Below are 144179 nucleotides of genomic sequence, written 5' to 3'. Positions count from 1 at the left end.
AATTTAATTAACTTATTTATTTATTTATTTATAACTTAGAATTTCATGGCTGCAACACGTGCCAAAGTAGTTGGGAAAGGGCATGTTCACCACTGTGTTACATGGCCTTTCCTTATAACAACACTCAGTAAACATTTGGGAACTGAGGAGACACATTTTTTAAGCTTCTCAGGTGGAATTCTTTCCCATTCTTGCTTGATGTACAGCTTAAGTTGTTCAACAGTCCGGGCGTCTCCGTTGTGGTATTTTAGGCTTTATAATGCGCCACACATTTTACGCCAGTCTACCCGCACTCTTTTACTATGAAGCCACATTGATGTAACACGTGGCTTGGCATTGTCTTGCTGAAATAAGCAGGGGCGTCCATGGTAACGTTGCTTGGATGGCAACATATGTTGCTCCAAAACCTGTATGTACCTTTCAGCATTAATGGTGCCTTCACAGATGTGTAAGTTACCCATGTTTTGGGCACTAATACACCCCCATACCATCACAGATGCTGGCTTTTCAACTTTGCGCCTATAACAATCCGGATGGTTCTTTTCCTCTTTGGTCCGGAGGACACAACGTCCACAGTTTCCAAAAACAAATTTAAATGTGGACTCGTCAGACCACAGAACACTTTTCCACTTTGTATCAGTCCATCTTAGATGAGCTCAGGCCCAGCAAAGCCGACAGCGTTTCTGGGTGTTGTTGATAAATGGTTTTCGCCTTGCATAGGAGAGTTTTAACTTGCACTTACAGATGTAGCGACCAACTGTAGTTACTGACAGTGGGTTTCTGAAGTGTTCCTGAGCCCATGTGGTGATATCCTTTACACACTGATGTCGCTTGTTGATGCAGTACAGCCTGAGGGATCAAAGGTCACGGGCTTAGCTGCTTACGTGCAGTGATTTCTCCAGATTCTCTGAACCCTTTGATGATATTACGGACCGTAGATGGTGAAATCCCTAAATTCCTTGCAATAGCTGGTTGAGAAAGGTTATTCTTAAACTGTTCAACGATTTGCTCACGCATTTGTTGACAAAGTGGTGACCCGCCCCATCCTTGTTTGTGAATGACTGAGCATTTCATGGAATCTACTTTTATACCCAATCATGGCACCCACCTGTTCCCAATTTGCCTGTTCACCTGTGGGATGTTCCAAATAAGTGTTTGATGAGCATTCCTCAACTTTATCAGTATTTATTGCCACCTTTCCCAACTTCTTTGTCACGTGTTGCTGGCATCAAATTCTAAAGTTAATGATTATTTGCAAAAAAAAAAATGTTTATCAGTTTGAACATCAAATATGTTGTCTTTGTAGCATTTTTCAACTGATTATGGGTTGAAAATGATTTGCAAATCATTGTATTTCGCTTATATTTACGTCTAACACAATTTCCCAACTCATATGGAAACGGGGTTTGTAAATATGGTTTCATCAACACTAAAAGTCCCAGCAGGACTTTTTAGTTGAGTGCTTCTGGAAACCACCAAATGTCAGAGCAGGAGGTGCAAATTGGATACAGGCAGAAGGAGGGAAGACATACAACAAAACAAAATGATTGTTAAGGATAGCACAAACTGCCTGGTCTTGACTCCATGTTATTTCATGGGTGTAGTTAAAAGCAGAGCATGTGTGCAGTTTCTATTTTGGTTTCACTTGCACCCACAGAAATACTGAGAGATGCCTACTTTTATGTGCCTGAACGTTTTCTTGGAGGTGCTCATGTCTGTGCATTCACCTCTGATGTTCTGTCGGGAAAACATTTGAGTGTGCAAGTTTTTACCCTTCAGGGTCAGATGCTGCCAGGGTTTAAAATGAAAGAAATCAAGAGAACTTTTTCATTTGTTCCCAAGAAACTCATGACCGACAATAATCGCTGCTCTCGCTTCACTGGGTGGCCTCTCGCTGATAGAACATTAAATCAGACAGCCCTGCAGTGCTGGCCAGGCCTACATTGCACCACTCCTGTCCCTCTCAGGGCCGGACTTACGATTGGGCAAACACAGCCAGTCGCCTGGGGCCTCCAAAGGGCTCATAAAATTGCTATTAAAGTTTTATTCTGTTTAAAACAACTATTTGCCGTATTTTCCGGGCTATAGAGCGCACCGGTATTTAAGCCACACCCACTAAATTGTAGGATAAATAAATATGTTCACAGCCACAGATATATACCACTAAATATCTTATAAATGTTTATTTACGTACCATAATTGTTTCCAAACGGTGTCTGTAACACGGCAGTAAAACGGCTGATCAAACAAAACAGAAGTCATCGTCATGGACCCACTAGCTGCAAAAGCTATCTCTCTAATTAGCTAAACAGACTCAATATATAAGCCGCATATATATACGAGTATATAATATTGTGTAAATGTTTATTTGCATACCTTAATTGTTTCCAAACGGTGTCTGAAACATGGCAGTTAAATGGCTGATCGAACAAAACAGAAGTCATTGTCATGGACCCACTAGCTACGCAAGCTAGCTTTCCAATCAGCTAAACAGACTCAATAACTCCAGAGTGACGTTTTGAGGAATTTACTGAAGAATATGTGAAACTGAAAGAATACAAAAAGAATGCCATTGTAAGTTAATAATACTAACACAGACACTCGTGAAAGTGTTAGCGTATTCGCTAATGCTAACGAGGCTAGCTTGATTTCACTACACTAGCACGTACAAATATGCATGAAAACACTCGTACAGACATCAACCATGGGACGCTTTAGTAAGTAAAAATTGTTTTAGTTATATTGTAAAACTTACAAACGTTGCTCGGAGTGATGAATGACAAATCCTTTTGAGCAGAAACGCTATAGACGGTTATACCTCCGGTTCAAAGCACGAAACAGAAAGTACATTTTCAGCACCTGCAGTGAGCGAAGTCGTACAAAAGACGGCGCTATAGCACAAACAATAACACACCTTTTCAGTGTCTCCGTCGGTAAAAACAATTTGTAAAATCTAAAACATTATGGCCGTTAGCGGAAAAAAAAATCCATGTATTAGCTGTACTGTTTTTTAAGCTGCGGAGTCCAAAGTGTGGGGAAAAAAGTAGCGGCCAATAGTCCAGAAAATACGGTATTTATTTTCATCTTAATTTTTGTGCCGAAAAAAACTCCAAATGCTTCTTCAATCCCGATTGTTTCCAGAGCTCGAGAATCATTTTTTGACGTCAACACTTGTGTCTCCTTGTTCACACTGCGGGTCAATTCCCATTTTTTTCCCCATATATGACCTGTGTCTGATTTTTTCATGTCAACGTGAACGGTGCAATTCCAAATTTTTCAAATCCGATCCAAGCTTCCATCCTATGTGGATATAAATCAGAAATGTATCCGATGCGACTACAGTCTGAGCCATGGTGTCGCGCTCATACGACCAATACGTCATCAAAAAGTGATCTGCGCCATAATTCTTCGCTAAAATAGACGGTTGCGAAATAAATAGTTGACAAATGAGCAGCTAACGGGTGAAAATGAAATGTTTTAGGAACTCAAGCCAATGTTCCACCACTCCTGTCTCCGACTACTCGCCCACACGCTCATCGGAGCAGGTGTCCAAATACCCCACAAACTGCAAGAGCCAAAATGCTCGCCCTCTTTCTTCCTAATCTTCTACTCGCAGTAATTCCATTCACAAAATGTTGACTTTGAAGGCACAAAATCCTTGAAATTGCCACAAATGTGCCAGTATTGAGACCTACTCGAAATTAAGCCATGTTTACTTCCGAAAACACCTGTGACGTCATGAGGTCATGCCTGCACGCGGGTCAGACTGCGTTCACATTAAACATCACAAAATTTGACGTCCTACCCTGCAGTGTGAACTTAAGCCTTGCTCTAACGCGCTCATCATTTTAAGCTCAGTCACACACATTTTTCATACAATTCAAACCGTTCCAACTTCAAACTGTTCAGCGTGTTCGAGAATCGCGGGCCTTCCCTTGACAAATTCCAAAAATTCCCAGAGTTTCCAGAATTCCAGGTTTTCCGGAACATTTTTCCCATTCAAAATGAATTGCCGAATGCAGCTGAGATAGGCTCCAGCTCCCCCCGCGACCCCAAAAGGGAAAAGCGGTAGAAAATGGATGGATGGAAAATTAATTGGCCATTTTTCAAACTTCCACAATTTCTACCTTTTTCCACCGATTCAAACCATTGAACCTTCAACATATTCCACTCATCCTGGACATTCAAACTATCATTTTTCCAAGTTAAAAAAAATTCCAGGAACTCCCAGAATTCCCGTCTTTCAGAACCCTTTTTTCACCCTCTTTTTCTGTCGACTACTCCTTCCACAGTTTTCAACCCACTTCAAACGAATATGGTTTAAGGGCTAAGTGTCAAAGTCAAGGCCCGCGGGCCAGATTCGGCCCACGAATGAATGATCTATGGCCCCCGGGAGGATATATGATTAGTATTAGAACCGGCCCGCAGGCCACAGCCACCTGCTGTTGTTTTGCACGCACCAATACTGCATCAATGTTGGCGCTAGGAATTTTCTAAATGGGGTCCCACGGACCCCATCAAGTCCTAAAAATGGGGTCCCATGATACATTTTTGGGCTCCCACTTTTTGTAAGCGTTTTGAAAACAAATGATAAATGTATGCATTATCCTGTTATATCTCACATTGTATATTGTGTTTTGGAAAATAAACGTTACTTAAATTATTTTAAAAAATAAAATAAAATAAAATAAAACATTTTTATGCATATGTAAATGTATTCAGTTATAAACATTCATTCACTTTCTACTTTTCTTCATGGATCTAAACTTTACCGCTGCCTTTATTTTTTTCTATATTTTTATTGTTATATTTTCAGAATGTGTTTTTGGCCAAAGTAAGACAAATAAGACAATCTGAAGTTGTCTTTATTTTTTTTGTTTTAATGCCATGATTTTAATAGTCCAGCCCTCGTGTGAACACATTTTCCTCAATGCGGCCCCTGAGCTAAAATGAGTTTGACACCCCTGCTTTAAGGGATCAAATGAAACAATTCAGCATATAAGGAGCATTTATTTTTCCATTTTACTGGTACTTTAACTTATTTTCAGCCATCAACACACACATCGATCACATGCATTATAAGGAAACAGCGAAATGTGTCTCTGCTAATGCTGATAATAACGGTGACTCAATTAGCTTGAGTCAAGGCAGTGCAGGTGGGTGTGATATAGAGCAGTGTTTCTTAACCGTAGGGCCGGGCCCATTGTTGGGCCGCCAGTGTGTCCTTGAGGGTTGCCGAAAAAACATGTTTCTTAGCTGTTGTGATACACTTTTCCACCACCTGAGGCAGTACTGTAATGACGATCTCACATAAACAGAAGAAGTATGGAGTTAGAGTCATCAAGAAGTTCAAGCGCAAAAATTATGATTAAGTGGTGACGCTGTATTTTTATTTGATTTCATTGGCAGTTTATTTAAAAAACGTATTCATGATTAATTTTCTTTGGGCACAACATAATTGTATGTAAATGTATACTTTAACTTATTTTCAGCCATCAACACACACATTGATCGCATGCATTATAAGGAAACAGCGCCATGTGTCTCTGCTAATGCCGATAATAACGGTGACCCAATTAGCTTGAGTCAAGGCAGTGCAGGTGAGAGTGCTATAGAGCAGTGTTTTTTTAACTATTGTTGGGCCGCCAGTGCATCCTTAAGGGTTGCCAAAAAATATGTTCCTTGTAATACACTTTTCCACCACCTGAGGCAGTACTGTAATGACAATCTCACATAAACAGAAGAAGTATGGAGTTAGCGTCATCAAGAAGTTTAGGCGCCAAAAATATGATTAAGTGGTGACGCTGTATTTTTATTTGCACTTCAATTTTATTGGTAGTTTATTTAAGAAACATATTCATTATTATTTTTTTTTTGGGTGGCAAAACAGTTTGTATGTAAATGTATTTTTCGCCCGTTATTTATGGGCCCATTCTTACGCAGTATTTTGGGTTATAACTTATTTTTCTGCCTGCTGTTTATGTATCAAATAAAGAATAATCTTTGTCCTTTGACCAAATTGTAAAAATATAATTATTGAATACGAGTAGGATTACTAATTTAGTGTTAGTATTTTCCTCTGTAGTGGAAAAGTTGGGCCCCGAGGTCAAAAAAGTGGAGAATTCTGTAGTATAATGAACATCACGGGACCCACCCAAAAACACCAGTGGAAACAACAATGCTATTAAAAACACACGTTTTCCATTGTTGTGTCTGGAATGCAAAAACAATCCATCATTACTCAAGATGAGCAAACCAAACCACTATTTTCCCTCTCTTTCTCAAACAAGGGTTGTAAATCCACGGAGAGGCAACAAGGAGGCCAAGCTGCAAGGACGAGATAATGAGATTTCCAGTGGGTCCGTGTTGGATGTGGAGCAAAATGTCCACATCCTAAAAAACACATGCAAATAACTCGCAAGCCATCAGTTTCCGCTGCTGTTCACACTGATGACCCATGACTGCTGCGCCAGGTCCACTACTAACCACATTGTGAAGTATGCGGACGACACAACAGTAGTGGGCCTCATCCGTGACAACAACAACGACATGGACTACAGGGAGGAGGTGAAACATCTGGTTGACTGGTGCAGAACCAACAACCTAGTCCTGGACGTCGACAAGACCAAGGAGATCATCGTCGACTTCAGGAGGCACCAGTCCAGCCACACACCACTCTTCATCAACGGCACAGCAGTGGAGATGGTAAGCAGCACCAAGTTCCTGGGGGTGCAGATAACCGATAATATGACCTGGTCCCTACACACCGGAGCTCTTGTAAAAAGAGCTCAGCAGCGCATGCACTTTTTGCGTCGGATGAAAAGAGCACAGCTCCCTCCCCCCATTCTCACCACATTCTACAGAGGCACTATAGAGAGCCTGCTGACCAACTGCATCTCTGTCTGGACTGGAACCTGCAGTGCCTCAGACTGGAAGTCTCTCCAGAGAGAAAGTGGTGATGACGGCAGAAAAGATCATCAGGACTCCTCTTCCTCCTATCCGGGAAATCGCAAAAAGCCGCTGCCTGACCAGGGCTCAGAAAATCTGCAGAGACTCCTCCCACCCCCACCAAGGACTGTTTTCACTGCTGGACTCTAGAAAGAGGTTCGGCAGCCTCCGTAGCAGAACCTCCAGGTTCTGTAACAGCTTCTTCCCTCAGGCCATAAGACTCTTGAACGCATCAATAATAATCCCCTCAATTCCCTCCCAAAAACAGATTAACTGGCTGGAATATAAAGACAATATAACATACATCCATAAATGTGGATGCATATGCAAAAGTGCAATATATTTATCTGTACAGTAATCTATTTATTTATATCTGCACATTATTGCTCTTTTAACCTGCACTACAACGAGCTAATACAACGGAATTTTGACAAAATAGAGGAAAACACAAATAAGCCACGTGAGCTCTGGAAAATTCTCAACAACCAGCTTCCTGGTTGCAGCCAGAAACTTAAAACAAGACTCACCAACATCAGCATCAAGGAGGGTGACTCCCTCATTACAGACAAAATGGAGGTAGCTAGCAGACTTAACATCTTTTTCACCAGCATAGCCGCAACTCTTGTCAACAAGCTGTCCCACCACTCTGGTCGCTTTGGGGTAGAACACATTCAATTATTTATTTATTTCGTACTTGGATGTGTACATTTCAACAACATTTCAACAATCTCACATACCTTACTGCATTCAATACACATTAAAGGCCTACTGAAAGCCACTACTACCGACCACGCAGTCTGATAGTTTATATATCAATGATGAAATCTTAACATTGCAACACATGCCAATACGGCCGGGTTAACTTATAAAGTGACATTTTAAAATTCCCAGGAAATATCCGGCTGAAACATCGCGGTATGATGACGTATGCGCGTGACGAAGTCCGAATAACGGAAGTTATGGTACCCCGTAGAATCCTATACAAAAAGCTCTGTTTTCATTTCATAATTCCACAGTATTCTGGACATCTTTTGCAATTTTTTTTAATGAACAACGAAGGCTGCAAAGAAAACAGTTGTAGGTGGGATCAGTGTATTAGCAGGGGACTACAGCAACACAACCAGGAGGACTTTGTTGGAGCGCTAGCCGCGCTAGCCGCGCTAGCCGCGCTAGCCGCGCTAGCCGCGCTAGCCGCGCTAGCCGCGCTAGCCGCGCTAGCCGCGCTAGCCGCCGACTTCACCTTGACTTCCTACGTCTCCGGGCCGCCAAACGCATCGGGTGAAGTCCTTCGTCCTTCTGCCGATCGCTGGAACGCAGGTGAGCACGGGTGTTGATGAGCAAATGAGGGCTGGCTGGCGTAGGTGGAGAGCTAATGTTTTTAGCATAGCTCTGTGCAGTCCGATTGCTAAGTTAGCTTCAATGGCGTCGTTAGCACAGCATTGTTAACCTTTGCCAGCCTGGAAAGCATTAACCGTGTATTTACATGTCCACGGTTTAATAGTATTGTTGATTTTCTATCTATACTTCCAATCAGGGGTTTATTTCTTTTGTTTCTATATGCAGTTAAAGCAAGATGCTATCACGTTAGCTCGTAGCTAAAGCATTTCGCCGATGTATTGTCGTGGAGATAAAAGGCACTGAATGTCCATTTCGCGTTCTCGACTCTCATTTTCAAGAGGATATAGTATCCGAGGTGGTTTAAAATACAAATCTGTGATCTACAATAGAAAAAGGAGTGTGTGGAATCCAATGAGCCAGCTTGTACCTAAGTTACGGTCAGAGCGAAAAAAGATACGTCCATCGCTGCCTCTCAAGTCATTCACTGTAACGTTCCTCATCAACGAATCTTTCATCCTCGCTCAAATTAATGGGGTAATCTTCACTTTCTCGGTCCGAATCTCTCTCGCTCCATTGTAAACAACGGGGAATTGTGAGGAATCCTAGCTCCTGTGACGTCACGCTACTTCCGGTACAGGCAAGGCTTTTTTTTATCAGCGAGCAAAAGTTGCGAACTTTATCGTTGATTTTCTCTACTAAATCCTTTCAGCAAAAATATGGCAATATCGCGAAATGATCAAGTATGACACATATAATGGATCTGCTATTCCCGTTTAAATTTTTAAAAATCATTTCAGTAGGCCTTTAAAGCCTTCTACAGAAAGCTAGGAGTATCCAACGATGATTTCGAATTAGAAATGGTCACAGCTGATGAGGTGTTTAAAAAATTGAGCGCGCTCCACCCTAACAAGGCCACCGGCCTTGATAATATTGCCTCCAGATTCCTCAGGGACTCTGCCTCCATCATTGCCCCGATCATCACGCACATAATAAACCTATCAATTACACAAGGCCAAGTACCAAAAGATTTTAAGATAGCAAGAGTAACTCCCCTCTTTAAAAAAGGAAGCAAATTGGAACCTGGCAACTACCGACCTGTTTCTATTCTCAGTTCCATTTCGAAAGTAATGGAGAAAATAGTTTATGAACAGGTCGATAGTTACCTTGCCACTAATAAACTCATGTTCAAATTCCAATCCGGCTTCAGAACTAACCACTCCACTGACACATGCCTTCTCTATCTGACCGACCACATCAAACAGGAGGTGGACGCGGGCAAATACTGCGGCATGGTCATGCTGGACCTTCAGAAGGCCTTTGACACCGTTAACCACGCTATACTGTTGGATAAGCTCAGAGCAATCGGATTTAACAAAACCTCATGGAGCTGGATGCAATCTTACTTGGAGGGGAGGGAGCAGGTGGTAGAGGTGAACGGCACCGTGTCCCCCCCCCCCCCCTCTCGGTGAGCTGTGGAGTCCCCCAAGGCAGTATATTGGGACCTTTACTGTTCCTAATATACATAAACGACATGTCATCGGCATGCGACTGTGAATTGTTTTTGTTTGCGGATGACTCTGCCTTGCTGGTATCCGGCAAGGACAAGTCACAGGTGGAGAAAATCCTCAGTGCTGAGCTCTGTAGAACTTGCACCTGGCTCGCTGACAACAAGCTATCCATCCACTTGGGTAAAACAGAATCCATCCTGTTTGGGTCCCACATCAAACTTAAGAAAGTCAATGACTTCACCATAAAAGTAGGTGACATTGTTATCACCAGGAAAGATGAGGTCACCTACCTAGGTTCCATTCTAGAGGCTAACCTTTCCTGTAATAAAATGGCAACCAAGGTAATCAAAAAGGTTAACCAACGAACGAGATTTCTCTACAGAATTTCCTCTCTGGTCAACGAAAGCACCTTGAGGATTCTGGCGGGAACTCTCGTTCAACCCTTTTTCGATTACGCATGCACCTCCTGGTACCCCAGCACCTCCAAAACCCTCAAATCTAAACTCCAAACATCTCAGAACAAGCTAGTCAGGTTACTTCTAGACCTCCACCCCAGATCCCACCTCACTCCTACCCACTTCTCTAAAGTGGGCTGGCTCAAGGTGGAGGACAGAGTTAAACAACTTGCACTGAGCCTAGTCTATAAAATCCGCTACACCTCCCTGATACCGAAGTACATGTCAAACTACTTCCTTAACGTAAATGACCGCCATAACCACAACACCAGGGGGAGCTCCACTAACCACGTTAAACCCAGATTCCGAACTAACAAATTCTCTTTCTATGCCACATCAATGTGGAATGCGCTCCCAACAGGTATAAAAGAAAGAGCATCTCTATCCTCCTTCAAAACCGCAATAAAAGTTCACCTCCAGGCAGCTACAACCCTAAACTAACACCCTCCCCGGATTGCTAATAATCAAATGTAAACAATCAAATGCAGATACTTTTTCTTATGCCCTCTGATCTCTCTCTCTCTCTCTCTCTCTCTCTCTCTCTCTCTCTCTCTCTCTCTCTCTCTCTCTCTCTCTCTCTCTCTCTCTCTCTCTCTCTCTCTCTCTCTCTCTCTCTCTCTCTCTCTCTCTCTCTCTGTCCACTACTTGATGTCCATATCCCCCCCCCCCCTCCACACCCCTGATTGTAAATAATGTAAATAATTCAATGTGATTATCTTGTGTGATGACTGTATTATGATGATAGTATATATGATAGTATATATCTGTATCATGAATCAATTTAAGTGGACCCCGACTTAAACAAGTTGAAAAACTTATTCGGGTGTTACCATTTAGTGGTCAATTGTACGGAATATGTACTTCACTGTGCAACCTACTAATAAAAGTCTCAATCAATCAATCGTTCTTATCTGTACTGTAAAGTTCAAATTTGAATGACAATAAAAGGAAGTCTATGTCTAAGTCTAAAATGTCAACATCCTAAGAAACACATGCAAATAACTCGCAAGCCATCACTTTCCAGGCAAAAATGTCCTACTCCAGGGGTGTCAAACTCATTTTAGACCCGGGCCCACATGGAGAAAAATCTACTCCCAAGTGGGCCGGACTGGTAAAATCACGGCACGATAACTTAAAAATAAAGACAACTTCAGATTGTTTTCTTTGTTTAAAAATAGAACAAGCACATTCTGAAAATGTACAAATCATAATGTTGTTGGGTTTGTTTGTTTTTTACAATTAACTGTTGCGGTTAATAGAATATATCAGTGTGTGAATGTGTGTGTGTGTGTGAATGGGTGAATGTGGAAAATAGTGTCAAAGCACTTTGAGTTCCTTAAAAAAGGTAAGAAAGCGCTATACAAGTACGACCCATTTACCATTTACCATATACTTTATTTGTCGTTATTTATATTTTCTGAATAAATTATGTGATCATGTTCAGTCGACTAATTGGTGTTAATTTTCAATCTATCAAGATAACATAAATAATATCAAAATCAAATTACAGGATGTTATTTATGTAGTTTGTTCATTTTCCTCGACTGGTGCACTAACATCATGTGGTTTATATTTTTTTACATATGTAGCATCCTCTACAAAGATACAAATAATTGCTATTGCGACATCTAGTGGGCACATTTACGACAGCAGTTTATTTCATTCAAAAATTCCAGGTAAATTTTTATACTTAGCAAACTCATCCCGGGGACCGGATAAAACCTGTTTGCGGGCCTGATCCGGCCCTCGGGCCGTACGTTTGACACCCCTGCTGTGGAGCAAAATGTCCACATCCTAAGAAACACATGCAAAGAACTCACAAGCCATCAATTAACAAACAAAAATGTCCTACTCCAGGGGTGTCAAACTCATTTTAGATCGGGGGCCACATGGAGAAAAATCTACTCCCAAGTGGGCCGGACTGCTAAAATCACGGCACAATAACTTAAAAATAAAGACAACTTCAGATTGTTTTCTTTGTTTAAAAATAGAACAAGCACATTCTGAAAATGTACAAATCATAATATTGTTGGGTTTGTTTTTTTGTTTTTTTTACAATTAACTGTTGCGGTTAATAGTATATATACTTTATTTGTCGTTATTTATATTTTCTGAATAAATGATCAGTCAACTCATTGGTGTTAATTTTCAATCTATAAAGATAACAAAAATAATATCAAAATCAAATTACAGGATGTTATTTATGTAGTTTGCTCATTTTCCTCAACTGGTGCACTAACATCATGTGGTTTATTTTTTTTACATATGTAGCATCATCTACAAAGATACAAAAAATTGCTATTGCGACATCTAGTGGACACATTTAGAACAGCAGTTTCTTTCATTCAAAAATTCCAGGTAAATTTTTATACTTAGCAAACTCATCCCGGGGACCGGATAAAACCTGTTTGCGGGCCTGATCCGGCCCTCGGGCCGTAAGTTTAACACCCCTGCTGTGGAGCAAAATGTCCACATCCTAAGAAACACATGCAAAGAACTTGCAAGCCATCACTTAACAAACAAAAATGTCCTACTCCAGGGGTGTCAAACTCATTTTAGATCGGGGGCCACATGGAGAAAAATCTACTCCCAAGTGGGCCGGACTGGTAAAATCACGGAACGATAACTTAAAAATAAAGACAACTTCAGGTTGTTTTCTTTGTTTAAAAATAGAACAAGCACAATCTGAAAATGTACAAATCATAATGTTGTTGGGTTTGTTTGTTCTTTACAATTAACTGTTGCAGTTAATAGTATATATACTTTATTTGTCATTATTTATATTTTCTACATAAATTATGTGATAATGTTCATCAGTCAACTCGTTGGTGTTAATTTTCAATCTATGAAGATAACAAAAATAATATCAAATTCATTCAAATCATAGGATGTTATTTAGTTTGCTCATTTTCCTCAACTGGTGCACTAACATCATGTGGTTTATTTGTTTTTACATATGTAGCATCATTTACAAAGATACAAAGAATTGCTATTGCGACATCTAGTGGACACATTTAGAACAGCAGTTTATTTCATTCAAAAATTCAAGGTTAATTTTTATACTTAAACTCATCCTGGGGGGCGGATAAAACCTGTTTGCGGGCCTGATCCGGCCCTCGGGCCGTACGTTTGACACCCCTGCTGGAGCAAAATGTCCACATCCTAAGAAACACGCAAATAACTTGCACGCAAACAAAAATGTCCAACTCACTTTGACACTGCAGGGCCCGGGCGGTGATCTGGCGGCTGCATGCATCGCACCAGTCCTGGGTCACAGCCTTGGCTTCGAACCGGTGTCCCTCTCCCGGCTTGTGCTCCGACCCCTGCGGGAAGATGGCCCACGCCTCTCGGCGGGGAGGCTCCGTGCGAGCCAGCCTCACCACCCCGGTCCTGCCCTGCGTGAGCCGCTGCAGGGGAGGACGGCGGCCGTCCCGCTTGGCCGCCGCCGCGGTGGAGACGCTGCTTAAGTCCCTCCTGCTCCGGAGGAATTCCCGTTGGCGTAGCGTGCTCGTCACGTCGACGCCAGGACCGTGGAGGGAGGTCTCGCCGTGACCGTGATTGCGGTCAGTGGGACAGTCTGTGATGACGAATCCCGGGTGGCCGTCTCTCCTGGCGGGCGAGCGCCGGACACGCTCCGGGCTACGTGGCGTCGCTCCCCGGCATCCCGCCGCGCTTCTCCCCGCCGCGTCTTCACGACAAGTCCCGGTGTGTTCCTGCGGGGCGACGGACTCGCACTCCGCGCCTCTCCTCGACATGATTCTCTCCCACGAAGACTTCCGCGGCAGGGCGATTTTCTTCCTGCCGCCGGCCGGCTTGAAGACCCGGAGGAGCGGCTCCGGGTCCAGCCTGTGCTGGCCCACCACGCTCGCCGAAGCCATGGGTGTTTTGTTTTTTTTGTCCCCGCGAGGTGTGTGCGTGTGTGGCGCGGCTTTGAAGTGTGGCGCTCCGTGCCCTGAATGTCAACTCCGCTCACGCCTGACAGCCGCTTGTCGCCGTGACGTCACAAGCGCCTCACTTAAGGAGGGGAAAAAACTAGAAGCGCGCACCCACGAAGGCGACGGGAACGCGCTCTGCTCTTCAAAGACAAAGGACTTTTTACTTTGTGCGGTGGTCTTGTAAAATCAACTTATATATATCAATATGATATTAATACATATGCGTATATTAATAAGTATACAAATACAAATGTGATATATAAATAATTTGTATAAATAAACGCGCAGTGGTCCCCGGACCGTTACGTGACGCATTTGTTACCGGGCCGCAGAGAAACATGAAATAATTTTATAAAAGGACTGCATTTTCTCCGACTTAACTTTGGTCTGTCCCACTAGCCCAGGGGTGTCAAACTTGTTTTCATTGAGGGCCACACCAGTCATGGCTGCCATTAGAGGGCCGCTTGTAACAGTAAATAATTAATGAATTTGCTCTATGAATTACATTTTTTTTTTTACATTTCTTACGTAAAGAGTAAAAAAAAAATCTGCGGATTTTACCACGGTTTTTTTACAGAAAAAAGTTGCCAGACTTTTACTGTAAAAAAACAAACATTGGTCGTTTTTTTTCAATTTACAGTAATATGCTGTAAAAAAAAAACTCCCTGAATTTTACAGTAAAATCTATTGGTCATTTTTATAGTGTACAATTTGATGGATTACTTGCTTTAAAATCATAAGTTAAGCAGATATTTAATTATTTATTTGGATTTTGACCAACAAAGTTAGATAATATATTTGTTGCATTGGACACTATTTGACACTATGACACCGACAGCCATCAGACTGTATAATGCATATGTTCCTTTTTGACTGTATAATAGACTGTATTTATATTATTCACATGTGAATATTGCTGTATAATAGACTGTATTTATATTATTCACATGTGAGTATTGTTTTATAATAGACTGTATTTAAATTAGTCACATGTGAATATTGCTGTATAATAGCCTGTATTTATATTATTCACATGTGAATAATGCTGTATAATAGACTGTATTTATATTATTTACATGTGAATATTGCTGTATAATAACTATTTATATTATTCACATGTGGATATTGCTGTATAATAGACTGTCTTTATATTATTCACATGTGAATAATGCTGTATAATAGACTATTTATATTATTCACATGTAAAAAAAAATACCTAAGTGTTTATTGTTTATTGTGAGCGAACTGTGGTGCTGAATTTTCCCCGGGGATCAATAAAGTACTTTCTATTCTATTCTATTTTTTTTTCCTGTCAAACTAGAAAAAAACAACTAATACCTTTCTTTAGTAAGAAAATAAGAAAGTAATGAAAGAAAATATAAGGTGTTTTATTGACACATTATTTCCAGGCTTTTGCAGGCCACATAAAATGACGTGGAGGGCCAGATCTGGCCCGCGGGCCTTGAGTTTGACACCTGTGCCCTAGACACATCTATAAGCTTGTTTATAGATGTACAATAAAACTCCTCATAGGAAGTTGCCATTTGTTATAACTTTTTGACATGATACAATGCACATTAATGAACATATCTCATTGCAAAGAAACCCAAATTCAGCGTTATAGTGAGTTATATTTTTCATGCACTTAATTTTGCTGTATTTATCTGGCACAAGTGGAAAGCCGGTCCCTGAAAATAATGCCTTCCTTAAACCGGTCTGTGGTGCAAAAAAGGTTGGGGACCCCTGTTGTAAAAGACGAGGAGCATTAAAAAAACACAACCACAAAACTAAAATTAGCATGCTAACTTTTTTTGCAACCGTTTACCCCAGAGTCATGTAACTTGGTACGTGACACTTGTAAACTGTTAGCATGCAAACATTGATTGATTGAAACTTTTACTAATAGATTGCACAGTGCAGTACATATTCCGTACAATTGACCACTAAATGGTAACACCCGAATAAGTTTTTCAACTTGTTTAAGTTGGGGTCCAAGTAAATCAATTCATGGTACAAATATATACTAGCATCATAATACAGTCATCACACAAGTTAATCCTCAGAGTATATACAATGAATTATTTACATTATTTACAATCCGGGGAGTGGGATGTGGAGGGGGGGGGGGGGGGGGGGTTTCGGACGGGGGGGTTTGGTTTGGTTGATATCAGCACTTCAGTCATCAACAATTGCATCATCAAATAAATGGACATTGAAACAGTGTAGGTCTGACTTGGTAGGATATGTACAGCGAGCAGAGAACATAGTGAGTTCAGAAAGCATAAGAACAAGTATATACAGTACATTTGATTATTTACAATCCGGGGAGGTGGGATGTGGTGGGGGGAGGGTGTTAGTCAAGGGTTGAAGTTGCCTGGAGGTGTTGTTTTAGTGCGGTTTTGAAGGAGGATAGAGATGCCCTTTCTTTTACACCTGTTGGGAGTGCATTCCATATTGATGTGGCATAGAAGGAGAATGAGTTAAGACCTTTGTTAGATCGGAATCTGGGTTTAACGTGGTTAGTGGAGCTCCCCCTGGTGTTGTGGTTATGGCGGTTAGCATTTACGTTAAGGAAGTAGTTTGACATGTACTTCGGTATCAGGGAGGTGTAGCAGATTTTATAGACTAGGCTCAGTGCAAGTTGTTTAACTCTGTCCTCCACCCTGAGCCAGCCCACTTTGGAGAAGTGGGTAGGGATGAGGTGTGATCTGGGGTGGAGGTCTAGAAGTAACCTGACTAGCTTGTTCTGGGATGTTTGATGTCTAGATTTGAGGGTACCAGGAGGTGCATGCGTAATCGAAAAAGGGTTGAACGAAAGTTCCCGCTACAATCTTCATGGTGCTTTTGTTGACTAGAGAGGAGATTCTGTAGAGAAATCTCGTTCGTTGGTTGACCTTTTTGATTACCATGGTTGCCATTTTATCACAGGAAAGATTAGCCTCTAGAATAGAACCTAGGTAGGTGACCTCATCTTTCCTGGTGATAACAATATCACCCACTTTTATAGTGAAGTCACTGACTTTCTTAAGGTTGATGTGGGACCCAAATAGAATGGATTCCGTTTTCCCCAAGTGTATGGATAGGTTGTTGTCAGCGAGCCAGGTGCAAATACTACGGAGTTCAGCACTGAGGATTTTTTCCACCTGTGACTTGTCCTTGCCGGATACCAGCAGGGCCGAGTCATCCGCAAACAGGAACAATTCACAGTCGCATGCTGATGACATGTCATTTACGTATATTAGGAACAGTAAAGGCCCTAAAGGCCCTAATATACTGCCTTGGGGGACTCCACAGCTCACCGAGAGGAGGGGGGGGGGGGGACACACGGTACTGTTCACCTCTACCACCTGCTCTCTCCCCTCCAAGTAAGATTGCATCCAGCTTGATGAGGTTTTATCAAATCCGATTGCTCTGAGCTTATCCAACAGTATAGCGTGGTTAACGATGTCAAAGGCCTTCTGAAGGTCCAGCATGACCATGCCGCAGTATTTGCCCGCGTCCACCTCATGTTTGATGTGGTCGGTCAGATAGAGAAGGCATGTGTCAGTCATCAATCAATCAATCAATCAATGTTTATTTATATAGCCCTAAATCACAAGTGTCTCAAAGGGCTGTACAAGCCACAACGACATCCTCGGTACAGAGCCCACATACGGGCAAGGAAAAACTCACCCCAGTGGGACGTCGGTGAATGACTATGAGAAACCTTGGAGAGGACCGCATATGTGGGTAACCCCCCCCCCCCCCCCCCCCCTCTAGGGGAGACCGAAAGCAACGGATGTCGAGTGGGTCTGACATAACATTGTGAAAGTCCAGTCCACAGTGGATCCAACACATCAGCGGGAGTCCAGTCCACAGCGGGGCCAACAGGAAACCATCCCGAGCGGAGACGGGTCAGCAGCGCAGAGATGTCCCCAACCGATGCACAGGCTAGTGGTCCACCCGGGGTCCCGGCTCTGGACAGCCAGCACTTCATCCATGGCCACCGGACCTATGCAACTCCCCCTCGCAAGGGACAGGGGAGAAGAGGAGAGAAGAAAAGAAACGGCAGATCAACTGGTCTAAAAAAGGGGGGGTCTATTTAAAGGCTAGATTATACAAATGAGTTTTAAGATGGGACTTAAATGCTTCTACTGAGGTAGCATCTCTAACTGTTACCGGGAGGGCATTCCAGAGTACTGGAGCCCGAATAGAAAACGCTCTATAGCCCGCAGACTTTTTTTTGGCTCTGGGAATCACTAATAAGCCGGAGTTCTTTGAACGCAGATTTCTTGTCGGGACATATGGTACAATACAATCGGCGAGATAGGCTGGAGCTAAACCGTGTAATATTTTATACGTAAGTAGTAAAACCTTAAAGTCGCATCTTAAGTGCACAGGAAGCCAGTGCAAGTGAGCCAGTATAGGCGTAATATGATCAAACTTTCTTGTTCTTGTCAGAAGCCTTGCAGCCGCATTTTGTACCAACTGTAATCTTTTAATGCTAGACATAGGGAGGCCCGAAAATAAAACGTTACAGTAATCGAGACGAGACGTAACGAACGCATGAATAATGATCTCAGCGTCGCTAGTGGACAAGATGGAACGAATTTTAGCGATATTACGGAGATGAAAGAAGGCCGTTTTAGTAACACTCTTACTGTGTGACTCAAACGAGAGAGTTGGGTCGAAGATAATACCCAGATTCTTTACCGAGTCTCCTTGTTTAATTGTTTGGTTGTCAAATGTTAAGGTGGTATTATTAAATAGATGTTGGTGTCTAGCAGGACCGATAATCAGCATTTCCGTTTTCTTAGCGTTGAGTTGCAAAAAGTTAGCGGACATCCATTGTTTAATTTCATTAAGACACGCCTCCAGCTGACTACAGTCCGGCGTGTTGGTCAGCTTTAGGGGCATGTAGAGTTGAGTGTCATCAGCATAACAGTGAAAGCTAACACCGTACTTGCGTATGATGTCACCCAGCGGCAGCATGTAAATACTAAAGAGTGCAGGGCCAAGAACCGAACCCTGGGGAACTCCGCACGTTACCTTGACATAGTCCGAGGTCACATTGTTATGGGAGACGCACTGCATCCTGTCAGTAAGATAAGAGTTAAACCAAGACAAGGCTAAGTCTGACATACCAATACGTGTTTTGATACGCTCTAATAAAATATTATGATCGACGGTATCGAAAGCGGCGCTAAGATCAAGAAGCAGCAACATAGATGACGCATCAGAATCCATCGTTAGCAATAGATCATTAGTCATTTTTGCGAGGGCTGTCTCCGTAGAGTGATTTGCCCTGAAACCGGATTGAAAAGGTTCACAGAGATTGTTAGTCACTAAGTGTTCATTTAGCTGCTATGCAACAATTTTTTCGAGAATTTTAGAAATAAACGGAAGGTGGGAGACCGGTCGGTAGTTTACCATGAGGTCAGGATCGAGGTTAGGTCTTTTGAGCAGAGGATGAATAACCGCTTTTTTGAATGCTAAGGGAACAGTGCCGGAGGAAAGTGATAAGTTTATAATATTTAACACTGATGGACCTAATAATACAAACAGTTCCTTGATAAGTTTCCCAGGAAGTGGGTCAAGTAAACATGTTGTTTGTTTTATCCCACTTACACGCTGTAATAATTCCTCTAATGTTATTTCATCAAAAATAGAGAGATTATTTTGGAGGGCAGTGTCCGTCGTATATACAGTCGTATTTGTGTTAATAGAACCCAGTTGTAGCTGGGATGCGTTGTCTTTAATCTCCTTTCTAATGAGTTAAATTTTCTTATTAAAGAAATTCATAAAATCATCTGCCGAGTGGGTGGAGCTACTGGGAGGAGTCCCTTGTTGGGTTAGCGATGCTACTGTACTAAACAGAAATTTAGGATCGTTTTTGTTGAGGCGGATGAGATTTGAGTAGTATTTAGCTTTAGTTAAGGTAAGCATGCGTTTATAAGTTATTAAACTATCACTCCATGCTTGATGGAAAACCTCAAGTTTAGTCGCGCGCCATTTGCGTTCCAGTTTTCTACATGATAATTTATGAGCTCTAATTTCTTCTGTAAACCATGGGGTGCGCCTTTTAGGGGCCCTTTTTTGCTTTAGCGGTGCTATACTATCAATAATTTTGCGCAAGGCATCGTCAAAGTTGTTAGTGAGGTTATCAATAGAGCCGACATAATTTGGGAATGGTGCCATTACCGAAGGCAGTAGGTCAGCAAGAGTCATCGTTGTGGCAGCAATAATGTTGCGGCCGCTATAGCAGTTATTATTATTATTAGCTTGTTGACAAAGAGTCAAAACTTCAAATTTTATAAGGTAATGATCGGACATTACTTTAGTATATGGAAGTATCATAACTTTGGAGGTGGTGACACCCCTGACAAGCACTAGATCTATTGTATTACCGTTGCGATGCGTGGGTTCATGTATTATTTGTGTAAGACCACAGCTATCAATTATGGTTTGGAGCGCCACGCACTGAGGGTCCGATGGGGTATTCATATGGATATTAAAGTCCCCCATTATGATTATATTGTCGGCGTGCGTCACTAGATCAGCAACGAACTCTGAGAATTCACTGATAAAGTCCGAATAGGGCCCAGGGGGGCGGTAAATAACAGCTAGGTCGAGAGGTAGCGGTGTGACAGACCTCATAGTAAGCACCTCAAACGATTTATATTTATTATTTAGGTTAGGGGTAAGGTTGAAATTTTCATTGTATATTAGTGCGACACCCCCTCCCCTTTTAAGAGGGCGGGCAACATGCGCATTCGTATAGTTAGGAGGAGATGCTTCATTGAGCGCAAAAAATTCGTCCGGTTTGAGCCAGGTTTCGCTAAGACCAATGACGTTAAGATTGTTGTCTCTAATGACCTCATTAACCAATAACGCCTTGGGAGACAATGATCTTATGTTTAAAAAGCCCATATTATAGGTATTGGGCTGTTTTGACGAGTTTTTGTTAAGATTATCCGTAGTGGCAATATTAACAATGTTGCGTTTATTATGCGTAGTGCACTTTAAATAGTTTCGACCATATCTAGGAATTGATATGACGGGAATTTTCCGATTGTTTGCTTGGTGCTGCAATAGACTGGACATATCATAATTTGCCACCTCAGCAGAATGCATGTCCACCTCTGACACAGACACAACAGAAAAAACATTATGTGAATTGTGTATTATTCTAAGAGAATTGCTATGCGTACATGGATTATCCAGCCTGGCGCTGGCTAGTTCTAGCTTAACTGACTCCTCACCCGGACTAACAGACATTGTAATTGCCTGTGACCAGGCTTGCTCTAGTGTAGTCAGTCAAGTGAGACTTAAATAGTAGTCTATGTTTCTAGACAGGATGATGGCGCCTTCCTGGTTAGGGTGAAGGCCGTCTCTCATCAGCAAGCCTGGTTTGCCCCAGAAAGAGGGCCAGTTATCAATAAACGTTAGTCCCTGCTCCCTACAGTAGCTAACCAACCACTTGTTAAGCGAGACTAATCTGCTATATCTCTCATCATTGCCTCTCGCAGGCAGGGGGCCAGAGACAATTACTCGATGCCTGGACATCTTTCTGGCGAGATCACAAGTCCTGGCTATGTTTCTCTTTGTAATCTCTGACTGTCTCATTCTAGTGTCATTGGAGCCAACGTGTACAACTATATTCGCATAATTAGTGGTGCGATTAGCCTGTCGTACGTGTTTACTAGGCCTGTTGCGAGTTAGCTCCCTAAGATTAGCTTCAATGTCAGGTGCTCTGGCCCCGGGGATACACTTTATTGTGGCTGGTTTGCTAAGCTTTATGTTTCGGGTGATGGAGTCCCCTATGACTAAGGTGTGGTGCCCGGTAGACTGGGGTGTAGGACTAGCTAAAGAGCTAAATCTATTATGCGTCTCAACCGGTACACCGTAGCTTGTAGGCCGCTTAGGACTGCTACAAGCTGGGCTAGTTAGCTCGCTACAGCTAACGCTAGCAGATGTGTCCGCAACATCTAAAGTTACGACATTACTCTGCTCTAACTGGCGGACACGGCCCTTTAGCAGAGCCAACCTCTCCGTGAGTATGGTGCAAGACGCGCAGGAAGCCATTACTCACAGTGTTTTCTGTCACCAAGTGAAGTTCCTGCTGTCCTCAGGGAAGTGGTCGCGGTCTGTGGGAGTAGCTTCTTACCGGCGCTGCCTTTCTCCGCGCTAGCTTAGCAGCTAGCTAGCTGAGGAAAGGGTGGTGGGACAGAGATCGGGTGATTTGCAAGTTAAATAGTACCACTAAATATGTTTGAGAAGTGATAAAGAAAGCTGTAGAACAATTAAAAGCACACAGATAGAGCGATACTTAGCTTTTTCGCAACAGCGAACAGACGGCGAGCAGTCACGCACGGTGAACCGGAACCGGAAGTATTGCAGCAGGAATCTCAGTGGAGTGGTTAGTTCTGAAGCCATGATTGGAATTTGTACATGAGTTTATTAGTGGCAAGGTAACTATCGACCTGTTCTTAAACTATTTTTTCCACTACTTTCGAAATGGAACTGAGAATTGAAACAGGTCGGTAGTTGCCAGGTTCTAATTTGCTTCCTTTTTTAAAGAGGGGAGTTACTCTTGCTATCTTTTGGTACTTGGCCTTGTGTAATTGAGAGGTTTATTATGTGCATGATGATTGGGGAAATGGTGGTGGCAGAGTCCCTGAGGAATCTGGAGGTGATATTGTCAAGGCCGGTGGCCTTGTTTGGGTGGAGCGCGCTCAATTTTTTAAACACCTCGTCAGCTGAGACCATTTCTAATTTGAAAACGTTGTCGAATATTCCTAGCTTTCTGTAGTAGGCTTTACTGTGTTCTACACCAAAACGACCAGAGTGGTGGGACAGCTTGTTAACTAGAGTTGTGGCTATGCTGGTGAAAAAGGTGTTAAGTCTGCTTGCTACCTCCATTTTGTCTGTAATGAGGGAGTCGCCCTGTATGTAAGCATGCTAACATTAAAGTGCTAACTTTCTTTGCTACATTTACTCCTTTTTCTCTAATTTCCCAGCTATACACCTTACAGTCATATAACTTGGTATGTGACACAAGCTTACCATGAATTGATTAACGTGGACCCCGACTTAAACAAGTTGAAAAACTTATTCGGGTGTTACCATTTAGTGGTCAATTGTACAGAATATGTACTGTACTGTGCAATCTACTAATAAAAGTCTCAATCAATCAATCAAAACTATTATCATGCTCACATTAGCTTGCTAGCATGATAACTTTTTGCGCTAGTTTTGCAACTGTTTACCCCAGAGTCATGTAACTTGGTACGTGACACTTTTAAACTGTTAGCATGCAAATGTAAGCATGCAAACATTAAAGTGCTAACTTTCGTTGCTAAAATTAATAATTTTTCTCCATTTCCCCAGCCAACCTTAGAGTCATATAACTTGGTATGTGACACAAGCTAACTATTATCATGCTAACATTAGCTTGCTAGCATGCTAACATTAGCATGCTAACTTTTTCAGCTAGTTTTTCAACCGTTTCACCCGGAGTCATAAAACTTGGTATGTGACACTTGTTACCTGTTAGCATGCAAACGATAGCATGCTAGCAAGCTAACTTAAGCATGCCAATTTTTTCTTCTAATTTTACACTTTTCTTTCTATTTCCGCAGCCATATATCTTTGAGTCGTATAACTTGGTATATGAAACATGCTGACTGTTATCATGCTATCGTTAGCACACATGCTAACGATGTAGGGGGGCGGGGGGGTGTATATATTTTCAAGTATTTCTTTATATATATATATCTATATATATCCATCCATCCATCCATTTTCTACCGCTTATTCCCTTCGGGGTATAAATAATCCGTTCATGAATGAGTATATCCGTTCGGCCACCGTGTTCATTGGAGAAGTCTGATCTACAAAATTTGCAGGCAGCACACCCCTTCCCCTTCGAGCTATCCTGGATGAACTGAAATTATTTTTTCCAATCATTTTGGAACTTGCAAGCGTACTTCTTCTTACTCGTCGTCGCCATGTCTCTTCTTCGTTCTTCTGCTTCGTCTCTGTTATGTTTTTGGACATTACTACTTGCCGTAGTTTTGAAGCAATGCATGATGGGAATCCGGATGTTGTGTGTCAGTGTATTAACGTGTCGGCTGGAATAAACACACGCTGAGAAGTAACTCTGTGCCTACCTACTTTATGGGTTATAGATAAACATATGGATAACGGAGACATATATAATAGTCTCCTTTCAGGTGAGAGAGGACGCTAAAGGCAGTGCCTTTAAAGGCCTACTGAAATTAATTTTTTAAATTTAAACGGGGATAGCACATCCATTCTATGTGTCATACTTGATCATTTCGCAATAGTGCCATATTTTTGTTGAAAGGATTTAGTAGAGAACATCGACGATAAAGTTCGCAACTTTTGGTCGCTGATAAAAAAAGTCTTGCCTGTACCGGAAGTAGCGTGACGTCAAAGGTTGAAAGGCTCCTCACATTTCCCCATTGTTTTCAATGCAGCGAGAGCGATTCGGACCGAGAAAGCGATGATTACCCCATTAATTTGAGCCAGGATGAAAGATTCGTGGATGAGGAACGTGAGAGTGAAGGACTAGAGTACAGTGCAGGACGCATCTTTTTTCGCTCTGACCGTAACTTAGGTACAAGCTGGCTCATTGGATTCCACACTCTCTCCTTTTTCTATTGTGGATCACGGATTTGTATTTTAAACCACCTCGGATACTATATCCTCTTGAAAATGAGAGTCGAGAATGCGAAATGGACATTCACAGTGACTTTTACCTCCACAACAATACATCGGCGAAGCACTTTAGCTACGGAGCTAACGTGATAGCATCGGGCTTAACTGCATATAGAAACAAAAGAAATAAGCCCCTGACTGGAAGGATAGATAGAAAATCAACAATACTATTAAACCATGGACCTCTAACTACACAGTTAATGCTTTCCAGCCTGGCGAAGCTTAACAATGCTGTTGCTAACGACACCATTGAAGCTAACTTAGCAACAGGACCTCAATGAGCTATGCTAAAAACATTAGCTATTCACCTACGCCAGCCAGCCCTCATCTGCTCATCAACACCCGTGCTCACCTGCGTTCCAGCGATCGACGGTGCGACGAAGGACTTCACCCGATCACCGATGCGGTCGGCGGCTAGCGTCGGATAGCGCATCTGCTATCCACCTCAAAGTCCTCCTGGTTGTGTTGCTGCAGCCATCCGCTAATACACCGATCCCACCTACAGCTTTCTTCTTTGCAGTCTTCATTGTTCATTAAACAAATTGCAAAAGATTCACCAACACAGATGTCCAGAATACTGTGGAATTTTGAGATGAAAACAGAGCTTTTTGTTTTGGATTCAATGGCGTCCGAATACTTCCGTTTCAACGTCTGACGTCACGAGCATACGTCATCATACATAGACGTTTTCAACAGGAAGTTTAGCAGGAAATTTAAAATTGCACTTTATAAGTTAACCCGGCCGTATTGGCATGTGTTGCAATGTTAAGATTTCATCATTGATGTATAAACTATCAGACTGCGTGGTCGGCAGTAGTGGCTTTCAGTAGGCCTTTAAGGCACGCCCCCAATATTGTTGTCCGGGTGGAATTCGGGAGAAATTTGGGAGAATGGTTGCCCGGGGAGATTTTCGGGAGGGGCACTGAAATTCGGCAGTCTCCCGGGAAAATCGGGAGGGTTGGCAAGTATGGCTACATGTTATCATTTTTGTGTAAACATGCTATTGTTTTAGGCTAACTGTGTGGCTCTCTTATGTTACACATAAAATTCCCGGCACCATCTAATAAGTACGGCGGCTTCCGGCGACCCCTGGCCAGAGGTCCAGGGCACAGATAGCAGGCCCATCAACATTTCTGTGGGAATTTTCTAGTTAGTGTTTATTCTTGGCATATATCCGGAAAGTATTCATAACTTTAGTTTTTCCAAATTGTGTTATTCCAAAATAGTTTTTTTATTTTCAACACACAATTTCCCATATGTGTGACAACATGAAACATGCTTTTATTTTAAAATGTTTTTTTGGTAAATTGTAAACAACAACAAATGTGCGGCCATAAGTACAGTAGCACCACAACTTAAAACAGTGTTTGTATTTCAGCTAATTGTTATGCTTTAAATTGCAAACACAAATTTGAGTAACTTGCATCCCCGCAATCAGGGGTGCATTAATATTCAAAATTGGATCATAATTTTCAGTGGTAAATATTATAAACGTATCACTTTCTTCTGGCACTGTTCCCCTAGCATTAAAAAAAGCGGTTATTTATCCTCTGCTCAAAAGACCTAACCTCGATCCTGACCTCATGGTAAATTACCGGCCGGTGTCCCACCTTTCCTGTATCTTGAAAATCATTGAGTAAACTGTTGCACAGCAGCTAAATGAAGACTTAGCGTCTAACAATCTCTGTGAATCCTTTCAATCTGGTTTTAGGGATAATCACTCTACGGAGACAGCCCTCGCAAAAATGACTAATGATTTATTGCTAACGATGGATTCTGATGCGTCATCCATGTTGCTGCTTCTTGATCTTAGCGCTGCTTTCGATACCGTCGATCATAATATGATCTGCGGTCCCCTCCAAGGTTTCTCATTGTATCCCACTGGGTTGAGTTTTTCTTGCCCTGATGTGGGATCTGAACCGAGAATGTCATTGTGGCTTGTGCAGCCCTTTGAGACGCTTGTGATTTAGGGCTATATAAATAAACTTTGATTGATTTATTTGATTGACGTCACATAAACTGGAAGTGAAGCGCCCCAACACCCGCTTTTTTCAATTTATCACCAAAAAAACAGAAGAAGATAAAAATATTTTTACCATTCCATGGAAAATAATGGTTCTTAGGAAGCCACATCAATATTGAATGGGGTTTTTTCTGCCAAGAAAGTGTTTTGTGTGTTATAGGGTTGAACGGGATACAATGGTATGGTACCGCGATACTAATGAATTATATTCTGTACTATACCGACTCTAAAAAGTACCGGTCCCACCCTCTCTGCCCCCCGCCGTTGTCACGTCGTGTCATTGCTAGTTTACGAGCAGAGGAGCATGTTCGGCAGCGCGCACACACGGAGTACTTACAAGCAGACACAGAGTGTGGACAGAAAAGGGAGAACAGAAGCATTTTGGCTTAAAAACTAAAGATAAAGGTGAAGTTATAACACTGAAACACCCTCAGGAAGAGGTGCTTTAAGACATTGCTAGCTAGCTAGCAGCTAACATCCATTCTCAGTGTTTTAGCTACTTCTAAATCACTAATCCTGGCCTCCATGGCGACAAATAAAGTATGTTCTTACAAGTATCATCCCTGCAGGACGAGAAATAGCTAAACATGCTTCACTACACACCTTAGCTCACCGGCGTCACAATGTAAACAAACGCCATTGGTGGATATACACCTAAAATCCACTGTAATGATACAAAGTACGCAAGCCTAGCTAGTCGGTTCTACTATGATTGCATCGATATTTTTAGGCATCACAAAATCTTCTTTCTTTAAAAAAAAATTAATATTATGTTTTTCGAAACTCAGAAAATATGTCCCTGGACACATGAGGACTTTGAATACATAGGTGGATTAATGACCGGGCCTACCGGGCCCAGGCCCAGGGGGCCAGAGGCCCCAAGGGGCCAGGCCAACTTGGCCCCGCGGCCGCGACCCAAGCAAAACTACTTTTGCAAAAATAATAATCTTAAGCCCCAAGGGGCCAGGCCAACTTGGCCCCGCGGCCATGATCCATAGAGGGTAAGAGGCCCCAAGGGGCCAGGTCAACTTGGCTCCGCGGCCGCGACCCACAGAGGGCCAGAGGCCCCAAGGGGCCAGGCCAACATGGCCCCGCGGCCATGATCCATAGACGGTCAGAGGCCCCAAGGGGCCAGGCCAACTTGGCCCCGCGGCCACGATCCATAGAGGGTCAGAGGCCCCAGGGGGCCAGGTCAACTTGGCCCCGCGGCCACGATCCATAGACGGTCAGAGGCCCCAAGGGGCCAGGCCAACTTGGCCCCGCGGCCACGACCCACAGAAGGCCAGAGGCCCCAAAGGGCCAGGCCAACTTGGCCCCGCGGCCGCGAGCCACAGAAGGCCAGAGGCCCCAAGGGGCCAGGTCAACTTGGCCCCGCGGCCACGATCCATAGAGGGTAAGAGGCCCCAAGGGGCCAGGTCAACTTGGCCCCGCGGCCGCGACCCACAGAGGGCCTGAGGTCCTAAGGGGTCAGGCCAACTTGGCCCCGCGGCCATGATCCATAGAGGGCCAGAGGCCCCGAGGGGTCAGGCCAACTTGGCCCCGATCCATAGAGGGTCAGAGGCCCCAAGGGGCCAGGCCAACTTGGCCCCGCGGCCACGACCCACAGAGGCCCCAAGGGGCCAGGCAAAATTGGCCCCGCGGCCATGATCCACAGAGGGCCAGAGGCTCTCAATCATTATTATCAAAGCTAATTCTCAAATTGGATGGATCACACAACCTCACTCACATATTCTTTATCAATTATTAAAGGTTGTTTCTGAATTTTGATCACAGAACTTAATGCAAATATTCTTGATTGATTGACAAAGCTCATTCTCAAATTTTGATTACACAACCTTACTCTGACAAATTATCATTATCAAAAAGCTCTATCTCGAATTTGGATCACAGAATCTCACTCAAGTATTCTTAGCTGTGCCCCTCCCCCATCAAGTCTTTCATAAACCGGTCTGTTCTTTTTAGAATCTCCTCATTTGGTATTTTGAACTCGTGAGAGACTGCTCAAAATTTGGTTTCCTTTCCCTCAGTTCAGACTCAGAGATAATTTGAAATCATTCAACAAGAAGTTTAACGCGCGCACACACACACACACACACACTTGAGTTGAGCATTACTTGGAAATTCTTATATTTTCCATTTTGCTGTTATTATCAGCATCTTCCCATTTTGTCCTTTTCTTTCGAGAAAGTTTACAGTCTGACATTTGTCACTGCTGTCAGTTAATAACTTTTTGGTCTTTGACCCATTTTGTCATTTTCTCGATTCGATCGTCACTGACCACTCTCTCCTGTCTGGCAGACATCGTTGCTGCCATCATAGCTAGCAAGCTGCCTGCAGCGGGTCATCCCTATGTTCCCCGTCCCTATGTTACCCGGGTCCTATGTTCCCCTCTACCGGGGAACTAAGGACCCTTTTTAAAAAAAAGGGTTCTATGTTCCCCGCTGCGGGGAACGTACAACACTTTTTCCAGAAAAGGGTTCTATGTTCCCCGCTGCTTCCAATGCGCGACTAAGTAAGACGCACGCAGACACGCATGACAGAGACGCGTTTAAGTTGTCGAAGGAAGGAAGTTCGCGTTTGAGTTGCTCTATCTGCTGCCGCACGCCCTGTGACAGGTTAGGTTTAGGGATGGTTTTGGTCAGGGCACAATTTCGCCAAAAAAGTGCTCCACAACGCCCTGTGACAGGTTAGGTTTAGGGATAGTTTTGGTCAGGGCACAATTTCGCCAAAAAAAAGTGCTCCACAACGCCCTGTGACAGGTTAGGTTTAGGGATGGTTTTGGTCAGGGCACAATTTCGCAATTTCGCCAGATACAATGCAGGGAACATAGGACCCTTTTTTAGAAAAAGGGTCCTAAGTTCCCCGGTCGCATACAAAGACCCAGGAACAACCGGGGAACATAGGACCCGGGGAACATAGGACCCGGGGAACATAGGCACGCTCCCGCCTGCAGATAGCAACATTTTGGTGTCCTTTGGGAAAATATTTAGAAAGAAGACAAAAGTACACACAGTTGTACAACTATTATCTTTATGATCTTTTTTTTGTTAGTTTCTCTGTTACTGTGTGTGGCCAATTAAGCGACTTTTGGCCATACCTGGCTGGTGACATTTAGCGACTTTCTGGTTGATGTTAAGATTAATAATAGCAACAGTTCTCTTCATCTTAATGCAATTTATTGTGTCTGTCTCTCCACATTTTGCCATTAGGTACTTTGAGCTCTTGTTGGTCAGTCACTCTAAGGTACATTGTTGCTGCCATCATAGCTAGCAAGCTGCCTGCAGATAGCGACATTTTGGTGTCCTTTGAGAAATATTAAGAAAGAAGACAAAAGTACAAGACATTGTACGATTACTATCTTTTTAAAATTATTTGTTTCACTGTGTGATTGACCGACTTTGCCGCTAGATTTCGCGTCTTTTGGCCATACCTGGCTAGCGACTAAAAACATCATTTAGCGACTTTTTGGTTGTGAAGATAAGTGGTAAAAGCAGATCTTCCTGTTGGTCTTCCCACATTTTGCCATTTGGTACTTTGCACTCTTCTTGGTCACTCCAAGGCATTTGTCCCTGCCTTCAGCTAGTCACTTGGCTCTTTTGGAATATATTTCACTGTAATTGGCTCTCTCTCTCTCTTTCTCCTCAGTACAAATCAGCCTGTTCCCTTGCCATTCATCACTGACCACTCTGCTCTCCTGTCTGTCAGACATTATTGCTGCTTGCAGATAGCTTGGGGTCCTTAGAGAAAATATCAGAAGAGAAAAGTACACAATTATCTTAATTATCTTTTTTATTCAGTCAGTCCTTCAGTGAGTCCCAGTGTGTTGGCGATTAAGCAACGTTGGCATTCAATTAGCGACTTTTGGCCATACATGGCTGGCGACTCAAAAAACTAGAAAAAAAGTACAAAAAGTTGTACAATTAATATCTTTATTATCCTTAATTCCCCTGAATCCTAGAGTGTGTTGCAATTAAGCAACTTTGCTGCTAGGTTTAGCGACTCTTGTTTTGGGCATACCTGGCTAGCGACTACAAACATTATTCAGCAACTTTTTGGCTGTTAAGATTAACGTTAATAAATTAAATCCTAATACAATTTATTGTGTTGGTCTCGCCATCTTGCTATTAGGTACTTTGAATTCTTGTTGGTCTCTGCTAAGGTATCTGGCTGTTGTCTTTGCCTTCAGTTAGTCACTTGGCTCTGGAATATATTTAACTGTACTTGGCTCTCTCTTTCTCCTCAGTACAAATCAGTCTGTTCCCTTGCCATTTAGACATTTTCTTGATTGGATCATCACTGACCACTCTGCTCTCCTGCTGTCTATCAGACATTGTTGCTCCCATCATAGCTAGCAAGCTGCTTTGGTGTCCTTTGTGAAAATATTTAGATAGAAGACTAAAGTGCACAAAGGTGTACAATTATTATCTTTTCAAAATATTTGTTTCACTGTCAGTGTGATTGACCGACTTTGCCGCTAGATTTCGCGTCTTTTGGCCATACCTGGCTAGCGACTGAAAACATCATTTAGCAACTTTTTGGTTGTGAAGATAAGAGGTAAAAGCAGATCTGCCTGTTGGTCTTTCCACATTTTGCCATTTGGTACTTTGCACTCTTGTTGGTCACTCCAAGGCATTTGTCCCTGCCTTCAGCTAGTCACTTGGCTCTTTTGGAATATATTTCACTGTAATTGGCTCTCTCTCTCTTTCTCCTCAGTACAAATCAGTCTGTTCCCTTGCCATTTAGACATTTTCTTGATTCGATCATCACTGACCACTCTGCTCTCCTGCTGTCTATCAGACGAATCAGTTGATTCTCTGCTCTCAATTGTCTATGCTAGTAAGCTGTTATTCTCTGCTTTGGAGTGTTGATGCTGGGTTGCTAGTTTTCTAAATCACCTCACACACTTGAAGGAAGCAGCACCGATCATAAACACACAAACAAACTCACACACACACACACACACACACACACACACACACACACACACACACACATAGTTGGTTTATCTGTTGTGATAGGCAAAGAGCCAATGTGCAAAGAAAGAAGGGAAATATGGATCATAAACGTTTAAGTGGAGGAGCTAGAAAAAAAATTCAGCAAGAAAAGAAAAAAAAGGAATCAGTTTTACTTGAGAGTGTTCCAAATATCTCCAGCTTCTTCAGTACAAAGACATCTGCTGAAAGCAATTCTATAAATGCTACTGCAAATTCAGCTAAGGTTAGCAATGCACCTGAGCTAGCATGTAGCTCCCAAGATCCTGAGACCACTACAAGTGTAGACACTGAACCAAATGCTTCTGATGCTTATGATTCAACCAATTCAGCAGTAGCCAGTTGCTCGGATGAATGTGAGGTCACTGCACCTCTGGACAGCATAGAAAATGAGCTGAATCTTTCTTCAACACCATCTACAGTGACAACTCTACCTAGTGATCCCGCTAAATGGGCTGAGACCCTCACTGAGTCAATGAAGGAAGTTCTTATTCAAAGAGGTGCAAAATCATTTCACAACCGTCACAGCCATTATCCAGCTTCTGTGAGGAACAGTGGGCTAGGAGGCAAAACCCGATGCCTAAACAATGAACATTTTACTTCACACTTGCCCAATGGACAACGAGTACAAAGAGAGTGGCTGATGTACTCTCCCTCTACTGGTAATGTTTACTGCTTTGCATGCAAACTGTTTTCCCCAAAAACGCATTCTTTTGTGACAGGCTATTGTGATTGGAAACACTCAGAAAGATTTGGTGAACATGAGCGAAGTGCTGAGCACATAACCTGCATGCAAGCAGTCTTGAACCGCGCCAAAGGTGCCACAGTTGATGCAGACCTGTTCAAACAGTTTCAGGCAGAGAGCAGCTATTGGAGGCAGGTGTTACAAAGAGTTGTTGCAGTCATTAAATTCCTTGCAGAAAGGGGCCTTGCATTTAGGGGTAAAAATGAATCGTTAGGGTCTCCTCTCAATGGGAACTACCTTGGTATTCTGGAGGTCCTGGCTGAATTTGATCCCTTTCTAAAGGATCACATCAGAAAGTTTGGGCAGATGGGTCGAGGTAATACCTCATATCTGTCCTCCACCATTTGTGAGGAATTCATTGAATTGATGGGTGCAAAAACCAAACAGGCTATAGCAGATGAACTGCAAGCAAGCAAATACTACTCTATCATTGTGGATTCAACCCCAGATTTATCTCATGTGGACCAATTGACATTCATATTCCGTTTTGTTAGCAAAGAGGGCAGTGTTGTTGAACGCTTTGTGGGTTTTGAGCCCATTACTAGCCATACAGGTGAAAGTTTGGCTAACTGTGTCATATCTGTGTTGGAAAATCTAGGGTTAGAGCTGTCAAATTGCAGGGGGCAGGCTTATGATAATGCCAGCAACATGTCAGGGAGGTATAATGGGTTGCAGGCTCACTTAAAGAAAAGCAACCCATTAATACACTATATTCCATGTGCAGCTCACTCTTTGAATTTGGTGGGAGTCAACAGCATTGACAGATGTGGAAATGAAGTCTCTAAGTATTTTGACTTGATTCAGTCTATTTACAACTTCACAACTGCATCCACACACCGATGGGACAGGGTATTTGGCAATTCCAACATAGATCTCACACTTAAAGCTTTATCCAACACGCGTTGGAGTTGCCGTGCAGAATCTACCAAAGCACTGTGGCAGAACTACAGTAAAATAAAAGCAGCACTACAGGTTATTTCCACTGATGACACAGAGAAACGAGACACACGAACTGAAGCTGACAGTCTAGTGCGGAAGCTGGATTCACTTGAGATGGCCTTCATGGCAGGCTTTTGGGACACTGTTCTGTCCAGATTTCAGGCCACAAGTCTGCAACTTCAAAAAGCAGACATGGACCTTGGTACAGCAGTTAGATTGCTGGAATCTCTGCGCACCTTTGTTCTCTCCCAAAGAGATCTATTTGATCATTTTGAGCAGAAAGCCTTAAACATGTTGGGTGGCACCCCATCTTACAGGGCTGAACGGACGAGGAAACGTAAAAAGTTTGCTGATGAATCAGCATCCCCAGATGTTGTGCTTGAGGGAAGGCAACTGTTTCAAATAGAGACATTTATTGCCTCTATTGATCAACTGAGTTCAAGCCTTAATCACCGTCTGGAGGCCTACAAACATCTGAACAATTTGTTCAGTGTCCTTTTCTCTTTGGATACAGAGTCCAATGCTTCAGTCCTTCACAAGGCCAAGATTCTCACTGAATCATACCCATCTGACCTCAATGAAAGTCTTGGACAGGAGCTTATACAGTTCAAATCTTTTATACAGCTCAACAACACTGATGAGGAGAGGACCCCTTCAGGACTGCTCAAAACAATAATACATTTTGGACTACAGCCTACGTTTCCTAATACATACATTGCGCTACAGATTTTTCTCACTCTACCGGTCAGTAACTGTGAGGGAGAACGCTCATTCTCTCTTTTGTCAAGAGTAAAAAATGAGCTGCGCACAAGAATGACTCAGAAAAGATTAAATGCGTTATCTCTAATGGCAATTGAGAGTGAGCTGACAAGAGAGTTGGACTTCAATGATGTGGTGGATGATTTTGCAAAATTGAAAGCACGAAAGAAACCCCTTGCTTAAAGGTGCACTGTGTAAGATTTTTAGGTTATTTCCAGAATTCACCCATTCACTAATGTTAGGCTACCTGTTTTCATGAATACTTACCACCACCATAAAATTCTAAGTATCCATTATGACTTGGAGAATTGCACTTTTGCCATTTCTGGGAAGTGTCACCTGGATTGTGAAGATAGGATTGACTTTAGGCAGAAGCTTGGTGCTTTCTCTGGCAAACTGAACCTCAAGCTTCATTCTCTGCAGCTTTGCATTCTTGTGCAGACTTTCATCCACAAGGAACTTTTCAACTTCCCCACTATCGTGAAGGGGCCATCAAAAGATTTCAGTGTGTCCAGCATGTCTAGTCTCTTACTCTCCTTTCTTTGAGCCATCTCTTGTTTCTCATCTGCCCTACTCTCGAATTTTGCCTTCATGAATTTACTCCAGTTGAGTTCAACCTCCCTTTTTGCTTGTGCTGCTGCCTTGAAACCTCTGAAGCTCCTGGCTCTTCTGTAAAATTATTGACCTATTGACTGCGTTCAGTGTGCCCAACTTCTTCAGTTTGTAGTCCACCTTGCCACATTGTCTCTCCATCCCAATGTTGTGCACAGGGGTGCCATCAATGTTACTAGCCTGTTCACTGACAGGGTCCATTGGGAAGGTCTCCTCATCCATCCTCTGCCTGGCCAGGACAGTCTTCAGATGGGGCAGCATGAGATCTGTCAGCTGCTTCACTTCATCCAAGTATTCGGCAGCCACGTCTGACACTGAGTTCAGGACATGTCCAGTGCCTGTCCAGCCACTATAGCATTCTTGGAAATGGGCTATCTTGACCTGCATGCAGCCCTTGTACCATGAACTGGCCTACACCTTTCTTTGTGGTGCTCTCCGATGCATGTTATCATTTTACCTTTCTCCTTCTCCTCAAGCTTAACCACAAATAGATACAGACTTTGAGCCTCAATTTGCTGCACAGCTGCCGTTATGCCAATGTGTTTTCCTAAGATATTATTTTATTTTTAATGATAGAAGGGAGGAAAAGGGGGCAAAAATCATGTCCGATTTAGTTTTTTGGGTGGGTTGGGGGGTTTATTTCATGATAGCTACCAACTTCCAATACATAATATCTCTCAAATGACCCAATGCACCATCACTGAAGTGGGCGTAATCATTTTCAAAAATGTTTATTTTTAGGCCATTTATCCCCTCCCCCTGTGTCTGTGTGAAACCTGTGCTTGTCAGTGTCTGTGTGGTATACCTAATAGTGTGTGTGCAGTATGTGCACTCTTCTGTACAGTACAGTGTGCATGTCTGTTCACAGTATACAGTATTTCTTGCATAGTGCGTGCGTGTGTGTGCGCCCACACGCGCGGGGGGTTGAGGGGCCAAGACCATGTCAGGCCCAGGGGGCCAAAATTTCTTAATCCGCCCCTGTTTGAATATGACCAATGTATGAACCTGTAACTACTTGGTATCGGATCCATACCTAAATGTGTGGTATCATCTAAAACTAATGTAAAGTATCCAACAACAGAAGAATAAGTGATTATTAAATTTATTGTGATTAACAATAGTGTAGATAAAATGTTGAATTGGAAAAAAAACCAGATATTAACAGTAAGAACAAGTAGATTAATAATCCATTTTCTACCATTTGTCCTTAATAATGTTGACAAAATAATAGAATGATAAATGACACAATGTGTTACTGCATACGTCATACTTGCCAACCCTCCCGGATTTTCCGGGAGACTCCCGAAATTCAGCGCCTCTCCCGAAAACCTCCCGGGACAAATTTTCTCCCGAAATTCAGGCGGAGCTGGAGGCCACGCCCCCTCCAGCTCCATGCGGACCTGAGTGAGGACAGCCTGTTTTTACGTCCGCTTTCCCACGATATAAACAGCGTGCCTGCCCAATCATGTTATAACTGTAGAATGATCGAGTGCGAGTTCTTGGTTTCTTATATGGGTTTATTGTTAGGCAGTTTCATTAACGTCCTCCCAGCACGGTAACAACACACAACAACAGCAGTCACATTTTCGTCTACCGTAAAGCAGTTCGTCTGCCGTAAACAGCAATGTTGTGACACTCTTAAACAGGACAATACTGCCATCTACTGTACATGCATATGTGACAATAACATATACGGCTTTTAGAGAGTGCAGTGCACAACTGCGCACACAACAAGGAGACGAAGCAGAAGAACGAGGAAGATACAGCCGTGGCGGCGCCGACGACGAGTAAGATGAAGAAATACGCTTGTAAATTCCAAGCCGCAGCTGCGATTGGACCTGGATAGCCTCCGGGAAGAAGTAGTGGAGTACCAAGTGCTTGGCAGTGAAGATCTTCCTCAGGAAGCAAAGATTGACCGGTTTTGGGCCATGCTAGGGAGAGATGGAAGATTCCAGACTCTAGTGCATTTGATGAAAGCACTTTTGTGTGTGCCACACAGTAATGCATCATCAGAGAGGGTGTGCAGCATAGATAGATAGATAGTACTTTATTGATTCCTTCAGGAGAGTTCCCTCAGGAAAATTTAAATTCCAGCAGCCGTGTACAGAATTTAGATCAAATTTAAAAAGTAAAAAGTAAATAATGGGTGTATAAATGGAAACAAAATAGAAAAATATTACAATAGAATAAAAATAAAATGCAACAATGAGAATACAAATATACCAGTAAAATAAGAATATAACAAGAGAAACAAGACAGTAGTGACCATGTTATGAAAAATGGTTAGAAAAATAGTGACAGAGAATAGAACAAGGATGGACAATTCAACCCTTAACTCAACAATGAGTAGATGAGTGTTATGTGTGTGTATATGTGTAAATAAATGAACACTGAAATTCAAGTATTTATTTTATTTATATATATTTATATATATAAAATAAAATAAATATATATATATATATAGCTAGAATTCACTGAAAGTCAAGTATTTCTTATATATATATATATATAGCATAGACTGCAGCGCATCGTACGTGCTGCTGAGAAGGTGATTGGCTGCAAGCTCCCATCCCTCCAGGACCTGTTCTCCTCCAGGACCAGGAGGCGTGTGGGTCTGATCACAGCTGACTCTTCTCACCCTGGACACAAACTATTCTACCCTCTCCCCTCAGGCAGGAGACTACGGTCCATCCAGACCCACACCTCCCGCCACCTGAACAGTTTTTCCCCTCGGCCATCAAGCAAATGAACAATAACTCCTAACAGTAGCTCCTTGAATTCCTTATAAGTCTATAACATGATCTGATAGCTCAGTTACAGCTCTTGTTATTACCAAATATGTGTTTTATGTTGCACGATTGCACCAAGAAAAATTCCTAGTTTGTGAACCCGTTCTCAAACAATGGCAATAAAACTATTCTGATTCTGATATACTTGACTTGGTGAATTCTAGCTGTAAATATACTCCTCCCCTCTTAACCACGCCCCGCCCCCGACCACTTCCCCCACCCCCACCTCCCACCTCCCACCTCCCGAAATCGGAGGTCTCAAGGTTGGCAAGTATGGCATACGTCAGCAGACTAATTAGGAGCCTTTGTTTGTTTACTTACTACTAAAAGACAAGTTGTCTCGTATGTTTACTATTTTATTTAAGGACAAACTTGCAATAATAAACATATGTTTAATGCTACTCTCTGAGCTGCCACCTTATCGTGGTAGAGGAGTTTGCGTGTCCCAATGATCCTAGGAGCTATGTTGTCCGGGGGATTCTATGCCCCCTGGTAGGGTCGCCCAAGACAAACTGGTCCTAGGTGAGAGATCAGACAAAGAGCAGCTCGAAGACCTCTATGAAGAACACCAACAAAGGACCCAGATTTCCCTCGCCCGGACGCGGGTCACCGGGGCCCCCCTCTGGAGCCAGGCCCGCAGGTGGGGCACGATGGCGAGCGCCTGGTGGCCGGGCCTGTCCCCATGGGGCCCGGCCGGGCACAGTCCGAAGAGGCAACGTGGGTCCCCCCTCCAATGGGCTCACCAACCATAGCAGGGGCCATAGAGGCCGGGTGCAGTGTGAGCTGGGCGGCAGCCGAAGGCAGGGCACTTGGCAGTCCGATCCTCGGCTACATAAGCTAGCTCTCGGGACGTGGAACGTCACCTCGCTGGGGGGGAAGGAGCCTGAGCTAATGCGTGAGGTGGCGAAGTTCCGGCTAGATATAGTCTGACTCACTTCGACGCACAGCAAGGGCTCTGGAACCAGTTCTCTTGAGAGGGGCTGGATTCCCTTCCACTCTGGCATTGCCAGCAGTGAGAGACGACAGGCTGGGGTGGCAATTCTTGTTGCCCCCCGGCTCAAAGCCTGCACGTTGGAGTTCAACCCAGTGGACGAGAAGGTAGCTTCCCTCCGCCTTCGGGTGGGGGGACGGTCCTGACTGTTGTTTGCGCTTACGCGCCAAACGGCAGCTCAGAGTACCCACCCTTTTTGGATTCACTCGAGGTTAGTACTGGAGAGTGCTCCCCCGGGTGATTCCCTCGTTCTACTGGGGGACTACAAACGCTCGTATTGGCAACGAGTGAAACCTGGAGAGGCGTGATTGGGAAGAATGGCCGCCCAGGTCTGAACCAGAGTGGTGTTTTGTTATTGGACTTTTGTGCTCGTCAAAGATTGTCCATAACAAACATAATGTTCAAACATAAGTGTGTCCATATGTGCACTTGGCACCAGGACACCCTAGGCCGCAGTTCCATGATATACTTTGTAGTTGTGTCATCGGATTTGCGGTCTCATGTTTTGGACACTCGGGTGAAGAGAGGGGCAGAGCTTTCTACCGATCACCATCTAGTGGTGAGTTGGCTGCGATGGTGGGGGAGGATGCCAGACAGACCTGGCAGGCCCAAACGTATTGTGAGGGTTTGCTGGGAACGCCTGGCAGAGTCTCCTGTCAGAGAGAGTTTCAATTCCCAACTCCGGAAGAACTCTGAACATGTCACGAGGAAGGCGCTGGACATTGAGTCCGAGTGGACGATGTTCCGTACCTCTATTGTCGAGGCGGCCGATTGGAGCTGTGGCCGCAAGATGGTTGGTGCCTGTCGTGGAGGTAATCCTAGAACCCGCTGGTCCACCAGCGGTGAGGGATGCCGTCAAGCTGAAGAAAGAGTCCTATCAGGCTCTTTTGGCTCATAGGACTCCGGACTCTGTGGTGGGCTCTCCTATTTCTGGGGCTGAGGTTGCAGAGGTAGTTAAAAAGCTCCTCGGTGGCAAGGCCCCAGGGGTGGATGAGATCCGCCCGGAGTTCCTTAAGGCTCTGGATGCTGTCGGGCTGTCTTGGTTGACAAGACTCTGCAAAATCGCGTGGACATCGGAGGCGGTACCTCTGGATTGGCAGACCGGGGTGGTGGTTCCTCTCTTTAAGAAGGGGAACCGGAGGGTGTGTTCCAACTATCGTGGGATCACACTCCTCAGCCTTCCCGGTAAGGTCTATTCAGGTGTACTGGAGAGGAGGCTACGCCGGATAGTCGAACCTCGGATTCAGGAGGAACAGTGTGGTTTTCATCCTGGTCGTGGAACTGTGGACCAGCTCTATACTCTCGGCAGGGTCCTTGAGGGTGCATGGGAGTTTGCCCAACCAGTCTACATGTGCTTTGTGGACTTGGAGAAGGCATTCGACCGTGTACCCTGCAAAGTCCTTTGGTGAGTGCTCAGAGAGTATGGGGTAACGGACTGTCTGATTGTGGTGGTCCGCTCCCTGTATAATCAGTGTCAGAGCTTGGTCCGCATTGCCGGCAGTAAGTCCGACCCGTTTCCAGTGAGGGTTGGACTCCGCCAAGGCTGCCCTTTGTCACCGATTCTGTTCATAACTTTTATGGACAGAATTTCTAGGCGCAGTCAGGGCGTTGAGGGTATCTGGTTTGGTGGCTGCAGGATTAGGTCTCTGCTATTTGAAGATGATGTGGTCCTGATGGCTTCATCTGGCCAAGATCTTCAGCTCTCACTGGATCGGTTCGCAGCAGAGTGTGAAGCGACTGGGATGGGAATCAGCACCTCCTAGTCCGAGTCTATGGTTCTCGCCCGGAAAAGGGTGGAGTGCCATCTCCGGGTTGGGGAGGAGATCTTGCCCCAAGTGGAGGAGTTCAAGTACCTCTGAGTCTTGTTCACGAGTGAGGGAAGAGTGGATCCTGAGATTGACAGTGGGATCGATGCGGCGTCTTCAGTAATGCGGACGCTGTATCAATCCGTTGTGGTGAAGAAGGAGCTGAGCCGGGAGGAAAAGCTCTCAATATACCGGCCGATCTACGTTCCCATCCTCACCTATGGTCATGAGCTTTGGGTCATGACCGAAAGGACAAGATCACGGGTACAAGCGGCCGAAATTAGCTTCCTCCGCCGGGTGGCGGGGCTCTCCCTTAGAGATAGGGTGAGAAGCTCTGTCATCCGGGGGGAGCTCAAAGTAAAGCCGCTGCTCTTCCACATGGAGAGGAGCCAGATGAGGTAGTTCAGGCATCTGGTCAGGATGCCACCCGAACGCCTCCCTAGGGAGGTGTTTCGGTCTCGTCCGACCGGTAGGAGGCCACGGGGAAGACCCAGGACACAATGGAAAGACTATGTCTCCCGGCTGGCCTGGGAACGCCTCGGGATCCCCCGGGAGGAGCTGGACGAAGTGGCTGGGGAGAGGGAAGTCTGGGCTTCCCTGCTTAGGCTGCTGCCCCCGCGACCCGACCCGACCTCGCCCTCGGATAAGCGGAAGAAGATGGATGGATGTTTAATGTACCCTAAGATTTTTTGTCAAAATAAAGCCAATAATGCCATTTTTTGTGGTCCCCTTTATTTAGAAAAGGACCGAAAAGTATCGAAATACATTCTGGTACCGGTACCAAAATATTGGCATCGGGACAACACTAGTGTGTTAATATAAGTTATTCAATTTTCAAATAAAACTCTGTTAAAAAATGTCGATGTGTATAAGTACTTTTTGAAAAAATATTGTGATATTGATAACCGTGATAATTTTGTTCACAACAACCATGATATGAAATTTTCATATCACTACATCCCTAATACTAACTTTTTAACTAACTCAGGTGTTCTTAACTTGGGTTCAAAAAATTAAAAATAATTAAAATTAGTGGACTTTTTTGCATAAAATGACATTTCTTTCTTTCCATTTACTTTAAAGTGTACTTTTGTACCGTATTTTCCGGACTATAAGGCACATTTAAAATCCTTTTATTCCTCAAAACCCGGTGCGCCTAATGTACCGAATAATTCTGGTTTTGCTTACCGACCTCGAAGCGATTTTATTTGGTACATGGTGTAATGATAAGTCTGACCAGTAGATGGCAGTCATACATTAGAGATACGTGTTGACTGCAATATGACTCAAGTAAACACCAAAATTGTATATGTTCCATTGAAAATATAGAACATTACACACGGCACTCAAAGATCTATCAAAATGTTGTAGTATGACTTTGGTAAGCTATGAAGCCGCACCGCTTGATGTATTGTACTGTGCTTCAACATAGGAGTATTATTATGGTGTGTGTATAAAGTAAGACATTATCTGGCGTTTTGTTTCACAATATTATGCAAAAGCAACTTTTCTTACCTTCTGGCACCTGCTGATCTGTATTTGGGATCTTCATTTTCTCTATCTCCTTGTTATGGGACATTCATCCTCCGCTTTTGCCATTTCTAATACAATGTAGTGTTAAAGGCCTACTGAAATGAATTTTTATTTATTTAAACGGGAATAGCAGATCCATTCTATGTGTCATACTTGATCATTTTGCGATATTGCCATATTTTTGCTGAAAGGATTTAGTAGAGAAAATCGACGATAAAGTTCGCAACTTTTGCTCGCTGATAAAAAAAAGCCTTGCCTGTACCGGAAGTAGCGTGACAGGAGGTATTATTCCTCACAATTTTCCTTTGTTTACAATGGAGTGAGAGAGATTCGGAGCGACAAAGCGACGATTACCCCATTAATTTGAGCGAGGATGAAAGATTCGTGGGTGAGGAACGTTAGAGTGAAGAACTAGAGGCAGTGCAGGACGTATCTTTTTTCGCTCTGACCGTAACTTAGGTACAAGCTGGCTCATTGGATTCCACACTCTCTCCTTTTTCTTTTGTGGATCACGGATTTGTATTTTAAACCACCTCGGATACTATATCCTCTTGAAAATGAGAGTCGAGCATGCAAAATGGACATTCACAGTGACTTTTATCTCCACGACAATACATCGGTGACACATTTAGCTACTGAGCTAACGTGATAGCATCGTTCTCAAATGCAGATAGAAACAAAATACATAAATCCCTGACTGGAAGGATAGACAGAAGATCAACAATACTATTAAACCATGTACATGTAACTACACGGTTAATAATTCTCAGCCTGGTAAAGCTTAACAATGCTGTTGCTAACAACGCTAAGGCTAACTTAGCAACTTAGCAACCAGACCTCACAGAGCTATGATAAAAACATTAGCGCTCCACCTACGCCAGCCAGCCCTCACCTGCTCCTCAACAGCCGTGCTCACCTGCGTTCCAGCGATCGACGGCGCGACAAAGGACTTCATCCATGGGTTTGGCGGCTAGCATCGGCTAGGCGTCTGCTATCAGGGTAAGTAGTCCTTGTTGTGTTGCTACAGCCAGCCGCTAATACACCGATCCCACCTACAACGTTCTTCTTTGCAGCCTCCATTGTTCATTAAACAAATTGCAAAAGATTCACCAACACAGATGTCCAGAATACTGTGGAATTATGAAATGAAAACAGAGCTTTTTCTACGGGCTCCGAATACTTCCCTTACCCTCGTGACATCACACGCATACGTCAGCATAATAAAACGTTTTTAACCGGAAGTGTGGCGGGAAATTTAAAATTGCACTTTATAAGTTAACCCGGCCTTATTGGCATGTGTTTCAATGTTAAGATTTCATCATTGATATATAAACTATCAGACTGCGTGGTCGGTAGTAGTGGGTTTCAGTAGGCCTTTAAGTTCTTACTTATATCTGTCAGTAAACTCGCCATGAAAGCGCTAAAACATACCGGTGTAGTGAGTTTACATTATTCACCCAAGGAACTTTAGTTTAACTAGAGAGTTCCGGTCGGACGATTTTTCACGGGACATATTTCCGGTGGTGTTGTTTCCGGATGAGAAGATGCTGCTCCGTTATTGACTGAAGTAAAGTCTGAATGTCATTAAAACAGTTAGCTCCATCTTTTGACACTTCTTCCACTCCCGTCCTTGCACACTACACCACTACAACAAAGATGACGGTGAGCCACGTAAATAAGACCGCCCACAAAACAGCGCATCCTGAAGCGACTGTCAGAAAGTGACTTGAAGATGATGTGTCACACATCTACGCAAAATTTTGACCAAAGAACCACCATCACATGTTATGTAGACCACAAGGAAGTATTTTACATTTAGAAAAAAAATTATAATATGACCCCTTTAATGCGCCCTATAATCCGGTGCGCCTTTTGTATAAAAATAGACCTGACTAGACCCGCTTTTCGGCAGTGCGCCTTATAATCCGTTGCGCCCTATGGTCCGGAAAATACGACAATAAAAATGAGTGGACTTTTTTGCATGAAACATCTCTTTCTTTCATTTACTTTAAAGTTGACTATTGTAATACTTTGTGTATGTGACAATAACACCTCAAAACATTGGATATTATTTGTGTTAATGTGAATGCTTTCATTGGATTCCAATGTTTGTTTTAGAAGTCTTAACACACTCCAAATAAACTGACGTGAGTGGGCGGCCAGTACAAAACTTGTCACAGTTTCCCTTTGAGCAGCACAAAACCACAAGAAACCTTGATGTCATTTCACAACATCAGAGGTGTTGGTCCTGGAAACTTGAGAGAACATTTCAGATTTACTTTCACTTTTGTCATGAAGATAAATGTGAGAAAAAAAATTATAAACACGACTACACTGCGAAAGCAACAACATACTAGAAATGTACTTTTAAATAAATGTGATGGTCTCGGAGTGATTTAATCACAGTTTGTACTAAAAGTAGACACAATAAAGACATGGAATTGACATACTTTATATAAACAGAGCAAGGTTCAGGTAGACTTTAGCCTCTTCTACACAGTCAGTGAGACACTGTGGGCCTGATTTACTCAAGGTTTGCAAGTACTAAAACACGTGCAAAATTGATAGCGCACACAAAGCTGATCTACTCAACTTGTGAGCCGAGGATTGCGTCTGTTAAGTGAGCAGGATAAGGCGTGCAAACCATGTTGCGTCTCGGTCTTAATCAATATGCAAAATATATGCTGATCATCAAAATGCCCACAATAATGAGAGAAGAAGATGCAAATGTTATAAATTATTTAGCACACACAATGTGATTTATCAACACTTATCGCCATTTTGGGAGCACTATTTTACGTTTCATTTAGCACGTTTAAAAAGGAGGTGAAAACTGACAGTTCCACACACGGCTGTGAGGGAGGAGTGCTTGCTTTATTTGTTTTATTCACTCAAGATGTGTATTACTAAACATATATCCTATATAATGAAAATAATCTTGAAGTATGCATTTTTCGTGCCTCGAGTACAGCAGTGCACCGTCCTTCCCATGCACCTTAAGCGGTAAAAAAAAAAAAAAATATATATATATAGATGCACTGCAGGCATACTTGCCAACCCTCCCATTTTTAGCGGGAGAATCCCGGTATTCAGCGCCTCTCCCGACAACCTCCCGGCAGAGATTTTCTCCCGACAAACTCCCGGTATTCAGCCGGGGCTGGAGGCCACGCCCCATCCAGCTCAATGCGGACCTGAGACTGAGTGGGGACAGCCTGTTCTCACGTCCGCTTTCCCACAATATAAACAGCTTGTCTAAGGAATTCAAACGAATGGAAACAAGAATTTCAGTTCATCCAGGACAGTTCGAAGGGGGAGGTGTATGTTGCCTGTAAATATGTAGAACAGACTTCTCCATTGAACACGGTGGCCGAAATGATATACTCATCATGAACGGAGAAGTTAAACAGGACAATACTGCCATCTAATGGATAGCCACCGGAACACTGAAATTCAAGTATTTCTTTTATGTAAATAAAATAAATAAATATATATAAATATATATTTATATATATATATATATATATATATATAGCTAGAATTCACTGAAAGTCAAGTATTTCATACACATATATATATATATATATATATATATATATATATATATATATATATATATGAAATATATATGAAATACTCAAGTTGGTTAATTCTAGCTGTAAATAACCACGCCCCCAACCCCCCCACCCCCTACCCCCACCTCCCGATATTGGAGGTCTCAAGGTTGGCAAGTATGACTGCAGGACTGCTTTTAAAATGCCCATAAAAGTGGTAGATGTCTCCTGCTTGTTTGAAAACGTAACAAAATGCCACAGGTAGGACCATGATAACATGAATGTGCAGTAAATGAGTGTCTCCCTGGTGATGCCCCATATAGTACACGCAAAATGATATATCAACAATTAACGCCGTTTTGGGAGCACATTTTACATTTCATTTAGCACGTTTAAAATGGACGTGCAAACTGACAGTTCCACACACGGCTCTGAGAGAGGTGCTCGCGCTGCACACACACACACACACACAAGCACACACACACACACACACACACACACACACACACACACACACACACACACACACACACACACACACACACACACACACACACACACACACACACACACACACACACACACACACACACACACACACACACACACACACACACACACACACACACACACACACACACACACACACACACACACACACACACACACACGTAGGACAGAGGATTCTCTGTGTGTCAACATTTTGTATGGTCAGAAACAAAAAATACTAGACACATTGTCTATTCAGCAACATCCTTTTATAATTTCATAGCTGCTGGATGACTTAAGGGGCTAAATAAAACAAATGTAATTGATGCGTTTTGGTGTATTTTAATATTTTTTAATGACGTTTGTTTTTCTCATTTAAGATGTATATTACTAAACATATACCCTATATAATAAAACAATTGTTGTGTCTTGAGTACAGCAGTGCAGCCTCCTTCCCATGCAGTTTCAGCGGTAAATATAAAAAAAGAGGTGTCAATATATATGCACTGCACGACTGCTTCTAAAATGCCTATAAAAAGGGTCTCCTGCTTGTTTAAAAACATAACAAAATGCCACAGGGAGGAGCATGAAAACATTAATGTGCAGTAAATGAGTGTCTCCATGGTGATGCCCCATATGGTACACACAAAACGATATATCAACAATTAACACCGATTTGGGAGAACTATTTTACGTTTCATTTAGCACGTTTAAAAAGGACGTGCAAACTCTCTCACACACACAGCTGTGAGAGAGGAGTGCTCACGCACAGGACAGAGAATCCTCCATTGTACGTGTGTGTCAACATTTTGGACGGTGAGAAACAAAACGTTTTAAACACATTGTCTATTCAGCAACATCCTTTTATAATTTCATAGCTGCTGGATGACTTAAGGGGCTGAGTAAAACCAATTTAATTGATGCGTTTTGGTGTATTTTAATGTTTTTTAATGACGTTTGTTTTTTTCACTTAAGATATATATTAGTAAACATATATCCTATATAATAAAAACGATCTTGAAGTATGCATTTTTTTGTGTCTTCAGCAAAGCAGTTAAAAAAAAAAAAAAGTGGTGTCAATATAGATACACTGCACAACTGCTTCTAAAATGCCCATATAAAGTGGTAGATGTCTCCTGCTTGTTTGAAAACATAACAAAATGCCACAAGTAGGAGCATGAAAACATGAATGTGCAGTAAATGAGTGTCTCCATGGTGATGCCCCGCATAGTACACGCCAGAGGTGAGACCAAGTCATTGTTTTACAAGTCACAAGTAAGTCTCAAGTCTTTGCCCTCAAGTCTCGAGTCAAGTCCCGAGTCAAGACAGGCAAGTCCCAAGTCAAGTCCAAAGTCATGACTGGAAAGTCTCAAGTCAAGTCCCAAGTCCTGCATTTTGAGTTTCGAGTCCTTTCAAGTCCTTTTAACCACAGACTAATATATTTACACAGATTGTGTATGCTTTTAAAACGCTGTATTTATTTATTAAAACAAGTGCATTTGAAATTGCGACATACATAAAAAATACATATAAAACAATCACTGTAAACATGATCATTTAAGGCAGGGGTGTTAAACTCAAATACAGAGTGGGCCAAAATTTAAAACTGAACAAAGCCGTGGGCCAAGGTTGAACAAATGAACCTTTTTGATAGGGACCCAAACAAGTTTTGCATTAAATATTGAACAAGCAAGGCTTGTATAACTTTATAGTGACATGCAAAATTGAGTTTCAAATAATAATAATAATAATAATAAAAAAATATCAATGGCATATCAAATACAATTTAAATAAAAATTGAATGCCTCTTTTCTATTTGCAGCCTTCTGAGGTAAATATCAACATTAACTTTTTCCACAGGCTAATACATTTGAAAATAAAACAACCATTCAGGACTTTAAACTGCTCAGTTTGCAACACACTGATCTAATCTGATGGCCCAAGCCAGATACCTGGCATCTTTTCTTGGATGCTAGTTCATTAATGTCGGGGCTCAGGCTTTGAGCTGAGGCATCCCTCATTATCGGACGAAGGTGTTCATCAGTCATTATATCTCGTATTCCACAGTCTTGGGGGGCGTGCCTTACAGCACTGCTTTTAACGTCCTCTACGAGCTGACGTCATGTCCGCTTTTCATCCCTTCTAACAACGTGCCCGCCCAGTCACAAGATATGAGCGGCTCCTGTACGCACACAAAGCATACTTCATCAACAGTGATACAGTTTACCTGAGAGTGGCCGTATAAGCAACTTTAACATTGTTAGAAATATACGCCACACTGTGAACCCACACCAAACAAGAATGACAAACACATTTTGGGAGAACATCTGCACAGTAACACAACATAAACACAACAGAACAAATACCCAGAACCCTTTGCAGCACTAACTCTTCCGGGACGCTACAATATACACCCCCGCTACCTCCAAACCCCCCCCCCCACACACACACCTTATAGCGTCCCGGGAGAGTTAGTGCTGCAAAGGGTTCTGGGTATTTGTTCTATTGTGTTAATGTTGTGTTATTGTGCGGATGTTCTCCCAAATGTGTTTGTCATTCTTGTTTGGTGTGGATTCACAGTGTGGCATATATTTCTAACAAGGTTAAAGGTTTTTTTACTGGCACCCTCAGTGTAACCTGTATCGCTGAAGATCAAGTATGCGTTGCATCCACTTCTGTGTGCATGCCAAAGCCGCACATATTATGTAACTGAGCCAGCACTCGTTGGACTGGACGAAAAGGGGACGTTACAATTCTTGGGAGGGGCACTGAAATTTGGGAGTCTTCGGGAGGTTTGGCAAGTATGAGAATTAGCGATGTACCGCGGCACCGCCGCTGTATATAATCGGCGGGCCAGCTCTAGTTAGTGATGGGATCGGCAGTTCTTTTGACTGTACTGAATCACTAGAATCAGTTCCTTAAAATTAATTCGTTCAAAAAATTTGTTCACCGAATCACCCCCCCAAAAAAAATTGGGGGGGGGGGGGGGCGTGCGTAGTACAGACAGTACAGTGCAGACATTTGCGCACTGCGTAGGGACTCGCGTTAATCTAACAACAACAACAGTTGCAGTAGAAGGGATAATAATAATAATAATAATAATAATATGAATCAGAATTGATCCCCAAGGAGAAATTTATTTTTGTTACAATAACTGTGTAAATAATAGCCTATGTATGTGTACATACATTAGTTATTATTTTTATTTTAAATCTTCTCAAAACAGCCTGCTTACACTTTACCCCCGCCCCTTCTTTCTGTCTCCTCTACTAGTCTACTCTCATTTTGTTTTCATGTGGCTTGTTTTCATGGGATCGGCAGTTCTTTTGACTGTACGAATCACTAGAATCAGTGACTGACAACGCCACACGGTGGCCAGTTCAGTACGTGTACCGAATCTCTTCTGCAGTTCTTTTGACAGTACGAATCACTAGAATCAGTGACTGACAACGCCACGCGGTGGCCAGTTCAGTACGTGTACCGAATCTCTTCTGCAGTTCTTTTGACAGTACGAATCACTAGAATCAGTGACTGACAACGCCACACGGTGGCCAGTTCAGTACGTGTACCGAATCTCTTCTGCAGTTCTTTTGACAGTACGAATCACTAGAATCAGTGACTGACAACGCCACACGGTGGCCAGTTCAGTACGTGTACCGAATCTCTTCTGCAGTTCTTTTGACAGTACAAATCACTAGAATCAGTGACTGAGAACGCCACACTGTGGCCGCAGTTCAGTACGTGTACCGAATCACTTCTGCAGCAGCAGTACAGTTTAATTGCAAATCAGCATTATTATAATGATGATGATAGCTACTAAACAACAACAACAACAGTTGCAGTAGAATGGGATAATAATAATAATAATAATAATATGAATCAGAATTGATCCCCAAGGAGAAATTTACTTTTGTTACAATAACTGTGTAAATAATAGCCTATGTATGTGTAGATACATTAGTTATTATTTTTATTTTAAATCTTCTCAAAACAGCCTGCCCTACACGTTACCCTCCGCCCCTCCCCCCCGCGTCGCTGCTGCTCAGCCTGCACGGATTTTCTTTAACTTTATGTGTTGAGATAATGGGGACGTGTGTTTGTTTTCATGTGGCTTGAGTCAACATTAGCCGTTAGCTTGGAGAATGAATGGAGAACGGATGCCAATGGCATGAAACATATCCCCGCGACGGGGGGAGAATCACTCGCGGCATTGGGGCAAGCAGAGCAAAGAGCGAGAGCGTTGTCGTTCACTGAGTGATTCATGTCGTTAATCCGCGGTGAACGAATCGTTCGCTCAGTCCCTCCCCCAGCCCTCTCATTGGCTGCGTCGTTCGCCGACGTCGAGGGTTCAGTGAGTCACAGAATGCGCCAGTTCCACTCGTACCGGCATGGTCGCGGCGGAGCTCAACTGAACTGAGAAAGGAACGAATCAGTTCATGAAGTGATTCGGTTCAGTACGTTCACTCAAAAGATTCGTTCTTTCGAACGAATCGTTCGCGAACGACACAACACTAGCTCTAGTGTTAATTTGATATCACCTCACGGGCCAAGAGAAATTACACGGCGTGCCAAATTTGGCCCGCGGGCCAGAGTTTGACACCCATGATTTAAGGGAAGAATGTAATACAAAATATCAATACAAAGTGACAAAACAGAATAAACTCTCTGCTGCTGCAGCAACAGAGATACAGTCTATAGGTCCCTAAGATATATAGATATCTAATGTATTCATATATTGTTTATGTAGGATATACACATGTATATACAGTACAACCTAATCATATTGTTTCTTGAACTTAAAAATAGCTGACGGTTTTTTTCCCTCTTCTCTGGGATTATATTCCCAGTTTTGATCTCGGACGTCTGGTCACTTATAGCATATACAAATATTCTATTACTGTTAAGCAAACTATGAATAATAAAACATGTGTCCTTTATCATAGCTATACGTATGACAAAAAACCGTGTGAAAATCAGTGGTATTCGGTGAGGTAAGAGGAATTAAATTGCGCTGACAGTTCATTGCTCCTGCCAAATGAATTGCACTGAGTGAAGCGGATCACCACTCCAAGATGGCGGCCCCACGTCTTGTCATGCGCCAGTAGGCAGTAGCGCTCCATGCTGCGTACCCTTATAAGATGTCTATGGTTATAGCGTTAGCAGTGTGTTTACAGCCTCACTGATTTAACTACACAGCAAATAAAAGTCACGTTACTTAGCCAATAAACATTAGCTTACATTCAAAACTCACCCTTCTTTGTGCAACTTCAAATGTCGAACGAAGTTGGAAGTTGTTGTCTGTAATATTCGAACTGCATGTTTTGCATACTGCAATTTGTTTTTTGTTGACCAAGTCGTAGTTTTTATACCTGAACGACACCAACTTTTGTATAAATCTTTCTCACTGGCGCATTGTTTGACAACTCTTGTTCGTGGTTGTCCTGCAATTTGATTGGATGAGTGCTGTGGGATGAAAACAACATCGATTTAATTCGATTGGCTATTGTACTGACAGCACACACGCTGACAAGCAGCACACACGCTGATAGACAGACAAGTACAAAATGAAAGCTACGGAGCGCTCCTGAATAACTTTTTAATCTTTGGGTTTTGGGGAAAGTAGCAAGGCATGTCAAGTCAAAAGGCTCAAGTCCAAGTGAAGTCACATGTCATTGATGTTAAAGTCTAAGTCGAGTTGCAAGTCTCTTTACATTTTTTCAAGTCGAGTCTAAAGTCATCAAATTCATGACTCGAGTCCAAGTCATGTGACTCGAGTCCACACCTCTGGTACGGGCAAAATCCTCATTTAAATAAGGCAGTCTGCACCACTTTACAACTGCACACGCAACAAGCCCACTGATAGTACGCGCCATTTTACTGATTGCACACGCTGTTTAGCAGGAGGTATTTTGATCTTAGTAAATCAGGCCCTCAGTCTATTACCGGTATCTATATATTACTCATTCTTCACACACGCTTACATGTACACACACACACACAAAAGTGGCGTTTTTGTCCCAACCGTGCCTCTTATCTCTTAATTGGTTCCTGTTCTGCGGTCTACCTAAGGCGGTCCTTGGTAGCATCACAGCAGTCCAACCAGCATCTGTCCGTGAGGAGATAAACCCGCTGCCAGTCAGAGTGTACGAGGCCGGCCCACGATCGGATCTTCAGGGGGTGCAGAGTTCCCTGGTCCTAGACTACAGAAAATTAAAGATATATCGTACAAAACGCTGGTACTTGTTTAGTGCTGTGAAATGAGTATTTAAAATACCTCTCAATAATGGCGTTGTTACACTGCAGTTCCCGGACAAGAATTTCCATTTCTTCCTTAAGGTGGTGCATCCTACAAAACAATGAAACATGTGCTTATAGACCAACTGTAACACACAACTACATTCTTGTATTTGTTACCTTCTTGAGACCTCTGAAAAATGCCTACCTCTTTAGGACCACCCTTTCTAGATATATAAAGATTTATATTTACATCATTAATAATATATCCATACTATGCAAATATAAAAAAAGATAAGCTTTTAGTAAAAAAAAATGTTGGTGATTTTTTTGTTTGTAATTGGTTTTTAATCTTCATTATTTACTTCAAGTTATTACAGTATGTCTCTATATACATAATATTTATTTCATTAATTTTGGCCAATGGGGGTGCATTTCAATTTCTTACACACACCTGTTTTTACATACGTAGGTCAGAGGGCGAGCACTTCAAACTTTTACACATACTTGTTATTTCATATGTTGACCACAGGGGGAGCACTTTTAAAACCGACACAAAGGCAAATTTTGGGACCACCCTAATTTTGATAGATTTCACCACCTGGGTGCAAATGAGACATTCTTTATTAGATGCAATGGTTTTCCGTATTGGGACCATGATTTATGTCCTAACTTGTTCACACCTCCTCATATGGAAGGTACTTTGGAGCGGTATAGCTCGGTTGGTAGAGTGGTCGTGCCAGCAACTTGAGGGTCCAAGGTTCGATCCCTGCTTCTGCCATCTTAGTCACTGCCGTTGTGTCCGTGGGCAAGACACTTTACCCACCTGCTCCCAGTGCCACCCACACTGGTTTAAAAATGTAACTTAGATATTGGGTTTCACAATGTAAAGCCCTTTGAGTCACTAGAGAATAGCGCTATATAAATATAATTCACTTCACTTTTCCTTGTTGATGTCTCAAGAAGGGTAGAACTACTAGAACACACACACACACACACACACACACACACACACACACACACACACACACACACACACACACACACACACACACACACACACACACAAACAAACACAACCTGGACACCATTTGATCCTTGTTCATGGCTGATGTCTCCTTCTGCTTCGGTCCTGCGTTGCCCGTCTGCAGCGTGACCAAGACCTTGTCCAGAGTCTGAGGTGGATAAATGACATATGAAACTGAAATGTCACTGACACAAATATCAAAACCTCACACTGTAAGGAGGAAAGAAACACATTTGTATTTACAAGAATAAAGTCAAAATATTATGAGACTAATTTTCTCAAAAAGGTTCAGATACGGAGGCATCCATTTTTCAATACCAGAAGATTGTTGAATATAGTTCTCTCTCCGCCATCTGATACTCCGGAGGTTGTGGTGGCGCTGGATGCGGAGAAGGCGTTCGATAGGGTTGAGTGGGGCTACTTATTTTTTGTTATGGAGAAATTTGGTTTTGATAGGTTGATTGGCAACACTAAATTGGCCCTAGTGTGTGAATGTGAGTGTGAATGTTGTCTGTCTATCTGTGTTGGCCCTGCGATGAGGTGGCGACTTGTCCAGGGTGTACCCCGCCTTCCGCCCGATTGTAGCTGAGATAGGCTCCAGCGCCCCCGCGACCCCGAAGGGAATAAGCGGTAGAAAATGGATGGATGGATCCTAAATTTATTTCTTGGGTTAGAGTCCTGTACGAGACTCCGCTTGCCTCCGTAACATACTAACGGCATCCGTTCAGCTTATTTCCCTCTCCAGCGTGGGACCCGGCAGGGATGTCCGCTTTCACCCTTGCTGTTTAATATAGCCATTGAACCGCTTGCTATTTGGCTTAAGAATTGGGAGGAATTTAGGGGTATCACTCGTTTCGGTCGGGTTCATAAGCTCTCCCTATATGCCGATGATCTTCTGTTGTTCGTTTCGGACCCCTCGTCCTCGCTTCCCCATATACTATCGATTCTGGATCAGTTCGGTCGTTTGTCAGGGTACAAACTGAATATTCAGAAAAGCGAACTATTTTTTGTGAATAATTTGGCAAGGTCACTCCCACGCTCACAATTCCCCTTTAAGATCTCAGAGGACGGATTTAAATATCTGGGTGTGTTCGTCTCGAATTCTCCCACAGAGCTGTTCCGTAAAAACTTTCAGGCACTCTTGGACAAATGTAAATCGGACTTGTCCAGGTGGGCTGCCCTCCCCCTATCCCTGGTTGGCCGCATTAACCTCATAAAAATGATTTTACTTCCGAAATGTTTATATCTCTTTCAGCATATCCCTATATGTCTCAACAAATAATTTTTTGTTGGCCTTGATCAACAACTTCTTGCTTTTATTTGGCAAAACAAGCCAGTCCGCCTTAGGAAAGCCATTCTACAGTTCCCTAAGGCGGAGGGTGGTCTAGCACTTCCAAACTTTAGAAATTATTTCTGGGCCTGCAATATTAATAAACTTCTGTACTGGGCCCGCTGCGACTCCCCAGCCGCCTGTCCACCTTGGGCTCACATAGAGGTGGCATCGTCTAATGGTTCCCTGCACACGGTGATTTGCTCACAGCTACCCTTATGTTCATTGGGGACCTCCCTAAACCCAGTTGTTAAAAATACCATTGAAATTTGGACTCAATTTAGGAAACATCACGGCTTACACAGGGCTTCCAGCAGTGCTCCGATTTTGAACAATCCCGCCTTTCTCCCTGCCTGCTCCGATTCCGCGTTTCGCGCTTGGTCGACTAACGGCCTTAAAATTCTCAATGACCTGTACCACGATGGAGTGTTCTCTTCCTTCCCTTCTCTGTCAACAAGATACAATCTGCCTAATACTCATTTCTTTCGATACCTCCAAACAAGGCATTTTATTAAAAAACAATTTCCTCACTTTCCCAACCGCCCCCCAGAAGCAGAAATCGATCGGTTTCTCTCCTTTGACTCTGACCAACGACGTTTGATATCTGTCATATATAATGAAATCGGCCTTCTGAATCCACTTAACACTGCATCTGTCAGAGAATCCTGGGAGCATGACCTTGGGGCACCTATACCTGACGGGAGGTGGCGAGAGGCTTTGAGGCTGGTACATTCATCATCTATATGCGCTAGGCATGGCCTAATATAATGTAAGGTATTACATAAAGCACATTTCACCAATGCTAGACTGGCTAAAATATACCCCAACCATAGCGACGCTTGTAACCGCTGTAGACAATCCCCAGCTGTCCATTTGCATATGTTCTGGAGGTGCCCAAAACTCTCAAGTTTTTGGTCGGCTATTTTTGACACTGTCGGGCAGGCCTTGATAGGACAATAACACCCAGCCCGCTGACTGCCCTTTTTGGCGTTCCGCAGGTGGACGGTCTACCTGCAACAGCTCGTCATGTCATTGCGTTAACGACTCTGCTGGCTAGGCGTACAATTCTTTTTAAATGGAAGCTTGTGTCTCCGCCGAGCCATAACAGTTGGATAAAAGATGTCTTGCGGTGTCTGCAACTAGAGAAGCTTCGGTTCTCGCAGAAAGGATCTGTGTCATCTTTCCATAAAACTTGGGGCCCCCTCCTAGACCTTATTAGGGACAAGCTTGACATCACCCCAAGCGATTCGAGTAACACAACTTAGACAGGGCTGACCGCTGAAGACCCCCCCCTCCCGACCCTCAATCCCTTTGTTTATTTACTTTTACGTTATATTTTATTGTATATCTTATGTAGTATTTATTTATTTATTTTACCTTATCTATTCTTTTATTTATCTTAATATATTTTGTTAGATTGAATCTAAGTTTGCATATATTCATGTGTGTCTATATTTGTTGTGGGCACTAGATGACAATTACCTTGAAATTAAGTGGGTGGGTATTGTAAGGGCTGGGGTTTATTATGTTACATGTTGTAAAATGTGCAGGTACCTTAACTTGCTGTTGCCATGATCCATCATACTGTACTGTCTGCAAAATTCAATAAAAATATTTGGTAAAAAAAAAAAAAAAGGTTCAGATACTTTTCAAATTTTGTAAATGTTGTAATCAGACTATATTTTCAGTATATTAGCAGGAATTTTTACCATCTAATATACCAAAAAAATTCCATCTAATACAACGAAAATAGTCTGATTACAAGAAAATTTGAAAAGTAAGACTAAAGTTGCAATTTTAAGAGGAAAATATTTTACGTTGAGATTATTAAATGTATTATCAAAACAATAATGTAATTTTTTTACAATAATTAATTTGTACAAAACCCAAAACCAGTGAAGTTGGCACGTTGTGTAAATGGTAAATAAAAACAGAATACAATGATTTGCAAATCCTTTTAGACTTATATTCAATTGAATAGACTGCAAAGACAAGATATTTAATGTTCACACTGAGAAACTTAATTTTTTTTTGCAAATAATCATTAACTTAAAGGCCTACTGAAACCCACTACTACCAACCACGCAGTCTGATAGTTTATATATCAATGATGAAATCTTAACATTGCAACACATGCCAATACGGCCGGGTTAACTTATAAAGTGCAATTTTAAAATTCCCGCCACACTTCCGGTTGAAAAACTCCTTTGGATATGATTTATGCGCGTGACGTCACAAAAGCAACGGAAGTGGTTGGACCCCATCGGACCTGATAGAAAAGCCTCTTGTTTTCTTTGACAAAATTCCACAGTATTCTGGACATCTGTGTTGGTGAATATTTTGCAATTTGTTTAATGAACAATGGAGACTGCAAAGAAGAACGTTGTAGGTGGGATCGATCGGTGTCTTAGCGGCTAAGTACAATACTGTAATATCTGTGATATTTGCATGAGTGTACTGTGTCTTTAAGGGTTTGGGGAACGCGCATGCGCGAGTGAGTTGGCGGAGAACTTGAGTGTGTGTGAGCGTGAGTTTTGGCTAACAGCAGCTCGTGTATGTGTGTGCGTTACTTTTTGAACTACAACCAGTTACCGCTTGTTAATAAAGCGATTGAGCAGCGCATCCTCGTCTGTGTGACTCCTTCTCCACTGCGGGGCATTACAATACTTACAGCAACACAACAAGGACTACTTACTACGCCTAGCCGATGCTTGCCGCCAAACCCACGGATGAAGTCCTTCGTCGTGCCGTTGATCGCTGGAATGCAGGTGAGCACGGCTGTTGATGGGTTTCTATCTTCATTTGAGAACGATGCTATCGCGCTAGCTCAGTAGCTAAGTGTGTCACCGATGTATTGTCTTGGAGATAAGTCACTTTAAATTTCCATTTCGCGTGCTCGACTCTCATTTTCAAGTTGATATAGTATCCGAGGTGGTTTAAAATACAAATCCGTGATTCACAATAGAAAAAGGAGAGAGTACATAGTTCTGTGAGGTCTGGTTGCTAAGTTAGCTTCAATGGCGTCGTTAGCACAGCATTGTTAACCTTCGCCAGCCTGGAAAGCATTAACCGTGTATTTACATGTCCGCGGTTTAATAGTATTGTTGATTTTCTATCTATCCTTCCAGTCAGGGGTTTATTTTTTTTGTTTCTATCTTCATTTGAGAACGATGCTATCGCGCTAGCTCAGTAGCTAAGTGTGTCACCGATGTATTGTCTTGGAGATAAGTCACTTTAAATGTCCATTTCGCGTGCTCGACTCTCATTTTCAAGAGGATATAGTATCCGAGGTGGTTTAAAATACAAATCCGTGATTCACAATAGAAAAAGGAGAGAGTACATAGTTCTGTGAGGTCTGGTTGCTAAGTTAGCTTCAATGGCGTCGTTAGCACAGCATTGTTAACTTTCGCCAGCCTGGAAAGCATTAACCGTGTATTTACATGTCCACGGTTTAATAGTATTGTTGATTTTCTATCTATCCTTCCAGTCAGGGGTTTATTTTTTTTGTTTTTATATGCACTTAAAGCACAATGCTATCACGTTAGCTCGTAGCTAAAGCATTTCGCCGATGTATTGTCGTGGAGATAAAAGGCACTGAATGTCCATTTCGCGTTCTCGACTCTCATTTTCAAGAGGATATAGTATCCGAGGTGGTTTAAAATACAAATCCGTGATCCACAATAGAAAAAGGAGAGTGTGGAATCCAATGAGCCAGCTTGTACCTAAGTTACGGTCAGAGCGAAAAAAGATACGTCCATCACTGCCTCTCAAGTCCTTCACTGTAACGTTCCTCATCTACGAATCTTTCATCCTCGCTCAAATTAATGGGGTAATCGTCACTTTCTCGGTCCGAATCTCTCTCGCTCCATTGTAAACAATGGGGAATTGTGAGGAATACTAGCTCCTGTGACGTCACGCTACTTCCGGTACAGGCAAGGCTTTTTAAATTTTTTTTTTCTTTATTGTCGATTTTCTCTACTAAATCCTTTCAGCAAAAATATGGCAATATCACAAAATGGTCAAGTATGACACATAGAATGTATCTGCTATTCCCGTTTAAATTAAAAAAATCATTTCAGTAGGCCTTTAAAATTTAAATGTTGTCACAGGGGCATTTTTACCACTGTGTTACATGGCCTTTCCTTTTAACAACACTCAGTAAACGTTTGGGAACTGAGGAGACACATTTTTGAAGCTTTTCAGGTGGAATTCTTTCCCATTCTTGCTTGATGTACAGCTTAAGTTGTTCAACAGTCCGCGGTGTCTGTTGTGGTATTTTAGGCTTCATACTGCGCCACATATTTTCATTGGGAGACAGGTCTGGACTACAGGCAGGCCAGTCTAGTACCCGCACTCTTTTGCTATGAAGCCAGGCTGTTGTAACACGTGCAGAATGTGGCTTGGCATTGTCTTGTTGAAATAAGCAGGGCGTCCATGAAAAATAAGTGCAGTGATTTCTCCAGATTCTCTGAACCTTTTGATGATATTACAGACCGTAGATGGTGAAATCCCTGAATTCTTTGCAATATCTGGTTGAGAAATTTTGTTCTGAAACTGTGACAATTTGCTTACGCATTTGGTCACAAAGTGGTGACCCTCACCCCATCCTTGTTTGTGAATGACTGAGCATTTCATGGAAGCTGCTTTTATACCCAATCATAGCACCCACCTGTTCCCAATTAGCCTGTTCACCTGTGGGATGGTGAGCATTCCTTAACTTTCTCAGTCTTTTTTGCCACTTGTGCTTGCTTTTTTGAAGGTAACAAATTCCAAATGAGCTAATATTTGCAAAAAATAACAACGTTTACCAGTTCGATCGTTGAGTATCTTGTCTTTGCAGTCTATTCAATTGCATATAAGTTGAAAAGAATTTGCAAATCATTGTATTCTGTTTTTATTTACCATTTACACAACGTGCCAACCTCACTGGTTTAGTTTTTTGTAATATAACCAGCAGATGATGCAAAAATATTAGGAATGCTGACATGTTTTACAACAGTGGCGACTGCTGGTCTTTCAAGAAGGGGAAGCTCCTTTACAGCTCCTCTCTAAACACAAGGACACTGGCCAATAAGAGATAATATACAATGAAGATATGCTGTATTAGGCAAAGAAAACATCACTTGAATTGTAATATTTTCCGTACCAACTCAGAACAACGAAATTAAACTTGAAAAATGCTTTGGCGGTGATTTGTATTTCAAGATTGCTGACTAACTTATTTGACTGTTAATCAAAAATAGATTCAGCCTCAGGCCATGTCCACACGAACACAGAGAGTTTCAAAAATGCATATTTGGGGTTAAAACAATCTCCATCCCCACAAGTGTAGTTTAAAAACTGTCTTTGTCTACACACCAACGCATACACCTGCTGTCACCTCTGTTTGTTTTGATATACTAGACGTTAGGGTTGTACGGTATACCGGTACTGGTATAGTATCGTGGTACTTATGAATCTAAAACGGTACTATACTTAAGTACCGGTTCCCGGGCATGACGGCGCGTCATCACGTCGTGACATTGCTGGTTTTACGAGCAGAGGAGCATGTTCGGCAGCGCACACACACAGAGTACTTACAAGCAGATACAGTGTGTAGACAAAAAAGGGAGAACGGACGCATTTTGGCCTAAAAACTAAAGTTAAAGGTGAAGTTATAACACTGAAACACCCTCAGGAAGAGGTGCTTTAAAACTTGGCTAGCTAGCTAGCGGCGAACGTCCATTTGCAGTCGGCAGTGTTTTAGCTACTTCTAAATCACTAATCCTCGCCTTCACGGCGACAAATAAAGTAAGTTTCTTACAAGTATCATCCCTGCAGGACGAGGAATAGCTAAACATGCTTCACTACACACCGTAGCTCACCGGCGTCAAAATGTAAACAAATGCCATGGGTGGATCTACACCTGACATCCCACTGTAATAATACAAAGTACAAGAGCCTATCTAGTCAATACTACAATGGTTACATCAATATTTTTTTTGGGTCACACAATCTTTTTTCCTTTTTTTAAAATTCATATTATGTTTATAAACTCAGGAAATATGTCCCTGGACACATAAGGACTTTAAATATGACCAATGTATGATCCTGTAACTACTTGGTATCAGATCGATACCTAAATTTGTGGTATTATCCAAAACTAAGGTAAAGTATCCAACAACAGAAGAATAAGTGATTATTACAGTTATTCTGATTAACAGTAGTGTAGATAGAATATGTTGAATTGGAAAATAAACTGATATTAACAGTAAATGAACAAGTAGATTAATAATCAATTTTTACAGCTTGTCCTTAATAATGTTGACAAAATTATAGAATATAAATGACACAATATGTTACTGCTAATGTAAGCAGACAAATTACGAGCCTTTGTTTTTTTACTTACTACTAAAAGACAAGTTGTTTTGTATGTTCACTATTTTATTTAAGGACAAAATTGCAATTAAAAACATATGTTTGATGTACCCTAAGATTTTTTGTTAAAATAAAGCCAATAATGCTATTTTTTGTGGTCCCCCTTATTTAGAAAAGTACAAAATACATTTTGGTACTGGTACTAAAATATTAGTATCGGGACAACCCTACTAGACGTACACAATGACATGTACATTATCTTTAAAACCCTGCTGAAACCTAACACTGACAGAATTATAACATGTTCAGCAACATGGTGATGTATTACATGTGCAGTGAATTGTATATTATTTCTAAAACCAGCATGCATTATTTTGCATGTTTAAGTGCCTATATAAAGCACACAATCGTGCTTGTGTCGCTACAAAACTCTTGTGGAAAAATAAAGCATTTTATCATGGATATAGTGATATAGTACATGTGCAATTAAGAGTATATTGTCTAACATCAGTACACACTGCAACACAGGTGTCAAACTCAAGGCCCGGGCCAGATTTGGCCCGCCACATTGTTTTACGTGGCCCACGAAACCCTGGAAATAATGTGTCAGGAAAGCACCTAATTTTTTTTTACTAAATGTATTTCTATTTTGACATAAACATTGCATGTAGGCCTACTGTGTGCAATTGCATGTATTTTGACTTTATCTGATCATGCAATAAACATTATATTAACATCATGCTGAATTTCCACCAGGGATCAATAAAGTACTTTCTATTCTATTCTATTCTTTTCTATCTATTAAAAAAAAATTACAAAAAAAATAAATACTGTATTTGCTTGTCACCATGGTTAATGATTTCAAAGCAAGCTATCCATCAATTTGTATAAAAGAAATGTAATAATTTCATAGGCAATTATGTAATAATTAGCGCTGTCAAATGATTCTTTAAAAAAAATCAGATTTATGATAATTTTGAATTTGGATTAATCAAGATTAATCACAATTTTTAAATTTGGATTAATCATGATTAATCACAATTTTAATTTGGATTAATTATGATTAATCACTGTTTTAAATTTAGATTCTATATGGTTTATCATAATTTTGAATTTGCATTAATCATGATTAATCACCATTTTTAATTTGGATTAATTATGATTAATCACGGTTTTAAATTTAGATTCTGTATGGATAATCACAATTTTGAATTTGGATTAATCATGATTAATCACAGGTTGTTACAATTTATACAATCTAAAAATAATTAAACAAAGAAACGATTTTACTGTCAGAATATTTTTAAATGTTTTACTTGAATGCACGTCATTTATTTGCTGAGTTTTATCTAAAGGCCCATCTGAATTAATTTATGCTACAATTTTTTGTGTGATTATTCACATTGTTATAATGATTAATCATTATTTTTGATTAATTATTTTTTTCAATATCATGAGGCGATCATACAGTATATTTACTGTTACATGCGGCCCTCTGAGGGCAGCCATAACTGTGAAGTGGCCCTCAATGAAAACGAGTTTGACACCTCTGCACTACGAAGACGACATTAGATCGTGTTTTTTTTTTTTAGTTGCTTGGTCGCACTTGGTCGGCTCAATCTACAAGAATGTAAGCAAGACACATAAGTTGATTTGTCGTCAAATAAGGACTAAAAACATGAGATAATGTTGCACCTTTCTTATGACACAGAGCAATTTTTTTTGCTTGTTAAAATTGTCCCATCAGCTGGAAGTTCCACAGCGATCGTATCCAAAACAGCTGACTGTCATTAGCACCAGCGGGACTGTTGCAAAGCCTATTTTGATCCATCCATCCATCCATTTTCTACCGCTTGTCCCTTTCGGGGTCGCGGGGGGCGCCGGAGCCCATCTCAGCTACATCCGGTTCAAACATACAGTAATTCCCAATGGCGGGACGTGCGTTTCCCACCTAGGTCTTCAGTGATGTCCGACTTCAATGATTACCTCTCAAAATACCATAATTGATGTCACCACATGACCATTGCTGGATAAATACTATACAGGAACACATTTACGCACTACTGAGCATTGGCGCACCTCAACAGTGTACAAAACGGGTTATTTTCTGGCGCATTTAAAAATCAATAAACCCGCATCAGCAATTAAAACATATCTTATGTGGTACTGTCAAAATTTAAATTGCAAAAAACAAATTAAACGTGAAAAAATAAAGAAATTAAATATTTGAACTCACAATTTGTAGCAACCATTCGTCGCCGTTTAAGACAGTGGTACCGCTCGCAGTCGGTTGATCATCACTGCTCTGCGCTATGGTTACTAAACTCGCAGCCCGGTATGGCTACGGCGCAACACTTCCTGCTTCCTGCTAAATTGCAACTTGTGAATGGATACTCACTTTGGAATGACAAGTGAGTATCCAATCACAGTCTCGTTAACATCAGGCTACCTAGATAGGCTACGGTCAACAACTTGTGATCTGATTGGCTATCGCAACTGTCTATCAACTGTATGTGTTCTCAAATTCATCCACTAGCGGTCCCAGTGAGTATCCAATCACAGGACGCGTAAATGTCACGTTCAACGTGAGGCCAGCTTGAAGGCCTTACTGACAACAACTTGTGATCTGATTGGCTATAGCAACTATCTATCAACTTGATGTGCCCGTTCACTTACAGTGCAAAGACGCCCGTATTGTTGATTCTGAAGGCCACCGGACAGATTTCGTACAGCATGGCAACATAAGCTAGCTGAATTCTGATTGGAAAACTAAAAACAACAGCACTGGAAGGAGCATAATATGACATGAAGAGAATATGAATACGTTTAGAAATTTAGGGAAAGTAAATTAAAAATTACTTTTATCTTTAATTATGATCATGATTTCTGGTTATGTTAGGCCAGCAGAGAAGGCATTGCTGGCCCACCACTGGTAATTCCTCTTATAGTGTTGTTGAGTTTTGGAAATGACAGCCCACAACCGTGATGTCATCACAAGTCTCCGTTTGTGCCGTCTACACGCATACGCTAAGCGGAGAGTTTTAGAACTCCACATATTGGCCAGTGTTTGTAAAAGTCTGCGTTTTTAAAGACCAAAGTATGCATCTGCGTGTGGACAAGAGGCCTAAACGCAGAGATAAGTGTGCATTTATTAAGTACCTGCGTTCGTGTGGACATGGCCTCAGACAAATCATCCAATCATCAAGCAGAAGCCCAGCGTCCAGGCCATTAACTTCCTGCGACGCTCGGCGAATGACGGGTGGGACAAAGTCTAGTTTCGCTGCAGTGGAACAACCCACTCTACGCTCCTCCATTGAAGTCACTGGACGCTCGTAATGCACTGTGACACTACCGCAAGAAAAATTGCGTCAGATGTCACAAAAGTAGCTGACTTTGAACACAAGTTGAACATATTCTGACGCACTATTAGTCAACGAAATATCAACACAAAAGTATTTATTTGACCTCTTATTTTTTGGGGGGACATTTTAGTACAGGGATGTCAAACTGTTTTTTATTGAGGGCCACATAAGTTATGGCTGCCCTCAGAGGACCGCTTGTAACAGTGATTAATATATGAATTTGCGTCTGCATTTAATTATTTTGCATATATTTTTACGTACAACATCTGGATATTTCACAGTAAAATATTGGCAACTAAGTCACCAGAATATTATGGCAAAATAATACAGTAAATGTTTTTTTTTACGGGGAAAAAGGCAGCTTAGATGCCAGAATTTTACAGTAAAAGTCACAACGGTTCTTACAACACACTATTGTAAATGGAAAAACAGTAACACTACTTTTTTCATTCTGGCAACTGAGCTGCCAATTTTTTACCGTAAAAAAAATTTGGTACTGTTTTCCCATTTACAGTAACACTGTAAAAACAACAACCGTATATTGTACAGTAAAAAAAACTGGCAGCTCAGTTGACAAAATGTTATTGTAAAATACAGCGGTAGAGTTTTTATTTTTTATTTGCAGTATTGTACTGCAAAAACCACCGTGCATTTTACCGTAAAATCTTTTGTCATTATTACAGTGTACAATCAGATGGAAAACTTACTTTAAATTTCCTAAGTCAAACAGATATTTAGGTGTTTATTTTTTATTTTGATTAAAAAAACTGTTTAGTAAGTATGATAATATAATATTTGTTGCCTTGTTGCAGACCTTGGCAAAATACGGCCCGCGGGCCACATGCGGCCCATTAAGGTTTTTAATTCGGCCCGCCGGACGTTCTACATAATTTTTTTAGACCTTTAACATCAAACCTGTAGCCGCCATTATAATGTGCAGTGCTGTTTTTAAATGACCGTAAGACTTGAACTATAGAAAGTATTCCAATGGTTGAAATCTGCGCTTTTGAGTGTTTTACGAGTTATTACGGTAATCTACGTCACAGCAGTTCAGACCAGGAACAAAGCAGATTGGGCGGGGTTTGTTTTCAGAGCAGCCAGCCCCAAACGCATGTGTCTGGAACAGATGCGGAAGCAAATTTTTACAACAAATGTCTGCATAAAAGTGATAATATATCATATTGTAGGTGTTTATTACACTTTGCATTCATATTTCGCTCTTTGTTACATTTTTGTTGTGTTTTGCTTGATTGTAAAAGATGTCCATCGAGGAGCTGGTCTGAGAAGAAAAAAAGGAGCGATGTTCATATGTTGTTAATATTCAGTGTTTTATTGTTCATAGTTAATATTGTAAATACTACTTTTTTTATTTTAATGTACATTTTGGGTATCCCATTCGGTAAAAAACTGTAAAATTCCCTTCCGTTTTTTTGAGGTGGTCTGTTATAACTTTTTTAGAACTATTGGACATTGTGACTTTTGGTATTTGTGTTCCTGAAAAAAAGGGACCCAAACACACAGTGTACAGCAGATTTTTACAGCTAAATGTGTATATATCATTTATACACACATACACATTGGCCCTCCAGACAAATTTTTTTCTCTCAATGTGGCCCCCCCGAGTCAAAATATTTTCCAAGCTCTGCCTTATTGGATACTTGTAAATTTTAAAAGTTATGCCATTTCACACAGTAGATATATTTTTTACTTTCAAAATGGAAAAAATTCATACATTTAGTAAGAAAAGGTAAGGCACTTACTGGCGCATAGGATTTCCAGGTGTGAGCGGGCCATATAAAATAATGTGGCGGGCACCTGGCATCTGTGTTTTAGTAGAAGCCGAGCTTCCATCGCAGTCTTTGAGCAATCACCATTGTTTTAAGAATAATAAAATACATAATCAGTTTAAAGCAGACCTGGGCAAATTAAGGCCCGGGGGCAGCATGCAGCCCGTTGAGCTTTTCAATCTGGCCCGCCGGACATTCCCAAATCATTTTTTTAGATCTTTAAGATGGAAACTGTAGCGGCCATTATGATGTGGTTGAACTCTGCGCTTTTGCATGATATACTAGTTACTATGGTAATCTAATTAGTTACTATGGTAATCTACGTCACAGCAGCTAGGATGAGGCACCCAGCAGTGTGGGTGAGGAGCGTTTCCACAGAGTATTTCCAGAGCGGCCAGCCTGAAATGCGGGTGTCAGGGACAGACGCGGAAGGAGATTTTTACAACAAAGTTCTAAAGCTTAGTGATGTATCAGATTGTAGGTGGGTTTTTTTTTCTTACCCTTTGCGTTCATATTTCACTGTGTTTGTTGCATTTTTGTTGCGTTTTGCTTGATTGTAAAATATGTCGATCGAGAGGTGGTGTGATTTTAATATGTTGTCAATATTCAGTATTTTATCATTCATAGTTAATATTGTAAATCCCACATTCTTTATTTTCATGTACATTCTGGATGTCTCATTCAGTAAAACATTTTTAAAATTCAATTCCGTTTTTAAGGCGGTCTGGCATAACATTTTTAGCATTCAATCAGACATTATGTTGAGGTTTTGTATAAGTGTTCCTAAAAATAGATATACCGGCCCCCAGACACATTTTTCTCTCTAAATTTGGCCCCCCCGAGGCAAAATAATTGCCCAGGCCTGGTTTAAAGCAAGAATTATGGTAAGCGCTAAAATTGTCTGTTTTGTTGTGTTTCTTCAATCATAACACACCCTTAATACTAGTTTTGGGATTATCATACAGTATATATATTTAGTAGTGCATTAATGCAAAACTAACAGCATGTGTTGTTTGTGTTACATCCCCTGATTGGAGCTCACATTGTTGAGGTGCTGTTCAGTTATCTCCAGGTCGGCCAACAAGCCTGCGGAGAAGGAACTGAAGTCCTGCAGATGGGTCTGCATTTCTAGTAAAATACTGCACATAGGGACACATTTACTTCCACGGTAATTTCACCGTGTGTTATTGACAATATTTGCAGTGATGATGTTTCTGGGCTCCGAGTGTGCTCTGACCTGCTCCATGTCTCGGAGGTGACCAACAGCTCCTTGTACCTTTGCACACAGTCCTCTCTGAAGAGAGATTTGATTTGCTTGATGTGAAAGCACAGGTGGATTCTGGGATAGAGGAAGTATAAGCAGATTAGAGGATTGTAGGGCAGCCGGTGCAGCAGATGTGCCACATACTTCTCAAACTTATGGATTTGTTCGTCGTTATATGGCAACCCTGTGGAGAGAACGAGACGTCAGGTGCAGCAAACGTGTGGGAGAGAAGTGTAAAAGTTATGAACACATACTGCCCAAATGTTTGTCTTTATGGTAAAGTTGATGAATGGACGTGATCTTCTGGAGGAGCACCTGCATTCTTTGACACCTGGAGGAGACAGGAGGTCAAAAAGGAGGTTGCACATGACCCCTGGGTGAAGCAGTGACTTGCAGTTTTGTTCAGAAGTACATTTTCTCACTGGCATGGGCCTCTGCTAACTTGGCCTGTTCTATCTGCAAGCGCTCAAGGCGGCTCTGAAACTCCTGGATGCCCGCGGCATACATGGGCAGGTGCTCGTTGACCTGCAGGGTCATAAAAGCAAATGGAGTTGCGTTTACTCCTATGTTTTGGTTTTCCTTCTGCACGTTTTCCAGTAATCCAATTTCAGGTACGCAGAATGTCCCGCTGGAGGAAGTTAATGCGAGGCTAAGCTTGCTGACGCCACTCACCTGCTGCAATCTGTCATTCTTATCTGCAGCATCCAGGTTTCCCAAGGTGCAGTGACCTCTTCAGACACAAACATGACAGAAAAAACAGATAAGTAACATCAATGTTTGGACAAATATTTATCTATTATATTTCTTTCTTTTATGTAAGCAACTGGACTCACAGTGTGATTGTCCTGTGTTGTACACTGAGGCAGGACCTCAGTCTAATGCTGATCTTAGAGATATTATGCATTGCTTCGCCGCACTCGGCGCGCAACTTCATCCTGAACACAGTCAAGTTATTGCAGTTTTTGGAATACAACAAATATGCCTGAAATAAATAAGACTTGGCATTTCCAGTGCATCCAGAAAGTATTCAAAGCGCCTTACTTTTTCCAAAATTTGCTATGTTACAGCCTCATTCCAAAATGGAATTAATCCATTGTTGTTCTCAAAATTCTACACACAATACCCCATAATGACAATGTAAAAAAATTTTTCATTTGTATTTTGCAAAAGTAAACAATCACATGTAAAATAAGTATTAACAGCCTTTTTTCAATACTTTGTTGATGCACTTTTGGCAGCAATTCCTGCCTCAAGTCTTTTTGAACACGATGCCACAGGCTTGGCCACCTATCTTTGGGCAGTTTGGCCCATTCCTCTTTGCAGCACCTCTCAAGCTCCATCAGATTGGTTGGGAAGCGTTGGTTTTCATCCAGCATGTACATTGCTGCATCGTATTCAAAAAGACTGTAATTACTGCTAAAGGTATTGAGCATTTATATTTTCTTTATTTGTAAAAAAATTTGCAAAGAAAAAACTTTTCAGTGTCATTTTGGGGTATTATGGGTAGAATTTTTGAGGACAAAATGAATTAATACCATTTTGGAAAAAGGTAGTAACATAACAAAATGTGTTAAAAAGTGAAGCACTGTGAATACTTTCCGGATGCACGCTGAAGCCTAGCTCCGCCTCACCATAATAAAATACGACATTAGGTACAACTGGATTATCTAATATAATCTAGTACTACTTCCTGCTTCTTTCACAATTGAATGATAAGTGAAAGCAGTGAGTGAACTTGAACATTTATGAGTGATCCTTACATGTAGCAGTAATATCCTTCCAGCAGCAGCTCTCGGTGTGAGTGCAGCAGTTGTACTATCCTCAGGTACTGGTGGACCACCCCCACTACCACCTGCAGTTGCAGTGAAATGGGAGAGGTTGTGATGTGCTCTGTTGGAACCCAGGGATTTTTCAACAGAAATGTACAGCACCTTGGAGAAGTTGTAGTCTGCCTTGACCTCAAACTTGGGAGGGATGGTTGGAGTCTCTGCTACAAAAAAAAAAAGCTACCAAATATTAAAGACAAATTACACATGTCTCATGCTAATTATATGTAGCACCCAATATATCCTGTAAAAAGTGTCATGCGTGTTACAAAAGATGCATCTTACGTTCCCCGAAGGGCAGGCTGCTGTTGGTTTCTGGCCTGTGACTGACCAGTATGAGCGGTCGCTCGCGTGTGGTGTTTGGGAGGTTGACCACTTTCATGCTGCCCTCTAGTGGAAGTTCATAGCCCAAGTAGAGGAGCTGCTGGTATGGGACATGAATTCCAGTCTGCGACGCAACCTCCTCGAAGAAGACGGACACCCTGGGAGGATGGACAGACGACAGGGAGCGCTTGTTGTTGGCCATCTGATGTGTATTTCAGAATTCCCCGACATTTAACCAGGGGTGTCAAATTCGTTTACATTGAGGGCCACATCGCAGTTATAGTTGCCCTCAGAGGGCCGCTTCTAACAGTGAATACTATTATTACACATTTTATTAGAAGATTTTTTTTTTTAAATGTAAAAAAAATATGGTAAGTTGCAATAATTTCCCCTAAAAATGTATTGTATTTTACTGTAAATGGAAACGCAGTACTGCTGTTTTTATGGTTAAAAAAAAGGCAGCTCAGTTGCCAGAATTTTACTGTAAAATGTACATTTGTTTTTTTACAGTAAATAAAAAAAACTGCAATTTAACAGTAAAATGTTGGGACCTGAGCAGCCAGTTTTGTTTTTTTACCGCAAATCAACAACTGTATATTTTTCGGTGTATTACTGTAAATGCCAAAACCAGTTTATTACAGTAAAAAAAAGTACTGTTTTCTTCATTTAGAGAAAAATGCTCTAAAAACCACAGTAAATTTCACAATTTTACCATGAAATCGATTTCTACATTTACATTGCACAAATTGATGGATAACTTGCTTTGAAATCATTATTATTAGTATTTATTTCTATTTAAGAAATGGTTTAAAGGCCTACTGAAACCCACTACTACCGACCACGCCGTCTGATAGTTTATATATCAATGATGAAATCTTAACATTGCAACACATGCCAATACGGCCGGGTTAACTTATAAAGTGCAATTTTAAATTTCCCGCTAAACTTCCGGTTGAAAACGTATATGTATGATGACGTATGCGCGTGACGTCAATCATTGAAACGGAAGTATTCGGACACCATTGAATCCAATACAAAAAAGCTCTGTTTTCATCTCAAAATTCCACAGTATTCTGGACATCTGTGTTGGTGAATCTTTTGCAATTTGTTTAATGAACAAGGAAGACTGCAAAGAAGAAAGTTGTAGGTGGGATCGGTGTATTAGCGGCTGGCTGTAGCAACACAACCAGGAGGACTTTGACTTGGATAGCAGACGCGCGAGCCGCCGACCGCACGGATGATCGGGTGAAGTCCTGCGTCCTTCCGTCGATCGCTGGAACGCAGGTGAGCACGGGTGTTGATGAGCAGATGAGGGCTGGCTGGCGTAGGTGGATAGCTAATGTTTTTAGCATAGCTCTGTGAGGTCCCGTTGCTAAGTTAGCTTCAATGGCGTCGTTAGCAACAGCATTGTTAACCTTCACCAGGCTGGAAAGCATTAACCGTGTAGTTACAGGTCCATGGTTTAATAGTATTGTTGATTTTCTGTCTATCCTTCCTGTCAGGGGCTTATTTCTTTTGTTTCTATATGCATTTAAGCCCGATGCTATCACGCTAGCTACGTAGCTAAAGTGCTTCACCGATGTATTGTCGTGGAGATAAAAGTCACTGTGAATGTCCATTTCGCATTCTCGACTCTCATTTTCTAGAGGATATAGTATCCGAGGTGGTTTAAAATACAAATCCGTGATCCACAATAGAAAAAGGAGAGAGTGTGAAATCCAAAGAGACCTTGTACCTTAGCTACGGTCAGAGCGAAAAATGATACGCCCTGCACTGCACTCTAGTCCTTCACTCTCACGTTCCTCATCCACGAATCTTTCATCCTGGCTCAAATTAATGGGGTAATCATCGCTTTCTCGGTCCGAATCGCTCTTGCTGCTGGTGTAAACAATGGGGAAATGTGAGGAGCCTTTCAACCTTTGACGTCATGCTACTTCCGGTACAGGCAAGGCTTTTTTTTATCAGCGACCAAAAGTTGCGAACTTTATTGTCGTTGTTCTATACTAAATCCTTTCAGCAAAAATATGGCAATATCGCGAAATGACACATAGAATGGATCTGCTATCCCCGTTTAAATAAAAAAAAATCATTTCAGTAGGCCTATAGATGTTTGATAATATATTTTTGCATAATTAGACAATACATGGAGTACATATATTTTTTTTCTCCCAAAATAGAAAGAAAGAATACATTTAGTAAGAAAAGTTACAGTACTTTACTGATTAATATTATTTCCAGGCTTTCGAGGGCCAAACAAAATGAAGTGGCGGGCCACATCGGGCCCCCGGGCCTTGAGTTTGACAACGGTGATGTAAACGATCCACGGCAAGTTTACCGCCGCCACACCTTCAAAAACCCTTTGATGATATTACGGACCGTAGATGGTGAAATCCCTAAATTCCTTGCAATAGCTGGTTGAGAAAGGTTTTTCTTAAACTGTTCAAAAATTTTGCTTACGCATTTGTTGACAAAGTGGTGACCCTCGCCCCATCCTTGTTTGTGAATGACTGAGCATTTCATGGAATCTACTTTTATACCCAATCATGGCACCCACCTGTTCCCAATTTGCCTGTTCACCTGTGGGATGTTCCAAATAAGTGTTTGATGAGCATTCCTCAACTTTATCAGTATTTATTGCCACCTTTCCCAACTTCTTTGTCACGTGTTGCTGGCATCAAATTCTAAAGTTAATGATTTGCAAAAAAAAAAAGTTTATCAGTTTGAACATCAAATATGTTGTCTTTGTAGCATATTCAACTGAATATGGGTTGAAAATGATTTGCAAATCATTGTATTCCGTTTATATTTACATCTAACACAATTTCCCAACTCATATGGAAACGGGGTTTGTACCATATATAGTCTATTATTTACGTATTATTGGCTATAATACGTTTGAAAAACAGCTCAAATATCATAAAAACGTTCCTCGTTGCTTTATTTTGAAGGAAAAAAAACTTGCATTTAATCGCCTGTTAGAAGCGCGTCAGCTGAATGAGTCGACACCCGGCAAAAGTAAAGAGAAAGTTATATTAATAAATTATATTAATAATCTAACGGGATTCCTACATGTATGTGCACTTCATGTGTATATTTAATGTACTTTCTTTAGTGTGCTTGTTAAGAATATCAACAAAACACCTTAAGTAATTTTTTTCAAATCTAACTCAAAGGACTGTTTACATATTTTACTAAACGAAATTTCAACATTCAGGGAGGGCAGAATAAAGAGTAGCCTGTGTTACCTTTTACAATAAGCAACAATTAAAATTGCATTGTACAAAGAGTCAAATTCTTTGTGTTGAAGCTGATTGTTATTCCGATGATATAATGTTAATATTAAGTATTCATTGTAATATTAATAACTAATAGCACTAATATATGCTTTTATATATACATAAAGTATTTGTTTAGCCTTTTTAAAGAAAATATATACATCATTGCAAATCAAAATTATCATGTCAGATATATGATGTCATATTGACCACGCCCCCACCACCACTACAGTATATAGTGGCAATCTAGGGGAAACCCTGGTTTTATGCAATGTTTTCTTTTTTATGCCTTATAATATGTAGCACTTTGGTATATGGTGTCAAATTAAAAGTGCATTATAAATAAAAGTTGTTATTATTTGATATAAATAATACTTAAAAAGGCTGCACAATTTTGAGAAAACACCTAATTGCGATTTTTCTGTCCATAATTGCGATTCGATTTGCGAACATAACGAGTGAAAAAAGGCACGTTACTTCTTAAAATGTCAGTCAACATAGTGTTCTCTCAAGGTGTCACACATTAGAACGGGACCTTTTGTGTACATCATGTTCCTAAACCGATTAAATAACCAATAAAAACTATACAGTGTTTATAATGTTATGTAATAATAATATATAACTAGAAAATTCCCGTATAAATTTTGTTGGGCTTGCTATCTGTGCTCTGAACATCTGGCGGGGGGTCGGTGGAAGTCGACATACTTATAAGATGGCGCCAAGTGTCCAAATCCATGGTTTTTAGGAGTAACTATACAATGCATGCTAATATGAGACGTTGGCATACGGCCAAGATGGCGGCAACTATCAAAAATCATAACTTGTAGGTTTAAACATACAATATTAGCTAAAGAGTGTTAGCATGCTAATGGTAGCATACTAATATAGAAGATGACAGCATACTTCCAGGATGGCACCAAGTATCAAAAATCATGATTTTTAGGTTAAAAGATAAGAAATTAGCAAAAAAGCTAGCAGAAAACGTTAGCATGCTTGCACGTGACAAGGTAAGAGGAAATACCAAACGGCACTATTTACAAGTGTAAACATACCAACTTAGCTGAAAAGTTAGGATAAAACGTGAATGGGCGCTTGCATTGCAGCAGGCCCATAATACAAACCCCGTTTCTATATGAGTTGGGAAATTGTGTTAGATGTAAATATAAACGGAATACAATGATTTGCAAATCACTTTCAACCCATATTCAGTTGAATATGCTAAAAAGACAACATTTTTGATGTTCAAACTGATAAACTTTTTTTTTTTTTTCAAATAATCATTAACTTTAGAATTTGATGCCAGCAACACGTGACAAAGAAGTTGGGAAAGGTGGCAATACATACTGATAAAGTTGAGGAATGCTCATAAAATACTTATTTGGAACATCCCACAGGTGAGCAGACAAATTGGGAACAGGTGGGTGCCATGATTGGGTATAAAAGTAGATTCCATGAAATGCTCAGTCATTCACAAACAAGGATGGGGCGAGGGTCACCACTTTGTCAACAAATGCGTGAGCAAATTGTTGAACAGTTTAAGAAAAACCTTTCTCAACCAGCTATTGCAAGGAATTTAGGGATTTCACCATCTACGGTCCATAATATCATCAAAGGGTTCAGAGAATCTGGAGAAATCACTGCACGTAAGCAGCTAAGCCCGTGACCTTCGATCCCTCAGGCTGTACTCCATCAACAAGCGACATCAGTGTGTAAAGGATATCACCACATGGGCTCAGGAACACTTCAGAAACCCACTGTCAGTAACTACAGTTGGTCGCTACATCTGTAAGTGCAAGTTAAAACTCTCCTATGCAAGGCGAAAACCGTTTATCAACAACACCCAGAAACGCCGTCGGCTTCGCTGGGCCTGAGCTCATCTAAGATGGACTGATACAAAGTGGAAAAGTGTTCTGTGGTCCGACGAGTCCACATTTCAAATTGTTTTTGGAAACTGTGGACGTCGTGTCCTCCGGACCAAAGAGGAAAAGAACCATCCAGATTGTTATAGGCGCAAAGTTGAAAAGCCAGCATCTGTGATGGTATGGGGGTGTATTAGTGCCCAAGACATGGGTAACTTACACATCTGTGAAGGCGCAATTAATGCTGAAAGGTACATACAGGTTTTGGAGCAACATACTGTATGTTGCCATCCAAGCAACGTTAGCATGGACGCCCCCTGCTTATTTCAGCAAGACAATGCCAAGCCACGTGTTACATCAACGTGGCTTCATAGTAAAAGAGTGCGGGTACTAGACTGGCCTGCCTTTAGTCCAGACCTGTCTCCCATTGAAAATGTGTGGTGCATTATGAAGCCTAAAATACCACAACAGACACCCCGGACTGTTGAACAACTTAAGCTGTACATCAAGCAAGAATGGGAAAGAATTCCACCTGAGAAGCTTAAAAAATGTGTCTCCTCAGTTCCCAAACGTTTACTGAGTGTTGTTAAAAGGAAAGGCCATGTAACACAGTGGTGAACATGCCCTTTCCCAACTACTTTGGCACGTGTCAAGTTAATTATTATTTGCAAAAAAAAAAGAAAAGTTTATGAGTTTTAAAATCAAATATCTTGTCTTTGTAGTGCATTTAATTGAATATGGTTTGAAAAGGATTTGCAAATCATTGTATTCCGTTTATATTTACATCTAACACAATTTCCCAACTCATATGGAAACGGGGTTTGTAATAGCACTTTGAGATTTGTTATTCAAATGTTAAGTGAAATACAAATAAAATCTATTATTATTATAATAATGCAATTAACCATTTAATAGGATATACAATTGTATTTCTCATTACTGTAGAATATTCTACAGTAATTGGAATGTAATTAACTTTGTTAGCATAAATAAATAAACAAACAAAATAAAAAGGACTCATTTCTGTTAGCAAAAATGTAACTTGCATAAAACTATTGAAGATCTTAAAGTGCTTTTTTTTTTTATTATATATATTTGCCATCACGTGATCACGTCATTCTGGTTCGTCCGTGTTGATGGGCTCATATTGCCCATGAGATTTGAAGCTAAAATATCCCCACAACGGGACATCTGGCTTTGTACCGTATTTTCCGGACCATAGGGCGCACTGCCGATGAGCAGGTCTAGTCAGGTCTATTTTCATGCAAAAGGCGCACCGGATTATAAGGCGCATCAAAGGGGTCATATTATTTTATTTTTTTTCTAAATGGAAAACAATTCCCTGTGGTCTACATAACATGTAATGGTGGTTCTTTGGTCAAAATGTTGCATAGATGATGTTTTACAGATCATCTTCAAGTCGCTTTCTGACAGTCACTCCAGGATGCGCCGTTTTGTGGGCGGTCTTATTAATGTGGCTCACCTTCGGCAGCGTCTTCTCCCCGTCATCTTTGTCGTAGCGGTGTAGCGTGCAAGAACGGGAGTGGAAGAAGTGTCAAAAGATGGAGCTAACTGTTTTAATAACGTTCACTTTACTTCAATCAATAACGGAGCAGCATCTCCTCATCCGTGGCTCACTAGTGCAACAACAATGCCGGAAATGTGTCCCGTGAAAAACTGTCCGACCGGAATTCTTTAATAACTAAAGTTCCTTAGGTGAATAATGTAAAGTCACTACACCGTATGTTTTAGCGCTTTCATGGCGAGTTTACTGACAGATATAAGTAAGAATTTTACACTACTTTGTATTAGAAATGGCAACAGCAGAGGATGAATGTCCCATAACAAGAAGATAAAAAAAAAGAAGAAGCTTATAGACTACGGCGTCGACATGGACTACAAAGGCGGAGCTCGCAAATTTTCAGGATTTATGCAGATCCCAAATACAGATCAGCAGGTACCAAAAGGTAGGAAAAGTTTATTTTGTATAATATTGCAAAACAAAACGCTAGATAAAGTGTTACCTTATACCAGGCCTGGGCAATTATTTTGACTCGCGGGCCAAATTTAGAGAAAAAAATGTGTCTGGAGGCCGGTATATCTAATTTTTGGGAACACTAATACAAAACCTCACAATAATGTCTGATTGAATGCTAAAAACGTTATGACAGACCGCCTTAAAAGACGGAATGGAATTTAAAATTTTTTTACTGAATGAGACACCCAGAATGTACATGAAAACAAAGAATGTGGGATTTACAATATTAACTATGAACAATAAAACACTGAATATTGACAACATATGAACTTCACCCCCCCCCCCTCGATCGACATATTTTACAATCAAGCGAAACGCAACAAAAATGCAACAAACAGCGAAATATGAACGCAAAGGGTAAAAAAAACAAAAAAAAAAACACCTACAATCTGATATAACACTAAGCTTAAGAACTTTGTTGTAAAAATCTCCTTCCACGTCTGTCCCTGACACCCGCATTTCAGGCTGGCCGCCCTGGAAACACTCTGTGGAAACGCTCCCCACCCACACTGCTTGGTACCTCATCTGAGCTGCTGTGATTTAGATTACCATAGTAACTAATTAGATTACCATAGTAACTAGTATATCACGCAAAAGCACAGATTCCAACCATTGAAATATTTTGTATAATTCAAGACTTACGGTCATTTGAAAATATCACTGCACATCATAATGGCAGCTACACTTTCCATCTTAAAGACCTAAAAATAATTATTTGGGCATGTCCAGCGGGCCAGATTGAAAAGCTTAACGGGCCGCATGTGGCTCCAGAGCCTTAGTTTGCCCAGGTCTGCCTTATACACACACCATAATAATACTCGTATGTTGAAGCACAGTACAATCCATTAAGCGGTGCAGCTTCATAGCTTACCAAAGTCGTACTAAAAACATTTTGATAGATTTTTGAGTGCCATGTGTCATGTTCTATATTTTCAATGGAATATATAACATTTTGGTGTTGTTTACTTGAGTCATATTGCAGTCTCCACGTATCTCTTATGTGTGACTGCCATCTACTGGTCACACTTATCATTTCACCATGTACAAAATAAAATAGCTTCAAGGTCGAAAAGCACAACCACAATTATTCTGTACATTAGGCGCACCGGGTTATAAGGCGCACTGTCGAGTTTTGGGAAAATAAAAGGATTTTAAGTGCGCCTTGTAGTCCGAAAAATACGGTATAATTATTATGATAATACAATTAACCATTTAATAGGATGTAAAACTGTATTTCTCATTACTGCAGAATTGTTTACCATTCTACAGTAATTGGAATGTAATTAACTTTGTTATCTTAAATAAATACACAAACAAAAAATAAAATGGACTCATTTCTGTTATCAAAAATTTAACTTACATAAAACTATTGAACATCTTAAAGTGCATTTTTCTAAATATATGCCACCACGCGATCATGTCATTTTTGTTCGTTCGTGTTAATGGGCTCATATTGCGCATCTGATTTGAAGCTAAAATATCCCCACAACCCCCTACTTTTTGTTACTTTGTGGCAAGTTGGGAGGCTTCCTGTGTGCGTTAAGCTGGCGCCCCGCTCTCCGCCCGCCAAACGGACAAAGACTGTGGATGACTGAAAAGAGGGCTCACTGCATTCAGTTAATTCTACTGTTAAATAAACACGCTCAGGTGCTGAGAGCGATACAAAGAGTGAGACTTCTTTCCTCCTGTTTGGCATGTGAGACTGACAATTCTGACTCGCCAACATGTCTGCCGCTCAAATGCTGGTGACGCCTCTAGCGGTTACGTAATGGCACGAAGGAAAACCCTAAAGTCAATAGAAAACCCTAATGTCAATAGTGCTTAACGTTGCAAGACAATGCTCACGTGTTGTAATGGTGCACGTAGACACAGTGTGCCACGGCTTGTTGGAGAGCAAAGACGTGCACCGGCTGTCGCTGTAGTATGTCTGTTGTGGCGATGAAGAACTGGTCAAAGCCCCAACATCTCTCCTGGTCTGCCTCGAGTATACCGGCGAGTACGGGAACGGTCAACATCCTCAGACCCCTGCGGTGACAGTTAAAGAAAGACGGGTGAGCCAGAAGAAATGCAAGGCCTCAGACAACACATGTAGTTTGTTTATCAGAGTTTTAACACCAAGCTTTGTTCCCATGAAGATGAAAACCACTTAACCAACAGTGGTTAGAATACATTTCAAGGAGCAGCAAATAAGGAAGAAATAATACCAAATGTTTTTTTTAAATCTATTAAGTCCGGAAGGCTAATATACACTATATTGCCAAAAGTATTTGGCCACCTGCCTTGACTCACATATGAACATGAAATGTACCATCCCATTCCAAACCCATAGGGTTCAATATGATGTGGGTCCACCTTTTGCAGCTATTACAGCTTCAACTCTTCTGGGAAGGCTGTCCACAAGGTAGCGGAGTGTGTTTATAGGAATTTTCCACCATTCTTCCAAAAGCGCATTGGTGAGGTCACACACTGATGTTGGTCGAGAAGGCCTGGCTCTCAGTCTCCGTTCTAATTCATCCCAAAGGTGTTCTATCGGGTTCAGATGAGGACTCTGTGCAGGCCAGTCAAGTTCATCCACACCAGACTCTGTCATCCATGTCTTTATGGCCCTTGCTTTGTGCACTGGTGTACAGTCATGTTGGAAGAGGAAGGGGCCTGCTTCAAACTGTTCCCACAAATTTGGGAGCATGGAATTGTCCAAAATGTTTTGGTATCCTGGAGCATTCAAAGTTCCTTTCACTGGAACTAAGGGGCCAAGCCATACTCCTGAAAAACCTCCCCACACCATAATTCCTCCTCCACCAAATTTCCCACTCAGCACAATGCAGTCCGAAATGTAGCGTTCTCCTGGCAACCTCCAAACCCAGACTCATCCATCAGATTGCCCCATGGAAAAGCGTGATTCATCACTCCAGAGAACGCATCTCCACTGCTCTAGAGTCCAGTGGCGACGTGCTTCACACCACTGCATCCGACGCTTTGCATTGGACTTGGTGATGTATGGCTTAGATGCAGCAGCTCGGCAATGGAAACCCATTCCATGAAGCTCTCTGCGTACTGTACGTGGGCTAATTGGAAGGTCACATTAAGTTTGGAGCTCTGTAGCAATTGACTGTGCAGAAAGTCTGCGACCTCTTTGCACTATGCGCTTCAGCATCAGCTGACCCCTCTCTGTCAGTTTACGTGGCCTTCCACTTGGTGGCTGAGTTGCTGTTGTTCCCAAACTCTTCCATTTTCTTATAATAAAGCAGACAGTTGACTTTGGAATATTTAGGAGCGAGGACATTTCACGACTGGATTTGTTGCACAGGTGGCATCCTATGACAATTCCACGCTGGAAATCACTGAGCTCCTGAGAATGACCCATTCTTTCACAGATGTTTGTATTAACAGTCCCCATGCCTAAGTGCTTGATTTTATACACCTGTGGCCGGGCCAAGTGATTTGGACACCTGATTCTGATCATTTGGATGGGTGGCCAAATACTTTTGGCAATATAGTGTAGCTAATATAGACACTTAAAGGCCTACTGAAACCCACTACTACCGACCACGCAGTCTGATAGTTTATATATCAATGATGAAATCTTAACATTGCAACACATGCCAATACGGCCGGGTTAACTTATAAAGTGCAATTTTAAATTTCCCGCCACACTTCCGCTTGAAAACGTCTCGGTATGATGATGTATGCGCGTGACGTAGCCAGTTTAACAGAGGTATGGCTTCCCCATTGAAGCCAATACGAAATAGCTCTGTTTTCATCTCATTATTCCACAGTATTCTGGACATCTGTGTTGGTGAATCTGTTGCAATTTGTTCATTGCATTATGGAGAAAGAAGCTGAGCAAGCAAAGAAGAAAGTTGTCGGTGCGAAGCGGATATTTTGCGAGGGAAGTCAGCAACAACACAGCCGGTGTTTGTTTACATTCCCGAAAGATGCAGTCAAGATCGAAGAACTCGAACAACAGAGACTCTAACCAGGAGGACTTTGATTTGGATACACAGACGCGATACCGTGAGTACGTAGCTGCGCTTCCAAACATTTGATCGCTTGCTATAACTAGCTCGAGCTAGTAGCTAGGAGCTAGCATAACAAACACCTAGGTGTTTGTTATGCGGGATTAATTTGTGGCATATTAAATATAAGCCTGGTTGTGTTGTGGCTAATAGAGTATATATACGTCTTGTGTTTATTTACTGTTGTAGTCATTCCCAGCTGAATATCAGGTCCCACCCGCGCGCTTCCAAACATTTGATCGCTTGCCCGTACGTGCGTGTCACGTACGTAACTTTGGTTAAATATATAAGCTTTATGAACCTTGGGTTAGGTGAACGGTCCTTTGGGCTGAGTGAGTGTGTGTGTTGTGCAGGTGTTTGAATTGTATTGGCGGGTTATATATACGGGATCCCGTCCCTCAGTGGCCTAGTGGTTAGAGTGTCCGCCCTGAGATCGGTAGGTTGTGAGTTCAAACCCCGGCCGGGTCATACCAAAGACTATAAAAATGGGACCCATTACCTCCCTGCTTGGCACTCAGCATCAAGGGTTGGAATTGGGGGTTAAATCACCAAAAATGATTCCCGGGCGCGGCTACGCTGCTGCCCACTGCTCCCCTCACCTCCCAGGGGGTGATCAAGGGGATGGGTCAAATGCGGAGGACAAATTTCACCACACCTAGTGTGTGTGTGACAATCATTGGTACTTTAACTTTAACATATAACTAGCTCGAGCTAGTAGCTAGGAGCTAGCATAACAAACACCTAGGTGTTTGTTATGCGGGATTAATTTGTGGCATATTAAATATAAGCCTGGTTGTGTTGTGGCTAATAGAGTATATATATGTCTTGTGTTTATTTACTGCTGTAGTCATTCCCAGCTGAATACCAGGTCCCACCCGCGCGCTTCCAAACATTTGATTGCTTGCCCGTACGTGCGTGTCATGTACGTAACTTTGGTTAAATATATAAGCTTTATGAACCTTGGGTTAGGTGAACGGTTCTTTGGGCTGAGTGAGTGTGTGTGTTGTGCAGGTGTTTGAATTGTATTGGCGGGTTATATATACGGGATCCCGTCCATATAACCCGCTTGAGCTATAACTAGCTCGAGCTAGTAGCTAGGAGCTAGCATAACAAACACCTAGGTGTTTTTATGCGGGATTAATTTGTGGCATATTAAATATAAGCCTGGTTGTGTTGTGGCTAATAGAGTATATATATGTCTTGTGTTTATTTACTGTTGTAGTCATTCCCAGCTGAATATCAGGTCACCCCCGGCTCTCACAGCATCTTCCCTATCTGAATCGCTTCCACTCCCCACTAGTCCTTCACTTGCATTTTCCTCATCCACAAATCTTTCATCTTCGCTCAAATTAATGGGGAAATCGTCGCTTTCTCGGTCCGAATCTCTCTCACTTCTGGCGGCCATCATTGTAAACAATAGGGAACTTTGCGGATATGTTCAATTGACTACGTCACGCTACTTCCGGTAGGGGCAGGCCTTTTTTTGATCAGATACCAAAAGTTGCGATCTTTATCGTCGTCGTTTTATACTAAATCCTTTCAGCAAAAATATGGCAATATCGCGAAATGATCAAGTATGACACATGCGATATTGCCATATTTTTGCTGAAAGGATTTAGTAGAGAACATGGACGATAAAGTTCGCAACTTTTGGTCGCTGATGAAAAAAGCCTTGCCTGTACCGGAAGTAGCGTGACGTCACAGGTTGAAAGGCTCCTCACATTTCCCTATTGTTTACACCAGCAGCGAGAGCGATTCGGACCGAGAAAGCGACGATTACCCCATTAATTTGAGCCAGGATGAAAGATTCGTGGATGAGGAACGTGAGAGTGAAGGACTAGAGTGCAGCGCAGGACGCATCTTTTTTCGCTCTGACCGTAACTTAGGTACAAGCTGGCTCATTGGATTCCACACTCTCTCCTTTTTCTATTGTGGATCACGGATTTGTATTTTAAACCACCTCGGATACTATATCCTCTTGAAAATGAGAGTCGAGAACGCGAAATGGACATTCACAGTGACTTTTTTCTCCACGACAATACATCGGCGAAACACTTTAGCTACGGAGCTAACGTGATAGCATCGGGCTTAACTGCATATAGAAACAAAAGAAATAAGCCCCTGACTGGAAGGATAGACAGAAAATCTACAATACTATTAAACCATGGACATGTAAATACACGGTTAATGCTTTTCAGCCTGGCGAAGGTTAACAATGCTGTTGCTAACGACGCCATTGAAGCTAACTTAGCAACGGGACCTCACAGAGCTATTCTAAAAACATTAGCTATCCACCTACGCCAGCCAGCCCTCATCTGCTCATCAACACACGTGCTCACCTGCGTTCCAGCGATCTACGGAGCGACGAAGGACTTCACCCGATCATAGATGCGGTCGGCGGCTAGCGTCGGATAGCACGTCTGCTATCCAAGTCAAAGTCCTCCTGTTTGTGTTGCTGCAGCCAGCCGCTAATACACCGATCCCACCTACAACTTTCTTCTTTGCAGTCTTCATTGTTCATTAAACAAATTGCAAAAGATTCACCAATACAGATGTCCAGAATACTGTGGAATTTTGAGATGAAAACATAGCTTTTTGTATTGGATTCAATGGTGTCCGAATACTTCCGTTTCAACGATTGACGTTACCCGCATACGTCATCATACATAGACGTTTTCAACCGGAAGTTTAGCGGGAAATTTAAAATTGCACTTTATAAGTTAACCCGGCCGTATTGGCATGTGTTGCAATGTTAAGATTTCATCATTGATATATAAACTATCAGACTGCGTGGTCGGTAGTAGTGGGTTTCAGTAGGCCTTTAAATCATGTGTTATCTTCATTATAACACGTATATAAGAATTTTAAAGTCATTTTGATAGTAGGCTAATATAGACATGTCATGTGTTGTCTTCATTATAACACTTATATAAGACTTTTAAAGTCATTTTGATAGTAGGCTAATATAGCTAAAATAGACACTTACATCGTGTGTTGTCTTCATTATAATACTTACCTAATACTTTTAAAGTAATTTTGATAGTAGGATAATGTAGCTAATATAGACACTTACATCATGTGTTGCCATCATTATAACACTTATGTAAGACATTTAAAGTCATTCTGATAGTAGGCTAATATATACACTTATATCATGTACCTAGTGTGTGTGTGACAATCATTGATACTTTACTTTACTTATGTGTTGTCTGCATTATAACACTTATATAAGTCATTTTGATAGTAGGCTAATATAGACACTTACATCATGTGTTGTCTTCATTATAACACTTATAAAAGACTTTTAAAGACATTTTGATAGTAGGCTAATATAGATAATATAAACACTTACATCATGTGTTGCCTTCATTATAACACCTATATAAAAGGTATATAATTTTTTGGTGATCCGGACAGATTTTTTTTGTATTTTTGGTCCAATATGGCTCTTTCAACGTTTTGGGTTTCCGACCCCTGCTATAGATGCATGATACAAACTCAGAGGTGACATACTCTGACAGCTGGCAGCTCTGAGGTAGATGTGAACTCCACTCGATCGGTCCGTTCTCCACCCGCTGTATTCCGCAAATGGCTCCTGTAGGTTTCTCTGTGGTGATTTTGAACCTGCGTAACAACGCACACAAGTCAAGTGGAGCCAGTGCGAGTGCAGGAAAGTGTTTCATCGGGGCTTACATGGTTTGCTTGTCCCTGCGGGGCCCTCCGTATGGCACAAAAGGGAGACTCCCAGTGGCGGCGTGGTAAAATGTTACACCCACGCTCCACAGGTCCACGCTCACTCCGTAGGACTTCTGGTGAGGCTTACGGAGCACCGCACGCTCATACATGTCTGGGTGCTACATACGGAGATACTTCAGATGGTAATACATCGTGTCTTCCCATAGCACACACATGATATTGCTTCAAACATCGACATGATTGAGCAATTGTGTACGACCTATTAAAACAATTGTGGCAAGATGAAATGTACGACACAAGCAGCTGTTGACTCAGCTGTTTAAAAAAAATCATTACATCACTTATAAGAAGTTAAGATGGAAGTACACACAACTTGTATTAAAACAATAACAATTTATGTATTGTCTTATTTAACCACTACAAATACAGTTTGTCAAATTTTCATCCCTTCTTTATGGAAGCCTGTATCCGCCACTTAAAAAAAGTTCCCAATGGTAAGTCATAATTATGAGATAAAGTCATAATTATGTGATAAAAGGTAAAAAAAAAAAAAAAGAGATAAAGTTGAAAATATGGGATAAAAAGTCATAATTATAAAATAAAATCCAAATGAGATAAAAAGTCAAAATTATGAATTAAAAATCCAAATGAGAAGTCAAAAAGTTGAAATGTTAAAATAGGAAAGTCATAATAGGATAGAAATAAACTATGAGGTAGTCATAATTATGAAAAAGTAATAATTATGAGATAATAAGTCAAATTTATGAGATAGTCATAATAATGAGATACAGTCAAAATTATGAGATAAAACGTCCAAAATATGAGCTAGTCCAAAATATGAGCTAGTCCAAAATATGAGATAAAAAGTCATAAATGTGAAATAAAAATCCAAATGAGATAAAAAGTCATAATTATGAAATAAAAACTAAAATGAGATAAAAGACAAGCTAAAAAGTTGACATTTTAAAATAGGAAAGTCATTATAGGATAGAAAGTCGAAATTATCGGATAGAAAATCATAATTATGAGATAGTCAAAATTATGAAAAAGTAATAATTATGAGATAAAAAGTCGAAATTATGAGATAAAGTCATAATTGTGAGATAAGTCGAAACTATAAAAGAAAAAGTCATAATTGTGAGAAAAAAGTCAAAATTATGAGATAAAAAGTCAAAATTATGAGATAAAAAGTCATAATTGTGAGATAAAAAGTCGAAATTTGAGATAAGTCATAGTTATGAGATAGAAAATCAAAATTATGACAATGTCAAAATTATGAATTAAAAAGTCGAGATTTTGACATAAAAAGTCATAATTGTGAGATAAGTCAAAATTATGAGAAAGTCGCAATTATGAGACAGAAAATCTAAATTATGAGATAAAGTCATAATTGTTAGATACCGTAAGTCGAAACTATAAAATAAAAAGTCATAATTGTGAGATAAAAAGTCAAAATTTGAGATAAGTCATAGTTAGGAGATAGAATATCAAAATGATGACAAAGTCATAATTAGGCAAAAGTCATAATTATAAAATAAAAAGTTGAGATAATGAGATAAAGTGTCATAATTTTGAGATAGAAAGTCGAAAAGATCAATCAAAGTATATTTATATATTGCCCTTAATGACAAATGTCTCAAAGGGCTGCACAAGCCACAACCACATCCTCGGCTCAGATCCCACATCAGGGCAAGAAAAAAAACTCAACCCAATGGGGACAACGAGGAACCTTGGAAGGGCCGCAGATGTTGGGACCCCCCCTGGGTGAGCGGATACGGTTAAAGTTATCATATCTTATTATCATAAGAATGTCAAAATGATGAGGGGAAAAAACCCAAAATGATGAGATAAGTAATATCGACTTTATTTCATAATTTTTACTTCTTATATTATAACTTTGACTTTCTTATCTCATAATTATGACTTAACATTGGGGTATTTTTTATGGCAGAAAGGGGCTTCCATACTTTGTACAATTTCTTTAGCTTGGGGAGTGACTTTTTGGAGTCAGTGTTCCCCTTGTTGTTTGACCCGCATCATTTTATTTAGCATTAACTACACTTACAATATTTTACTTTGAACTATATCCCCTGACAACAGCAGGTCTGCGCATTACTGATTTTGGCCAATAGAGGGCACTATAGTGTCTAAAACCAAAAAGCTGAGCCTGGTAAAAATGTTTTAAATCATTCAGTGATGGAACGCTGCCTGTAGTTTGATGTTTGGTAGGAATTATTACCCGCTACACACACTCATTTTATCTGATGGCTTACCAGATATTCTTCAGTTCCATATATGGACAAAAACGTCTCGTCATCCTCCAAATCTCGTGCCGCTCCAAAGTCTGTCAGCTTATAGACGGACCTGCCGTCCTCCCCGGTCAGACGCATGATGTTGCCTGGTTTAATGTCTCGATGGACCACACCGTTCTCTCTCAGGTGGTTCATTCCCTGCACTGAACACAATTTGAGAACCAACCACCGGGTATAAAAGTTAAAAATGTTCAAAAGCATGATGCACGTCACAAGCCACGCTCTTTAAACACTTAGGTTTGGCAGTAGACTTCTAGTTTAAAACTGATCAGCAGGTAACATAAGTGTTAAGGGGGTCACAGTTTGACTTTGGTGCAGATTACAGATTTTTGTACGATTCGGTTTTTGATTAAAATTATTGCCAAAATGGGTGCCCGGACAAAGAATCCTTAATGTTGTTGACTCAGTCTTTGTAAGGAATGGATATTGGTTCTTTTAAGAGTTCAGACACTATGGACGGATTAGAGCCAAGTAATCATTTTACCATCTCTGTTATGTGTGTGTTTTATTTGTTCATAGAACGCACACAAGTTGATGAACAACTTCATATATTCCTCCTATCAGACACTGCACTCCCTGAAGCGTTCAAGAGAGAGACAGCTTGTAGCATATGGCGGCGGAACTGCGTAGTCACGACAGTGTGACGTGTTGTGCAGGCATGTGATTTGAACTTAATGAAAAAGACTGAAAATAAGCCGGGATCTGGTGCCCTGGTGGGGGGACAAGAGGGTCAACCCCCCCGAAGCTCCTAGGTTTTTCAGCAATTGAACATGCAAAACTTAGCAAATAAAAGCACCATTTAAAGATGTTTTAGTGTTTAAAGAATTAAAAAATTATCAACAGAGTTGACAAATACATAGTCCATTCATCCAAATTAATCATTATGTCTGTTTCAGTCACTATGTTACTTAGTCACTACAGTAATTACAACTTGTGTTCACATCCACAGGAACCACATGGGTTAGCCTACTCTATACAGTATTTACAACCTTACTAGTGTTCACTTCACAGCAACAGATGGTTCATCTAGTTATTGAAATTATTTACACATTACTATGTCTGTTTAGGTCACTATGTTATTTAGTCACTACAGTAATTATAACTTGTGTTCACATCCACAGGAACCACATGGGTTAGCCTACTCTATACAGTATTTACAACCTTACTAGTGTTCACTTCACAGCCCCAGATGGTTCATCTAATTATTGACATTATTTACACATGACTTTGCTTCATTCACACATTAATTTGGGCATTTTGACTTTAATGGCTCTGACATGAGCCTTCCTGGCAAATTTCTGAGCAGCTTGCATTTTCCTTTTTGTTTCTTGAATTTTATAGCCAATTTCTGTCTCTTCGACTCCCTCTCCACTTCTAACTGCTCCAAATAAAAACAATTATAAAGACTACAAACAATGTTTATTCTATTAGCTAACTTCCTTTATCTGAATAGCCACTTGTGATTTATAGCATGAAATAACAAATATCTTGCAGTGATGTTGTTTATGTTTATGCCCTAATCTTAAACAATCGTGACTCATCATAGTAAACCAACCAACCAATCATGGATGTTCTTCTACGTAAACCAACCAATCATCATTGATGTTTCCTGTATATTTTGTCCTCTGCCTGTGGAGTTGCTAGCTTACGTGGCTTCGATTTTTAAGTTAATCATTTTTAATTAAAAAACTTAGTTTTTACCACTGGATTATCAAAAACCGTACTCATTACGAGAAAACCGTAGTTGTTGGCAGGTATGGCAAAGAGACGGATCAAGAATTTAACACACATTGCAGGTGGGAAAAAAATTAAGAAAAACGGAAAATATTTTTTCAATATTTTTACAGAAATAAAAAAGGACAGATTTCCGACTATGGACGGAAAAATCACATGCCTGGTTGTGCGATTGGATCAGAGCTGTCAAAACTGCGGCCCTCTGGCGTCTTTAATTTGGCCGGCGAAACGTCATGAGTTAAAACAGGAATTGTGCCCGCAGGGAGATTGCACTCATTTTAAATTATTGCCTTTGATGCTGCTATTTTGTCACCATCAATACAAGTAATTTAATTATGGTCGGAATGGACCTATGTGCACCATTCACTTATATGACCCAATGCAAACAACCTTCCCTAGTCATGGTGGAAAAAAAATAAACAACACAAAACATGGTCACACATAACACAACCTGCTCACTGAACTTGGTGGATATTATAAAAAACATACAAAATTCCAAACTACACCCATTTAAATCCATTACAAAGAATGATGAGAAAACTGCAAAACACTCTCCACAAGTATTCAATGTTTGCCGCATTTTCTGATTTGATTACAAAACTTTAAGGAGGTCGTCACGGAAGTAAACAAGGTAGGAGTCGAACTTTCACAGATTCTTAATATCCAATTAAGTTTGGACACTCCTGATGTGAACAAAGTTGTGTGCCCACACAGTCGTTGTCTCTGCGTTCTTATCGCTTATTAAAAAGTGTTTTGGTTTTTAAGGGACTATGTGGAACGAAGTAACAATGAAAACCGAGGTATCACTTTCCTACGTAAAAATATGTTCATCCTCCTACCGACACATTGCAAGACAGTGAGGAACTCGGTCTCAGGCAGGCCAAAGGCATTTTCTGGCTCCTCAAGCAAGCAGAGCAGACTTCTTCCAGAGCAATATTCCATCACCAGCACCTTCTGCTTGGAGGGCAACTGCAAAAGACGGGAGATCAGAGCATGCATGCAAGACCCGCGCTTGATGGGTTTCTGCACAAATGGCGGCTTTACCTCCTCCACGTCGTACAGCCTTACGATGTTCCTGTGCTTGAGCTTCCTGAGCATTTCAAACTCCCTCATCTGGACCTCGTGAGTGCGGTTGTAGCTCGCCACGTTGAACACCTTGACAGCGACCAACTCGCCCGACCTCTGGACGTACATGAGGCACAAATAAAACGACAAAAGTCAGATCTCAGTATTTTGCGGCAAGTGTCAATTAGGGTTGCGCATATATATATGTCCCGATACCAATATTTTGGTACTGGTACCAAAATGTATTTCGATACTTAGATACTTTTCTAAATAAAGGGGACCACAAAAAATTTCATTATTGGTTTTATTTGAACAAAAAAATCTTACGGTACATTAAACATATGTTTCTTATTGCAATTGAAGAACAATTTTGTCCTTAAATAAAATAGTGAACATGCTAGACAACTTCTCTTTTAGTAGTAAGTAAACAAACAAATGCTCCTAATTAGTCTGCTGACGTATGCAGTAACATATTGTGTCATTTATTTTCTATTATTTTGTCAACATTATTAAGGACAAGCTGTAAAAATTGATTATTAATCTACTTGTTCATTTACTGTTGATATCTGCTTATTTTCTGTTTCAACATGTTCTATCTACACTTCTGTTCAAATGTAATTATCACATATTATTCTCTTGTTTGAAACCTTACATTAGTTTTGGATGATGCCACAAATTTAGGTATGGATCTAATACCAAGTAGTTACAGGATCAAAAATTGGTCAGATTCAAAGTCCTCATGTGTCCAGGGACGTACTTCCTGAGTTTATAAACATAATATGAATTTAAAAAAAACATTTTGTGAGGATAACAAATATCAATGTAATCATAGTAGTATCGACTAGATACGCTCTTGTACTTGATATCATTACAGTGGATATCAGGCGTAGATCCAACAATGGCATTTGTTGACATTCAGGAGCGCCGTCATTAGCAGTGAGGCCCGTTAGCCATGGTGTGTAGTGAAGCATATTTAGCTATTCCTCGTCCTGCAGGGATGATACTTGTAAGAAACGTACTTTATTTGTTGCCGTGGAGGCCAGGATTAGTGATTTAGAAGTAGCTAAAACACTGCCGACTGTGGATGGATGTTAGTTGCTAGCAAGCTAGCCATGTTTTAAAGCAGCTCTTCCTGAGGGTGTTTCAGTGTTATAACTTCACCTTTATCTTTAGTTTTTAAGCCAAAATGCGTCCGTTCTCCCTTTTCTGTCTATACACTGTGTCTGCTTGTAAGTACTCTGTGTGTGTGCGCTGCAAACATGCTCCTCTGCTCGTAAAACCAGCAATGTCACGACGTGACAACTCGCCGTCATGCCCGTTAAAAAAACTATTTTAAAAAAACATGGGGAACTTGTACTTTTCAAACAGAGTATAGTACCGTTTTTCATTCATTAGTACCGCGATACTATACTAGTACCGGTATACCATACAACCCTAGTTGCGAAATATAGAAACATACAACATAAATTATATACATTTGGCCTGCAATAGAGCTTTGAATACTATCGTTATACTATGATAATTAGGGATGGATACCGAATCCGCCACTTTTTTGGCACCAAGCGAATCCCGGCGGTCCTACCGGGCACCAATTCACATAAAATCTAACGGTGCCATGTTACGGTACCTGGGTGACGCCTGACGTCACATCTGGTTGCCAACTCTTCGCACTTTGGCGATCACTCCAGCAGCACCGAGAGCAGACTCAACCAAACTACCTCTGGTTAATGTTGCAATTTTCAATGTCAACAAAGTAATTGACTTTTAAAAAAAAAGGAGTGGCGAAGTTGGTAGAGTGGCCGTGCCAGCAATCGGAAGGTTGCTGGTTACTGGGGTTCAATCCCCACCTTCTACCATCCTAGTCACGGTCGTTGTGTCCTTGGGCAAGACACTTCACCCTTGCTCCTGATGGGTGCTGGTTAGCACCTTGCATGGCAGCTCCCGCCATCAGTGTGTGAATGTGTGTGTGAATGGGTGAATGTGGAAATACTGTCAAAGCGCTTTGAGTACCTTGAAGGTAGAAAAGCGCTATACAAGTATAACCCATTCATCATTTAAGTAAAGTAAGGCTCCACCTTTCCAAATATCTGCTGGCTTGATGCTAATATATAATAACTTTGCTATAGACATTCTACTCATTGTTAGGGATGTATTGATATCAAAATGTCGCGGTACGATATTATTGTGTCCAAAAAAAAAAAAGACTTAAAAATGTTGTAGAGCTTTATTACCTACGCCAAAGAGGTTGTGTTTTCGCCAGGGTTTGTTTGTCTGTTTCTTAGCAACATAACTCAAACAGTTATGGGCAGATTTAAAAAAATTAACTTCCTACTTCCTCTTTCTCTCTCCTTTGCGGCGCTTCACGCCCCCAAATTGTGATCTTGTGCTACTGCAGAGGATTCTGCGAGATGTAGTTTATTTTCCGACCTGCCAAAGTGCCGGAAAAAAGTACACCCACCAGTTTGTGAAGATTTTCTCAACCGCAACACCGCGTTACATGCTACTGATTAGCATTGGAGATTTTACATGGAGATTTCAACACCTCCAATGTTGTCAAAGAAAACTACAACTACGATGCACATTACAATCAAACAGCTGGTGCGTAGTAAGTACAATACTTACAGTATTAACACATTTAGGGGGTAACAAAAAAACACACCATAAACAATTGCTTGTATTTTGACATGTGACTTCTTCCCAGAAATGAAAAGCAGTGGTCATCGACCAAGCCAAGATGGGTGTTGTACAACAAGCAGCGTGCAAAAGAGGCTTAAATCTTCCTGCAAAAAGCAGATAGGAGCAAAAAATCAAATGCAATGTAATAGATCCTATACTTTATCAAAATAAGATTTGTCGAGTGATATCAAGGATCATATGTTGGTCGTGTTCCCAGACATGTGGAACTATTGTGCTCCAGACATCATTCTACACAACAAAACAGATACAACTTGGAAAACATGGAGGTCTACAATTTCTTTGTGTGTGTCTGGGTCAAGGACATTGGTATCAATACTCTTCCAGATAAATATGTATCGTTTTTGCTCGGGTAAGGTTGTATTTCATGATTTAACTTCACGTCTACTGCCATGTTTGTCGTTGTTGTTACACGCGCTGTTTATGAGTACAGTGTTTTTATCAAACATAACTATAGATGTCAACATTGTGTATGTGCTGAAAGATTCATTTATGATTGTTTATCAAAATACAACTATAGATGTCAACATTGTGTATGTGCTGAAATACTCATTTATGATTGTTTATCAAAATATAACTATAGATGTCAACATTGTGTATGTGCCGAAGGATTCATTTATGATTTTTGCCTTTGGTTAAAATTATTTTAGGTCTTGCTCACATTTGATTTATTTTATTTAGACTCGCCGAGTTGGTGCTTTTCCAAACACTCGAGGCAAAAATATGTTTAAGAAATAAAAATAATATCAAGATAATGCTTCGATAGGAAATAACAAATGTTAAAAGTATATCAAACAAACCTTTAACAAAGTAATCACTCATGCATTCTTCGACTCTGCTTCTTTGGACTGGAGCATGCGCTACTTTTGTCATCGTCTTTCGTAAAATCTTTCAGTTTTCCGCCCTTTTTCATAACCTCTTGAAGAACTCTGAAGAAACCTTTATCTTTTGAACGGTTCGTACAGCCGAAAACAACGCAATCATAGGACATTTTTCTTCTAAAAACGCTAAATGGCGCCTAGTACCCACTGAGAACAGATGCTGGCTACACTACTGCCATCTCGGTCTTGCAACTGCAGTGGTGTGCCGTCAGGGCCAGCAATGCCTTCTCTGCTGGCCTAACATAACCAGAAATCATGATCATGATTAAAGATAAAAGTAATTTTTAATTTACTTTCCCTAAATATCTAAAAGTATACATATTCTCTTCATGTCATATTATGCTCCTTCCAGTGTAGAGTTTGTACCCAATCAGAATTCAGCTAGCTTATGTTGCCATGCTGTAACAAATCTGGCCAGGGGCCTTCAGAATCAACAATGCGGGCGTCTATGCACTGTAAGTGAACCGGCACATAGAGTCGATAGACAATTGCGATAGCCAATCAGATTACGAGTTATTGTCAGTAAGGCCTTCTAGCTGGCCTCACGTTGAACGTGACATTTACGTGGCCACGCCCGGATGAATTAGCGGATGAATTTGAGAACACATACGGTTGATAGACAGTTGCGATAGCCAATCAGATCAAAAGTTGTTGACAGTAGGCTATCTAGGTAGCCTGATGTTAACAAGACTGTGATTAGATACTTACGTGGGAGTCCCAAGTGAGAATCCAGTCACAAGTTGCGAAAACAGGAAGTGGCACCGAAACCGTACGAGCCATAGAAAGCCACAGAAAACTCATCGATACAATAACCACAAAGATAAAGTGTTTATCGTACACCTAGTAATCCGCTGTGGACAGACAAAGCCAAGCAATGCAGGTTTAGGAAATCCATTTTTGGCAGGCAATCACATTTTGGCACAACATTGGTGGTGAAACTTTCACACGAATCAAGCGACTACGAGCGGTACCACTGGCTTATACGGCGTGGGATGGGTGCTACAAATTGTGAGTTCAAATATTTGTTATTTCTTTATTTTTTCATGTTTCATTTGTTTGATACAATTCTTTTAATTTTGACAGGACTTCGTAAGATATGTTATAATTGCTGAAGCGGGTTTATTGAATGTTAAATACGCCGAAAAATATATGTTTTGTGCACTGTTGAGGGGATTCAAACCCAGTAGTGTGCAAGTGGGTTTCTGTATAGTATCTCCAGCCGTGTCCATGTGGTGACATCAATTACGGTATTTTGAGAGGGGAAGTCGGACTAAGTAGGACATCACTGAAGGCCGAGGTGAGAAACGCAGGGCCTACCACAGTGCAACTGTAAAAGCAACTTAATGTCATGCTAGCAAATGAGAAAGATACAATTAGGGCTGGGCGAAATATCGAGTTTGTGAGATATATCGATATATTTTTAAACACGATATGAATTAAGAAAATATCGTAATATTGATATAATTTTTTCACGCTAAAATGACCAAACGCCACTTATTTGTTGTGTTCCTTGTTCTCCCCCGCAATACTACATGGGCTATTAAACCCCTCCCCTTCCCCCACTGCACCGACCCACAACAACAACACACAAGCAAATATGGAGCCTGACTGTGCCACCACCAGCTACGCAGCTTAATTACATTTCCCAGTTGATTGGCAGTAGCTTCGCCACTTTTTAAAGTCCCAACGATGGTCACACACACACAAGGTGTGGTAAAATTTGAAATTTGTCCTCCGCATTTGAGAAGAATAGAATAGAATGGACTTTATTGTCATTATATTTGCATATAACGAGATTAAGGACTCCAATTTAAGGTGCGGTAGTGGAAACAAATATGGAATACAATTAAATCACATAAGTAATAAAGATAAAAAAACAAGAATTGAAATAAACAGACTACTATCCAATAAAAACAATAAGCAATCCTGTAGAATATACAAAAAACTGTACAATATACAGAACAAAACAAGAGTACTGGAGTAATAAAGTAATGACAATCAGTGTCGGACGTATTGCACTCGAAGGGTAATATTGCACAGTAGGGTATTGGGGTAGGATATTGTACAGGGGTGAATAATTTATTATAAGTTTGAGTTCAAGATGGTGACAGCTGTGGGAAAGAAGCTGTCTCTGACCCATACCCATGAGCAGTGAGTAGGTAGCGTGTGCCGCACTCGGGAAAGTAGCGATTTCCGTAGCTTAGTTATTTTTAGACCCATATAGCGGTTAGCTAAGCTACATGGAAGCTTCATGTACATAGTGTATATACCCCCCTATTTTTTGTATATAATGTTTTTCAAATCACCTGACATGTATACTGTGTATATGTACATAGTTTATCCATTTTTTAACGTAATTTTTTATATACATGTTACAGGTTATACATCCTTTATTATTGAATGTATGAAATTTGATGAATATTTAATGGACCACAATGGAAACAAGCCTTTTGGCTTTTTTTGGCCTTTTTAAAGCATTACATGGATTCAATTCTTTATAGGCCTACTGAAATGATTTTTTTTTTTAAACGGGGATAGCAGATCTATTCTATGTGTCATACTTGATCATTTCGTGATATTGCCATATTTTTGCTGAAAGTATTTAGTAGAGAACAACGACGATAAAGATCGCAACTTTTGGTATCTGACAAAAAAAGCCTTGCCCCTACCGGAAGTAGCGTGACGTAGTCAGTTGAACATTTCCGCAAAGTTCCCTATTGTTTACAGTGATGGCGGTCAGAAGTGAGAGCGATTCGGACCGAGAAAGCAACGATTTCCCCATTAGTTTGAGCGAGGATGAAAGATTTGTGGATTAGGAAAGTGCAAGTGAAGGACTAGTGGGGAGTGGAAGCGATTCAGATAGGGAAGATGCTGTGAGAGGCGGGTGGGACCTGATATTCAGCTGGGAATGACTACAACAGTAAATAAACACAATACATATATATACTCTATTAGCCACAACACAACCAGCCCAAAGGACCGTTCACCTAACCCAAGGTTCATAAAGCTTATATATTTACCCAACGTTACGTACATGACACGGACGTACGGGCAAGTGATCAAATGTTTGGAAGCGCGCGGGTGGGACCTGATATTCAGCTGGGAATGACTACAACAGTAAATAAACACAAGACGTATATATACTCTATTAGCCACAACACAACCAGGCTTATATTTGATATGCCACAAATTAATCCCGCATAAAAACATCTAGGTGTTTGTTATGCTACCTCCTAGCTATAGCTAGTATACTAGCTCCCGTCCATATAAGCCGCCAATACAATTCAAACACCTGCACAACACACACAATCACTCAGCCCAAAGGACCGTTCACCTAACCCAAGGTTCATAAAGCTTATATATTTAACCAAAGTTACGTACGTGACACGCACGTACGGGCAAGCGATCAAATGTTTGGAAGGGCAGCTGCGTACTCACGGTACCGCGTCTGCGTATCCAAATCAAAGTAATCCTGGTAAGAGTCTGTGTTGTCCCAGTTCTCTACAGGCGTCTGTGTATCGAAGTCAAAGTCCTCCTGGTAAGAGTCTCTGTTGTCGGAGTTCTTCGATCTTGACTGCATCTTTCGGGAATGTAAATAATGAAACACCGGCTGTGTTGTGTTGCTGACTTCCCTCGCAAAATACTCCGCTTCGCACAGACAACTTTCTTCTTTGCTTGCTCAGCTTCTTTCTCCATAATGCAATGAACAAATTGCAACAGATTCACCAACACAGATGTCCAGAATACTGTGGAATAATGAGATGAAAACAGAGCTATTTTGTATTGGCTTCAATGGGGGAGCCATACCTCTGTTCTACTGGCTACGTCACGCGCATACGTCATATCCAAAGGAGTTTTCAACCGGAAGTTTAGCAGAAAATTTAAAATTGCACTTTATAAGTTAACCCGGCCGTATTGGCATGTGTTGCAATGTTAAGATTTCATCATTGATATGTAAACTATCAGACTGTGTGGTCGGTAGTAGTGGGTTTCAGTAGGCCTTTAAGATGTCAATAAACTTCTCAATCAATCAAAAATATGCTACAAAAAAGAGAGAGGGACAAGAGAAAGACAACTGGACTAATGCAACTCCACGGGCAAGGGACAACATATACGGGAAAGACCAATGATTGGTTGGTTTACCTATAAGAACATCCATGATTGGTTGGTTTACTATGATGAGTCATGATTGGTCAAGAGTAGGGTAAAACATTAGGGACTGGCCAATCAGAGGCAAGACAGGGCGGGTCATCGAACCAGGAAGAGAAATCACAACATACATCTCAAATGACAACGAGAGTCGGAGAAAAGAGAATTTTCCGATGAAGTGAGGAAGATCATAACTGCACAATGAAGTCAAGTCACTGGGGATGGCGTGGTGCGGTTTGGAGACTGGCCGTGCCAGCAACCTGAGGGTTCCTGGTTCAATCCCCAGCTTCTACCAACCTAGTCACGTCCGTTGTGTCCTTGAGCAAGACACTTCACCCTTGCTCCTGATGGGTTGTGGTTAGAGCCTTGCATGGCAGCTCCCGCCATCAGTGTGTGAATGTGTGAGTGAATGGGTGAATGTGGAAATAGTGTCAAAAGCGCTTTGAGTACCTTGAAGGTAGAAAAGCGCTATACAAGTATAACCCATTTACTTACTTTGTGCGGACCACTTCGAGTAGGACCACAGGACTGAACATTTGTGACAGTCCATTACATCGTCGACTGGGAATAAGTGCCTGCCTGCAAATGTATTTTTTATCTGAGTGGTATTATTTGCACAGCTATGTTATTTATTTTATGTAGAAAGAATATTTTTCTATTTTATTTATGTTATGTAATTCTGTGCTACTTAAACAGTTTATTTTCTGTGCTGTAATGTCACACACACTAGGTGTGTGTGTGTGACAATCATTGGTACTTTAACGTAACACCCATTTTGTCTAACTGGGTTAATAAAAGTGTACCGTACAGTTGTCGTTCACTTCAATTTCAGTGAATCTCGCTCAAAAATGAATATCTTTATATGTATACTTTCACCGGAAAATATATCGAGATATATATCGAATATCGGGGTTAGTGCGTCTGCCTCACAATACGAAGGTCCTGAGTTCAATCCCGGGCTCTGGATCTTTCTGTGTGGAGTTTGCATGTTCTCCCCGTGACTGCGTGGGTTCCCTCCGGGTACTCCGGCTTCCTCCCACCTCCAAAGACATGCACCTGGGGATAAGTTGATTGGCATCACTAAAATTGGCCCAAATGTGTGAATGTTGTCTGTCTATCTGTGTTGGCCCTGTGATGAGGTGGCGACTTGTCCAGGGTGCACCCCGCCTTCTGCCCGAATGCAGCTGAGATAGGCTCCAGCACCCCCCCACGACCCCAAAAGGGACAAGCGGTAGAAAATGGATGGATGGATATCGAATATCGAGTTTAAGCAGAAATATATCGAGATATACTTTTTCGTCCATATGGCCCAGCCCTAGATGCAACAACGAACTGGACAGCAGTTATCATTTTTGTCACCTTGTTTCGAGCCTTGTAGACACAGGCTGTGGCCCCCTGACCCAGGACGTCCTGTAGGGACCACAGGTAGCTGGGGGTGCTGGCGGTCATCCCTGACAAAACATAACATAAACATTGTAAAATGAGTGGTTTTATTCCCAAACATGAATGCATTAGCTTTAGCAGTTGTCCATTAGTTTAGCAGCACCATTAAGTTGAATTAGCCCTTAAATTAGCATGTAGATGGAGAAAATGTCGAGAGAAATAAACATCGTGTGGGACAACACACCTGAGCAGGAATGACTTTATTAGGCGCTAGGAAAAGGAAGGACGATCTTTTGTAGACGCTTTCGTTTCCTACTTTATTGTAGAACTTGAGCGCCCCATGAAGCGTTTGAAGAAGGAAGCGATATTTCCCTCATGCAGGAAGTGTTGCCGCAGCGGGACGTTTTTCTAGGCGGAAACGCAGCAAACTGTCGAAAAATAAAAAATACAAACACGACTTAAAATCTGTGACATGGCGTCCGTAAATGTGTATTAAAAGTCGTGCTTGTCTCCCTGGGTCATTTTGTCTCTCCTATAGTGAAAGTGCTGGCATGAATCCGAAAAAAGGAGTGAAGTTTGTCTCCAAGTTCCCGCCCACAAGCACCAGGTGACGTCATGGGTTATTGTTTGTTTTGTTTTTTTTACCCCTTTTCAACTTTATTTTGTCACGGAAATGCATCTGCAGGATGAACATAATTAAACTGTTGTTTAATCCTATCATAATGTCATTAATACATACTTCCGGGGTGTGTTTTTTAATTATTAGACGTCCCACTGACGAGCATTTAGAAGAGGGGGCTTTTGGGAGTTGTAGTCGTCTTAAGCAAAACATGCTTTTGGACCTTTTAAGCCACCGTAGATCACAAAACAACACGTTTTTTTAAACAGACGAAAAATAACTTATTTATTATTACACGCAATAACAGTGATTCACACTTATTGATGTATGTTCATAAAGTGTTCTGCCTATAGTTTTACCAGACTGTGATTAAATACATATTTTTCAACACAGCAGGGCTGTCAAACTCGTTTTCATTGATCCATCCATCCATCCATCTTCTTCCGCTTATCCGAGGTCGGGTCGCGGGGGCAGCAGCCTAAGCCCAGACTTTCCTCTCCCCAGCCAATAATATGTGAATTTGCGTTTTTCACATACAATGTAAAAAAAAAAACATCTGTAGATTTTACAGCAAAAAACTGGCATCTCACCAGAATTTTACTGTAAATTATAGTGTTTTTTTTAGCCCACACCCTCTAGTTCCAAAGGCGGGACATCGAGGTGTTCCCAGGCCAACTGTGAGACATAGTTCCTTCAACGTGTCCTTGGTCTGCCCCAAGGCCTCCTCCCGGCTCACGACAATTGGGCGAAACCATCCTTGCCCAGGCACACCCTCCCGGTTTCGGAGTATAAATATTTGGGGTTTTGGCACCAACCACTGGACTAGATGTGACCAATCTAAGTCTAAGACTAGATGTCAGCAATCACAGTCTAAGACTAGATGTGAGCAATCAAAGTCTAAGACTAGATGTGACCAATCTAAGTCTAAGACTAGATGTGACCAATCAAAGTCTAAGACTAGATGTGACCAATCAAAGTCTAAGACTAGATGTGACCAATCAAAGTCTAAGACTAGTTGTGACAAACCAGAGTCTAAGACTAGATGTGACCAATCTAAGTCTAAGACTAGATGTGACAAATCAGAGTCTAAGACTAGATGTGACCAATCTAAGTCTAAGACTAAATGTGACAAATCAGAGTCTAAGACTAGATGTGACCAATCTAAGTCTAAGACTAAATGTGACAAATCAGAGTCTAAGACTAGATGTGACCAATCTAAGTCTAAGACTAAATGTGACCAATCTAAAGCAAAGACTAGATGTGACCAATCTAAGTCTAATACTCGATGTGACCAAACTAAGCCTAAGACTAGATGTGACCAATCTAAGTCTTTTTTAGCCCAATACGGGCCCCAGGACAAGAAGTCTGGACTGCCCTGGTCTAAACTGAGCGATGGAGGGTGAACACATGTTTTGTCAGTTTTTTATTTTTGAATACATTTTCAAAAAAGCTGTAAAAAAAAAAACCCAACAACCTTATCACATTGTCATCATGGGGTATTGTGTGTAGAATTTCGAGGACGAAAATGAATGTATTCGAATTAGAATACGGCCGTAATATAACAAAATGTGGAAAAAGTGACGTGCTGTGAATACTGAAATGTTGCAATAATGATTGATCCAGTCCAGGTTGACTAAAGCAAGCAATGTTTATTAAAAAAAAGAAAGAATGTAGGACAAGAAGTAGACACAATGATATAAGGCCTATGTGATGAAACCACTATTGTATGACTGTACAATATTGTACCAAAAAAAGCATGTACCTCTGTAATGTACAACATTGTATATACAACACAGGATTCTCCAGTAATACAAAGACGACTATAAATAGATTTGACATTAGTCTTTTTTTTTTTTTTAATTTTTGCTGTTTCCAGAATGAACCCAAAAGCATATTGGACAAACTTTCAAAATATATCACCCCCCGACAGTTAGTACACACGTGAAGCCGACTTGTTCAAGTGCGAGATGATTTGATTTGAGACACGCATCGAGACAGTCACCATCCCCTCAGCCGTGATGAGGTCAGAACAACACAAATACAACAATTGTACAGGTGAGAATAAAACATGGACGAGTGTAATTCAACAGCTAGTCCTGTTAGAAGAAGTCATAAACCCATCTAATTTACAAACATCATGGCTTCTTCTTTGGCCACTCTTCTCAAGGTGTTGCAGTCGTCACCTTTTGGTGGACTTGTTTGTCTGAAACAATAAAAAAGGTAATCATCGAGAAAACAATGGACTTTTTTGTTGTGGCTTCTCGTAATGTTGCGTCCATTTCTCCCAGCACACTTCCACATGTGAGCATAAACCAGTGAAGAAAGAAGTCCTTGATGAGGTGCTTGGTTGTGCTTCCAACTCAACACTTAAATAATAAAGACTCTCCTCCCAGCAGGCACAAGAGATTGAAACAACATTAATACAACGTTGAGAACTTGTGGAATTAGGTCCTGACATTGAGCAACTCAAACACAACGTTGAAACAACATGCTTTTTGACGTTTAATCAATGTCAGGTTGTGACTTTGATTTGACCATTGAAATGTGGTCATTTCTCAACCAAATTTCAACAACATAAATACAACGTTGAAACAACATACTTTTTGACTTTTATTTAATGTTAAGTTCTGACGTTGATATGACCATTGAGTTTTGGTCATTTCCCAACCAAAACTCTACAACACAAATACAACGTTGAAACAACATGCGTGTTGTCGACGTTTAATCAATGTTGAGTTTTGATTATTGAATTTTGGTCATTTTCCAACCAAAATTTAACAACACAAATACAACATTGAAACAACATGCTTTCTGACAACATTTCAATGTCAGGTTATGACGTTGATTTGACCATTGCATTTTAGTAATTTCCCATCAAAATTCTACAACACAAATACAACGTTGAAACAACATGCTTTTTTACGTTTATTCAATGTTGAGTTCTGACGTTGATTTGACCATTGAATTTTGGTCATGTCCCAACCAAAATTCTACAACACAAATACAACGTTAAAACAACATGCTTTTTGATATTTATTCAATGCTGAGTTGTGATGTTGATTTGACCATTGAAATTTGATAATTTCCCAACCAAAATTCTACAACACAAATACAATGTTGAAACAACATGCTTTTTGACAACGTTTAATTAATGTTGGGTTCTGACGTTGATTTGATCATTGAATTTTGTTCATTTCCCAACCAAAACTTAACACAAATACAATGTTGAAACAATATGCTTTTTTACAACGTTGAATTAATGTTGGGTTCTGACGTTGATTTGACCATTGAATTTTGGTCTATTCCCAACCAAAACTCGACAACACAAATACAACGTTGAAACAACATGCTTTTTGACAATGTTTGTTCAATGTTGAGTTCTGACGTTGATTTGACCGTAGAATTTTGGTCGTCTCCCAACCAACAACGTGAATCCAACAGTGGACATCCACGTTGCGCCAGTTTACAACTACAACCATTTTTCAAACGTTGTTTCAAAGTCAGTTTCAAAGAACACAAACGTAAAATCAACGTTGTGTCAACGTCTTGCGCCTGCTGGAGCTCCTCCTTCGCTCCTCCTTCGCTCCTCCTTCGCTCCGTGCTTCCAGTTATCCTCATTATTAACAAACATACATAAACACCGTTAGAATCCTCCAACTCTTATTTTTACTGCCAGGTGTGAAGTATAATCCTATGAGCAAGCATGCTATCCCTTTTCTTACACGGCAGGGAAGGGATTCACGTGGCCCCGTCGTTTTGCGGCGCAGTGCGCTGAAAACGATGGAAAGTGCCATTTGGTCAAAGTTGGAATTGCCACAAAGCACAACCCCCCCAAAATTTGGTCACGTTTTCTGTGTCAGGTAAAGTGCGACCATGTGAATTCCCGACTGGGGAAACCTCCTTGCCGGTATTGCAGGTACGCAAAATGATGCCGTCATGCAACCTGAAAGGTGTTTAGCTGCCACACACACACACACACACACACACACACACACACACACACACACACACACACACACACACACACACACACACACACGCACGCACACGCACGCACACGTGTGTGTACAGTCCTACATCACATGTACAAAAAAGGAAACGCTGGCTTTCAGTGGACCCCGACTCCCAGAAGAAGAGCTGCAGGAGAAAAGCAGCAGAATGACCAGCAGCTTGTATTATTGCTATATTTAGAGTTGTCACTTTTCTTCTGCATCCAGTCTTTCAAACGTCCAGCAGCAAGACTGTTTTTATTTCACCAGACCTCTTTTTAGGACCCAAACAGTCCCTTTTCGCTAGAATGATACAACAAAAAAAAAAGGTGGAGAACATTTTGGCCCCGCCCACTGAAAAGCAGCAGGTGTTCCCAGGTGAGAAACATGAGGAGTGGCGTGAAGTCCACCGGACTAAGTGCGAGAAGTGAGGAGGTGCTAGGCCGGGCAGGACTTGTCGCTGGACTGGGAAGGAGGCGGAGGAGGAGGCGCATGGGGGAGGGAGTGTGTGTGCCCCCCGGGCGGAGGAGGAGGCGTAAGGGGCACGGCGGATGTCGGGGACCCTGTGGCCGAACCGGCGCTCTTCGGGAACACCACCGGCTTGGGCCGGGTGGCCGGCGGACGCAGCTCCCGGAAGGAGGGCACGGAGGAGGAGAGGGAGGAGGAGGAGAGGGAGGGCGAGGTTGCGGAGGGCAGGGGGCTCCTCGGCCGGCCCTTAGCGGCCCGGAAGGAGGAGGGCACGTCGCTGGCGGAGGAGGCGCTGCGCTGGAGCGGGTGGGCGTGGGAGGGGCCCCCGTCGCGCAGCAGGCGGGAGTGGAGCGGGCTGGAGGGCTCCGAGGCTCCGCCTCCTCCTCCGCCGCCTCCGCTCACGACCTTGAGCTGCTCGAGTGTGTCCAGGACCACGTCGGGGGTGTGCTTGGAGGTGCTCTTACGTTCCAGCTCCCTCAGCTCAGTCAGGGCCGAGCTCATGGCCGCCTCGATGTCCTGAAACACGAACAGGCAACTTGACTTCATACCACTCTTAAAAATGCTCCTTTTAGTTATCGCAACAACCTTTTCTGGACTATAAGCCGCTACTTTCTTCCCAAGCTGGGAACCCTGCGACTTATACAAATGTGCGGCTTATATATGGATTTGTATAAAACAAACTTACATAATAATCACACGGAGATCGAAAAGGTGTGTTATTGTTTGTGAGTGTGTGTCAGAAGTATAAGTGCTGTTCTGGCGACTAGTCCATAGCGTTTTCACTCATGTGTATTCTTCATTTATCACTCCAAGCAACGTTTGTTCGTTTTACAATATAACTAAAACAATTCTTACTCACTAAAGCGTCCCATGTGTGATGTCTGTAGGAGTGTTTTCATGCATATTTTTACGTCCTATAGTAATGTAATCAAGCTAGCATTGTGAGCATTAGCGAATATGCTACCAGGTTTACGAGTGCCTGTGTTAGTATTATTAACTTACAATGGCATTCTTTTTTCGTACGCTTCGAATCCCGCGGTTTATAAGACGGTGCAATTAATTTACAGGGTTTTCTTCGCTAATGCCCATAATCTTTTGTGTTCAAAAGTTTCCATTAAATGCTAGCAGAGGCACTGCAAAAGTGTGTTATTGTTTGTGCTATGGCGCCATCTTTTGAACGAGTTTGCTCACTGCAGGTGCTGTAGGTTGAAAACGTACTTCCTGTTTTAATGCCTTGAACTGGAAGTATAACCCTCCATAGCGTTTCTGCTCGAAAGGATTCTTCAATCATCACTCCAAACAATGTTTGTAGGTTTTACAATATAACTAAAACTATTCTTACCTACTAAGTGAGTGTTTTCATGCATATTAAGACAAACTTTAATAATCCACAAGGGAAATTGTTCCACACAGTAGGACGGAAAGGAAAATGATGGAAAGGATAATGCACATATTTGTATGTGCTATTGTAATGTAATCAAGGCAGCCTCGTCAGCATTAGCTAATATGCTAACACCTTTTTGAGTGTCTGTGTTAGTATTATTAACTAACAATGGCATTCTTTTTGTATTGTTTCAGTTTTACAAATTCCTCAGTAAAATCACCAAAACGTCACCGTGGAGTTATTGAGTCTGTTCAGTTGATTGGAGAGCTAGCTTGAGCAGCTAGTGGGTCCATGAGGATGACTTCTGTTTTGTTTTTTTTATCCGTCGTTTTACTGCCGTGTTACAGACACCGTTTGGAAACAATTAAGGTATGTAAATAAACATTTAGACAGAATATTTCTGTGTAAATAACTCATTTAACAACGTATATACAGTATCTGCAACTTATAGTCCGGTGCGGCTATTATATGGAAATCTATCTTATTTTCTAAAATATAGTGGGTGCAGCTTTTATACTGGTGCACTCTATAGTCTGTTTAGCTGATTGGAGAGCTAGCTTCCACAGCGAGTGGGTCCATGACCATGACTTCTGTTTTGTCTGTTCAGCCGTTTTACTGCCAAACAAATAACCGGTCACAATAACCGGGATATGAAATTCTCATATTGTTAACGTATTTTTTGGAGTATAAGTCGCACCGGCTGAAAATGCATAATAAAGAAGTAAAAAAAAACATATATAAGTCGCACTGGAGTATAAGTCGCATTTTTTGGGGAAATTTATTCGATAAAATTCAACACCAAGAATAGACATTCGAAAGGCAATTTAAAATAAATAAAGAATAGTGAACAACAAGCTGAATAAGTAACCATAAATAACCAACTGAGAACGTGCCTGGTATGTTAACGTAACATATTATGGTAAGAGTCATTCAAATAACTACAACATATAGAACATGCTATACGTTTACCAAACAATCTGTCACTCCTAATCGCTAAATCCCATGAAATCTTATACGTCTAGTCTCTTACGTGAATGAGCTAAATAATATTTTTTTATATTTTACGGTAATGTGTTAATAATTTCACACATAAGTCGCTCCTGAGTATAAGTCGCACCCCCGGCCAAACTATGAAAAAAACTGAGATTTATAGTCCGAAAAATACGGTATATCCCTACTGTATTGTTACACTCATCATTTCAATATGTATTTTACACCTGGAAGAAAGAGAAGACATATGGAGGCATTTTACTTTTGAAACGGTAAAAAACAAGATATGTTGTAAACCCTGTGGCTCGATTTTCTCCGGTAAAGATACGGCCAACTTGAAAACAGTGTAATCATCAGGACATCTACACAGCAGTAAGTTGGCCTAAACTAAAATTTCCAAATGACTCAGTCTCATACTGTACTAAGTTAGTATTAAATACATTAGAGAAGGAGCAACACTGCCTACTCTACCACTACTTTTGTTTTTTTTTAGTTTGACCGCCAATCAAGAATAAAACTATTTTGTTTCTTCATGTGACCATTTTAGTCATATATTAATCAACATTTGAATTTTTTTTTTTTTAAATTTCAGTTAAAATAACAAACACAATAAGGTTAGTGTGAAATGTACTAGAATGCAGGTGAATGCTTGTTGTGAATTTAGTTTTGAGATGCTCTGCAATAGTAAATATTTAATAAAAGTGCTTTCAAGACAACTTTGAAGATGCATTGTCTGTTATACTTTATATTTTAGTCGACAAAATTTACTGTAATTTCAGTCAACTAAGACAGAGGTGTCAAACTCAAGGCCCGGGGGCCAGATGTGGCCCTGGAAAGCCTGGAAATAACATGTATCAATAAGTACTAGGGCTGTGAATCTTTGGGTGTCCCACGATTCGATTCAAAATCGATTCTTGGGGTCACGATTCGATTCAAAATCGATTTTTTTTTTTCAATTCAACACGATTCTCGATTCAAAAACGATTTTTTTTTTTTTTTTAATTTTTTTTAAATGAAAACATTACACAAAAATACCATAATAATGCAATACAATTTCAAAACCAAACCCAACCCAGCAACATTCAGAATAGCAATAAACAGAGCAATTGAGAGCAATTGAGGACACACAAACATGACACGGAACAATCTAAAAGTAGTGAGACAAAAATTAATATTATCAACAACAGTATCAATATTAGTAACAATTTCAACATAGCAGTAATTAAAAATCCCTCATTGATATTATCATTACAAACATTATTAATAATAAAAAAATGAACAATAGTGTCACAGTGGCTTACACTTGCATCGCATCTCATAAACTTGACAACAAACTGTGTCCAATATTTTCCACAATGATATAATAAGTCATATTTTGGTTCATTTAATAGTTAAAACAAATTTAAATAATGGATCCCATATTCCAATATATGACTCATTATTATCTAAACTAAATGCAGTTTTTTCTACTGATATCATCTCCATAGCTTGGGTGTACCAGTCAGTATGAGTTGGACTATCAACATCTATCCATTGTTTTAATATTACCCTTTTTGTTATTATGCATATTGAAAGAAATGCATTTTTACTCTTTGATGACACGTTACTAAATTGATGGAGATCCCCAAGAATACAAGTTTGCAGTGTCATTGGGATATTTATATTAAGGACTGTGATTGCTTCTTTTGTTGTTTTCAACCATAACCTTTTTATTCTCTGACATTCCCACAATAAATGAACAAGAGTTGCCTCGGCTGCCCGACACTTCATACATAACTTGCTATCTACTACACCAATTTTAAACAGCTGAGAAGATGTAAAATACAATCTATTCAATATCTTAAATTGAGTCAGTTTATCTTTAATGCTTCTAAAGGGCTTATTGGCATTTTTCCAAATATCATTCCATGATATGTCTCTTTCATCTAAAATACATCATTTGCATTTCTAGTGTGGTGTTCATTTATTATTCCATAAAATAGTTTAATTAATTTCTTAAATGTATCTTGATTAAAAAGTGCATCTTCCAGTTCATGGCTATTTAAGGACATACTTTCAGAGGATATGCATTTATTTACAGCGTGTTTTAAAGAGATAACATTTCTGGGTACATTATATTGATCAACTAAATCATTGAACGGTTTAAAAGAGTTTTTATTAATAATATGATGAGGTTTAGTAATACCTCTGTCTTTCCATGTTGTCCATTTAAACACATTTTTATTAATTATGATATTAAGATTGTACCAAAGCGGTTGATTTACAGATGTCATTGGGTTGATTCCTAGTATTTTCTGGCACAGTTTTAGAATATTAAAAGTGGCTTCTATTGGGCTCTGCCTCAATTCATTAGGTATCTTTTTAATATAATATAAACTCCCTACATCAATGTCCAAATTCATTAACATATTTTTTTCTATGTTGATCCAGTCCTTATCTGCAGAAGAATGAAATAAGTGGCTTGCTTGTTCACAACCGAAGGAGATATAATAATGTAAGAAGTTTGGTAATTGTAGTCCTCCTTTATCTTGTGTACAAGACAACCTTAAGTATGAACAACTGGCCTTCTTTCCACACCATATAAAATGTGATATCATTGTATGTATTTTCTTAAACCAACTTTTATTAATTAGGACAGGCATAATTTTCAATATATAATTAACTGCTGGCAGTATACTCATTTTTACTATGTTCACCCGACCCCAAAGTGATATTTGGAGATGTGACCAGCGTTCCATTTTGAATTCAATCTTATTTTTTAAATGTTTAAGATTTAGATCTCTGCTTGTATAAAGGTTTGGTGTAATGTGTAGTCCAAGATATATGATTTCTGCCTCTTTCCATTTAATTTTGGAGTTCTGAACTTGTGATTTCTTGCAGTGTTTATTAAGTGGTAATATGTCACATTTGTCCCAATTGACTTTATACCCTGATAAACAGCCATATTCAGTGATGACATTATTGATATAGTGAAGAGAGGAGTTAACATGTGACAGGTAGAGAATTATGTAGTCACAATACATCGATAGCTTATTATACTGAGAGCCAATTTTTATACTATGAATATTATTTTCACTTCTTATTTTTGCAGCTAAGGGTTCAATAACCAAATTAAATAATAATCCAGATGCAGGACATCCCTGTTTTACTCCTCTTTTTAACGAAAAAGGTTCTGAAATATGATTATTGGTTTTGACTGATGCCATGGGACTTGTATAAAGCATCTTAATCCATTGAATAAAATGATCTCCAAATCCAAATTTACGTAATGTGCAAAACATAAATGACCAGTTTATGCGGTCGAATGCCTTCTCCGCATCAACAGTACATACTGCTGTGGGATAAGGGAGACTTCTAGCATAGTAAATAACATTAAACAATTTCCTTGTATTGTCTGAAGATTGTCGACCTTCCATGAAGCCAGTTTGGTCAGTATGAATTCATTTTCCTATTACATTTGATAATCGTGTGGCTAAGATTTTTGCAGAGATTCAAAAGGATTCTCTATTCATTCAATACATAGGATTTCAGCAGGATCTACCCCAGTCTGCTGACATGCAAGCAGAGTAGTAGATTTTTGTAAAAAGCTTTTATAATTGTAAAGGACAATGTTTTATCAACTGATTGCAATAATGTAAATTTGTTTTAACTATTAAATTAACCAAAAATATGATTATTTAATCTTTGTGAAAATATTGGACACAGTGTGTTGTCAAGCTTATGAGATGCGATGCAAGTGTAAGCCACTATTGTTCATTTTTTAAATTTTTTATAAATGTCTAATGATAATGTCAATGAGGGATTTTTAATCACTGCTATGTTGAAATTGTAACTAATATTGATACTGTTGTTGATAATATTCATTTTTGTTTCACTACTTTTGGTTTGTTCTGAGTCGTGTTTGTGTCTCCTCTCAATTGCTCTGTTTATTGCAGTTCTGAGTGTTGCTGGGTCGGGTTTGGTTTTGGAATTGGATTGCATTGTTATGGCATTGCTGTGTATTGTCTTATTGGATTTATTAATTTAAAACAAACAAACAAAAAAAAAAACTTTAATAAATAATACACATTTTTTTTAAAATCGATTTTTTAAAAATGAGAATCGATTCTGAATCGCACAACGTGAGAATCGCGATTCAAATTTGAATCGATTTTTTCCCACACCCCTAATAAGTACTGTAACTTTTTTTACTAAATGTATTCTTTCTTTCTATTTTGGGAGAAAAAAATATATGTACTCCATGTAATCACAAATTATGTTAACTTAAATATTGTCTAATTATGCAAAAACATTATCAAACATGCAAACCATTTTTTAAATACTAATAATAATGATTTCATAGCAAGTAATCCATCAAATTGTGCAATGTAAAAGTAGCAATAGATTTCATGGTAAAATTGTGAAATTCACTAATGTTTTCATTTACAGTAATACACCAAAAAAACAAATGTAAATTTTACAGTAAAATTCTGGCAACTGAGCTGCCTTTTTTTTTTTTTTTTTTTTTTTTTACCATAAACACAGCACTACTGTGTTTCAATTTACACTAAATTTTGAGGTGAAATTATTGCAACTTACCATATTTTTTTTACATTTTAGTTAAAAAAAAATCTACTAATAAAATGCATGAAACAATTGAGTAATAATAGTATTCACTGTTAGAAGCGGCTCTCTGGGGCCAAACATAACTGCCATGTGGCTCTCAGTGAAGACGACTTTGACACCTCTGGACTAAGATGTTGAGACATTTATCGACTAGAACCAGACTAAAATTAAATTACTTTACATGATTGAAATATGACTAAAACGAAGAAGATTATGACTAGAACTCAATTAAAAACTGCTGTCAGAATTAACATTTGTTGGTGGTGTGATAAAATAGAAACATACTTGTTTAATAATTGTGAGAACCTTCCCAAAAGAATAGACTTTGATTAGCAGAAACTTAAAACAGTTGACTACAAAAACGATTTTTCTATGTCTGTGATGATCCTAATAACCACAAGTGTTAAAATATTTATGTCAAATAGCAGTGGAAAGTTGTACTTATCTGTTAGATCGGAGCTTGAAAGTTACAAGCGCTAACTTATTAGCATGTAGCATTCTTTTTTTCAATTACATCTAACATAGCTAAATAAGCTGAAATGACCACAATCGCCCCCTAGTGTACGAGAGGCACACTGCGTATGGCCATCAGTCACATTAGAGATAAGATCATGGAAAGTACAACTTCACATGTATCTGTGAAGATAGAAGAAACTGAAATATTTGACTAATCAGACTAATTTAGTACATAGAAAGGTACTGAGTGTAAAAAGTGGCATGACTCTGACAAGGCAGCACAACAATATTCAATGATGACTTTCAAACTAGTACAAAGAACATTATATCATGTGCTGTCATGTGTGTCAGTAGAAATATTTCAGCATACAAGAATTCCACTTCTAACTAGAGAAAACACATTGGAATAAATTGTATAGAAATCTGATGTTTTACACCACAGGTATCAAACTCAAGGCCCGGGGGCCATATCTGGCCCGCCAGCTCCTTTTATGTGGCCCGCAAAGGCCAGGAATTACTTGTTTCTAAATGTAGTCAACTTTCTATTTTGACAGAAAAAAGTACATGTGCTGTGTGCAATTTTATATATTTTAAACTTAATCTAATATTGCAACAAATATTATATCATCGCACATTCCAAACATCAAAATAAGTACTTAAATATCTGCTTGGCTCATGATTTTGAAGCAACTTATCCATCAAATTGTACAATGTAAAAATTATTTTTCGGTGAAAAAAAAAAAAAAAGGTAGTTCAGTTTCCAGAATTTTACCGTAAAAACACAAAACAAAAATAAATGGAATATTGTTTTTTTCAGTTACAGTAATACACCCTAAAAACAACGACCGTGGATTTTACAGTAAAACAGTAGTATTGTTTTCCCATTTACATTTACAGTATACATTGTAAAAAAACATGGTACATTATATGGTAAAATTTTAACAGCTAAACTTTACTCTAAAATCGACATATTTTTCTTAGAGTGTACGTACAAATATATAACAATAAATTGTGAAATGAAGCAATTTAAAATGTATATATTATTCACTGTTACAAGTGGCCCTCAGAGGGCCACTGTTAATGAAAACCAGTTTGACATCCCTGTTTTACACACACACTCACCAACTACAATTGTAGTCCAAGAACCATTCAAAAATAGTTACTAAATAAATCACAAGTTACTCTATACTTTAGTAGTTTTTTTGCGGAATACTTATTTACTCTAGTAATTATTTGGATGACTACTTTTGACTTCTACTTGAGTCATATTATTCTAAAGTAACAGTACTCTCACTTGAGTACTCTACCCACCTCTGATCCTACGTAAAATGAAAGAAAAAGTGAGGCGCACCTGTGAGCTGTGCTCCACCTGCGCTATGACCTCAGGCTCCAGAGGTCTGTGGTTGCTGAAGCTCTTGGAGCGTCCTGCCGGCGTCGTTTTCCGCAGCTGAGGGCTGTCCACCTGGAGAGATCATGAACACGTTGTCATTGGCCGAATGAATCTGAGGGCCGAGGAGCCCCAAGTCTCGGTACCTTGGTCTTCAGCGAGGAGTGGCGAGTGATTGAGTTGAGGATGCTGTGAGCGCTGACCGGACGTTTGTCCGTAGCCTCCTTCACCAGCGCTCCACCCACAGGTAGGGACGCGGTCCTCACCCCTCCGCTGGCTCCTGAGCTATCGCTGTCTGAGCTCCGGAAGGTTCTTCGGATGTTCCCGGACTCTGGACGCTTCCTCATCCTGGATGAGGGAAATATTTTCATAATGGACTATAAGGCGCTACTTTTTTTCCTACGCTTTGAGCCCTGCGGCTTATAAAACGGCACGGCTAATTTATGGATTTTTCTTCGCCATAAAGGTTTGTGTTAATTATCATGAACACAATCATGTTTAGTTTTCATTCAACACAAGCAAAGACACTGAAAAGGTGTGTTATTGTTTGTGCTATGGCGCCCTCTTTTGGACGAGTTTGCTCACTGCAGGTGCTTTGGGTTGAACATCTACAATATTTCCTTCCGTTTGGTGCTTTGTACCCGAAGTAAAAGGGCCGTTCCATTTTCTAGCGTTTCTACTCGTATGGATTCTTCATTCTTCACTCGCAAGTTTTACAATATAACTACAACAATTCCTACTTACTAAAGCGTCCCATGTGTGATGTCTGTAGAAGTGTTTTCAGGCATATTTGTACGTGCTAATGAAGCTAGTGTCGTTAACATTAGCTAATATGCTACGAGTGTCTGTGTTAGTACTATTGACTTACAAAGGAATTATTCTTGTATTGTTTCAGTTTCTCAAATTCACCAAAACGTCACCGTGGAGTTATTGAGTCTGTTTAGCTGATTGGAGAGCTAGCTTGCGCAGCTAGTGGGTCCATGACGGTGACTTCTGTTTTGTTTGGTCATCCGTTTTACTGCCGTGTTACAGACATTGTTTGGAAACAATTAATGTATGTAAATAAACATTTACAGAATATTTCTGTGTAAATAACTCATTTCACAACATATATATCTGTGGATATTAAATGGTAAATATCTATTTCTACTAACATTTAGTGAGTGTGGCTTATATACCGGTGCGCTCTATAGTCCAGTAAAAAAACGGTACTGGTTCCACAAAGAATCCACATTTGTGGTGTATCGCATGTGACACTGACTTGTTGAGGTTGGCCAGGTAGATATCAGCCACGTGAGCTCCAGTGGGTGACGCAGCGCTGCCTCGAGTGGAAACTCTGCCCTCCAGCTGGTCTCTGGCGTCCATGTCAGGTTTTGGGCTGCCTCCTCCTCCATCAGTCCTACAAAACAACTATTATTTGTACTAAACCAAACACAGTGGGACCTCGTTTTCATTTAACCCGGACTTGGTAGAATTCAGTCTTCAATGCTTGTAATTCTTTGCTGACTAACACATTGACACCACACGTCTTTGTGATCTGTTCTAATGAGTACCACCGTAGAATAGGCCAGCACGGGGCCAAAGAAAGTTGCAAATGCAAGCACTTTGTGGAAGTAAAGTATTAAAGTGGTATTTGTGTGGTTTTCTCATTCAATCCTCCCTCTTCACTCACTGCCATCTTCACCAACAAACAGACATCTGGGGTGGGTTGACTTGTTGAGACAAGCGATACGTACTTCATGTTAGTCTCAAAAGTGTTCAATAAGACTCCGATATAAATGTGTGCACGAGTATATATATATATATATATATATATATATATATATATATATATATATATATATATATATATATATATATATATATATTTTATCATATATATATTATCATATATAGATATAACCAGCGACGTGCAGTCAGTGGAGGCAGGTGAGGCGGGGCCTCACGTGCCATCATGGAAAGAAAAAAAATGTAAAAAGAAAAAAAAAAAAATTAAATTGTTATATGTATCCAGTGATTATACTATAAAGTTATTTTCCATTTAACTTCACCAGTTTTAGATAATTTTTATTAAAAATCGCTGAATTTTCACATTTGCCGTTCAAATACTGAGAAGAGACTTGCTGTGATCAGCAGCCAGTTGAGGCACGTCACTCAGTTGTGCCTCAACATGGATTGCGGACTCTGCTAACTGCTGGCCTGCTGTGCAGTGAGACCGTATTGCTATATGAACTATATTATACATTTCCATATTTTAGTTAGCTGAGGTATATAATGTACAGTGTATTTTGTCAACAACTGTATGTGTGTAAGTATTTCTTGTGCTGAGCAATCATAAAACGGCTGCGAAGACGTACTGGCTGAGGCTCGCAGTAATCCCGCCTCCTGGTCGTAGGGAATGCACCCCCTGACGCCAAAAACAATAATGTTCGTGTTGGAGGAGTTGTGAATGAATGAAATATGAACTCCGTGCTGCAGTCTGCAGGTGTACCTAATGTTGTGGCCCTGCAGTCATTCACAACTCCTCCAACACGAACATTATTGTTTTTGCACTTTTTGGCTTCTTATTAAATAACTTTTTTAAATAGATTCAATCTTGCACGTGGAAAGTTCAAGTGTGGGCTTTAGTTGATATAACACTCCCGTCAGGGGGTGCATTCTACGGCAGGGGTGCATTATCCAGCACAACAGTGGCGCATAGACTTCATTTATAAGTAAAGGTAAGACCATAATAACGTTTTTTTAATTAAATGTGCTTTTTTGTGTGCTACAGTTTGTATGTGTAAAGTTAAAGTTAAGTTAAAGTACCAATGATTGTCACACACACACTAGGTGTAATGAAATTTGTCCTCTGCATTTGACCCATCCCCTTGTTCACCCCCTGGGAGGTGAGGGGAGCAGTGGGCAGCAGCGGCGCCGTGCCCGGGAATCATTTTTGGTGATTTAACCCCCAATTCCAACCCTTGATGCTGAGTGCCAAGCAGGGAAGAATGCTGGTATGAGCTTTTAAACATAACCCGTTAACTGCTGCCAATCAAATGGTGAATAAGATACTCTTTAGGGTTCATATGTTTGTAAATCTGACTGTGATGAAGTCAGTGCCTCACCAGCCATGAACCTCACCGCACGTCACTGATATATACTGTATACACACACACACACACACACACACACACACACACACACACACACACACACACACACACACACACACACACACACACACACACACACACACACACACACACACATATACATATATGTATATATGATGTCATGTTTACAGGCAGTCCCATTATAATGTGTTAATTATGAGCATAGGTGTAACAGGTTATGCCAAATTGAATTGTGGGCAATACTGATGTAGGGGAAAAGTGATGGCCAATGCTCATTTGTTACTTAAATGTATTCTGCATTATAATTTTTGCACGTAAATCTATAATTATTTTCTATAAAACTTGTTTTGTGTCAACATTTTTTTGGTGTGGTGTAGAGATTGATTGGATTTATATTATTTCTCAGAGAAAAGTTGCTTTGGTTTTCATGATTTGCTCTTCGTCCACCAAACTTTTGGAACGTATTGCTGATAAAAAAAAACCCACAAATGCTATGTTAAGTCTGTCATTGTTTCTTTTGATCTGCAAAAAAACTTTTACTTGTAGTTAAATTAGTGATGAATGACTATTGCAAAAAATCAACTAAATGTAAAGAGATTGTCTCTTTGTACGGGACATAAAGTGTTTCCAATAAAAGAGGCCAGTGAACCTCTTCAAGACAATGAAATGGGTTAGTTGTGCATAAAGCTGACACGTAAAGTATCCCCCACTGAAGTGCATTTGGCCACAAGTGGAGTGTCCCTCTGAGGTCTGTGTCATAAGTGGTCTCCATGCAGCACACAGGTCAGGTGATGTTGACGCCCCATTATCGTTACTTTGCAAGAGGGGGATTTGAAAAGGCATTGAGTGAGGGATCTTACACGTCTTGGACCACAATGTACTGATGTGGCACCAGTCCGTCCACGCCATTGTGTCGGCCCTCCCACCAGTCGTCGGACGCTCGCTGGTAGAGAACCAGAGAGGCTCCCTTCTTGAAGGACAGCTCGCGACTGGTGCGGCCGGAGTAGTCGAAGCGGGCGATGGCTTCCACCGGGTCCGACTCTGAAACAGCCAAGGTGCCTGGAGTTGAGAGGACGGTGGACAGAGACGGGGTGGCGACAAACCAGAAGAGAAAGAGCGATGCAGAGTCGGTTAGAGCTGCTGTTGAGGAATGAATGATCAAGTAGTGACAAGGCCATTAGGGAGCTGGTGGAAAAGCTTTCAGCCGCAAAGAGAGGAGGTCTGAGACCTCGAGGGAGGGTTTTACGCACCGTCGTCGCTGTGGCGGCTGACGGACACGGTGTCGGGCGCCGGCTCTTCAACCAGGGGGGGTTCACAGTGAGGACTGTCACTAGAATGGACAAAAGAGGACAGAGGAGTTGTGTCAGAGGCGGTCTGAGCTTAGTGTCACATACGTGTGTCGCAACATTTGACATCATAACATTCTCCCTGAAACAAGAAGGACCCGAGCTATCACTTTGATGACCACAAATCATAAGTACTTCTGATTGGTGGACTTCATTTTTAAGCTAAAATAAACTCAATTCATTGCTGGTTAATACATATACATAAACATATACACATATATATACATACATACATACTTTTACACACATATACATATATATACATATATACACACACACACACATATATATATATATATATATATATATATATATATATATATATATATATATATATATATATATATATATATATATATATATATATATATATATACACACACACATATATATATATATATATATATATATATACATATATACATATACAAGCATACATATACATATATATATATATATATATATATATATATATATATATATATATATATATATATATATATATATACATACATATATATATACATATATAAGCATACATACATATATATATATATATATATATATATATATATATATATATATATATATATCTACATATATACAGTATATACATATCCATCCATCCATTTTCTACCGCTTGTCCCTTTTGGGGTCGCGGGGGGTGCATATATATATACATATATATATACATACATACAGTATATACTGTATTTTTATATATATATATATATATATATATATATATATACATACATTAGAGATGCACGGTCTGCGGACACAACCGCGGAGTCCGCGGATATACCGCGGGTCGGGCGAGTGACATGACGAAAAAAATTTATTTTAAATAGATTCGGGCGGGTGGCGGTTGAACCAAAAAAAAGTAGAAATACGGTTGGATATGTTAAACGAATTAGTCTACGTTACCTAGGCTATACCAAATAAGCCCATGTCTAACCTATATTGAGTTCGGTCAGCTGAATAATTTTGATGGTTACGTGTTGTTTGGGCGCACTACAATGCAAAGGAATTAAGGCAATTGCGTTGTTTATTGTGTTTTTTTTCTATTCGAGATATACTACTGTGTGTTAATTATTTGGCCTCGCTTTCAAGTGAAGCGCATCTCCGATTGGCTACAATGTAAGGCTATTTAGCCTGCTTTGTTTGTCGCGACCGTCTATTTTCCTTATAATTCAAGTTTGATGATAAAGTGCAGTCTGATGGGTTTGATTTCCCCCCTTCAGCTATTTGCCTTGGCCAATAAGTTGCAGGTAATTTATTATTATTATTTATTTAATTTATTTTAGTTTAAATAGGGATGACATACATATGTTATTGTATAATTTAAGTTTGTGCGCGTGATTGACAGCCTAAGGCTTATGAGGCACATTTCTTATTTATTTATTTATTTCAACTTAAAACTGTATGAGCCTATGCCTATGCCTACAACATAGGCTATGTGTTTATCTTTACTTTCCTGCCTGTCGTGGACAATGGAGATTGTCTGATATTTTGTCATGGCTGCAGATCAATCAATAAAGGTTCATCTTTGTCGCGAAATTGTTCACTGTTTCACTGTGCACCCCGCCCTCGTCCCTATTTGAGCATTACAACGTTAACAAGTTAATATTCATTGAAATAAATTCAGAAATTTTTTTGCCTGTATGTGGGCTCTGTACCGAGGATGTCGTTGTGGCTTGTACAGCCCTTTAAGACACTTGTGATTTAGGGCTGTATAAATAAACATTGATTGATAACGAAAATATAGGCCTAGTCTTTCTAAAACATTTTTTTAACTTCTTAAAAGCATCGTTCTGCTTGCTGCAACTGCGCACACAAAGTGTGATGAACGCACTCCTGATCTGAGGACATTGGCAACAATAGTCAACACTTTCTTAATGGAAATGACAATAATATTATAATAATGATAAATAATATTATCACGCATTAATATCTCTTAGCCACTAATGCGTGGCCAAGAGATATTAATGCGTGGCACGCATTGAATGTCTCTGCTGCATTGGATCAGTCTCCTTTCTTTAACAAGCAAAAGCTTTCTAACCTCACTAATGCCTTGCATCGTCTATATTAGATATATAACAACGGGCGGGTGGCGGGCGGATGTGGTTTTGATAAAATGTTGGTTCGGGTGGATGACGACTTTTTTGATGCGGTTGCGGATGAAATAATTGCCTATCCGCACATCTCTAATATATATATACATACATACAGTATATATACATACATATGTATATACACATACATATACAGTATATACAAATACAGTATATACACATACACACATACTGTATATATACATACATATACAGTATATATATATACATACATACACACACATACTGTATATATACATACATATACAGTATATATACATACATACACACTCATACTGTGTATATATACAAACATACATACACACACATACTGTATACATACATACATATATATGTATATACATGCATATATTTGTAAATATATACATACATATACATATATATGGATATATATATGTGTAAAGGCTATATGTATATATATATACAGTATATACATACATATGCACATATATACATACACATATATGCACATATATACGTGTATACATACACATATAAAAACCCCGTTTCCATATGAGTTGGGAAATTGTGTTAGATGTAAATATAAACGGAATACAATGATTTGCAAATCCTTTTCAACCCATATTCAATTGAATGCACTACAAAGACAAGATATATATATATATATATATATATATATATATATATATATATATATATATATATATATATATATATATATATATATATATATATATATATATAGGACTGTCTCAGAAAATTAGAATATTGTGATAAAGTCCTTTATTTTCTGTAATGCAACTAAAAACATGGAAATGTCATACATTCTGGATTCATTACACATCAACTGAAATATTGCAAGCCTTTTATTATATTAATATTGCTGATTATGGCATACAACTTAAGAAAACTCAAAAATCCCATCTCAAAAAATTAGAATATTTCCTCAGACCAAGTAAAAAATAAAGATTTATAACAGCAAAACAAAATCAAACATTTGAAAATGTCAATTAATGCACTCAGTACTTGGTTGGGAATCCTTTTGCACGGATTACTGCATCAATGCGGCGTGGCATGCAGGCAATCAGCCTGTGGCATTGCTGAGGTGTTATGGATGCCCAGGATGCTTCAATAGCGGCCTTTAGCTCATTTGCATTATTGGGTCTGGTGTCTTTCAGCTTCTTCTTCACAATACCCCACAAATTCTCTATGGGGTTCAGGTCAGGGGAGTTGGCAGGCCAATCGAGGACAGTAATGCCATGGTCAGTACACCAGTTACTGGTGGTTTTGGCACTGCTGGATCATGATGGAAAATGAAATCATCATCTCCATAGAGTTTTCAACAGATGGAAGCATGTAGTGCTCTAAAATCATCTCTTGGTACACAGCTGCATTGACTCTGGACTTGATGAAACACAGTGGACCAACACCAGCAGCTGACATGGCTCCCCAAACCATTGCTGACTGTGGGAACTTCACACTGGATTTCAAGCAACTTGGATTTTGCTCCTCTCCAGCCTTCCTCCAGACTCTAGCGCCTTGACTTCCAAATGAAATACAAAACTTGCTTTTGTCTGAAAACAGGACTCTGGACCACTCTACAGCTGTCCAGTGCTTCTTTTCCATAGCCCAAGTCAGAAGCTTCTTCCGTTGTCTTGAGTTCAGGAGTAGCTTGACTATGGGAATACGGCTACTGTACATGCTTCCATCTGTTGAAAAGCTCTATGGAGATGATGATTTCATTTTCCAGCATGATCCAGCAGTGCCAAAACCACCAGTAACTGGTGTACTGACCATGGCATTACTGTCCTTGATTGGGCTGCCAACTCCCCTGACCTGAACCTCATAGAGAATTTGTGGGGTATTGTGAAGAAGAAGCTGAAAGACACCAGACCCAATAATGCAAATGAGCTAAAGGCCGCTTCAATAGCGGCCTTTACCTCATCCAGAATGTATGACATTTTCATGTTTTTAGTTGCATTACAGAAAATAAAGGACTTTATCACAATATTCTAATTTTCTGAGACAGTCCTGTAAATATATATATATACAGCATGTAAAGGCTATATATATATATATATATATATATATATATATATATATATATATATATATATATATATATATATATATATATATATATATATATATATATATATACATATACTTATGTACTTTACATGCAGTCGGCTTTCGCCCCCCCGGCCAAAATTGCCAATGCGGCCCCAAGTCAATTTGCTTGATTTGAACCTTTCCCCCCCAAGGCTTTACCAGAAGTCCTCGCCAGCTCCAGGGATGGTGTAGATGGGGCCCTGAAGGTCCTGCAGTCCCGGGAAGATGGCGTCGTGGTGGATGATGATTGTTTTCATGAGTTCGTTGACATGGGCCTGGCAGGAGACCTGGTCGTGGCCCTCAGGGACAGACATCAGGGTGGGGCCAAAGCAGATGGCCAGGTTGTAGGGGTCCATCATGTTGTCCTCACTGTACTGGGACAGACTGGGTCGGAGAAAGACGACATCATTACAGTTAAACAAGCCTCACCCTGTAGTGTGTGAGCTCTGGATGTGTGTCAGTCTGTCCTTCCACTTCATTTTTCAATGTGTGTGTGAAAGGAACTTGGTACTTTTTTGGCACTGACCGAATCATGCTGGTTCTACCTGGCACCGATTCACGTTAAATCCAACGGTGCCAAGTTACAGTACCTGGGTGGTGCGTAACCCAGAGTTTCCGACTTTTCACACTTTGGCAATTACTCCAGCAGCACTGAGAGCGGACTGAGTTTTTTATGCCAACAAAGTAATTCACACAAAAAAACACTCAAACGTAAGTAAAGTAAGGCTACACTTTTTTTTTTCTTTTTTTTTTTTAACTAAAATTGCACAACATTTTCATTGTGGGGTATTGTGTGTAGAATTTTGAGGACAAAAATGAATGTATTACATTTTGGAAAAAGGCTGCAACATAACAAAACATGGGAAAAGTAAAGGGCTGTGAATACTTTCCAGATGCACTGTACATTGGCTTTGCTGTTGACATGCTACTGATTAGCATTAGCAAACTTAAATGGCGATTTCATCACATCAAAATGTGTGAATGAAAACTACAACTAAGATGCACGTCACAATCAAACAACTGGTGCATAATAGATACAATACTTACAGTATTAACACCTTTTAGGGCGCAACAAAAGATCTATCTTGGACTTTCAACTGTTGTTGTGTGAACACCACAAGGCATCCGTGTGTTATTCTACACCAAAAATCATCTACTTATCATTCTTATTCCGCCCGCCTATAACTCCCACGTCGCTCATCTGATTGATCCTGTTCAAACGTCAACAAACGCCTCCCAAATTTTCCGATTTTACAGTAATTCATCATTTAACGTTATTCTTACCCTTTTTTCGTCTACTCCTCTCATGTCTCTCAGCCAACTTCAACCACTGCACCATCCAAACATTCATCTTGATCAGGACAACAAAACTTGCATATTTTTAAACTGTAAAAATCCCCCTTTTTTCTGGTATTCATGGTTATCCACAATATTGGACAATATAATTGGTACCCCTTCCATCATTCTGACTAAAGGGCCGAAATATATTACTGACATGCTCCCACTATATAAGCCCTCTAGATCACTAAGATCTTCTGAGACCAATCTCCTTAGCGGTTACAAGAGTAAACTCAAATCAAGGGAGAGCATCATTCAGTCACTATGCAACAAATAGCTGGAATAAACTTCCTGAAGATGTCAGACTTTCCCCAACTGACTACTTTTAAAACTAGACTGAAGACTTTTATGTTCACCTTAGCTTTCAGCTAAATCTTTTAATCTTTTAACGTCTGCACTGTTTTTATTTTTATTGTCTGCATTTTAATTTTGCTTTTATTTTCTTTCATTTCACTTTGTTGTCTGTGAAGCACTTTGAGTCTGCCTTGTGTATGAAAAGCGCATACAAATAAAGTTGCCTTGCCTTGCCTTGCCTAAAGGTGACATTCCCCCCCCCCTAAAACTAACCTTGACTGCAAGTAAATGTTCTGCACTACCAGGAAATATGTTTGTTGTAGTAAAAAAGAAAAACATTGATTTTGTCTGAAATTAGCCAAAAAGCAATACTGTCGCAGAAATGCATTGTGGGTAACCATGTCATTTTGACCTATTGCATTAAGAGTACATGGTAGGGGCTATCTTTGTAAATCAATCACTTTTGCAGCTCATATAAATTATATTAATGATCATTTATGATGTTTGTATAACAGACTTTATCTGAATTAATTCCTGGTCGGATCAAAAATATGGCTTGAACCAGGTGGGTCAAATTAGTATTTTAGGCTACATTCCACTCGCATTTCAGTTTGGCTTTATTTTGGAATGTTATATACATATATACTTACATCATGTATATAAAACCTTAAGGGAGGTGTTTGGATGTTTTTTAAGGGGCTTTATAGTCAGAATTGAACGCTTCCTATAGGCTCCATTGTAAGATGACTTTTGATCGCATTTATTTAATATATAGAATGCATTAAAAAAAAAAAATCCATCCGTCGTCATGTCTCTCATAATCATTGTGAACGATAGGCAAAATTCCCCAAAAAGTGAACTTTAATGTCATACTTGCAAATGAGACTCAAACATGTTGTAATAAAACAAGATACAACAACCAGACAGTGGTGATCATAAGCAGCTCATTTTTTAAATGTTGCAATAATAAAAAAAAAGATTTTATAATCAAAAACAATTAACATTTATTAACACACACAAATGTACCAACAATTGGTACCCTTAAGTATCGGTATCGATTCAAATCTATCGGTTCAAATCTGAACGGTACATATCCCAATGTGTGTGTGTGTGTGTGTGTTCTTGTATTTCTACCATTCTTGAGACATCAACAAGGAAAAGTACCTTCCATATGAGGAGGTGTGAACAAGTTAGGACATAAATCATGGTCCCAATACAGAAAACCATTGCATCTAATAGAGAATGTCTCATTTGCACCTCTGGTGGTGAAATCCTCTGGTCAACATATGAAATAACAAGTGTGTGTAAAAACAATTTGAAGTACTCCCCCTCTGGCCAACATATGTAATAACAAGTGTGTGAAAGAAAATGAAATGCGCAAGGCGCAACGCAAGGCTATTAAAGAACTTTCCACCGCAGCAGAACGGAGCAGTCACTGGCTGTGGCTGAAGCGCAGGGATGCAGCATGGGCTGCCAAATAACCACGTGGTGCCACCATGTGACACACACCCAGGTCTGATCAGCCTGTGGTGGGCCAACCTCGGCAGAGGGTGTCTTGTGATAAATGGCCGAAACGCCCAATGACGTCGGGGAACACAACTGAAGATGTGTTGTACTGGTGGCACCACGTGATTAGTGCCAAACTCCACCCCACCCAAGAGGACATCTCCAACCCCATTTAATTGTTGTGCTGAAAATTTAGGGATCTTTAACAACTAGTCCTATTAAGAACCCTGATGTCTGGTGTCAAAACCAGTGACCGCTGCGAAAGGGCAGCTGACAACCTGGGAAAGACCTGGTGACGGCCTGAAGAGACTGCTGACAGGTGGGAACAGACCCCAACAGGGCTGGCACGGGTTAGCTACCCTTGCTAGCAGGACCCTTTCACTACACAGTGACCTGGATCCACCCAACAATTGCTACGGAAAATTCAAAAGGAAAAATACCCCTAGAGTCTGCGAGAGCGGGGGCGGAAGATGACTCACCGGTAGACCACATGGTAACAGACCCTGGAACGGAAACGACAATGAGTCAAATGATCAGCATGATAGGTAATGGAGTAACAGCCCTGGCAGGACACAAGTTACAAAGCTGCATCTGTGGCTGGAAAAAGTTCACAACAGAGAAGGGTCTCAAGATCCACCAGGGCAGGAAAAGGTGTCTGAGAGAGCTTAGCGAGGGGCCTCGCATTGACCACTACTTCCTCAGAGGTAGGGAAAATCAGTCGAGTGAAGCCCAGCGGCAGGATAGTCACCACAGTCCACAGGGTATCACAACCCCAGACGAAGCTCAATCAGGCACACATTCAACAACGAACGTGAGTCCAGAGCCCACTCAACCACAGACAGCAGTAGAGAGGAAGATGAATGGACAGAAGCCTCAAATCTTGTGGCCTAAATCCTGCCAGAAAAAGGAGTGGGAAACCACCGACACAAACCTTGTCCATCTTTTAGAAGGTCTGAAAGGGTGTGTGGAAAAAAAGCTGGACAAGATTGGAGAGATTATTTACAGCTATGGAGCGGAGAGATTTGGGGTGAAAAGTAAGAACCTTACGACACAGACGGAATCGTCGGCCCCTCTCAAGTCCAGGAGACAACAAGAGATTGAAAGACTTGTGAAAGAAAGAAGGGGCCTGCGAAAGCAGTGGAAAAAGGCCACAGAAGTGGAAAGGAAAGGACTTGAAGCACTACAGGGCGACATCAAGCAGCGACTTGCAACACTGCGAAGAGCAGAACGCCTGAGAAAGCAACATAAAAAGAAAGAGCGAATGAGGACTGCCTTCTACAGAGATCCTTACAAGTTCGTCAAAGACCTCTTTGTCAAGGAGAAAACTGGAATCCTCAAAGTACCCATAAGGGAACTAGAGGAGCACCTGAGGAAGACCTACTCGGACAGCCAGAGGCATGTGCCAGCCAGCATTCCAGATGACATGCCACCAATCGAACCACCTGAGCACCAGTTTGAAACGAGGCCCCCCACATGGAGAGAAGTTGAGAGCACTGTAAAGCGGGCAAGAACAGCCTCAGCCCCTGGACCCAACGGCGTCCCATATAGGCTCTATAAGAACACTCCAGGCGTCTTGAAGTACCTCTGGAAGCTAATGAAAGTGGTGTGGGAAAAAGGAATTATACCAAAGGTATGGCGAAGAGCAGGGGGGATCCTGATTCCCAAAGAGAAGAATTCCTCAACCATCGACCAGTTCCGCCAGATCAGTCTTCTGAATGTGGAAGGAAAAATATTCTTCAGTGTTGTGGCCCACAGGCTCTCAGTATTCTTGCTGAAGAACAACTATGTTGACACCTCAGTGCAGAAGGCAGGGATAGGTGGTTTCTCAGGATGCCTGGAACACACAAATGTCATCTGGCACCAGATACAGACGGCCAAGAAGGACAAGAAAGACCTGCATGTGGTTTTCTTAGATCTTGCCAATGCCTTCGGGTCAGTGCCTCATGAAATTCTATGGACAGCGTTCAACTTCTTCCAGGTCCCTGAGGGCATCACAAGGATGGTGAAAGCCTACTTCCAGGACCTCCAGTTCTGCGTCACAGCACAGGCCAGTACAACTGCCTGGCAGCACCTCGAGATAGGCATAATGGCGGGCTGCACCATCTCTCCACTGGCGTTTACCATGGCAATGGAGCTCATTATTCGAGCATCCCGATGGGTGGTTGGAGGGGAGCGGTTAAAGAGCGGGCTGCGTCTTCCTCCAATAAGGGCGTACATGGACGACATGACAACAATAACAACAACAAATGCATGCACCAAACGCCTGCTGGATAAACTCCAGGGAAACATCAAATGGGCATGAATGGAGGTTAAACCAAGCAAATCCCGCAGTATCTCCATCATCAAGGGCCAGCTCACCAATGAGAGGTTCCACATCAACAACGAGCCAATACCAACAGTTCTAGAAAAGCCTATCAAAAGCCTTGGCCGCTGGTATAGCGCAGAACTCAAAGACTCCAAGCAGGTGGACCAACTCAGGCAGGATACAATCAGTGGCCTCAACAGATCAATAACACCGCTCTCCCTGGGAAGCTGAAACTGTGGTGCTTTCAGTTTGGGCTGCTGCCCCGTCTCATGTGGCCAATTTACATCTATGAGGCAGCTCTATCCCATGCCAATCGGCTGGAGAGGCTGGTGAATGCACAAGTGAGGAAATGGCTTGGACTGCCGAGATGTCTTAGCAGCGTAGGCCTGTATGGCAACGGAGCCCTCTCCTTACCGATCTCAAGCGTGGTGGAGGAGTACAAATGTGCCAAATCAAGGCTGGAAATGACTCTCACAGACTCCTGGGATCCATTCGTCAGAGGTGCTGCTCCAACCCTAGCGACAGGGAGGAAATGGAATCCATCTGCAGCAGTCGCAGTGGCAAAGACTGCCCTCAGACACCGGGATATAGTGGGGCATGTCCAATATGGCAGAGGGGGCCTTGGTGTGGAAGCAACAACACCCACGTGGCAAAAGGCAACTGCAACCGAACGGCGGCACATGGTGGTGGAGGAAGTGCGCCACCAGGAGGAAGCAGCCAGGTGTGCCAAGGCAGTCTCCCAAGCCCAGCAGGGCCGCTGGATGAGGTGGGAGGGCGTGGAGAGGAGAACAATCACGTTGAACCAAATATGGAACATGGAGTCTAATAGACTAAGTTTCATAATTAGAGCCACATATGATGTCCTGCCCTCTCCAACCAACCTACATCTCTGGTATGGAGAGGACCCAGCCTGTCTCCAGTGTACAGTCCCAGCAACCCTCAAACACATCTTGGTAGGTTGCAAGACCAGTCTGACTCAAGGGAGATACACCTAGCGCCACAACCAGGTACTGAAGTGCTTGGCTGCCGAACTTGAGAATAAGAGAGTGGTCACCAATGCCATGCCTCTAAATGCTCAGGCAACCTTCCCACGCAAAACAACTTTCATCCGGGAAGGAGAGAAACGGCGGACCAAGCCATCACCTCCAGACTTGGGCCCACTAAACGCAGCCCGAGATTGGGAAATGCGGGTAAACCTCAGACAGAGACTTATCTTACCACCCGAGATTGCAGCAACCAGCCTGCGCCCAGACCTGGTCCTCTGGTCCTTGTCCTGCCGCCGTGTCTTCATCGTTGAGCTAACGGTCCCATGGGAGGACGCCATCGATGAAGCATTCGAACGGAAGAGTCTGCGATATACCAACTTGGCAGCTGAAGCAGAGGCACGGTGCTGGAACGTGAAGGTGTGGCCAGTGGAGGTGGGCTGTAGAGGCTTTGTAGCCAGTTCCACCACAAGTCTCCTGAAAGAAGTAGGAATCAGAGGACAGGCCCAACGCAAGGCTATTAAAGAACTTTCCACCGCAGCAGAACAGAGCAGTCACTGGCTGTGGCTGAAGCGCAGGGATGCAGCATGGGCTGCCAAATAACCACGTGGTGCCACCATGCGACACACACCCAGGTCTGATCAGCCTGTGGCGGGCCAACCTCGGCAGAGGGTGTCTTGTGATAAATGGCCGAAACGCCCAATGACGTCGGGGAACACAACTGAAGATGTGTTGTACTGGTGGCACCACGTGATTAGTGCCAAACTCCACCCCACCCAAGAGGACATCTCCAACCCCATTTAATTGTTGTGCTGAAAATTTAGGGATCTTTAACAACTAGTCCTATTAAGAATCCTGGTCGGATCAAAAATATGGCTTGAACCAGGTGGGTCAAATTAGTATTTTAGGCTACATTCCACTCGCATTTCAGTTGGGCTTTTTTTTGGAATGTTATATACATATATACTTACATCATGTATATAAAACCTTAATGGAGGTGTTTGGATGTTTTTTAAGGGGCTTTATAGTCAGAATTGAACGCTTCCTATAGGCTCCATTGTAAGATGACTTTTGATCGCATTTATTTAATATTTAGAATGCATTAAAAAAAAAAAAATCCATCCGTCGTCATGTCTCTCATAATCATTGTGAACGATAGCCAAAATTCCCCAAAAAGTGAACTTTAATGTCATACTTGCAAATGAGACTCAAACATGTTGTAATAAAACAAGATACGACAACCAGACAGTGGTGATCATAAGCAGCTCATTTTTTAAATGTTGCAATAAAAAAAAAAAGATTTTATAATCAAAAACAATTAACATTTATTAACACACACAAATGTACCAACAATTGGTACCCTCAAGTATCGGTATCGATTCAAATCTATCGGTTCAAATTTGAACGGTACCTGTCCCAATGTGTGTGTGTGTGTGTGTTCTTGTATTTCTACCATTCTTGAGACATCAACAAGGAAAAGTGCCTTCCATATGAGGAGGTGTGAACAAGTTAGGACATAAATCATGGTCTAAATACAGAAAACCATTGCATCTAGTAGAGAATGTCTCATTTGCACCTCTGGTGGTGAAATCCTCTGGTCAACATATGAAATAACAAGTGTGTGTAAAAACAATTTGAAGTGCTCCCCCTCTGGCCAACATATGTAATAACAAGTGTGTGAAAGAAATTGAAATGTGCCCCGTTTGGCCAAAAGTAATTTAAAAAATCAAAATAAATATGTAGATAGACACATACTGTAATAACTTGACGTAAATAATGTAGATTAAAAACCAATTACAAACAAAAAATTCAACAACTATATAATAAACTAAAATCTTACCTTTTTTATATTTGCATAGTATGTAATATATTATTAATGTTGTAAATACAAATCTTTATATATCTAGAAAGGTAGGTCCTAAAGAGGTAGGCATTTTTCAGAGGTCTCAAGAAGGTAACAAATACAAGAATGAGTTATTGTGCAGAAATATGGGGAAACAACTACAAATGTGCGCTACATTCGTTAACCATGTTACAAAAAAGATCAATTATACTGATACATAATGTTGAATATAGAGAACATACAAACACTTTATTTATTGAGTCAAAAATATTAAAGTTTGATGATTTGGTAAAATTGCAAACAGCTAAAATGATGTACAAAGCAAACTATAACCTGCTACCAAAGAATGTACAACAATTCTTCTCAACAAAAGAGGATAAATATAACCTTAGAGTAGGGCTGGGCGATATGGCCTTTTATTAATATCTGAATATTTTTTAGGCCATGTCACGATACATGATATATATCTCCATATTTTACCTTAGCCTTGAATGAACACTTGATGCATATAATCACAGCAGTATGATGATTCTATGTGTCTACATTAAAACATTCTTCTTCATACTGCATTAATATATGCTCATTTTAAACTTTCATGCAGAGAGGGAAATCACAACTAAGTCAATTGACCAACACTGTATTTATTAAATAGTTATTAAGCAGTGGCACAAACATTCATGTCATTTCAAAACAGAAAGTGCAAGATTGTCAGAGACATTTTAAAACAAGCTATGAGTGCACTTTTGTGCATGATGTCACTAAGATGACATATCAAAACAACACTAAATTAAAGTGCACTTTTTGTACAGAACGCCACTACAATAGTTAAAAACAGATAAAGTGCACTTTTGTACATGATGTCACACAAGATATTTCAATAACTCTCACATAAAAATTAACTGTATATTAGGAAATCAAATAGTGTATGTCCTTCGCTATGTGGTAGTTTACTGCGGACGTTATCTCCTTCTGTTGTTGATTTTTTTTTGCATACGGTGTTGATCTTGAAATAGTTGCTTGGGCATTTTGTTGGTGTGGCACCGGCCGGACATGTTGACATGCAGAGTTTCAAGCACTCTTCATTCTCTAGCGGGTGACTTTTCAAATGATGCTACAGTAGGTACCCTGGCCGAGTCATACCAAAGACTATAAAAAAATGAGACCCATTACCTCCCTGCTTGACACTCAGTATCAAGGGTTGGAATTGGGGGTTAAATCACCAAAAATGATTGCCGGGCGCGGCCACCGCTGCTGCTCACTGCTCCCCTCACCTCCCAGGGGGTGATCAAGGGTGATGGGTCAAATGCAGAGAATAATTTCGCCACACCTAGTGTGTGTGTGACAATCATTGGTACTTTAACTTAATTAGTAGTGCTACTACTTTTTGTAGCAACGCTTTTGCCGCATAATTGTTCAACATATTCCCGCTTGAAGCCAAACCACCGCCAGACGATGGACCCCGTGCTGTTTTTCTTGGGAATTAATTCTTCTTCCTTCATTTGTTACCAGATTCGCACCTTCTCTCTCTCTCTCGTATTACCGCTAGCACAACAGCTAATGTTACCATGCCACTACCTGTCTGCTCGGCGAGGGCGTATGACGTTGCACACATGACAGTATGTGACGTATGTAAGAAGGTGCACTTGTTTTATGTCTCTGTGAGAAGGGGAGACAAGAAAGAATGAAGAAAAGCCTGTAGTCCATTGCCCGCAGCTAAAAGCAACTGTGTGAGAACGTATACTCGAATATCACGATATAGTCATTTTCTATATCGCACAGAGACAAACCCGCGATATATCGCCCAGCCCTACCTAATAGGAAAATCTAATTTAAAACATTTGTATGCATGTACAACACTTAGAACCTTTAGCATATCAGTATGTGGAATTAAATTATTGAATAGATTAAGTAATGAAGTTAAACATAGTACTGATACGATCCAGTTTAAGAGGTTGTTCAAATTAATAGTGCTTACAAAGTACAAAGAAGAAGAATCATGAGAAATACTTTCAACCTTATTGAAAATAAAATATTCTTCATCTCGGTATATTAATAATGACTGACTTAAAGGCCTACTGAAATGAATTTTTTTAATTTAAACGGGGATAGCAGATCCATTCTATGTGTCATACTTGATCATTTCGCGATATTGCCATATTTTTGTTGAAAGGATTTAGTAGAGAACATGGACGATAAAGTTCGCAACTTTTGGTCGCTGATAAAAAAAGCCTTGCCTGTACCGGAAGTAGCGTGACGTCGCAGGTTGAAAGGCTCCTCACATTTCCCCATTGTTTACACCAGCAGCGAGAGCAATTCGAACCGACAAAGCGACGATTACCCCATTAATTTGAGCGAGGATGAAAGATTTGTGGATGAGGAATGTGAGAGTGAAGGACTAGAGTGCAGTGCAGGACGTATCTTTTTTCGCTCTGACCGTAACTTAGGTACAAGGTCTCATTGGATTCCACACTTTCTCCTTTTTCTATAGTGGATCACGGATTTGTATTTTAAACCACCTCGGATTCTTTATCCTCTTGAAAATGAGAGTCGAGAACACGAAATGGACATTCACAGTGACTTTTATCTCCACGACAATACATCGGTGAAGCACTTTAGCTACGGAGCTAACGTGATAGCATCGTGCTTAACTGCATATAGAAACAAAACAAATAAGCCCCTGACTGGAAGGATAGACAGCAGATCAACAATACTACTATCAGGAGACACCGAACCAAACACTGGACCTGTAACCACACGGTTAATGCTGTGCCGCCTGTCGAAGCCTAGCAATGCTGTTGCTAACGACGCCATTGAAGCTAACCTAGCTACGGGACCTCGTCAGAGCTATGATAAAAACATTAGCGCTCCACCTATGCCAGCCCTCATCTGCTCATCAACACCCGTGCTCACCTGCGTTCCAGCGATCGACGGCGCGACAAAGGACTTCACCCGATCATCGATGCGGTCCGCGGCTATCGTCGGATAGCGCGTCTGCTATCCGACTCAAAGTCCTCCTGGTTGTGTTGCTGCAGCCAGCCGCTAATACACCGATCCTACCTACAGCTTTCTTCTTTGCAGTCTCAATTGTTCATTAAACAAATTGCAAAAGATTCATCAACACAGATGTACAGAATACTGTGGAATTTTGCGATGAAAACAGAGCTGTTTGTATTGGGATACAATGTGTCCCAATACTTCCGTTTCAACCATCGACGTCACGCGCATACGTCATCATACATAGACGTTTTCAACCGGAAGTTTCACGGGAAATTTAAAATTGCACTTTATAAGTTAACCCGGCCGTATTGGCATGTGTTGCAATGTTAAGATTTCATCATTGATATATAAACTATCAGACTGCGTGGTCGGTAGTAGTGGCTTTCAGTAGGCCTTTAATTACATATTACAAAATTGTTGTATTACTCATTCACGGATGTCATTTTACTATAAAAAAAAGTCAGTAAAAGAAAGTATATATTTGTAAACGATCCGAAGTGGGAAAGGGGTAGGATTAAATAAGCTTTGCTTCTTCCTACTCCTTTTCGGACATGATGTAAAGTGAAATGATATGAAACTGTGTAATGTATTATTCTGTAAGTGTGTTCATGTTCGTAATAAACTAAAGAAAGGAATAAATAAATAAATGTGTGTCTGTGTGTGTGTGTGTGTGTGTGTGTGTGTGAAAAGAAGCAGGCTCAGGTAGGTGACCATAAATCTCCGGCCCCCACGAGGCTGCCTGGAGCCACTGTGTGTACTCAGGAGCCTCACGTTGCAGGTGTGTGTTTAGCAGGTGACCAACATAAAAACAAGTTGTTTGTTTGCCCGCCATGTCGCGGTTTTAGAAAAGAGAAAGACAGTTTCACCGGGAGGGGAGTGCAGGCCTGCAGAACTCATCAAGTCATGACATATGAGACCAGACTATGGAGATGAACCCAGCAGAGGAAGAGGTTATTAGGCAAGCTTTCCGTTTCTCTGATGAAGCGACGGCTGGAAATACTCCTGCTGAGGGTCTTCTTGTGCTTTTTCACACAGCATCAAAGGCTGTTTACCTCACGCTGGCCATCATGAGTCTATTTTTGCTTTGGATTTAACTGCAATCTCAGCACACAGGACGTGCTTGAGGAAAGCCATGTGAGGAAGAACGTCAAGATGCCTTTCAAGATAGAGACCCAGGATGAAGATATGTATGCTCTCATCAATTTTAGTCATACAAAAGATGACATCATTTGTTTGTCCTTTATTATGGGTACACTATACATGGACTCAGAGTAATAGCCATCCTAGTATGGGCCACAACATTAGGTACCCCTGCAAAATCACACAGATTTTGCTTTTTACAAAGATGATTATTATTTTGATTGAGGTATTTATGTTTGCTGTAAATTGTTGTGCAACTGGACCACAGAAAGTTTGCTTGTAGAAAGTGACCAAAATGTTAGACAGCTTTCACCAATAGACCTACTAGAGTGGTACCTCAACTTAAAGGGGAACTGCACTTTTTGGGGAATTTTACCTGTAGTTCACAATTATTACGAGAGACAAGAACACACAATTTTTCTTTTTAAGATTTTAAAGATGATTAATAAAGGTTTTGAAGATGCAGCTAATGGAAGTCACTGTTGTAGCCTTCAAATTCTGTAAAAAAAACTTCAAAACCCTCCAACAACTTTTATATACACACTACAAGTATATACATAATGTAGTAACAGACACCTTCATAACAATATGTAATATGTACAATATACATACTGCAAGTATATATATAATGTAGTAACAGACACCTTCATAACAATATGTAATATGTTATATATACACACTACAAGTAAATGTATATATATATATATATAATGTAGTAACAGACACTTTCATAACAATATGTAATATGTACAATATACACACTGCAAGTATGTATATAATGTAGTAACAGACACCTTCATAACAATATGTAATATGTTTGATATACACACTGCAAGTATATATATAATGTAGTAACAGACACCTTCATAACAATATGTAATATGTTTTATATACACACTGCAAGTATACATATAATGTAGTAACAGACACCTTCATAGTAATATGTAATGTTTTATATACACACTGCAAGTATATATATAATGTAGTAACAGACACCTTTATAACAATATGTAATATGTACAATATACACACTGCAAGTATATATATAATGTAGTAACAGACACCTTCATAACAATATGTAATGTGTACAATATACACACTGCAAGTATATGTATAATGTAGTAACAGACACCTTCACAACAATATGTAATATGTATAATATACACACTGCAAGTATATATATATTGTATTAACAGACACTTTCACAACATTATGTAATATGTACAATATACGCACTGAAAGTATATATATAATGTAGTAACACACACCTTCATAACAATATGTAATATGTACAATATACACACTGCAAGTATAATCACTATATAAATAAACATTGATTGATTGATGATTGATATACATAATGTAGTAACAGACACCTTCATAGCAATATGTAATATGTTTTATATACACACTGCAAGTATATATATAATGTAGTAACAGACACCTTCATAGCAATATGTAATATGTACAATATACACACTGCAAGTATATATATAATGTAGTAACAGACACCTTCATAACAATATGTAATGTGTACAATATACACACTGCAAGTATATGTATAATGTAGTAACAGACACCTTCATAACAATATGTAATATGTATAATATACACACTGCAAGTATATATATAATGTATTAACAGACACTTTCATAACAATATGTAATATGTTTTATATACACACTGCAAGTATATATTTAATGTAGTAACAGACACCATCATAACAATATGTAATATGTATAATATACACACTCCAAGAATATATATAATGTAGTAACAGACACCTTCATAACAATATGTAATATGTACAATATACACACTGCAAGTATATATATAATGTAGTAACAGACACCTTCATAACAATATGTAATATGTACAATATACACACTGCAAGTATAATCACTATATAAATAAACATTGATTGATTGATGATTGATATATATAATGTAGTAACAGACACCTTCATAGCAATATGTAATATGTTTTATATACACACTGCAAGTATATATATAATGTTGTAACAGACACCTTCATAACAATATGTAATATGTACAATATACTCACTGCAAGTATATATATAATGTAGTAACAGACACCTTCATAACAATATGTAATATGTACAATATACACACTGCAAGTATATATATAATGTAGTAACAGACACCTTCATAACAATATGTAATATGTACAATATACACACTGCAAGTATATGTATAATGTAGTAACAGACACCTTCATAACAATATGTAATATGTACAATATACACACTGCAAGTAAATATAATGTAGTAACAGGCACCTTCATAAAAATATGTATAATGTACAATAAACACACTGCAAGTATATATATAATGTAGTAATAGACACATTCATAACAATATGTAATATGTACAATATACACACTGCGAGTATATATATAATGTAGCAACACACACCTTCATAACAATATGTAATATGTACAATATACGCACTGAAAGTATATATATAATGTAGTAACACACACCTTCATAAAAATATGTAATATGTACAATATACACACTGAAAGTATATATATAATGTAGTAACAGACACCTTCATAACAATATGTAATATGTACAATATACACACTGCAAGTATATATATAATGTAGTAACAGACACCTTCATAACAATATGTAATATGTACAATAAACACACTGCAAGTATAATCACTATATAAATAAACATTGATTGATTGATGATTGATATATATAATGTAGTAACAGACACCTTCATAGCAATATGTAATATGTTTTATGTACACACTGCAAGTATATATATAATGTAGTAACAGACACCTTCATAACAATATGTAATATGTACAATATACTCACTGCAAGTATATATATAATGTAGTAACAGACACCTTCATAACAATATGTAATATGTACAATATACACACTGCAAGTATATATATTATGTAGTAACAGACACCTTCATAACAATATGTAATATGTACAATATACACACTGCAAGTATATATATAATGTAGTAACAGACACCTTCATAATAATATGTAATATGTACAATATACTCACTGCAAGTATATATATAATGTAGTAACAGACACCTTCATAACAATATGTAATATGTACAATATACTCACTGCAAGTATATATATAATGTAGTAACAGACACCTTCATAACAATATGTAATATGTACAATATACACACTGCAAGTATATATATAATGTACTAACAGACACCTTCATAACAATATGTAATATGTTTGATATGCACACTGCAAGTATATACATAATGTAGTAACAGACACCTTCATAACAATATGTAATATGTTTTATATACACACTGCAAGTATACATATAATGTAGTAATAGACACCTTCATAGCAATATGTAATATGTTTTATATACACACTGCAAGTATATATATAATGTAGTAACAGACACCTTCATAACAATATGTAATATGTACAATATACTCACTGCAAGTATATATATAATGTAGTAACAGACACCTTCATAACAATATGTAATATGTACAATATACTCACTGCAAGTATATATATAATGTAGTAACAGACACCTTTATAACAATATGTAATATGTACAATATACACACTGCAAGTATATATATAATGTAGTAACAGACACCTTCATAACAATATGTAATGTGTACAATATACACACTGCAAGTATATGTATAATGTAGTAACAGACACCTTCATAACAATATGTAATATGTATAATATACACACTGCAAGTATATATATAATGTATTAACAGACACTTACATAACAATATGTAATATGTTTTATATACACACTGCAAGTATATATTTAATGTAGTAACAGACACCATCATAACAATATGTAATATGTATAATACACACACTCCAAGAATATATATAATGTAGTAACAGACACCTTCATAACAATATGTAATATGTACAATATACACACTGCAAGTATATATATAATGTAGTAACAGACACCTTCATAACAATATGTAATATGTACAATATACACACTGCAAGTATAATCACTATATAAATAAACATTGATTGATTGATGATTGATATATATAATGTAGTAACAGACACCTTCATAGCAATATGTAATATGTTTTATATACACACTGCAAGTATATATATAATGTTGTAACAGACACCTTCATAACAATATGTAATATGTACAATATACTCACTGCAAGTATATATATAATGTAGTAACAGACACCTTCATAACAATATGTAATATGTACAATATACACACTGCAAGTATATATATAATGTAGTAACAGACACCTTCATAACAATATGTAATATGTACAATATACACACTGCAAGTATATATATAATGTAGTAACAGACACCTTTATAACAATATGTAATATGTACAATATACTCACTGCAAGTATATATATAATGTAGTAACAGACACCTTCATAACAATATGTAATATGTACAATATACTCACTGCAAGTATATATATAATGTAGTAACAGACACCTTCATAACAATATGTAATATGTACAATATACACACTGCAAGTATATACATAATGTAGTAACAGACACCATCATAACAATATGTAATATGTACAATATACACACTGCAAGTATATGTATAATGTAGTAACAGACACCTTCATAACAATATGTAATATGTACAATATACACACTGCAAGTATATATATAATGTATTAACAGACACTTTCATAACAATATGTAATATGTTTTATATTGACACTGCAAGTATATATTTAATGTAGTAACAGACACCTTCATAACAATATGTAATATGTACAATATACACACTGCAAGTATATATAATGTTGATTTTTTTTAGCTACTTTCGCAGGTATACATCTCAGTGTCATATATTTTGGTAATTCACTGACGCTAACTGTAAGCATACTATTATTAGCATGTTAGGATAATACCGGTAGCATGCTAGCTCTTTTAGCTCATTGTGCTCATATTTTGTTGTAACTTGACGCTATCCGGCCAGTGTGCTACCTGTTAGCATTTCAGCTGGCTTTGACTCTTCAGCATTCACACGAAATCGTAACCGAAATTGCATTTTCTAGTTCTTTGAAAACAAACAATATATTCTACTGGTCTTGAAGATGAAAACTACCACAATGGCCCCGCACCCTCTGATTTGTCAGTCTGTGGCCCTCAGGGGAAAAACTTGGGACTCCCCTGATTTACATCAACAATATGATTTTTCTGAGTGGCTGGACAGGCTACATTTAAAGAAAATAAAAAGATAAGTCTATCTGCTGTAAAAGGTCCTGATTACTCACTAAATGTAACTAAAACCGCTTTGTTGTCTTATTCTCTGGCAGATGATGTCCGTCATATAGCGTTCACAAGCAATGTTCCCTCTAATTTTTCATGTGTGTGAGCAAACGCAAAAACTCCCTGAGCATTCAGTGGAGCCCATGTGAGCAACATCAGACGTGCACACTGTGGCTACACCAGCAGCACACCTGTCCCAAACCTGACTAAATAACAAGTTCAATCTCCATCCATTCATCCATTTTCTACCGCTTGTCCCTTTCGGGGTCGCGGGGGGTGCTGGAGCCTATCTCAGCTGCATTCGGGCGGAAGGCGGGGTACACCCTGGACGAGTCCCCACCTCATCGCAGGGCCAACACAGATAGACAGACAACATTCTCTTATTATTATAATCAAATGACAGCAGTCATTTCCATGAGGTTATTTTCTAATATAAGTGTTTAGGCCCACTTATAATGACAATAACAAAAAATATTGTTTTTCATGAACTGTGTACTTGTATTGTTTGTCTGGGTGGAGGTCCTGCTTTGGAAATAATTTGTACCCCTTTCAGACATTGCATTTAGTTCCCATTAAAACATTCACATGTTGCACAATGAGATGTAAGCAGGGGATCATGTGTACATTCCTGTAACTTCCTGTTTATAAAAAATATATTTTTATTAGTATTTATTTAATATACTAACAGCATTTCATGACACTAGAATAAGCACACATTTGATTGGTAAATCATAGTGTAACGACCTGGAATGACACTTTATGTGTGGTGTTGGAGTTGTCCGCCTTTTTATGTGTCTGTAAACGCATCACTGGCTAAGTGCCATATGTGCATGTGTTGGCGCAAGTGAGAAAGAGCGAGCGGCTGCTGTTGATCTAACAAAGTTGCTTTTGGTCTGGTTTGTACTGCAGAAAATGACCAGTTTTGCTAGATATCATTTTTTTAACTAATGTTTTGGTGATGTGTTTATGGCCGACAATAAAGAGTTTTGCTCAGTAAAGTGATCGATGGAATTCATGTCCTCAAAGCGTCTCGACAGACGCTACAATATTTGAACAATGATGACGAAAACTGTTTTCTCTGTCGTGTCCGTGTCGTGTCGAAAATTATGTGCTTATTTTTTTATTTGATTTTGTGCGTAGCATAGATTTGCCGTGCGCAGAGGACGCTTGAGCAGTGCGCAATTGCACAGGCGCACACCTTAGAGGGAACGTTGTTCACAAGTGAATGTGTGGGAAACACAGGTGAAGAAGTACACAGGTGGTGTATACTCACTGGTTGAGGAAGGCAAACAGGTATCTCATGACGATGAGTGTTTTGCTGGGCGACGCCTGCAGCACTTTCTTCACGTGGACAGCGCGCTCCTGCAGGCTCTCCATGGCTGGAACGTAACCGTGGCGACAGCCAGGAGATTGGTCACACAATGCAAGACTGACAAACGAGGCGAGACAGGGCGGACGTGACTCTTACAGACGCAGGAGATGAGGTCGTGGAAGACTTCCTTGGGGAAAAGGGCCTGGTCCAACCCTCGGAAGTAGAGCTTGAGGACACCGGCGATAGAGTCCATGTCGTGGTCGTTCTGGTCCCCCGCCAATGGGTCTTCACCTGCAACCACCGAGTTAGTACAAACAAAACCACCAGCTCATACTTTTTATTTACTGTACTTCCGGACTATATGTCGCTACTTTTTTTTCCCCAACGGTTTGAACCCTGCAGCTTATATAACTGTGTGGCTAATTTATGTATTTCTCTTCGCTAACGACCATAATGTTTAGTATTCAACAAATAGTTTTTATATAACACCGACGGAGACACTGAAAATGTGTGTTATTGTTTGTGCTATGGCGCCATCTTTTGGATGAGTTTGCTTCTGTGGGTTTAAAATGTACTTCAAGTTTTGTGCCTCGAACCGGAAGTATAACCGTCCATAGCGTTTCTGCTCGAAGGCAATGTTTTGTAAGTTTTACAATATACAGTAACTAAAACAATTCTTACCAACTAAACCCGTCCCATGTGTGATGTCTGTAGGAGTGTTTTCATGCTATCCTAATAATATCAAGCTAGAGTTGTTAGCATTAGCTAATATGCGAACACGTTTACAAGTGTCTGTGTTAGTATTATTAACTTACAATAACAATCTTACATGCAACAAAATTAAGTAATAATCACAACGAGACTGAAAAGGTGTTTTGTGTGCTATAGCGCCACCTTTTGGACAATATTGCTCACTGCGGGTTGAAATACTTCCTTCTGTTTTCGTGCCTTGAATCAGAAGTGTAAGTGCTGTTCCGTCGACTAGTCGTCCATAGCGTTTCTACTCGTGTGTGTTCTTCATTCATCCCTCCAAGCAACGTTTGTAAGTTTTACAATATAACTAAAACAATTCTTACTTACTAAACCGTCCCATGTGTGATGTCTGGAGGAGTGTTTTCATACATATTTGTACGTGCTATTGTAATGGAATCAAGCTAGCGTCGTTAACATTAGTGAATATGCTAACAGGCTTACGAGTGTCGGTGTTAGCATTATTAACTTACAATGGCATTATTTTTGTATTGTTTCAGTTTCACAAATTCCATAGTAAATTCATCAAAACGTCACCGTGGAGTTATTGAGTCTGTTTAGCTGATTTGAGAGCTAGCTTCCACAGCTAGTGGGTCCATGACGATGACTTCTGTTTTGTTTGATCAGCCGTTTTACTGCCATGTTGGAAACAATTAAGGTAAATAAACATTGACAGAATATTTCTGTGTAAATAACTCATTTTATAAAGCATAGATCTGCGACTTATAGTCCGGTGCGGCTAAAGTACGGAAAAATGTGTATTTCTTATTTAAATGAGCAGTCCTACCTCGCTCAAAGGCATTCTTAATGTCATTGACCTCCACCTGAGAGCCTGACACTCTAAAAATGCCCTCATGCTGCAGACCTAAACGGACATAAACAAACAATTCAGTCCAAAGCTGCTTGTCTCAGAGCCACTCACATGACACAGAAATGCAACCAATCCGTGCACAGGAGAGGCGGCTGCCCAGCCAATGGCTGGGAAGATGGAGTTCCTCACCATGGCGACTGATGAAGCGGATGCAGCTCTCCACCATCAGTGGAATGGCTTCGCCTGATTCCTAGACGGGGGGAGGAGGATCACTGATGACACTGAGTTTGTCATGACAGGCAGGAGGCTGGCGTGGAAAAGAACCTCACAGCACACATTTAGGAGGAAGGGATGCCAGACATGCGGAGGCTGCTGTTGCTAGGAGACACTCTTTTTCTTCTAGTTTGGGTTTTCCATCAAACGACACATGACGGGTGTATTATGAATGAAAAAAAGAATACTTCATACTTGAACTGAACTCTGATTATGAATGACTTCATACAATATTTTGACATTATTTGAGGAAATACTGAGTGTTTCCATATGAATCTACCACAAGGGGGCGCCTTAGTGCCTTAACAGTCAAACCTTTTCAATGAGTCTATATATACTGTATGAATTTGTATGTATAATCTTATCATGATATTGTTACACAATTCCCTATGCATTTATTATGTTTTTATGATAAAATTGATGAATAACATACTCACTTTTGAAATCATAAGTCAGGGGAAGAAGCATTTTATTATAACAAAACATTTTTGTTAGATTTGTTAATATACCACTTAACAACTTTCAGTTTTGGTTGATGTTGGCGGCGCCCTTGGCTCAAAGCGGTAGTGTTTTGCCAGAAAAAGACCACATTTCCCATGATGCCTAGCGCATATAGCGTCACACTGACATGATGTAATATTGTCACAAATATTCTGTCTCTAATGGCTGATGTTAAACAGCAGACACTATCAAAAAATGATCTTGGATTGTTCTACAAACATGACGCTACTACCAAGAATGTATCGGGGCGAATGCAGGTCCCGAGCAAAGAAAGACCGGCTGGAGAGTTTTTTCAAAGTAGTGTATAATGTGTAGCTGGTGGCTATTTATTGACATTTCCGATAGCTAACATTAGCATTAGCATTCTGATTTGAGCATGACAAGTCACTTCCTAGTTTAGCAGGAACAGAGCCAAGGCAGCATCGTTCTGAAATCAAAACGTCACCGTGGAGTTATTGAGTCTGTTGAGCTGATTGGAGAGCTATGACTTCTGTTTTGTTTGATCTGCCGTTTTACTGCCGCGTTACAGACGCTTGTTTGGAAACAATTAAGGTATGTAAATAAACATTTACAGAATATTTCTGTGTAAATAACTCATTTCACAATGTATATATCTGTGGTTTATAGTCCAGTGCGGCTAATATATGGAAAATATTTTGTTTTCCAAAATTTAGTGGGGGCTGCTTATATACCGGTGCGCTCTATAGTCGGGAAAATGTGGTAAATAGCTCTTAAAACTAGGGAAATTTCTAGGATGTTCAATCTCGGCAGGTGGCAAACAATCACCTCGTCTTTGATCTCATGCCAGAGAGTGAAAGCCGTGGCAATGTTAATCCTCGACTGTCTTATGTCCGGGTAGCGCTCTTTTTCTTTTTCTTTTTTGTCTCCTCAGACAAAACTTTTCGTTTCTTTGGTTGTTTTGTAGCTTCTGCCATGATATCAGTAAGTGCACTTCCGTCTTTTTAAGGAATGGGGGAAGGGGGAGTGACGTATGCTGTAAAGCAAGTCAGCACATTTGTAGTTTGTGTGGCAGGGTTCCTGCCCGCCTCCTCAAAGTCATTAAGTGCCAGTGAGAGCGATACAGACCCCCTCAGGCCATGACACAGGTGTCATTCAATTAGTCCGGGGGTCAACAACCCGCAGCTCTAGAGCCGCATTTAGCGCCGCCCTAGTGGGTCCCTGGACCTCTTTCAGAGATGTATAAAATGGAAAAAGATGAAGAAAAAAAAAGTTTTTGTTTTAATATATTTTCTCTAGGAGAACAAACATGACACAAACCTTCCTAATTGTTAGAAATCCCACTGTTTATGTTATACATGCTTCACTGATGGAAGTATTTGGCAAGCACCGTTTTGTCCTACTAATTTCAGTGATCCTTGAACTCATCGTAGTTTGTTTACATGTACAACTTTCTCCGATGCTGCCACAGAAAGACGTGTTTTATGCCACTCCTTCTTTGTCTCATTTTGTCCACCAAACGTTTTATACTGTGCGTGAATGCACAAAAGTGAGATGTTTTTATTTTATTGATC

The 144179-nt window shown here is 40.4% G+C and overlaps 3 protein-coding genes across 8 annotated transcripts in view; all 3 read right to left on the bottom strand.

Moving 5' to 3' along the window:
* rassf5 (Ras association domain family member 5) overlaps positions 1–14223 on the bottom strand; it is a 114496-nt gene extending 100273 nt beyond the window's left edge. The window contains exon 1 of the mRNA XM_062054905.1: positions 13461–14223. Coding sequence (XP_061910889.1) covers positions 13461–14127 — 667 coding nt within the window. The 5' untranslated portion in view covers positions 14128–14223. The remainder of the gene's footprint in view (positions 1–13460) is intronic.
* Positions 14224–51989: 37766 nt separating this feature from the next.
* On the bottom strand, positions 51990–99352 carry ikbke (inhibitor of nuclear factor kappa B kinase subunit epsilon). Of its 4 annotated transcripts, none has more exons than XM_062054871.1 (21): positions 98991–99352; positions 98723–98814; positions 89619–89756; positions 89414–89543; positions 86802–86983; positions 84526–84686; positions 84346–84456; positions 78662–78841; positions 69606–69802; positions 69426–69484; positions 69255–69346; positions 68328–68429; positions 68167–68224; positions 67907–68019; positions 67749–67825; positions 67639–67678; positions 67468–67569; positions 67273–67369; positions 53448–53542; positions 52408–52479; positions 51990–52333 (listed from the first exon to the last, which is right to left on the bottom strand). In XM_062054871.1, the coding sequence occupies exons 2-21, from the start codon at positions 98810–98812 to the stop codon at positions 52270–52272; spliced, it is 2160 nt and encodes a 719-aa protein (XP_061910855.1). In that variant the 5' UTR covers positions 98813–98814; positions 98991–99352; the 3' UTR covers positions 51990–52269. The 4 variants fall into 4 exon arrangements, with proteins under 4 accessions (XP_061910855.1, XP_061910870.1, XP_061910862.1 ...); XM_062054886.1 differs by having other exon boundaries at positions 51990–52328; XM_062054878.1 differs by having other exon boundaries at positions 99063–99352.
* A 3989-nt stretch (positions 99353–103341) lies between these two features.
* Positions 103342–144179, bottom strand: part of srgap2 (SLIT-ROBO Rho GTPase activating protein 2) — a 246448-nt gene continuing 205610 nt past the window's right edge. Inside the window, exons 13-23 of one of the 3 annotated variants that reach the window (XM_062054845.1) lie at positions 142063–142123; positions 141850–141927; positions 140469–140603; positions 140274–140379; positions 121474–121698; positions 117011–117090; positions 116621–116900; positions 113906–114043; positions 112791–112992; positions 112609–112719; positions 103342–104338 (exon numbers count right to left, since the gene is read on the bottom strand). In XM_062054845.1, the coding sequence (XP_061910829.1) occupies positions 103793–104338; positions 112609–112719; positions 112791–112992; positions 113906–114043; positions 116621–116900; positions 117011–117090; positions 121474–121698; positions 140274–140379; positions 140469–140603; positions 141850–141927; positions 142063–142123 (1962 nt within the window). In that variant the 3' untranslated portion in view covers positions 103342–103792. The remainder of the gene's footprint in view (positions 104339–112608; positions 112720–112790; positions 112993–113905; positions 114044–116620; positions 116901–117010; positions 117091–121473; positions 121699–140273; positions 140380–140468; positions 140604–141849; positions 141928–142062; positions 142124–144179) is intronic. The other 2 variants (XM_062054860.1, XM_062054852.1) reach the window with 2 other exon arrangements.

This window comes from Entelurus aequoreus, linkage group LG01 (genome assembly GCF_033978785.1).
Source record: "Entelurus aequoreus isolate RoL-2023_Sb linkage group LG01, RoL_Eaeq_v1.1, whole genome shotgun sequence".
NCBI lineage: Eukaryota > Metazoa > Chordata > Actinopteri > Syngnathiformes > Syngnathidae > Entelurus > Entelurus aequoreus.
This window is presented reverse-complemented; position numbering and strand designations above follow the sequence as displayed.

Coding starts and splice junctions, on each gene's coding strand:
- ikbke (XM_062054871.1), bottom strand. CDS start 98,812: ATGACCGCCAGCACCCCCAGCTACCTGTGGTCCCTACAGGACGTCCTG. Junction 67,570..67,638: donor CAAATCCATAAGTTTGAGAA/GTATGTGGCACA, acceptor CCTCTATCCCAG/AATCCACCTGTGCTTTCACA. Junction 52,334..52,407: donor AACAACGCCATTATTGAGAG/GTATTTTAAATA, acceptor AATTTTCTGTAG/TCTAGGACCAGGGAACTCTG.